Source organism: Panthera tigris, chromosome E3 (assembly GCF_018350195.1).
Source record: "Panthera tigris isolate Pti1 chromosome E3, P.tigris_Pti1_mat1.1, whole genome shotgun sequence".
Taxonomy (NCBI): Eukaryota; Metazoa; Chordata; class Mammalia; order Carnivora; family Felidae; genus Panthera; species Panthera tigris.
Genome location: NC_056675.1, coordinates 10,445,072 through 10,554,080, shown reverse-complemented (window position 1 = coordinate 10,554,080; position 109,009 = coordinate 10,445,072). Strand labels below are relative to the sequence as shown.

Here is a 109,009-nt window from a genome sequence, read left to right as displayed (position 1 = left end):
CTGTGTGCCATGCTGGCTCCTGCCCTGTGGGCTCGAGGACAGAGGGTCCCGGCAGCTTGCCTCCTGTGTCCCCACTGCCGCAGAAACACAGATGGTGCTGGAACAGCCGGGCAAGCCCATGAGCCTTTCTTTAAATCCTCTCCCGGCCCAGGGTTGGCCACAGCGGCTCTAGAGCTCCCTTCCACTCTGTCATTCCTCCCAGGAAGGTTTGTCACCTGCCCGGGCCACAGCGTTGAATGGGACACTGAAATGATACAGGGAAGGCTCCCACGTAACTGGCTGTTTGGGTTAGGGCTCCAGTTAGGGGAGAAAAAGAATTAAGGTCCTCAAAACCTGCAAGGTGAGGTTTTAGAAAAACATAGTTTCTCCATCTTATTTTTCATCTGGAGCTTCCATGGTCCCTGTGAGGTTTGGGGGGAGGCCCAGGTCCAGAAGGTTCCCCACACCCAGCAACCGTGGAGCCCGGAGCCCCCACCACACCCCACTCCTTCTGAGCCTGTGAGATCAGGACTCCTGGGTGGGAAGTAACAAGTGGCCAATGATTGTGTCATGTTTCCTTCTCGTTTCCCAACCTGTGGCACTTAACTTACGGAAAGAGGACTGACCCTGTGACCAGGTCCCTGTCCCCAGCACACCCTCTCTCTCCATCCCCCGACCTTGGCCTGGGGCGGGGCAAGGCCCCTTTCCATGAAGCAAGAGGCTTGACTTTCATTCCCTTAGAAGGTTTTTGCATGAAGCAGAGAAAGCAGACATGAGAATTGCTACTTTTAAATGAAAATGGTCTATTGGGATGTTTCAGTTGAAGGAAGCATCTCGTTTCTCTGGCTGTGGCTTTTCTGACTCGGGAGGTCCCTTTGGGCCCCTGCCCTTCCCGTGAGACAGCTGTGTTTCTGCCCAATCAGCTCGGCCGCGCGGCTCCGCTCCTAGGGAAACGTGACGCACTCTGTCCACAGCAGACGTCCCCACTGGCTGCGCGAAGTTCCCTGCAGCCTTACTTCTTCCAAGTGAACCGAGGCCCAAAGAAAGGAGCGCCGGGGCTCCCCTAACTCTGCTGAAATTACGTGTAATGCTTCTAGGAGGCGAGACAGACCGGATCTCTGCCCGGAGATGTGGATTATTAAATATGGCTCCACCTATATAAATTAACTGTACAAGCTTATGGACCGCGAGGAAGAGCCCAGCAGCCGGCATTGGTTAGCACTTTGGAACCTGAATCCAAAGCAAAAAGCACAGGAGTACCGGTGATGCACGATGTTCTAGATGTGGGGACAGGGATGCAACTTGCCCTGAATCTTGACATCCGATCGCGGCAGGGGCTCTGGGCTCCCATGGGAGCCGGGCGGGGGCGGGGGGTAGGGGGTGATGCCACCTGTAACTGTCCTTTCCCCACCGGTCCCCCGCGGCCTGGTGGATGGTCCTCAGACGTGTCAGCGCGTCTCCCAGGAGTAACCGTGGGGGGTCTAGCGGTTGAGCAAGTCAGAGAAGTGACCTTTGGGGAGGCGGTAAATAGTCCTCTGAGTTTGGTGGTCCCCTCGGCTCCTTGAACGAAGATGAAAAGGTTTGTTACGAGGAAAAGGGTTGCCTCTACAGCACTCTGTTCCCTCGGCCCCAGGGTGGCTGGGTCAGGGTCAGGGTCAGGATGGGTGGAGATGGTCAGCGTTCAGCCCCCTTCCTGCCCTGCAGGCTGAGCCCGCCCATCAAGCTGCCTTCCTTCCCTTGGAAATCCTGACTGTGCTTATCGATGCCGCCCGGCTGGGGTTAACCCGCACAGGGACGCCCTCTGCCCTGTGACCCGCGCTCACCTTCAAGGCGCGTCCTCTCCCCTCCCACCCAGAAGGCACCTGCCAAGAGCGTCTGCTCTAACTCAGCCCTGCTTCCGCCTCGCCTGGCACAGCCCTTCCGCTAATGCGAGTCCAGGGATCGTGTCACTCCAGCCTCCAGGCCACCGTGGGCGCCGGTCGTGGAGTTCGGCCCCCTGTGCCGGACGTGATGCTGGACGCAAAGGTTCCATCCAGCCGCAGTTGGACCCCAATCCTGAACCCACTATGTCGTTTCTGCCACCCTAACCTACCTCACAGCATCATTTCTTTCAGCTCAGAAACCACAGCACTCTGGCTCCCGCCCCACGTCTCTGCTTCTCTGCTCCCTCGCTCCCCACTCTGCAGTGGAACTTCCGGAATGTTCTCCACTCCCTGTCTTGTGCCCTTAATTCCATTCTCTCCTCAGCATCCGGGGATCCTCTTTCCAGTCTCCCAGGCCGCCCCCTCTCCCAACCCAGAAAACCCAGGTGCAGGCCGTGTGGCTGGCCGCACCTCCCCAACGTCAGACCCTCTGGGCGCACCACTGCCCCCCTGCAAATCTCTCCCCCAGCGGGGCGAGGAGGGAGCCCCCACAGCTGCCCTGGCCTGCCCCAGTCCGACGACCACAGGGCTTATCACCCCCTAACATGCCTCTTCCTTTCCTCTCTCAGCCTACAGCCATCTGTGAAATCTCTCCCACCAGAGTGTAAGTCCTGAACCGTCAGGGATTTGGGTGGATTTTTTTTTTTCCCTTCAGGTTTTATTTTTAAGTAGGGGCACCTGGGTGGCTCAGTCGGTTAAGCGTCCAACTCTTGATCTCGGCTCAGATCATGATCTCATGCTTTGTGAGTTCGAGCCCCATGTCAGGCTCTGCACGGACAGTGTGGAGACTGTTTGGGACTCTCTCTCTCTCTCCCACTCTCTCTGCCTCTCCTCTGCTCATGCCCCCCCACCCCAAGAATAAATAAATAAATTTTTTAAAAAGCTTTAAAAATTTTAAGTAATCTCTATGCCCCCTGTAGGGCTCGAACTCACCACCCTGAGATCAAGAGTTGCACGCTCCACCGACTGAGCCAGCCGGGCACCCGTGAGTGGATTTTATGACTGTGTCTGCCGCGCTTAAGGCCGACTTGCCCGCGGCAGGTGCTGGGAGGTATGGTTGGGGGAGGGGCAGTGGCTGAGCTCTCTGTGCCTTCGGGGCACCACGAGAGGGCACGTGGGAACATTCAGCCCCACGCTGGCTGACCAAGCGGGTGCTTCGCACGGCCCAGCCACGACCGTCACGGGCACCCTCCTCTGTCTCCAGGTCCCACCCCTGTCCCTGTGTCCCTCACATGCCGTGTCCCAGTTGCACCGTTTTGCCAGCGAGGAAACAGTCCCAGAAGGTGAAGTCACTCGCTCAGGATTGCGGAGACCACCCAGGGCCCACCCCGTCACCCCACAGCTCACCAGCACCCCCGGCCGGACCCCCCACAACAGCCTGAGGCCCTTGTGCCTGCCGTGGAGCTGTCCCCTCGCCGGGCCTGCCACGGGAGCCGGGGGCGGGGTGGGCAGGGGCTGCTCAGGGGGCGCAGCACCTAGGGGCGCGGTCCCAACACCCGACAGAGCCCCCTCCCCCATTTCAGCACCATGGGTGCCACCCCTCGACCCCCTCCGGGGCCCCCACGTGGCTCCCCCAGCCCTGTTTTTTTCCCCTTGGGATGGGGCCTCTCAGGCCTGTGAGGCCCACCGCCCTGGGAGAAGGGGCACCTACCTTCCAGGCCCTCGCTAGGCTTCTGTGGCTGCCACGCTCTCGTTCACGTAATCGGGCTCCTCGTCCGGGCTTCCTGCCAACGACGGGGACACCTCCCTCGGGCCTTGCTCTGCGGACCACAGGGCAGACGGTTCCGGTTCGCACGTTCACACCCACACCCGTCCCCCCAGCCAGAGGCTCGGGCCCAGACCCCCAGAGGCTGCAAAACAGCCTACGGGAAATGCCACACTCAACAGTGTGTCAGTCTCATCCCTGCGGTTCGCCGGAGATTGGCCCGTGGGGGGGCTGCCGACGGGGTTCGAGGCGTCTGCGGCCACCGACGGGCCAGAGGCGTCGCTGCACAGTCAGCTGCACGGGCTGCAGGGGAGCCCTCCCGGCCTGGCCCTCCCGGGTCAGACCCCGACTCTCCCTCCCTCGCCCACCCCCGCCCACCTGATCCTCCCAGGCCAGGCCCCCCCGCAAGCCTGCTGAAGCTGACCGCTCCGGAGCCCCTGCCCTCCAGCCACGTACCCACCACCCTCCTGGACTCCCGCCACTGCCGGATGGAAGCTGAGTTCTGATAGTCCTCAGATCCTTCGTCCCCTGCAGGGAGACACCGAGAGAGGGGCTGGCCCAGGCCTCAGGCCGGCGGGGCGCCTGGGTTCCTCCGGGGAGGCGTCCTGTGCCCCGTGCTGGGCGGCCCCTCGGGGGAGGAAGGGGTCCTGTCGGTGCATCTCACTAGGGCCGGACCCCCGGGGCCCCTCCAGGCCTCGAGCAGGACTTTATCCAAAGGCACGGGAGCTGAGCTGAACCTTCGGGTTTCGAGGCAAGTGGTGCCTTTGAGCAAGGGGGGCCTCGGATCTCAGCCGAGGAGGCTGGCCTCCCTGCCAGCTCCCGGGACTGGCAGCCTCACCTGACTCAGTGTCCTTCCGCTTGCAGATGAGCACGTTCTCGTACGAATTGGCATCATCATCGTCTGCCGGGGAGAGGAGACGGGGCTGTGGGTGCCGGTCGGCCCTGCCCCGCAGGCCGGGCTCTTCCTCCCTCCCTCCCTCCCTCCCTCCTGCCTTCCCTCTGTAGGTGACCCGTCCTGCCAAACCCTCAGCCTCTGCACTGATGCCCCCCCCCGCCCACCCGGGGGGCTCCCGAACATTCTCCTGGACAAGCTTCTTCATTGACACTGGCCTGGCTTCGGCAGCCGCCACCCTGAGCTCCTTCATTGTCTTCTGAGGTCCCCCCCAAATGCACCGGGGAGGGGGGAGTAGGGCTCAGGCTGCAATCAGGCAGTTGGCTAGTTGGGAGGGAGGGAGGGAGGCCCGTTGCTACCGGGCAGTGAGGGGCAGGGAGAGCTGCTGGAGGCCACGGAGAGACGGGCTCCGGGCCTAGGCTGGTCCTGAAGCAGTACCTCTGGGCGGGGCGGGGCGACCCCAGGCCTATCAGAGCCTGGCACCCCCTCATGGCCCCCGTCAGCGGCAAGCTGAGCTCTAACTGCTGGCCCACTGCCTGCATCCATCTGTGTCAAAGATGGGGCCCCCCTCATCTCTGGGAGCCCCTCCCTTATTCAGAATAGCTGAGGTGGGTGCAGGGGGCGGGGAGAAGACCCTCCTCTCTACCCACCACGGGCCCCACCCCCCAGCATTGGCCCAGGCAGGAGCCAAGATGCAGGAACTGGCCTCAAGCCCCAGACCCAAGCACCTCTCAGCAGGCACTGCCCTCCCTCGCTCCTCAGTTTCTTCTTCTGTGAACCAAAGGTGTTAAGGGCCTAAGATTCTGGCATCTTCAGAGCCCGCAGGGCTCAATGTCCATCAGCCCGGCCGCCCCGCCCAGAGCCTTTCTCCGAGGTCCCACGTGTACCCATCGGTTGCTGCCCAGTCCCGAGGGGGGGGGGCCTGCACGACACGGGGGCTCAGCCTCCCCCGCTACCTGTGCCCCCAGCTCCCCCTCTGGTTCCCTCACCTCTGCGGCCCACCACCCTGTCCCCTCTGTGCCTCCCACACGTCCCTTCCCTACTGCGCTCCTGGGCTCTGGCCCCCGAGCTCCCCGACTCCGCCATCCGTCCAGACCTAGGCCCAGCCTCCACCTCCACGTTCTTCCCACCGCCTCTGGCCCGGGGAACGTGGCTTCCGAAGTCTCCCACCTCCCCCTTTTCCCCCTCCTCCGCCTCACCTTCCGAGGGCTTCTGGAACTGCCCCCAGTTGTAATAGTGCGTGGCGATGGGGTCTCTGGCAAGAGAACACAGACACAGGCCGGTTGCTGGGTAGGCGGGTGGTTGGGGTGGGGGCATCACGGGGGACAGTGAGGCCAGGGCTGTTCCAATATATTGTTCCCCCGGGGGCTCGTGGGGGCTGGGCCAGGCTCTCCCCTGGTCCCTCCGTCCCTGAGCCACCCAGCCTGGCTCCAGCCATCCCGACTCGTCCCCCTCTTCCCCGGGGAGCAGTTTGTGCCCATCTGTGAGATGAAGAGACATCCCTGAGGGCCCTTCCTCCCTGGGGTTTTTGGAACTTGTCTCTAGGTGATGCGGGATGAGTCCCCCAGACAAACCCTCCCTAGAGCAGGGCCATGTCCCTGTCCCCACAAAGCCAGAACCACCCGAGGGGCAGAGCCTGCCTGGGCCAGTGGCTTCCGGGGCAGCAAGTCTTCCTAAAGGGGGAAGCTCAAAGCAGGGGTGGGTGGGGGCGGGGATGAGGGGCCAGGGCCCGCAGAAGACCACTCACATGAAGGCTCCATCAGATCCTCGTCTGCTTCCTGCAGGAGGAGGTGAGAATTAGGCCTGAGCCCCGGGCTGTGGGCCCCACCGCAGCCCCCACTTCCCCGGATGCCACCCACCTTTGCTGAAGTTCTCTAGGTACCTAGAGGACGCAGAATCTGGAAGAAAGGCGGGCTCGTGGCTTCCTCCCGTCTCGGCCCCACTCCCACCCCCAAGGAAGGGCCTTCCAGACCCAAGTGTTTCCTACCTTCGTAGCTTTGCACCTGCTCTCTGTCCCCTCCCCCCAGGCCTCCTGGCCCAGCACCTCAGGGGACCCCCCCACTACCCACATGTCTCAGGCCCCCCTTCACCCTCGCCCCCACCCCTGTGTCTCAGTCCCTCCTCTCCCTCATGTCTCAGTCCCCCCTCACCCCTGCCCCCACCCTGTGTCTAAGGGCCACTCACCCTCGACGCTGGGGGAGAACCGCAGAAGCTTGTCCTTCCTGCAGGAAAGGGGGAAGGGAGGGGCTGAGGAGGGCTGGGTGGGGAGGAGGCCTTGGGGTTTGTGAACCACAGCCCCATGGTCCCCTCGTGGAGCCCTCAGAATCCAGCTCTGGGGCTCTGAGGTTCAGGGAGGAAGCGAGGTCTTGGCCGGAGCTCAGCCAGGTGGGGACCGCAGGACCCTCCTTCCCATCACCTCCCATGGGGTCGTGACCCCTCTGGGCCTGGGGTCGGGGGCTTAGGCCTACCTTGTCGGTGCCACGTCAGAGGCTGTGTCCAGCAGGGGCCCTGGCCAGGCCTGCCTGACCACTGCGAAGGACAAGGGGGTGTTGGCTGGACCCCCAGACCAGCCTGCCACTACAGGCCCCTCACTCCACCAGATCAGGCCTGGCCACCACCTCAGAACGATGGGGACAGATATGGACACCCCCAACCCTGAGCCCAGTCCCTGGACCCTTCAGTTTGGGGACTCACAGGAATAGGTCCGGGCCACCGCAAAGTTCTGTGCATTCTCTTCCCTGGAAACACACGGAGCTGTGCTGAGCCAGCGCATGGCCTCCCACAGCCCAAGGGACAGAGAGACAGGAGAGATGGACAGACAGGGGCGAGGAACGGAGAGGGGAGGGACAGACGAGGGTGAGAGTGATCCAGGGCTCCCTGATGCCCCATTCTCCGGACTGCTCCCCAACCCTGCCCGCCGGCTGTCCACCCTCCTCGCACGGCCCCAGGCTGGAGCCAGCTGTCTCCACGGCCTCCCCAGGGACCCAGGAGATGGTCAGGAGGGTCTGTGGGTGGGGCTGGGGAGGCGGCCCCGAGATTCTCCGGAACCGACGGTAACTTCAGCCCCTCTTGAGATGTTCCAACCCACCATTTGCTCCCAAATACCTGGTGAGGTAACTTCAAAGCCAGACACAGCGAGGTGTCCAGCCATCACCCCGTGTCTTCTTTCTTTGAAACGGATCTCTGATTTTTATGGAGGCCCATCTAAAAGACTATTTCCCAGTCTCTCTCGTGCCTAAGCATGGCCCTGTGATTAAGCCCTAGTCAATGAGACGCAAGCCAAGGTTGTTGGGACCTCCAGGGAAACGCCTTTAAAGGAGGCACTGCCAACAGGGGTGCACCCTTTTTATCCTGGTGCTTCATTCTTACTACTGCCTGGAACACAGAGATGAGGGCTGGAGCTTTGGTTGCCATTTTGGACCATGAAGCTCCCTGGAGAGCAGAAGCCACCACTAAGGGTGGGAGGGCAGGTTGGCTAAACATTAAAGCCTTTGGGGCTCCTCCTCTGGACCAGAATGGGTATCTGGCCCAGGCTTCCAGGAGCTCCTGCAAGGCTGAGGGGTCAGGGTGCCTGATTTAGGAGGGCTGTCCTAACTCCACAGGAGAGAGTCAGGCACGGCTTCCCACGGGAGCTGAGCCTGGAACACACGGCGGTCACTTCACGTAGGCCGGCAGGATGGAACCCAAGTGAAGTGGGTTCTCCTCCTGTCCAGGCCCAGTTTCCACTTCCCACCATGACGAAGTTTCACTTCTGGCTCTAACTCAGTCAGGGGCCCCGAGTGGGCAGGCACTGAGAGAGGAAGGGAGACAGGAGATACGGAGGAGGCCTGCCTTGGGGCAGGGGTGTGGGAGGCACCGGCGGGGCCCAGGTCCCCCACCCCACCCTCACCCCCTGTGGAGCTTGTGGGCTGGAGATGCAGGGGAACAAGTGGTCAAAAAGGCCGGGAAGAGTCTAGTCCTGGGCCCAGGGCTGGGTGTGGATGGGGACACTCTATTTTCAAACTTCATTGTGGTTTTTCAGTTGCAAAAGGAAATGAGAAAGCGTGTGTTTGCAGTCACACGCATGAGCAAGAATGCGGGGGGCGTGTGGGTGTGAGTGGGCACGCGGGTCTCAGTGCAGGGGGTCTCTCCTGGGTCTCAGCCCAGGCCCGCCGTCTGTCACTTTCCTGCTCAGCGTAAGGACACCAGTGGCCCCTGCCCTCCTGACCCGGGCTGTCCTTGGGCCACACCCCAGTCGGCAGCGGCCGGCACCTCTGACCCTCCCAGCGCTTGCCTGTCCCCGAAGTGCCATCCGGCCTGGGGTCAATGACCCTGCTTCACCTCTCCCCCTAGCTCCCTGCTTCCGGCTCCTCTGTGGCTCCCCCGGGGCCCTCAGGACAAAGGCCACAGCCTCCGCCCCCTCGCCCAGCTCAAGTCTCTCAAGAGAGGCCTGTACCTGCCACCTTAGCCCCAGAAGACTGTGTCCACCCCGGTCCTCGGTGGGCAACGGCCCGCACTGTTCTCTCTCTGGAATGTCCCCTCTCGCCTTCTTTCTTTCTTCAGATCCTCCCCCCCACCCCCCGCAGGCCTCCTGATCCCCCCAGGACACGCCCACATCCTCCTGGAGCTCTGAGTTCTGTGAGCCTTTCTTCCAGGGGAGACTCGTACCCCGCTTTGCTCTGCGCCCGGTCTCGGTTCCCCACGTGGCCTAGGAGGGCAGGACTCTTATGTCCGCCCCCAGCACCAGCACAGCGGCCTCCCCTGGGCTGGGGGCAAGGGGAGGACCTCTGGGCAGGCAGGCTGTCCCTCCTCCCAAGGCTGGACTGCTCGGGACCCGTTGGAGGAAGGAGGCGGGAAGGGGTGAGGGAAGGGGGGCGGGGACACCCGAGGGGCTGCTCCTGTGGAGGCCCACAGCCAGGGCACCCCAAGTCACTGGGCTGGGGACACCTAAGCACTCACAGGCTCCTCTGCTCGTAGATCTTCTCAGACTTCTTCACCACTGCAAGAACAAGACCAGATCAGCAAGCGTCCCAATGCCGGGGCGGGCACTGAGCTCTGAGATCCCCCCATCTTGTCTTCCCTGTGCCCTGGGCAGGCCCCAGATGGGACATGGGACATGGCCGGCCAATCGCCGCGGGCCACCTGTCACTGATACGGTGTCTGCTCTCTGGGAGAGCAGAGCATGAAGGTCCACGCTGCAGGCAGCACAGCACATCTCCACCCTTTTTCCAGAGCATTCCCCTGCCCCAGACCCCTTGACCCAGCACAACCAAAGCCCCACAGTGACCCAGACTCATGGTCTTCAGGGCTGGTTTAGGGTTTCATCCCCGCCTCGTCGAAGCCTGTCTTTCGGTCCACCCAGCGCGGCCAGGTCTGGGTACGCCCTTGTCCCCCGCCGCGCTGTTACCTGGGCGGGAGCACCGCACGCACAGGCTGGCCACCGTCCCCAGAAGCAGCAGCAGGGCCACCCCCGGCCACAGCAGCTCGGCGTCCACGTTCATGTCCGCTCCTAGCCACTCGTCCTGCGGGGCTGCAACGTGGATCATCCCGTGACTGCCCCTCCAGGGTCCTGCCCAGCCCCACACCCTCGGGTTTCCAGACCCCCTGTCCCGACAGCCCCACGGCTGAGCCCAGGCCCTGGGAGCACCGGCTCCCCTCCCTGCCCTAGCAACGGGTCAGGCTGGAACCAGCCCTGGGACCACCCTGCTCCCTCATCTGACCCCAAACCCGCAGTCCTGGCCCCAGGGCCATCACCGACACTTGGTTAAGTGCTGGAAGGTTCTGGGGACCAGACAGCACCGTACATGTGCCCTATATATGCCTTTGCTTAATCCACACAACTGCCCTCCCAACGTTTCACAAATACAAAAACTGAGGCCGGAGGGGTGCCTGGGTGACTCAGTCGGTTGAGCGTCTGACTTTGGCTCAGGTCATGATCTCATGGCTGGTGAGCTCGAGTCAGACGTTGGGCCCTGTGCTGACAGCTGGGAGATTGGAGTCTGCTTCGGATTCTGTGTGTCTCCCTCTCTCTGCCTCTTCCCCACTCATGCTCTGTCTCTCTCTCTCTCTCTCTCAAAATGCATAAACATAAAGAAAGAAAAAGAGAAAGAAAGAAAGAAAGAAAGAAAGAAAGAAAGAAAGAAAGAAAGAAAGAAAGAAAGAAAAAAGAAAGAGGAAGGAAGGAAGGGAGGAAGGGAAGAAGGAAGGAAGGAAGGAAGGAAGAGAAGGAAGAAAGGAGAAACTGAGGCTGGAGATCCCAGCTGCAAAGTAAAAAGTCAGGACTCAAACTCCAGCCTCGGGGCCCTAAGTCTGGCTCTACCCTGTCGCCTCCTGTAAACCCAGCTTTGCTTCCTGAGCTCGGTCCACGGCCCCTTCGGCACCAGAGCCCGGCAGCCGCCACCCAGCCTAGGGCGTTTCTCGGCCCCTTTCAGGAGTGGGATCTCCTTTCCTTAAGCACCAGGGGGGTCCTGAGGGCACAAGGGGAAGAAGGGTGCGGGGGGGGGGGGGCAGAGAGGCCTGGCGGGCTCCCGCTGCAGCTGGCGGCGGGAGGTGCCGGGAGCGTCAGGGGCTGGAAGGCGGACTCTGCAGGATGAGGAGGCTCTGAATCCCGCCTGGCCTCGGGCCACCGCTTGGTCAGTGGCTGGTCCCAGCCACGGAGCCACGCTGGGACTGCCAGTCCTTGGCGAAGCCACGGGCGGCCACACACGGGGGCCCGGGGAGTGCCCTGCTGAGGGGGTTTCCGGGAAGAATCATCCCGAGCGTGGAGATGGTCTCCTGGCAGTGGCCAGGGGACACGGCTGAGGGGGCGACAGGGCGTCTCCGAGGGGGCCCTGCCCCAGGGCGGGCACGCGGAGCCCACACCTGTGCACACCTGTTTTCCCCCTGCCTCAGCCACCCGGGAGGAGGGCTTCTCCCCACTTTACAGCCGGGGAAGGCGAGGCCGGGGGAGAAGCGGAGCCTCGTACCGCCCGGCTCCTGCCCTGGGCTCCCCGAGGCCTACAGCGCGGCGACCGGCGGTCCCTTTCGCCTCTCCGGGCTGCCTCCACCCTTGTGGCAAAAATGACCAGGAACCTCCACGCCACACCGAGCCTCCGTCGGGGCCGTCACGGAGAAGCCACCCCTCCTTCCCCAAACACCGAGTGAGTCAGTGGGAGCACGAGCGTCGCCAGATCTCAGGATGGGGCGGCCCCCGCCACCCCGCGACGTTGTCCGTGTTGAGCCCCGCCCTCTCAGAGCCGGGGCGCTGCCCTCCCGGCCTGCACAACCTCCTCCCCGCACCCCCGCCCCCACCTTGGGCCACCCGCCCCAGGGCACTTCAGGCTGTGTGGGGTTGGGAGCACCTGGTCGTGGAGGGAGGACTCCAGCTTGTGCCTGTTTGTCTCCTGGCCTCGGTTTTCTCATCTACAAAATGGGGATCGACGCAGTGCCTTCCTCAAAGCACTTTCGGCAGATGATAAACAGTCTGGCTCACCGGCTGGGCTTCCGGAAGAGAAGCGTGCTAAGGTTCTTATTTCTGGCCGGCTGGTTTAGAGAACTCACTCGTGCTCTTGCGGCCTGGCGGCGGAGGCCCAGGACCTGGCCTGCTGACCTCTGTGGCCGTCCCGGGGAAGGGGGACCCTCGACCGCAGGGCATCCTGGCCACCAGGGCGCCCTCTTGCTTCCTGGACCCAGCTGTCCGGGGACAAGCAGCACGGTTGGGGCCGGGGTGGGGGGGCATCCTGGCCCACCCCCGTCCCCCTGGCACTGGCTGAGGGAAGGGGGGGGAGCCCGAGAACACAGTGTGTGTCTGCCTCTGCTGTGGAATCCCAGCCTCACTGGCCTTCGGCGGCCCTTCTACAACAGGGGAAATAATGACACATCCCTCAGGTGTGTCACATGAGGCCCAGCATCGAGATGGTGCTCGGAGGTGCTAATGTGGGAGCTTGGGGGACACAGCTGGATGACAACCACGACTCGCCACCATCAGGGTCCCCACGGAACGGGAAGGGGCAGCCACAGCCTTTTGGGGGCGGGGGTGTTGCAGCGAATAGTGCGGGGTAACCCTACCAGAACCGTCCCGCCTGGTCCCCCAGACACACCGGCCTGAGCCCCCCTCCACCGCCCCACGGGGGCCATAGTGCTGGGACCCCAGGGCAGGCTGGGATCCAGCCCGGCCCCTCAGTTGTCACAGACGCACCAAGTGTCACTTGGGAGATGCCAGCTCCCTTCATCCAAAGGAGGAGAGGGAGGCCCAGAGAGGCAGGCACTCTGTCCGAGTTCCCCCAGCGAGCCCGTCAGCAGAACCAGGACCCCAGCTCAGGCAGGGCTGGCTCCAAAGGCCACGTTCCTGTACCCCTTTCTTACAATTCTATTTTTAAGAAGCATGAAATATTTTTTCGAAGAGAGGCCCCCCCGGACTGAGCAGATCTGCCCTCCGGCCGGGCTTTCCCACCCAGGCCCTGCGAGCTGGCGGGCGCAGGATGAGGGTTGGGGGAGGAGGCTGAGCCCCCAGGAGAGGCAGGCCCAGGGGCCCCAGGAGGGCCCCAAGGGGCAGGCAGGGCTGGGTGGGGTGGGGCGGCGAGGCGGCCTGTGGCCAAAATAGCACAAAGGGAAGTGCGCAGTTTTCAGATGAACAAGGTTTGCAACAGCCCTCGGTGGGAAAGCCCTCAGGGCCGGGCAGGCCAAGCCTCAGTGTCCCAGCCTCCCGCCCCATCTCCCAGCCCTACCTCCAGCCGTTGATGGGGAAACTGAGGCCTACCAGGGCGGCAGGGCAGACTAGGGGGCAGGAGTGGAGCGAGAGATTCGGCTCTGGGCCCTGGGAAGGCTTTATCCGCTGGGCTCTGCTCTGGTGCCTGTTCCCTTTCCCATGTAATCTTGGCCTTCAGATAAGGCCGACCCAGGGGCCTCTAATGGAGGCTCGTAATGCTCAGGAGGCCAGTGTGGGGGCCTGGGCAGCCCTTGTTCCGGGGCAGAGGTGGGGAATGATGACGGCCAAGGTCAAGGCCGGCGGGGGGCGGGGGGGGATGGTGACAGAGCCGGGCACAAGCAGGTCCCCAGGGCCTACGACCTCGCAGACAGCAGAGAGCTGGAGCGCCAGGCTGGGGGCTGGGTGGGGGCGGTGGGAGGGCTGCTTCCATCTGGCCTGAGGCAGGCCCTGGGCACGCTTGCCTGTGGAGTCCCACCCGTCCTCCCATAGCCCGGTGGCAGGGATGTTACAGTCCCATTTTACGGACGAAGAAACCAGGGCTCGTGGGCCTGGCCCCTCACCGGTCTCTGGAAGCGACAGGACCCGCAGGGGCTTCCCAGGCCCCCGTAGGCTGGGCTGGGGAAGGCGAGGGTGGGAAGGCGGCCAGAACAGGCTGCCTGGGTGCCACAGGGTGCCGCAGGGTCCCGGAGGGAGCACTTCCCAGCCAGGGGCGCCAGGGCAGGACCAGGGCCCCGGAGGCTGGGCATCTCCCCACCCCACCCGGCGGGACCCCCCCAGCACTCCCGCTGGGCCAGTGGGGCCATTCCTGCCCCCGTGGGGAGTTCAGTGGGAGCCAGCCTCCGGACCCCTGGCCCTGGGCCAGGCTCCAGGCACTCCTGGGCAAGACTTACCTGACAGCTGGGGGCTCCTCACTGCGGCCACTTCATCCTGAGCCCACACACCTGCCCGAGCTGACACCAACGCCACAGACTCTGGCGGGCAGCAGGCAAGGCAGCGGGCTTCCTGTCAGCCCCTGAATCATCCCTCACACATCCGCTGCTCTGCCGGACAGGCTCTGCTGTTAACAGACGGAGACACAGAGACACTCGCAGAGACAGGGAGAGACGCCGAGGGACAAGGGGAGAGAGAGAGAGACGGACGCAAGCAGGCGCAGAGAGCACACACACACACACACACTAAATACACACATGTAAACCCAAGTCACACAGAGAGGAAGAGACATATACAGAGGGACTGGGAGAAAGAAGGAAGTGGGGTGCACGCGCGCACACACACACACACACACACACACACACACACACACTTCGAGAGGGAGCAGCACACAGAAAAAGGCACACAGGCAGGGAAAGAATGAGAAACAGACACACACATGCATACACACGTACAAAGTGTCCTTTCTCCTCCAGAGACGGGCAGAGCCTGAGCTTGAGATTGACCGACAGACACAGACACACAACACAGAGACCCGCAGACTCTCAGAGACGCACAGAGGGAGGGAGAACGAGAGACACCCAGGGAGCAAGAGTCCCAGGGAATGAGACACGCTCTCACGCGCACACACCGTGCACGCTCCCGTGGAACGTGGGACAGAGGGACGCACGGCAGGTGTGCGCTGGGGCAGACAGAACAGCGCTGCAGCCCGCCCGCCATAGGCGTCAGAAGCAGCAGGACAGGGAGGTGAGCCGGAGGACACAAGGGCGGAGATGATCCGGGAGCCACGGCTCACGGCCCCCCACCCCCGCCCTGATTCCCGGAGACCCCTCCCACGCCTGCTGCCCCCATGCCTATACCCCGTCCACTTCAGGGACTCCACACTGGCTCCTGGGGGACCCACAAATGCAGAGGTTGCTTGGGTGCCTTCTGTTACTGGGCGCTGACTTGCCTAAGGCCATGGAACTGGTAGTGGCACCCCACTCGGAGACCCCAGGGAAACCCACCAGGGTCCCAAGCCTCCATTAGTCTGGAATTTCAGAGCCCAGGCCCTCCGGTCCCGTGGGCCCCTTTTGGCCAGAGACTTGGTTTCTCTTTCGGCCCATCCCGTCCAGGCCGGGGCCAGGGCTGCCCGCGGCTGCCACCCTGTGGAGAAGATAGGTAGTGCAGCGGCCAAGCCTTGATGTGGGAGATCCCTGGGGCCTCATGCCAGGAGCTTGTCCCCCATCCCAGTGCACGGTGGCACCGGGACTAAAGCCAAGTCCGTCTGACTCCCAGGCCCGTGCCTGTGCGGGTGCTGCCATACTCCCCTGTTCCCCGCTGGGCCATGCTTCATTTGGTTCCCACGGTAACTGGCCCCTTTGATGTCACAGGCAGAGAAGGCTGGAGGCCCATGGAAGCTATGCTGGATTTGAGCCCAGATCCCAAATCTCCAGCCTGTCGTCTTCTCACCACCCACAAGTGCGGGGAGGTTGGTGGCTGTGTGCCAGCGGCCCTCCACGCTGGGACCACCTGCCCGAGCCCCACTCAGACAACTGGGACAAGCCGGTGTTGGTGTCCATCGATCCCTGGACCGTGCCCCTACCCAGGGGTCTCCGGCTGGCAGAGACGGACAGAACCTCACACATCCAATGGGAAGGAGCTATCGTCCTACATGCCTGGCTTCTGTCTCAGGCCTTAGCAATGGCAGAAGTGACCTCCAACCACTGGTAAGGTGTTAAGGTCAATCTGCGGTGGGACCTAGCTCAGACCCTCTCTGAGCCCCTTTTTTTTCAAGTTTATTTTGTAAGAGGGGGAGAGCACAAGCAGGGAAAGGGGAGAGGGAGGGAGGAGGGAGGGAGGGAGAGGGAGGGGGGAGGGAGGGAGGGAGGGAGGGAGGGAGGGAGAGAGAGAGAGAGAGAGAGAGAGAGAGAGAGAGAGAGAGAATCCCAAGCAGACTTCGAACCACCAGTGCAGAGCCTGATGCTGTGCTCAAACTCTCAAACTGCAAGATCATGACCTGAGCCAAAGTTGGAGGCTTAACCCGACTGAGCCACCCAAGCGCCCCTGGGGTCACAGACATACTAAAGGCTGATGGGAAGCTATGGATTATCCACAGAGAAAGCACCTTGAGAAGTGTGCACGTTCTAGAAACCCCTGGAGCCAGTGTGTCTGCCACCCCCAAGCCTAAGGTGCAAAAGAGCCTCCCTTCCACTCCTCCTCCCCAGCCTTCCGACACCTACTCTTGGCTGTGAACTCACTCCCCAAAGGCACCTATTCACATTCCTCCACCTCCCCCAACCTAAGTTAGCGACTGCTTGTTTTGCCATCTGCAAGTATTTCTGAGGGGCTTTGAATCTAACAAAAGCGCCATTGCAGTCTGTCCACACCCGGGCCTAGGTCCCGTCTATCACGTCGTTGGGATCCATCCACACGCGCCTACGGTTCATTCCATTATCCGAATGCAGCTTTTGCTGCCGTGTGATCTGTCTGGGGTACATACCTGGGGAAGGTTAATTCGATATTCAAGTTCATTCCCAAAGTGACCACCCGCTTACCTGCTCATCTGTAACACGAGAGACCACAAACCCTCCAGGCAACCGGCTTGTCAGTTCATGACGTGCGCCACTCGAATGGGGTGCACGACGGTACTTTCTTTCTTCACGGTCTTGATTTACAAGCAATGCCAGGATTGCTAGTGGGGCGGAGCATCGTTTTTTGGCCTTACTTCCTCTTTCACGAAATACCTGTTAACACCTTCCTTCTCCGTTGGGTTTTTCTCCGGACAATTTGCCGGAATTCTTTACATGTATATATATACATATTTAAAGATTTTTTATTTATTTACTGACAGAGAAAGAGAGGAAGCACGCTGGAGAGGGACAGAGAGAATCCCAAGCAGGCCCCATACCGGCATTAGAGTCTGACACAGGGCTCGAACATACGAACCGTGAGATCATGACCTGATCTGAAACCGAGCGTCTGATGCTTCAACTGAGCCACCCAGGCGCCCCTGCAGGAATTCTTTACACACCCCTCATCTTTTATTTTAGTCTTTAACGTGTCTTTTCATTTTCTTTATATTTTGATAGAATACCTTGAAAAAATATCCAGGGGCGCCGGGGTGGCTCAGTTGGTTAAGCGGCCGCCTTCAGCTCAGGTCATGATGTTTGAGTTCAAGCCCTGCGTTGGGTTGACAGCTCAGAGCCTGGAGCCTGCTTCCAATTCTGTGTCTCCCTCTCTCTCTCTGACCCTCCCCCACTCACACTCTGTGTCTCTCAAAATAAAAAAAATATCTATTGAGCACACTCTTAGTTTCAAGAATATAATGCATGAGAAAGACCCAAAGATTCCAAGGCACCTTGGTGCTATTTACAGAATCTCTAGGCTACCTGAAAAGCTGCTCTGACTTCCCTCCCTCCCAATCCCATTCAAAAAGAGAAGCTTCGAGGCCAGTAATAATGAATAATTTTATTAACGTTTACCTTGTCTCCGACAGAGAACAAAAGAACAGGTACAGGAAACAATTCTCTCTGGTCCCCAAACTGCATACCAAAGAGCCCGCCATCGTGAAACAGTTTTTGCTTTTATTTGTATATTTGGTATTTTACGCTTAGAGGGTGGTTACAGATGGGGGAAGAGATTAGTAGTAGGTTATAATTAAGTATAGTCTTCATCGTTTTGGTTCATGTTCATGACAACAAACTGCAAAAGGAAGCCTCTCAGAAGGATGTTATAAGCCTGTTGACTTCCTGTGAGTATCAAACGTCTCACCGTTGTTCAAGATTGGCCAAGAAAGCGCAAAGGACAGACCAAAGCTCTTCATCAAAACTTGAAAGGCAGATGCGGGGAGGCCCCGGCCGGATGCTCCCAAGGACGCACGAGGGGGTCCAGCCCAAGCAACTGGCCATCCGTTAGGTCTCCCTGCAGCTCTGCGGTTTCATGGCTGTTCGTCTGGCGAACCCGGTCTGTGGAGCGTGGGGCACACCAGGTGACGGCCACCTGTGATGCACCTTGGACTGCTATCCTGTATGGAGGATCCTTTAGAGATCCCAGGATGGGACACCCTGTCGGCTTCCCCTCCCGACTTCCCGGAAAGAAAACTGGCAAGAAGTCCACTGGGCAAGACCCACCCCATTCTCCACCAGACCGAGAGGTGCCACACACACACACACACACACACACACACACACACACACACGACACCGGGCCCCGGTAGGTCCCACTGCAGTTAACATTCAAAAACCAATCCTTGCACAGGCTAGTGGCCCCACATGACCTCAGGAGCCATGTGGAATCTGAGAAGAGGGTGGAGGGAAACAACAGAGTATTTAAGGTACTACTCATGAAAAGAAACGGGTGCGTGGCTGGCTCAGCGGGTAGAATAGGTGACTCTTGATCCCAAGGTTGTAAGTTCGAGCCCCACAATAGACAGTTTCTCTCTCTCTCTCTCTCTTTTTTAAGTAAACGAACAGGTGTAAGAATCCCTCGGGGCCACAGAGCAGTCTCACTGCACAGCAAAGGAATGCTGTTTCTAGTGAGTCTCAAGCAGGAACCGCTTTCCGGGTTACTGTTAACAGGCTCTTGCTCTCAACTAACTTCTCTACCAAGCAGCCTCCTTCAACAAGAAAACCAGGCCATTCCTTAGAATCCTGAGTCGAGTGTGGATGCCAGGCAACAATTCCAGCATCTTCCTCCTCGACCCAAATGCACACCTCCTGACCTCGCCGTTTCTGCCTCCTGCTAAGACCTCTGAGTCAAGATGGGCAGCCCCGGCTTCTGGAAGTCTGCCGTGCAAACTTCTCTCCTGAGCCCTGGAGAAACAATCTGGCCTCTGACAAAATGGGCTCTGAAAGAAGAACATTCTTAGAAACCTGAGCCCCTTATTAAAAGGGCCCAACCTGGCACTCCGTTAAATTTTGTTTCTCTGAAGGCAGTTCAAGAATAAGTAGGGGGGAAAAATGCAGAGAGAGAAACCAGGGATCAACTGTCTGTCTACACTAAACCTATTTCCAGAACATTCATAGTTGGTATAAACTTTTATTTAGGTGCCTACTTGGGAAAAGATGTGCCTTCCTCTCTTAATTCAGTTACTTAGAGGAGACAGATACTAAAACGTTTTCGGTAATACTTAGTATTACACAAATACTACAGGCCAAGGAACAGGTGCCTGTCAAGAGAAACGCCCACAAAGTCACAGTGACATCTCGAGGGAAGCAGGGAGAAAGCTCCAGGGAAACCTCTGGAGACCCAGATGACCCCCTTCAAGGGTCTGAGTGCTCCACAGGCCTTTTGAAGATGGGATCCAAGGGACCTTTGGAAAGAAGCTTCATCGAGGGTGCCTGGGTGGCTCAGTAAAGCATCTGATCTCAGTTCAGGTCACGATCTCATGGTTCATAAACTCAAGCCCCAAGTCAGGGGAGCCCCATTCCTCTCTCTCTCTGCTCCTTGCTCACTTGCACCCTTCTCTCTCTCTCTCTCTCTCTCAAACAACAACAACACTACTAGAAGCCTTATCGAGTGGGGTTTCAAGCCTGGCCACCAGTCCAACTCCACGTGGGGCACAGAGCGTTCAGTCGCAGGGACCTTACCCCTTAAAGAAAACACAGGCAAGTGCCGCGTCCTCCCCCCTGGTCTTGGCAGGAGAGCAGTCCAAGTGACAGCCACGCGTCCAGGAACCAGAACAGTGTCCACCCTCCCTGCCCTCCCCCTGAAGGTTAGTTAAGCTGCAGTCAAGGCTCACCTCACAGGAAGCAAATTCTGCACGTGCCCGGCCTTCCTCCACCCTCCCTGCTGGCCGGGTCTCCCCACCCCCCACTCGACACAGGGCCCAGCTCTGCGCTGCGTCCCCTGGGTCACAAAACCACGCAGCGGCGGCTTCCCAAAAATACAGGATCCGCTTGCCACGAAGTAGCACCCGCCACGGCCACAAAGAGCATCTAGAACTTCTGCTAAAAATAAGCAGTTATTATTTTTTTTAATGTTTATTTCAGAGAGAGAGCGAGCACGTGCACGCGCACATGTCGGGGAGGGGGAGAGAGAGGGAGACGCAGGATCCGAAGCGGGCTTCATGCAGACAGTAGAGACCTTATGCGCGACTCGAACTCGCAAACCACAAGATCATGACCTGAGCTGAAGTCAGACGCTTAACCGACGGAGCTACCCAGGTGCCCCCCAAATCAGCAGTTATTAAAAGCATGCACACGCTGTGCAAACACCTGATTTCTTCCATTTTCAGGAAGAAAGTCCCTTTACCCAATCAAAAACTAAGGCCACACTGCATGCAAGGCCTCTGTTCAGAAAACTGCCATTTTTAGGAAATGAGAGGAAAGGGGGGGGATGGGGGTGGGTAGGAAAACCTGGGCGTCCTATTTCTAATCATCGCTAGCTTTTAAACTGCTTTCGCTAATCCTGTAACTTCCAAGAGCAAGATGCTTCTCTCCTGTGGTCGCAGTACATTCTACCGGATTCGGACAGCGCTTCCCCAATTTAATAAGGGTGAGAACTTCTCGTTAAGAGCAGCTAGAAAGAAGTCAAAAATAAAGGCGAGCATTAAATATTACGTAAGGTTTTCTTTTATTTAAAAGATCATTCACAAAATACCATATCCATAGATTTACTTTCTGTCATATAGCTGAATGTGTTAAGTGTTTGGAATTCCATTCTTACATTTAAAAGTCAACTGGGATTGATTGCCCAGAAGTTTAGATGAATTTGTTTTGTTCTTAATCTTTTCCACATTGAAGATGTAAGTAGGTCATCTGAAAGCATCAGGTTTGATTACAACCACATAATGCATGTCTTTCTTAAGTTAAGTATTGGTGTTACACAAATGGTTCTTATTTCGGAAGCAGAGGCGGCAGGTGAAGGAAGGAAAGGAGAGAGAGTTCTGTAGTTGCTGAGACCCCGGGACTGAGACCCAGTGAGAGAAGCCAAGGACGCCAGCTAGCGACGACCTCTCACCTCCCCCCCCACCCCCGAACGGCAGGTCTCTTCCCTGGGCTCCAGCTGCTGGCGGCCCCCAAACTGCTCCCAACGGGACGGTCTGGGACTCGCTGCTGAAAAACCCAGGTTGCTCACACACACGGGCGTTTAGCTCAGGAGCTACGGCCCAGCCCCCCTGGCCCTGGGTACGTGCCAAACACAGCTTGTGGGGATAGGCAACTGTGCCCCAAAGAGGAGACCTGGGGACTTACAGCCACCTACCAGCTCTCTGAAGGCTCCTGACAGCCCTGCAGGGTAAAACCCTCAATTCATCAAGTCAAACAGTAAAGTGCCAGATTTTAGGCCCATTTTCATTATAAAAGTCAGGGAGGGCGGGAAGCGCAGTATCTCACTGCTACTTACGCGAGGAGCAGACACAGGTAAACACAAGGGAGAGACAGGGACACGCACGCGACGGGGTCTGAGGAGAGTCCGCGTCCGCACGGGGAGCACGGCCCAGGCGCGGCGCGGCCACCACTGCCCGTCGGTCCCCCCGGAGCGCCCTGCCCGGACAGGAGACTGGACGGAGGCTCGGCGCACCCAGCCACCCACGGGAGCCTCCGCCTCCGCCGGGGAGGAGGGGACGAGCTCGCACGACGTGCTGACCCGGCCATCCTGGCGTGCGCACGGAGGTGTGCTCGGCCCCCGGCCCGTCCGCTGAGCTGCTCACCGACTCACGCTACCACCCTCTTCTCTTAGATTCCACCTTTGAAAGGAGAGCCTCCGGCTCGAATGATCCATTCGGGGAGGGAGTGACAGAGACAGGGCTGCCTATAAATAGGGACAGGGAGGAATCTGCAAGGATCAACAGATATTTTATCCTTGTTTTGAAAACAAGGTGCCTCAAATTCTCTCTGTTGACCACAGCTGAATAAAAACAAGATGCTACCCAATTTGTGACTTCTTTCTGGTTTTTTTTTGTTTTGTTTTGTTTTGTTTTGTTTTGTCTTTTTCCTTCCCTTGGAAGCCACAGCAATACAGAACTCCACATGCAGGTCAGAAGAGAAGCACTGAGAAAAATGAAAGGACCAACCGGGTCTGGCCAGAGTGTCCAAAGTAAAACGAGAAAGCAGGGGGAGAAAACTGGAGCAGCACCTCCATCCCAAGAACGCCCACGGGTGGCTGCCTCTGTCCCTCGAGAGAGACTCAAGTACTGGAAGGCAACAAGGAGCAAGAAGGAAAAAGGACAGAAGGAAAATGGGAAAGGACTGGCAGAGAAAGAAAGAAAAAAAAAAAAAGCACAAAACAGGCACTAGATAGGTTCAGCAAAGCCAAGAATGTACTAAAAACCACTTGTTAACTGCTGACATGCACTCACAAGCTCTGTGTTTCCGCTGTAAGAAAGGAGGACAAAGGTCAGGCGCAGGAATGGTGACTGCAGGACCGCTGGTCCAGGGGGCTAGCCAGGCTGTGGTCTTGCCGTGACTCCCCCACACCCCATTCCCTCCCAACCGCGAGCTCATTCTTGCTCCTTGTTAACGACTTCCTCTCTGGGCCTGGCTCCCCCGAAGATGGCAGAGTTGGGATTGGCTACTTGATTGAGGGGCGTGGCAACTGTTCGAGGCTTCAGCTGGAGCCGTGGCCTCTGTGCTCTTTCCTCTGCGGGAGAGAAACCAACGTGGTTTATGAGAAAAGGACCCCACATTCCCCGCCCGGGTGGAATGATCCGACTGAGGCCAGCCCCTACAGGCCAGCCCATTTCCTAACCATCAGGCCAGCCCTGAAGACCCATCCCATCCCCAGACGCTCTAACAAAGGCCAACTTGTTACTGAAGACTTAAGGGGCGGGCCACAGAAGCCACCGTCCGTGGCACGAGAAGGCGTGTGTGTGTGTGGGGAACAGCCAGCGCACCAGGGCAAGACAACCTCCACCCACAAAGCATCACCGTACCTTCTGTTGGTTCTCTGAAGTCCATATTGGACCCTCGAAGGGGAGGGCCATCTCTGAACCGACTCCCCATTGGGGGGCCTGTTCGCCGGTCACCTGGGCGACTCCCTCCCCTGCCTCCTAAGAAGTCATCCCTGAAGCCTGAAGGAGGAAGAGGACACCGGATTACTTTTTAAGCTACCGTCTCAAAGCTGACTGTGCAGCTGGCGTGGACTGTTCAACTTGAATTCTTTAGTTTGTCCAACATCGGAAGTTTTTGCAAAAGAGTGCATGGGGTCCAAATGAGAATGTGCTGGGTAATCTCAATGCTAACAGACGTTACACTTCTTACGAAAGAAAAATAAAGCGAGCTGTTCAAATCTCAGCTTGCAGGAAAAGTGGCGGAAACCCCACCCCCTACATAAGACTATAAAATAAGGCTCGCGACAGACAAAAATCCTCAAAGCCCATCTTATTGTGTCTTCTAACATAAAGCCTCTGATTATTAAAAAGATAAACCTGAAATGTGAAAGTTACAATTTAGAATGCGACACCCAAGAAAAGCCCAGACACGAAGACAAAATAAAAACACGAGGCCACCTCTGGGTGACGCGCCCCACTTGTCTCTGTTGTGTGGCGGGTGTGCAGCACCGTAAAAGCTCGGCACCCGTGTGGTCAACAAGGCAGTTACCCGGCACGGCTCGCCCCCTTCGCAGAGCGGGGCTCGCAGAGGAGCGGAGCACCTCGCCCCCAACCTGCGCCACCTCCGGGGGCTGCGAGGGGGAGGAGAGGTTTCCTCCCCATCCCTGCGGGTATCTGCTGGAACCGTCAGCAAAGCAACTGTCACGACAACGGTCAGGAGTGTTCCGACTCTCATCTGTCTGTAGAGAAGACGGTTTTCTCCACAGGCTTTGAGAACCCTAAGTTTTCTTCAGTTCTGTATTTCATGGAAGGACTTTCATCTAGAGGGGGTTTAAGCGGACTAGCCTTTTAACAGTATCGCCTACTGAAGGGAGAGTGAGCTTCCGGTAAAAATTTAAGAAATAATATTGTAATTAAACAAACCAGTCCGCCTTCCCCTCAGCCCCCAAAGGTGACCACTTCTACTCGAAGGACGGTGCCACTGCTCAAAGCTCTGGAGGAACATCTATCTTCAAGAAGGATCCTGAGCCTGAGGAATATTCTATATATGGTCCATCCGCATCATCCGTAGATTTTGTATCTGCCCGTTTGTCGACTCACTAGCCTTTGTACGTAACCCTGAAATTAAATCTTTTGGCCCCTCTGCTTTTCCAGACATGCACAGAGCAGTGGAAATCTGAGTCGCCCGACATGCGTGTCTCTCGGCTGAGGTCCAACAAAGCAACACTCTGCCTCCTTGTTTCAGCTCAGACCATAAACAAGTGTCTTTTCAAACTATTCGGTGCCAGGTTTTTGCTCTTTTGGGCTTTTCTTTGGCAATTTCACTGTTTAAAGTGGCCCCGCACATAGAGCTGAAGAGTCGTCTAGCATTCCTAAGTGCAAGAAGGCAGTCCCGTACCTCACGGGAAAAAACACGTTAGATAAGCTCCTTTCGAGCAGAGTTCTGGTGGTGCTGGCCAGGAGCTCCTTGTCAAACAAATCAACAGTATAGGGGAGTATTACAGTATTAGGGGTCTTTAAACAGAAATACACGCAACAAGGTACGTACTGGTCACTCGACAAAATCTTGGGACCAGAAGCTCACAGGAATCAGACCCTGCCGCTTCCCCTGGGAACAATGGTTCGGTACCTGCTCATCTGGGGTTCTCAGTGATTCTAAACTTAACTCCCCTGAATATGAAGACTCAACTGTTTGCAAGGGTGGTATTTTTCTGTTCTTTAAGGGTGGCCAAGGAATTTGGAAAGCGATCAAGTTATCTGAAACCCAGCTTAGAAACTGAGTTGGACAGTACCAATTGTAACCAAACAAGTAATGAAAACAATCCCCCCCAAAAGATTCAGACCAACAGGAGCACTGATTTGGGGAAAACATATTGGGATGTATACAGTCAGGTAGAAGGTTCTTTATAGAATCTTTTAAACCAGAGCTTACGCTGTTTATTCAACAAGCTTCACTGAGATTCAAACATCTGACTGACATTTCCCCCAATCAACTGTGAAGCGGACCTTTCCATGGGAGTACAAAAGCTACTCCCCTAGGAGAATAAATTTTGCGACCAGTGTGTAGCATAAATCAGCTCACCCCCGCACTGACAAGGCAGGTAAGCACGACTGCTACTTAGTCCGGATGCACCCAAGTAGGACAGAAGGGAAAAGACCCAAAACAACAGAAACAGCACGCATCCACGGCCAGTGACCACCTCATTTCAAAATCTCTTACGACGGGAGCCGGCGAAGATTACGAGGGAAACGCAAGGTCTGACGTTACCAGGTATCTTTTAATTAAGTTTGATGACAGATTTTTAGGAGGCACACCGTTCATAAGGACCTTCCAAGTTTTGGTTTTTTTTTTTACTTTAACGTACTTGGCTACCTCTGGGGGTGGGACTCTGCTTTCTTCTATTTTTTGGTATTGCTCCAATCTTTTTACAACAGCGTATGTCATTTAAAAAACAGCATCACTTTGAAGAGCAAAAAAGGTCTACGTTCACAAAAAACGGATACAAGCATCACCACCACGCGGGCACCTCTGGATTCGGACGCCTGCAGACACCGCAGTCTATGCTGAACCTGGTGGGTGGCGAGGGACTTTCTCTGGCCGTGTTCTCTGCTTCCGAGAGCGAAAGTCCCAGCGAGGGCAACAGTTCCTTACGTAACTGCCACAATTCCAGAGCCTACACACTCAAGCGCTATTCCTACGGTCCCAGCGAATTCAAAACCGGCCGGTCCCAGGCCACCACTCATCAGGCCACTAACGGCTGCACTCAGACTGACTCTGAGAAGACGTTTGCTGCGTGTTTCAATCAGAGACTAGCTTATACATAAAATTACAGGTTTGCTGGATCATACTGTACTTTTATGAATAAGCTCATTTCTGATTGGCTACAGGATTTTTAGGATTAAGTAATTCAACAGATATAAGCGGTCACCTGTTTAGCCAAAGTAGCACTGGAAATGCACTCGTAAAAATTTTGGTCTTCAACAGCTTGTGCCAGTTCTTCCCATACTTACCAAACACTATCTGCCGAATTTTGTTTGATGGGGGAGGGTGACAGGGTGGTTGGGTGGGGCACCGATGTTATCCTCTCATACAGTGGAGAGTGCAGAGTTTATAGAAAACAGACTACTTTCTCATTTTTTACCTGTTACAACTGACGTTTTGATCACATATACAATTTATTTTTGTTAAAAAAAAAAAACAAAAAAAAACAAAAAGAAAGTAAAGAGATGATCAACCCTTCAAAGCAGAGGCCCGACATGCAAACCGACCTCTTAAGGGGAGACAAGGAGGCACCTGGTGGTCTGCCTTGGTAAGTTAAGAAAAGGAATAGAGCAGATCGTGTCCACCAAGAAGAGATAGGAGTTCCACGCCCTTCAAAAAAACAAACTGGTCACCACGACTTTAACCATGGAAGGAGCCACCAAGAACCACGGTTACGAGGCTTTCTGTAAGCTTCCAAAACCCCCCCCCCCCCACACTTTTTAGAAGTAACAGTGCTTCTATTTACGCAGAGCAGCCAAGGGGATTCCTTAGACAAAGGCCAGATGGGAACTATAGGCTGAGGCATCGTAACAAAAGGAGGTGGGTCGGTCTAACTCGCCCACAGTGTGGAACCTCTCAAGTCCTACCCCGAACATTTAGGTTCTAACAGAGGCTTACTGCATGCCTGGGCATCTTTCAGGAAAGTTTCACTTGTGGAATGAACTAAAGGAGTAGTCCGGCCAGGTGGGCTACGTCCACACTAAACGTACAACAGCAGCAAGGCCATTGAAAAAGGTTAAGTGGTGATACTTTAAATACTGATACCGGAATTGAAGTCATCCCGGGAATCCCATCCACCTCTAGATTCTCGAGAGCCACCCATTCCTGAGGACACACAAAAAAGATAAAGGTGAGGTCGTACCATTACCCTGCTGCACACACATGGCAAAATTCTTTGGGAAGAATCACTCACGTGATGAGAAGTTCAAAAGAATTGTAAGAGTTTTTGTTGCCAATAGGAAAAAAACAAAAAACAAAAAAAACAAAACAAAAACAAAACCCAGGCTTGTGGAAGCACCATCCATTCTAAGATTTTTCCACGTTTTTAAAAGCTCACAAAAGCCTATCAGACCGGCAAGATAATTCTAGTAGCCTTCAACAGTTGTAACCAGTGGGCATACAGTTAAGTGTTATGTTCAGTTTTAGAAGAACCAATCACCTCTGTCATCTGGTCCACCTTTCCTGAATCCAAAGCCACCTTTATCTTGTTTTCTGCCTTCTGCAATGTCCACACGAAGCGACCGATCACCCAACAGCTGATAACGGGAAAACAGTGTAAGTATAGGCAAAGAAAAACATCTCAGCTGCTAACACGACACAGAAAAGCTGAAGATACTTACTGCACCATCATATGTCAAGGCTTCCTTAAGGGAATCCACCTCATCAAATTCTACATAGCAGAAACCTGTAAGAGAAACGAATCCCAATTTCCTCAAGGAATTCTGGGTTAAGACACAGTGGGATCCCCGTCTCTCCCATTTCCCCGCTTTCGTTGCATCTAAGTGACAGCAGGCTGGCAGAGCCTAAAAGAGAGATTTTACTTTTCGGTAAACAAAATACTCGACTGGTATTCCTCCCTCTCAATTATACTCTACCAGAAAGTGCCAACCAGGCATTGAAATGGCAGCTGTTTTTATAATGCTTTCTTTTTAGAAGTTTTAACCATGACATTAGAACCTTTCCTGGGCCACTGAAGAGCTGACTTCTGAATGACTTTAGCTTCTCCCTCAACCTCCAACAGTTTCCACGCCCCTTCCTCCTCGCAGCCTGGAGTCTCGGTCTGCACTCGGCACACCCCTTGCCCCGCTCTGCTCACACTGCACCCTGTACTACACCACACCCTCCCACCGCACCCCGAGTGTCCCCGTCCCGTGTGATTACACCTCACCTTCAGGGCCCACCAGACTACAAATGCTCTGAAGGCTTGGGTCCAAACTCTTCCTGTTCACCATTTCCCCCCCAACTACTTGCAACATGAAGGTACCGCTTGGCTGGAAGGGTCCCCCCCTAAATGGATTCACAATGGTCTAGAGTACTTGTGGAAACCACCTCCCGTGCTCAAAGAGGCCACAAGAGCCCGGTCACCCATCTCACACCTCAGAGCTGCTCAAACGGAGGATGACCCTCTGTCTGATGTAGAAACTAAAACCTGCTGCTACTGACTCAGCCTCAAGGCTGGCCTCGACCACCCGGTTCCTCCCCTCCCCCAGAAGCCCGAATTCCTAGCGCATCTAGGAGGCACACTGGGTGGGCCTGACTTTCACAGGCTGAACAGGTACATTTACTTCTGCTGTTAGAGCGCTCGTTATTAACAAGGCTTCCGGTTCTAAAGCCAAGAACGCCTCCAAAACGGTAAAAGCGCCACCTATACGCAGAACTGCTCGGGTGAGCGAAACCTCTGCTTCTCGCACAGCTAGTACCTCTCCTTGGATGTTCTTCTGGATAAATGACGTAAACCGCATGCCCTTGTACCTCACGCCATGCCCTGAACAGAGAGCGCGTTTCCCTTCAGGGACTCCGGAGAGCTAGAGGATGACGCTCACGTGAGTCTTCCTGCTTACTGCTTCCCGGCTCACGTGCCTTGAAGAGACTAATCTACAGACACGAACTTTACCCAAAATTTGAGCCAACCCTCCCCCAGACACGCTCCCAAATCACAAAGATACAGCGATGATATTTGTGAGCTTCTCTTCTGAATTCTGTACAAATACTTAGATCACAGGAAAACGACAAAGAAGAAAGCCACGCGTCGGTGAAGGGGAAATGCACCGGCAAAGTCCTCTGTTCTGTCTGTTCATCTCTCTCCCGGGGAACTCCTTTACTGGCAGACAGGACTGCCAGTCAGGCAAACAGCACCTTTACTTGGGCATATATTGCACATTTCTACAAATAAGATCACGTGTAAAACATTCTCCCCCAAGTAGAACCGAAAGCCTCCTGGGTTAAAGGGCTATGCGGGTTTCAGCTACTTGGATGAACACTTCCACAATTAAAGCCCTCTGGTTCCCCACCATTTTGGTTCGGACCCTCCCTCTACGAGAATATACAGTACGAATTCCCCAAACTCACCTTTAAATTTGTCTGTGTCTTTGTCTCTGACTAGCCGTACACTCCGTATGCTGAGATCCTTGAAGATAGCATCTATGTCGCCCTGAACTGTATTAAAAGGTAGGTTTCCTACATATGCTGTGTAGGGGGGCTCTGTGGGCAGCTCCTTCTGGCTACGGGAACCATGGCCACCAGCACTGCCGCGGGACCTGGAGAGGAAACAGACAGGATTCAAGTCTACTTGTCCCAGGGCGGGGACAAGGGCAATGTCTTCCACACTCAGCCATACCAGTCATGTGAACGACTCCACTTGATTGTACAACAGCATCCTGAAATTATCAAGAGTATCCCAAAATACCACTTATGGAAAGGGTACCTATTGTTTGGTGACAGAAACGTCCACAGAAACACAGAATGTACGTAAGCAGACATTTCCCCGGAAAATCACATCCGAACAGAACGTATCCCTCCTTGCACGACCGGTTATTTCCTACTTACTTAGACTCAGTATCTGCAAAATGCTCATGTCCTAAAACCTTAGCAAACCCCTCCCTCACACCTGGCAGCTAACACACGCAGAGACGGACCGTCCAGACTTCTCACACTGTGTTCACAGGAAGGTTTCCAAAGCTGCTCCAAGTTTAAGCCATTCGTAACACACCTGCTCCCTGCTGCTGTCAGATTATGGAAAACACAAGCTGGGGAAGGGCAGAGAGAAAGGCGGACAGAGGATCCGAAGCAGGCTCTGCGATGACAGCAAGAGCTCGATGTGGGGCTGAACTCAGCAACCATGAGATCATGACCCGAGCCAAAGACAAACGCTCAACCAACGAGACACCCCAGGTGCCCCTTAAAACTCCTCTCTTAAAGGAGTTGCCTCACAACACAGATCTGCTCAAAGCCATCCTTTTCGCAGGGGAAGCATCAATACAAGTCACGGAAAGTAACTTGGTTTTTGCTAGGGATAACATGAAAGAACTCCGCCATCCTTTATGACATTTTCTTAGCAGAAGAACAAAATCACGATGTAATTCTTAGATGGCTACAATTAAGCTTAGTAACTCAAAATTCTGCTACTTCCCAATAGGAAATTCTACATTTTGTTTTCAAGTGAACTGCACCCCACCTGCTCTCACTCCCCCCACCCCACCAAGGTGAGTAAATGACTTGTTTTTGCGCTTCAATACCCTTCACAACGCCACTGTTTTTCTTTTTTTTTTTAAAGTTGATTTATTTTTGAGAGAGGGAGAGAGAGCAAGAGGAAATGAACCAGGGAGGGGCAGAGGATCCAAAGGAGGCTCTGCGCTAACAGCAGAGAGCCCGATGTGAGGCTTGAACTCATGAACCCCAAGATCATGACCTGAGCCGAAGTCAGATGCTTAACCGACTGAGCCACCCAGGTGCCCCTGCAATACCACTGTTCTTATCTCAATAACCCGAAGCCCTAAAATACTTTCAACGAGATACTCTGTGACTGAATACCGACTATATAAGATACAATAGATGCAAACTTTTGAAAAACTATCAAAGCACACGATGAATTACAATTAATAACTTGAAAATCATCTGTTACTAAACATCTGGTGGAAACAGTCCCTTGCCCTCAAGCAGCTCAAGGTGAGCGGCACGTGTAAGACACAAACAACTACACTGGCACACACTGCCTGCATGTGTGTGTGTGTATATGTACGTATATACAGAAGGTGAAAAGCCACAACGATTTTTTAAAACCTTAAGGTGAAGGTGAGAATGGAGAGCTGGTAAATTGAGCAGGTGTATGTCTGATGACTCGGGAAAATGGAGGAAGGCAGGCTTGCTCAAAGGACACGTGGAACATTTACAGAACTTACGCAGGATGCCGGCTGCAGGGCCCAGAAGGTGGAGTCAGGGCTCTGAGTTCAGGCAGCCAGGTGAGCCTGGATAAGGACCGAGGGAAGGAGGGTAGGTAGTGTTAATCGGATGGCAGGGGCACGAAGAAGAAAGCCGCAGGATAAGAAGCAGTTTCTGGCTCTGGGGAAGATGGCAGAATCCCGTTTCAAGCAAGCAGTATTTTAAGAGCTAGACATGTGGAAACAACCAACCCAGCCCATTAACCTGCTTATTTCACCAGAGCCTCACAAAACTGCCGGCGGCTTACTATTCCAGATTTTCCCAAGAATCGCCACAGTCACCCTGCATACTACCCTATGTGACATAGTTCTATGGGACTTCAGCATGTCTTACAGGACAGGGCAGCCGGACTGCCCGTAATTTGCCTTCTAATTTACTGTCTCCGACGGTTACAAAGTGAGAAGAGTGGAAGTCTCCAGTGTGCCGGCAACTTGAGACCAGGGCGAGGGGACAAACCCCAGAGAGTGCATAAGCATGTAATAAAAGGATACATCCAGTCAGCAACCCACCGAATAAAAAAAAAACCCAAATGTCGGGAAATTCTGAGCGAAAACTCCCATGATACCTTTTGACAGTAACTGAAGTTTACAAGAGACTATTGTCTAAAGCTGTGTTACTCAAAAGCACTTTCTAAAACAGGTTAAAAACAACGCAGGCAGAGAAGACTCATTTGACACCTTTCTCAGCTTGGTGTAGAACCTCTTCCAAATGACCTCTGTCTCTCTCAGTTTCCTCGTCTGTGACTTCATAAGTGTCTCAAATCTTTCTTCTACAAAGTTTAAAACCGACCATAAAACAACTCATAAATCCTGATTGCTTTATAAAAGTTTAGCAACGATTCCAAAGCATTACGGGAAGACTAAGCACGCTCCAGGCTACACGGCTGTGCAGAAGCGGGGGGACAGGCTGCCGTGGATACGGAACAGATGAGCCAAAGAGCAGGCCGCCCCCCCCCCCGCCCCGCCCCGGTTCAGAACAGACACCTGAAGGTCTGCGCTGCAATCCCCCAGGCTGTATTGCACCCCCTCCACTCAGCATCGATCCTTCCAGCTCATGACTGCTTCTGCTCTCCCTTAGGGACAGTCCACTGCTTTTTAAAATAACATATTCAAGTTTTAAAGTTTGAGACAGAGTGAGAGCAGGGGAGAGGCAGAGAGAATCACAAGCAGGGTCCACACTGCCAGTGCAGAGCCTGATGTGGGGGCTTGAACTCACAAACCGTGAGATCATGACCTGAGCCAAAATCTAGAGTCAGATACTTAACCAAGTGAACCACCCAGGCGCCCCAACATATGCAAGTTTCAAAGTAATAAATTACAACCTCGGTAACTTAGGAAATCCAAATTTCAACTCCAAACATGAACAAAATCCTTTACAGAAAAATCACTTTTCTTTACTCAAATCATGTCTATGAGGTACAGAGGGCACAAACCTAAGACCCAGTCCCTGCCCTCAAGGAGCCAATAATCCAACTGACAGGGTCCAGGCATCAGGAAAGGAGAAATCAAAGACTGCAGGCAATCTGGGAGACAGCCACAGGGAGCAGGGTCCGCAGGGGTGAACAACAGGAATCGGGACCCTTGCGTTCCCACAGCACACAGGGAAACGCTGACCTAACAAGCTGGTTTGCCAGGAAGAAGCCTGTGGGAGGCAAGGAGCCTGGAGGGAGGGTTGACTGTAAGAAACAAGATAAGACAAGAGAGTAATAGGGCCGGGATCAGCTCCAAGAAGTAGATTCAAGAGAGAAGTGCTCCAGGCTTACTTTCCAAGTATAAGGGATAAGAAAAAAGGAGGGATGCACGCTAAGCTCTTTTCTAGGAAAGGGTTTTATAAAGACTTCCAGAGGCCATCAGAAGCCACACATAATTTAATCACTGTTGCTGTTACTCTTGAAAAATTAAGAGGGAAGCCAAGATACCCAAGTAAAGAGTATTAACCTCTCTGGGGTATTTGCAACATTACATGTTCTCCTATTAAGTCTAGGTTAGGGACACAGTATCCTTAGGGCTGATCAACAACTCTGGTCTTTTAGGTCTCTCACATTCCACCCAGAAATACATACTAGCATATATTACACTGTTTCACGCATGACACCATGCTGGATCCTGTATAAATATCCCCAAAAAGATCGCCTTTGTAAGATTAAAATACAAGTAAACAACAAAGTCCACTGAACATGCTTTAAAAAAAAAACAAAAAAAAAAGAGTCATGGTTATGATGTGCAACCCATTCGGTTTCTAGAAAATAACCAAAAAAAGGTTGAGCTCTCAAAAGCCAGGCCCTCATTTCAGTTTTATCTTACCTACTACTAACACCTTACATTACCAAAATACACTAATTAAAATCACTGAACCAATATCAATACTTTACTAAAGCTCAGTTTATTCAGATTTCCTTAGTTTTTACCTCAGGTCCTTTTTCTGTTCCAGGAGCCCATCCAGCGCCCTATTACATTTTAGTTGTAATTGAGGTTTTTAAAAACTAGCCCCAGACAACTTGGATTAAAAGCATTTCATTTCCAAGCAGATCTCCCTCTCCTAGATGTATGCAGTCTCCAAGGCCTTCAATCAGCATTCACAATTAAACCCCTTCATCTTGATAACTGGCATTACTGAAGGATGGGCAAGAGAGCCTGTGGATGTTTCTGATCAACCCTGGGATCAATGATGAACTCTTCAATGAACCCTTTCTCAAAGAGCTCTTTTCTGCTGTGAATGGTTATCTTCATAATTCAATCCCATCTGCAGGATTAAAAAACCCTTGCAGGGAAATGCAAAGTAGTTCTAAGGCAGAATTCTGTCTCCAGAACTATTACGGTCTCTGGTACTCAGCAGGGGTGGAAGGAATGAAGACACAGGCCTAGCAACGCCTCCAGGATCACAAATAACTTCTTCCACTAACATGAATTTTCTTTCTTTAAAAATTTTACTTATTTATTTTGAGAGAGGGAGGGGTGGGGTGGGGGAGAGACAGGTCAGTGGGGAGGGGGCAGAGAAAGACGGAGAGAGAGGGAGTCCCAGGCGGGCTCTGTGCTGTCAGTATGGAGTCCTACTCAGGCAGGGCTCGAACTCATCAACTGTGAGATCATGACCTGAACTGAAATCAAGAGTCGCTTAACTGACTGAGCCACCCGGGCGCCCCTGGGTATTCTTATTTGGGAAAAAAAATTAAAATATAAGAGAGGATTACATGTACTTAGATGACATCTCCAATTAGGTACTTAAATGTTTTTCAACAAAAACTTTGGCTACGACCAACAGCAAGAGAAACATCTTTACACCGCGACTAAAAATGTGACACACATATACCTGCCTGCATAGTAGCTGTACAAATAACAAAAAGCTTCTCAACATACACTATTCTCTATTTCATCTTTAAAAATGCTTGTCAGGACCTCTAAGTTGATCTCATCATCTACCAACAGGAAAGAACAGGCAGTCTGAAAGCCTTGTTCCAGAACAGGGAGCACAAGGGGGACTTCTGGTTTACAGTCTTTCTGAAAATGTTTCTTACTAGGAAAAAAGGCATTTATCGCAATGTACTAAAATTTTGGACTCCCACACATTAATGAAAGCAAATAAACGGATTATTAATATAGTAGCTTCATATGGTGCAAAACATTACTCAATCCAAAGTTCCCAGATTTTTCAGAGGAAATAAAATAAAAATCTCAAGCTGTTTATCGGTCCTCAGAGAATACTGCCACAAAAAACATCTGTCTTGAAGCTATGATGTAAACCATTTCTATGGATTAGTTTTGAACTTTATAGGCCAAGAGTTCTTTTCCCTATTTATTTTATTTTTTTATTTTAGAGAAGAGAGAGAGCACGCGTGCAGGGCAGAGGGAGACAGAATCCCAAAACCTGGGACCGTGACTTGAGCTGAAAATCAAGATTAGGATGCTCGGGGCGCCGGGGCGGCTCAGTCTGTTGAGCGTCTGACTTGGTTTCTGCTCAGGTTGTGATCTTACAGCTCGTGGGTTTGAGCTCCATGTGCAGGTCCACGCTGACAGTGCAGAGCCTGCTTGGGATTCTCTCTCTGTCCCTGCACGGCTCACATGTTCTCTCTCTCAAAACGAATAAACTTAAAAAAAAAAAAAAAAAAAAAAAAAAAAAAAGAGTAAGACGCTCAACCTACTGCCACCCAGGTGGCCCAGGAGAGCTTTTTCTAATTTAGGGTGATTATTTGAGATTTGACATTCTACATACTATCAGCTCCAATTCATTTTATTAGTTTTTTAACTTTTTTCTTAACATTTATTTATTTTTGAGAGACAGAGCAAGACAGAGCACAAGTGGTGGAGGGGCAGAGAGAGGGAGACACAGAATCCAAAGCAGGCTCCAGGCTCCGAGCTGTCAGCATAGAGCCCGACGCGGGGCTCAAACTCACAAACCGCGAGATGGTGACCTGAGCCGAAGTCGGACGCTTAGCCGACTGAGCCATCCAGGTGCCCCAGATCCACTTCACTTTAAAGAAAACTTCACATTTTCATGTGATGTTCAATTCTATGATCTACAAATAGCTTATGTTTCAGTTATTTAGAGAACAATAAAATGCCAGATAGACCACCAGATAAAAGCTAGAATTCAAAGGCATACAAAACTAACAGTTCTTCTCCATTTACTATCTGAAAAACCGTGAATATCACACTAACACCACATATTAATTATACCTTAATAAAATTAAAAATACTTGAAAAATCATAAAAATCTGTTACTTGTACTAAAAGACAGATATGTACTAAGACACATACCTATTAACATTTATTAATAAGTGTTTCTGCTAATATCAAATTTATTTTAACCTCTAGTTGCCCTACATGTGATAGTTACAAGAATTAGGCAAAGGGTGGGGAGGGAGGGAGGGAGGGAGAGAGAGAGAGAGAGAGAGAGAGACAGACAGACAGAGAGAGGGAATGTTAAGCAGGCTCTATACTCAGCACGGAGCCCACTGTAGGGCTCAATCCTGGGACCATGACCTGAGCTGAAATCAAGAGCTGGGACACTCAATCGAGCACCCAGGTACCCCATCAGGAGATTTAGTGGGCACACTGACCAAATGCCATGGGCAAACTTTGATCCTGATTCAAACAAATCAGTTGTACATCAAAATTTACGAGCTAATTAGAGAAATCAAAATACTTATGGGGGGGGGCTGGGTGGCTCAGTGGGTTGAGCATCAGACTTCAGCTCAGGTCATGATCTCAGTTCATGAGTTTGAGCCCCGCGTCTCCGTGCTGGGCTCTGTGCTGACAGCTCAGAACCCCCACCTCCCCCTCCCCCCATTGGATTCTGTGTCTCCCTCTCTCTCTGCCCCTCCCTGTTTCACACTCTGTCTCTCTCTGTCTCTCAAAGTAAATAAACATAAAAAAAAAAACTTCCTGGGAAGTTTTCAGATGTGGTAGTATCATGGTTATATTTTTAAAAGTCTGTACCTTTGAAACTCATACTGAAGTACTTCTAGATGAAATGAGACATCTAAGATGTGCTTTAAAATAATCCAGGCGGGGCGCCTGGGTGGCTCAGTCGGCTCAGGTCATGATCTCACAAGTTCCTGAGTTCGAGCCCCGCGTTGGGCTCTGTGCTGACAGCTCAGAGCCTGGAGCCTGCTTCAGATTCTGTCTCCCCCCCCCTCTCAAAAACAAAAAACAAAAGACAAACAAAATAAACAACAAAAAACAAACTTTCTTAAAAAAGGTAAATAAAATAAAATAATCCAAAAGCTTGTGAGGAAAGTGAAGGGAGGAGGTACAGATGAAATAAAAGCCGTCACTTTAAAGAGTGGGTAACAGGTACATGAGGTGGATTAGTATTGAATTCTACCTTTATTTGTACTTTAGACTTTTTGTAATCAAATCTTTTGAAGATTCAAATAGGCCAACTATATGAAGTAATCTTTGAGACAACTGCACAAAACTGAACACGACCTGGGTAACAGAAAAACTGGTTAAAAAGAAACCCCTAATCAGTTAGCAACATGCATGTACTCAAGTTTTAAAAGTATTTTCAGACAGAGAGACAGGAAGGCTGACTGGCTTTAAAATATTCTATCCCAGGACGCCTGGATGGCTCAGTAGGTTGAATGTCTGACTCCTGATCTTGGCTCAGATCATGATCCCCCCCCCCCCGACCCCCGTTGTGGATGGAGTCTGTGTAGGACTCCGTGCTGGCTGTGGAGCCTGCTTAAGATATTCTCTCTGCCCCTCTCCCCCAATCGCATCACGCTCTCTACCCAAAAAAATAAAAAAATTCTATCCCCTCCCCACAATGGGGGAGACTGATGAAAACAGGAACAGCAAAAAGGTTTATAAAGCTAAATGAATGGAAATGAAGAGTTGCCCAATGGGCAGTTTCTGAGTATCACTGTGAACACCAGTGCCACTTAGAAATGGTCAAAGTGGTAAATTTTATGGATACATTTTACCACACACACACACACCCTGAAAAAAATGAAACCAGGGAATGGTTACATGGGTTTGATACACTGGTTTCCACTTCTGTTCACATGTGAAAGTGTTCAGGTTTATTTTTCTAAGTTTATTCATTTTGAGAGAGACAGAGCCCCGGGGTGGGCGCGGGGGATGTGGGCAGAGAGGGAGAATCCCAAGCAGGCTCTGTGCCATTAGCACAGAGCCCAATGTGGGACTCAAAGTCCTGAAACCATGCAGGACAGAAATCAAGACCGCGACACTCAACCAACTGAGCCACCCAGGCACCCCTGAAAAAGTTTAGATTGGTGTTTAAGTGTTACATAAAATGAGCAACTGGTAAATTCTGGCCTAATTTAAACCACACTGACCTTCCTCCACGAACAGAAAATTAAGCTCAAGGAGCAATCCTTTAATATTCTCAGGTGGCCTCTGTAAACACTAACATGCACTTCCTGTGGTCCTAACTGTGCCTTCCAGGACCACACCCTTCATTTAACAGTCCCCCAGCGCCTTACTAGCTGCTACCTGAGACCTGCACTGATCTTGCAACTGACCCCACAGTAAATCAAGGCTGGGGCACCAAACTACACTATTACTCATGCTTCATCATGGAGTATTTGCAAAGAAAGGAGCCTACGAGCTTCAAAACACAATGTCCCTGATAAAGCAGTAAAAGTGATTAATTTTACTAAATCTTGACCCACTTTTTAATATCCTATGTTTTGAAATGGGGGCAAAGCATTATTGCGGCTTATAGAAATGTGATGGTTTTCTCCAGGAAAAGCATTCATGCAAGTTTACAAGCTGAGCTAGCTATGCTTTTCATGGAACACCATTTTTACCTGAAGAATTATCAAACTATGACTATTCGTTTTCTTGAAAATGAAGTGAGCCTGTCCTTTAAGGAAAATGAACAGTATCTGTTGCCAGTGATAAAATGCGGGCTTTTCAAGCAAAAAATAAAGTTTTAGAAAACTCATATTCATCAACATAAGTTTGAAAGTCTCACAATCTCTGAAATTTTTCCCATAAAATCAACTGTGGCATAAATAAACATCATTTGGTACTGTATAATAAAACGTACTAACACTGGGAAGATCTGCATAACTCAATGAACTGATCTTTTCCAGATAACCAATGCCTCATGTTACAAGATCATGAGCAGGTAAAAAATCCCTTTGAAATATAAAATGATCAATGGACTTTAAAGAATAGTATGAAAAGTTTACTAGATAAAGTTTCAGATTCCACACTGCAACTAACTTTTGCAGAAAACTACCACTTGTCCAGTTTTGGTATAGGAGCAGAAAAAAAAATACCCACAATTATCTGAAAAGGCTATTAAAATACTACTTTTTCCAGCTGCTTACCTGTGTAAGGCTGGATTTTCTTCATGTATGTCAACCAAAGCATCCCATCTCAAGACTGAATACAGAGGCAGGTATGTATGAGAAACCAATTATCTTCTATTAAACCAAACACTCAAAGGGCTCCAAAAACGCAACTGATTAATTACAGAAGAATAGTAGTGTGCAGAACAGGGGAGATGATAGTCTCCATCTACCCTATACTGAATACAAGACTTAACTGGAGGTGCCACGTTTTCAATGTAGTATCTTTTCAACATAGTATCAACATACTGGAGCACATCCAGAGGGCCCCATCAAGAACATTTTTTTTTTTTAAGTTTATTTATTTATATATATAGAGAGAGCATGTGCACAGGGGGGAGGGGGAGGGGGAGGGGGAGGGGGAGGGGGAGGGAGAATGAATGAATCCCAAGCAGGCTGTGACCGTCTGCAAAGAGCCTGATGCCAGGCTCAAACTCACTAATCACAAGATCTTGACCTGAGCTAAAATCAAGTCAGACCCTCAACGGACTGAGCCACCCAGGCACCCCCCCCACCCCAATTTTAGAAATCACAACATGGGGAAAATGTCAAAGAACCAAGGACATTCAATTAAAAAAGACAATGTAGGTATTACAGCTTAAGTTCTATCAAAATCAAGCAATTACACTTATTTCGTGTGCAGGTCTAACCAGATGTACAAATGAAAGGCAGGGGCACCGCATGCTGTCCTGTCCAACCCTCTCTTCTACTTCTAGGGGAAGCTGGAAACTGGAAGATGGGAGTCTAATCTAGGACTGATACTGCCCCAACACTGTGTTTACATGTTTCAAGTTTCTGGGAAGACTACTTGAATTAGTGGGACATCCTCCCAGAACACTAAAGGTTAACTTCAAATAGAAATATACATTTTAACAATATACCAAGTCAGTCTTTAGAAATCTCAGAAGCATTTGCAATAAATATTTCAAATATAAATTTTGTAACAAACCGATAATCTACAAGAAAAAATTAGTTACCACTCATTTACAATATAGCACTCTTCATAAAGTGCTTTATGCCTATAGAATAGATTTCTCTTGGCTTTAGAAATAGAGCCAGGAAAAGTGAAAACTCACTCGTTAATTCAACAGAACTTTTCCCACTCTTACTGATGCAAGGGAAATATGATTAAGTGTACGAGACACTGTGCTGCTTGCTTTGGACAGCTCACTTAATATTCCCAATAAATAGCTCTACAGAGGAGTTTTTATCTTACATGGGGGAAACTGAGGCTCAGAGAGCTAAAGAACTTGTTCCAGAGCACACAGCTAATACAAGGCTCAAGGCTCAGATGACCCTTAAGCCCTGTCTGCCTGATTCCAAAGCTAGGGCTTTTCCTCAAACTGTGTTAGAGACTGTTGGTGAAACCAAGTCAAGCATCTGTGGTAACGATTTTCATAGAAGATAATGATTTGGAAGCCAGCATTTGGGAGGCCGGGGAGTGGAGAGGAGGACGATAACCCCAGGCCACCTGGCATTTGGTAGGCAAACAGGATTTTAAGATAAACTTTTTTAATACTTCTACGGGTCCTACCATGACCAGTGCAAATAGCTACCATTGTTTATACCCTGCTTTCTTTCCTCTTATTAGTCTTAAAATATGCTTAGAGGGGCACTTGGTTGGCTCCCTGTCCAAATGACATCTATTGATTTCAGCTCGGTTTGTGAACCCAGGGTAGTGGGAACAAGCCCCTGGGTCGGGTCAGGCTTCATGTGTGGAGTCTGGTTTGGATTCTCTGATTTTCTCTCTCTCTCTCTCTCCTTCTGTCCCCCTCCCCGCTGCTTGCACACTCTCTCTTTAAAAAAAAAAAAAAAAGTTAGAATTCCAGTCCCCCCAACTGGAACTTGATAAAGAATACTTAGTGGAATTTAAGAAAGAAAACAGATGAACATAGGGGAGGGGAAGGAAAAATAAGATAAAGACAGAGAGGAAGGCAAACCGTAAGAGACTCTTAAATGCAGAGAACAAACTGAGGGTTGCTGGAGGGGTGCTGGGTGGGGGGGATGGGTTAACTGGGTGATGGGCACTAAGGAGGGCTCTTGTTGGGATGAGCACTGGGTGTTGTATGTAAGGGATGAATCACTGAATTCTACGCCTGAAACCGTAATTATACTATATGTTAACTAACTTGGATTTAAATAAAAATTTAAAAATAGAGAAATAAAAATCTAGATTAAAAAAAAGAAGAATACTTAAAGGTGTAGTTTTAGTAGGTACCATCTTCAGCAATCTCGAGTCTTGCTACCTCCAAGTTCCCATCTAATTCCCAGAATTGACGGTTTTAGGCTGGAGCGCGCAAAAGCATGTCATAGTTAGAAATGTAAAAGCCTACCACTCTCCACTTTATTGCCAATGGCCAATAAAATTAAAACCCAGGAAAGAAAATTTAGCAACCTACAGAACAAAATACACTCAAGATCTAGTACAATCAACTCTTGGTAATTTGGAATTGTGATTTGCATTGCTTTTGGGGGCAACAATGCAGTTCCAGGCTCTGTCACTGGCCGCCGGGGACATTCTCAATGGGTTGAGAAAATAACCGCCTAACACCGCTTCCTGACAACAGCGCTGGGTATCACATACAACACAGAAGACAATTACAGGGAATGTGTAATTATTAAAACCAAGCTTTTAGGTTATGGCTGCATTTCACACCTGCTATTCCTTTCACCTGTGACCCAAGTGGTTTACAGTTGAGACCTCTTACTCGCTAAGGTGTTTCAGACCAAAGGGAAGGGTCCCTTGGTACAAAAGCACCAAACAAAGCAATGCAGAACTGGCTTTCCCGAAGTGACCATCTTCTACAATGCCTAAGCACTGTATGCGAACATAAGCAAACAGCACTGAGACATCGATGTGAAACATGGTTCACGTAACAGCACAAATTATCACGGAAGGTTACCCACGAGCCTCTACCACCTTGCTGAATTTCTGAGGAACCAGAAACTGGTTAACTCGAGAGCTGATGAAATTAAAGTAACATTGACTCTGGAATAGGAAGCTTTTGGCCCAGACCTCACTGCTACATGTCTGGTCCTTTGTAAAGTTTCTGGACTCACTCCGGACCCTGTCTAAATGAGCACACAAATTCACCAATGCGTTTTTAGGACTGCTTTTAGGAACTGAGTGGCATTTCCCATGTACTTAAATGTGACATCCACTAAAAGTCTGACTCAAACACCTCAAGTCACCAGAGCAGCTAGCAAATCTGTCGAAAGGCGGGGGGGGGGGGGGGGGGGCGGGGGCAAAAAAACCCACAAAAAACCCCCACAGTAACCAAACACCAAATCCCAGATTCAGGATAATATGACTAACTTATTGTAGTCCCGAACCAACTAAAACTCCTTGGATCTGCCTTAAATCAAACCACTCTGTGTAAGAGTTTTCCTGGGCACTTTTAATGTTTCTTGAAACTAAAGAAAAAAAAAATCCCAGTTGTTAAATTTCAAGATGACTTTAAAAGCAAATTTGATGTCTACGAACCTACCCCAAAGGCAACAGTTTCACATGTCATCCAACATCTATTTCTTTTTTATTAGCAAATAAAATATTCTTTGAAAGAACAGGTGGTTCCACCTTCCCCAACTTCCATATTCTAGTGTCATGAGTAATATTAGGTACACTCCCTAACCAAAACAAGCCTTTGTCTGAGCCAGTCCCAAACCAAGGTATTAAAAGATCATTCTTCACCAAACAAAGATACTTTTGGGATTGAAACCCAGGAGACTGGACACCTCAGTAGGTACTATTGTGGTGTTATCCTGGGAAAGTAATCCTTTCTGTAAAAGTACACAAAGGCCAAGTGTGTCCTTGACAAATAGCAAGATGTTTATAGTCTGTCTTCTAAATTCTGCATGAGGGAACAAAAAAAAAAAAAAAAAGAAAAAAAGAAAAAAGAAAAATATCCAGCGCGGACTCCCGAAATTAAATACGCTAAGTTTCTTATTCACTAGTGAAGTATTTCTCTTTCAAAGGGGGTGTCTCAATTGTATACAGTCTGTAAACGACCAGAGTGAGAACGAGGCTAACTGCGATTCCTTCTCCAGGTCAGAAGGAGAAACTAGGGAGAAATAAAATTTTCTGCCAGCAAGCACGTAGCACCTGCCAATAAGACAGTGACCCAGGACACAGGAAAATTAAAAATGCTATTATGTATTTTCTTTTGCTTGGTCTCCCCCTCCACCGGCGTGAATCGGACCACTCCCGGGCTCTAGCCGCCAAATCCCTGCCTCACACATAAGGGAAGGGAATCACCCCTCTCGCCCTCCCGACCTTACCCAGTCGGCTGGCCTCCGGGCGAAGCGGGCCAGAGCGCCTGCAGCGCAAGCAGAGAACAGGAGGCCGGGACCTGGACAGAGACCCGAGCGGGGCAGGCTACGGCCCCCACCCCGCGCTGCAGCAGAGCCCCGCGCTGGCCCTGCCGTGCTGGGGGATGGGGCTGGAAGCGGGAGCTCGTCCTCCAAGGCACTCAGTGCCGCTGCGGCCTGGCCTTGCGGCCAAGGCACTGGAAAGACGACACGTCGGCGGCGGCGGCGGGAGACACAGGGACGAATCTGCGCCGCGAGCAAGACGTGGGGGAAACTAACTGCCGCCGCCCCCCTCCCCGAGCGCGCCATTTCTAGGCCCCGGCCCTCCAGGCTCCTCTCCCAGGCCTCCGCGGGCCGAGCCGGGCCCCCTACCGCCCGCCGCCCCGGGTGAGCGCGGGAAGGCCGCCGCCCCGGGGCCCCTGACTCCGCCCGCCCCCCGCGCCCGGCGGGGGCCCGCGCCCGCCAGCCTCACCCTCTGCCGCCGCCGAAGCTGCTGTAGGCCCGATCGTCGTAGGTATCGAAGTCCGCCATTTGCCGTCTCCGCTCCGAGAGGAACCAGGGTGAGCGAGGAAGGACCCCGCAATATAACTCCCCCCCGCCCCGCCGCCGGGGCTGTCCGCCGCGCCGCCTGATCGCAAATCGCACGCACGCACGCGCGCGCGCGCGCACGTACGCCGCGCCGCGCCGGGCCTGGGCCGACGGGCCGCTCCTGGCCCGGCGCGCTCTGCGGCCCACGTGGTGCGGCGGCGCGTTGGCGGGGCGCCCGGCCTTGCGCCCCCGCCCATTGTGTGCTGGCCCCCGGGCTTCACCGCAGCCGCCGGCTGTCCCCCGCCCCGCCCAGCCCGTGCGCGCAGGCCGGGCCCTCCCGTCGGGAAGCTGGGGTGGCTTGCTCCGCGCGCTCTGACGCCCTCTCCGCGGGCTGGTCCGGGACCCTGCGCCCCGGCCGGCTGGACTGCCTGCTGTCGCTTAGCTTTTCGTACTCCAGACCTGGCAGCCCCCCCCCCCCCCCCCCCGCCCCGGAGGCCTGCCCCACTTGGCCCTACTCCGACACCCTCTTCTCGGCCAAGGGGTCGCCCGTCCACACCAAAGTAAGGGCCACCTCCTCCAGGGAGGATCCCCCCCCACCCCCCCAGCTGGGCACTGGCTGAGAATGCACTGGGACGAAGGGCCCTTGAAGGGGTGAGATTGGGGGTCAGGATCCGAGCGTGCGAGGCGATGGGAGTGCAGCTAGGAATCCTGACTTCTGGGGTCTGTCTACTCGGGGCTTCGGTATTGGCGGAGGGCAGGGGTGTTGAGATTGCTGAACTAGCCAGAGTCGGCGCATCTCGCTTTTGCAGAGGTCATTGCGCTGGGAAAGAATTCAACCCGGACTTGAATTTCATCTAGCTCAAGCAAAGCTTGGATATGTAATGAGAATTAATTACAGTGGTAGTTTCTCAGACACAATTTAAAAGAACCTCAGAATTTTTGCAATGTATGCCCAGTACTTTTATATTTAAGCAATTTTTGCTACTTTATCCCAGTGCTGAGATTGACAGAGCAGCTATGAAGTCATTTTCTGTTTTCGTCTCTTCTTATTTACAAGTGATAAAACCACTTTACTATGGGATAGACCCCCAAGTAACTTGGGCTCCACCTCTTACTAGCTGTGTAACTTCGAGCAAGTTACTTAACCTCTTTAGTGTCTCAATTTTATCATCTGTGAAAGGGGAGGATATCACCTACGTCTTTAATGTTGTAAAGATTAGATGGAGAAATGTTGGTAAAATTCTTGGTTCACAATAATCTGTTTTGAGCGCCTGTCTCCTATGTGTCTAGCATCATTATGGCTAATTTGGTTTCTTCTCTCCTTGCCCATTTTGAACTTGGACCCTCCCTCCACCTCTCTGCCCCATAACTCCATTACTCTAAAAACATAAGTGCCCTTGACTAAATGGAAACCTTATTGTTTATTCTTATTTATTTTCTTCCAGTTTTTTGAGACCTTCATATTTATTCTTGAATGGCCTTACATTTTTTATTACAAAGGCTCCCAGTCCAAAGTCGCTTCAAGGTGAGATCCTGGGGGACAGGAACCCATATTAAGAGTCATCCGTCATATCCCACAAGGCCCTACATGAGGGAGAAGAGTGTCATTTATCATTAATGAAGTAAAAAGAGGGAAGACTTCCAGAAAGGCCGATGGCTGGGGCTCTTCCAGTATGAGGACCATCCATGGATCATCCCTGATTCCAGACTTGATCCTCCTTACTCTACCCAGCCAGCATCCAGGGCCAGTCTTGGGCCATGCTCCGACTAGCAAAAACCCTTTCCCTTCTTTTGGGTTCTCCTGCACAAAGCCTGCCTTCCACCCAGGATCCAGAGATTGAAACCAATCCTAGAAAGTTCCATACCCTTGGCAAATGCCTCCCTGGCAAAGTTAGATGCCCAGCCTCTCCTGAGGTTGTCCTCATGAGCTTTGATCCTGATTTGCTCCCTAACTCCTTCAACAGAGTGCATATCCCAGTCTTTACCAGTCCCCGTGGGTCCTGGGGGTGGAAGTCCCCCGAAGGCCCAACAGTTTCTCTGGGAACCTTTAATGTAGTGGTGGGGCCTGTGCATTGCATTTCAAACTGCTTGTGTTTAATCCTGGCCAAGCCACTTACTACTAGCTGTGTGACCTCAAGTGAATTGTGTCAACTATCAGTTCTCTGTAAAACATGAATAATAGTCATTGCGATAGTTTGCAGCATTCAGCTATTTTTTGTAACTTTTTTTATAACGTTTTTTATTTATTTTTGAGAGACAGAGCACAAGTGGGGAAGGGGCAGAAAAAGAGGGAGACACAGAATCTGAAGCAGGCTCCAGGCTCAGAGCTGTCAGCACAGAGCCTGATGTGGGGCTTGAACCCTCGAACTGCAGCAAATCATGACCTGAGCCAAAGTCAGATGCTCAAGCGACTGAGCCACCTGGGCACCCCAGTATTCAGCTATTTTTAAGTTCTGAAATGTTGGTGTTTTGTTGGTGTGATATGGTTAACTTATGTAGGATAATCTGAATATGAGTAATTTTTAGGTTGAGATTAAGGTCAGTGATTTAAATAGTCAATTTCTGTGAAAAGGCGTACCGATACTCTACAAATCTGTACAGTCCGCTCCTGTGTCAATCTCAGCGAGCATCTGTGTTGAGCCACTGCAAAGCTTCTGTTACAAGCATGTTACTGTAGGTCAGAGACTTTCCATACAAATGAATAGGAGTATGAGAAAAATTGAAATTGACTCATGGAATTCTCCCGTCTATATATGATGAAAGTAAAGAAGAAAACAGAGTACTGAATATGCTTTGTTTATAACCAAAACTGTAGCTCGCTAGCACTAAAAACATGCAGACTTTCCCTGTCTCTCTACCCCTTTCTTGCTCCTACTCTGTGCTCTGTCTCTCTCTCTAAAATAAATAAACATTAAAAAAATTAAATGGGTGGCTGGGTGGCTCAGCCTGTTAAGTGTCTGACTTCAGCTCGGGTCATGATTTCCCGGTTCTGAGAGTTTGAGCCCTGCATCAGGCTCTGTGCTGACAGCTCAGAGCCTGGAACCTGCTTCAGATTCTGTGTCTCCCTCTCCCCTGCTTGTGTGCGCGCGCTCTCTCTCTCTCTCTCTCTCTCTCTCTCTCTCTCTCTCAAAAATAAATAAACATTAAAAAAGGGGGGGCACCTGGGTGGCTTGGTCGGTTGAGCGTTCCGACGTCAGCTCAGGTCACGATCTCACGGTTGGTGAGTTCCAGCCCCGCGTCGGGCTCTGTGCTGACAGCTCAGAGCCTGGAGCCTGCTTCAGATTCTGTGTCTCCCTCTCTCTCTGGCCTTCCCCTGCTCGCATTCTGTGCTGTGTCTTTCTCTAAAACAAACAAACATTTTAAAAAATGTACAAAATAAAAAAATAAAAATGTGCAGACTTTGCAAAATATCTCAAAAAACTGTTCAGAAAGATCTCAGATATATTAGAGAAGAGGTGGGAATGTTTGGATAAGAAGGATGCTTCACCTCTGTCTCCTTGGTCTGGTCTGTTTGCCATGGAGCAGTCGTGGTGTTTTCCTCAAAAACCAAAATCAAGGCATGCCATGGTCTCTGCTCGGACCCTCCGTCCTCCAGAGTAGGAACCAGAGCCTTTCACTGTGACCTACTCACCTTCCGGCCCCTCCCTGCCTCTCCCATGGGTCTCAGCCCAGCCAAGGTGGCTGCGTGGCTCTGTATGTCTGATGCCCCAGCCTTCGGGCCTTTCCACCTGCTGTCCCCCTGATACCCACAGGACGCCCACCTTCGCCTCCTTTAGGCTTCTGCTCAGAGAAGCCCTCCCTAACAGCTCTATTTGAAATAGCAGCAGCCCCCCCCCCCCACTTTTTTACCCCTCTGGCTCTTCTCTCACCTGAGTTATTAACTTACTGTTTTCTTATTTAAGGCCTGCCCATCCTGAGAGCACAAAGGGAGTTTGTTTTGCTTGCTGATAAAGTCTTTTTTTTTTAAGTTTATTTATTTATTTTGAGAAATACTGCGCAAGTGGAGGAGGGACAGAGAGACGGGGAGAGAGAACCCCAAGCAGGCCTCACACTGTCAGCGCAGAACCTGACACGGGGCTCTATCTCATGACTGCGAGATCATGACCTGAGTGGAAATCAAGAGTTGGATGCTCAACCAACTGAGCCACCGGGGTTCCCCTTAAGGCTGTAAATTTTGCCCTAAGTATTCCTGTAGGTGTATCCTCTCTGTTTTATCATATGGTGTTTTCATATCTTCTTTGACCAGTCAATACTTAGAAAGGTATTTTCATGTTTGGAATGCATGGGGATTTGCTTATGTTCCGTCTTGCTGATTTCCCACTGTATTCTATTGTGGTCAGAGAATATGCTATGCACGATAGTGATTTTTGGTATTTATTAAGACTTGTTTGTGACTTAGCATGTGGTCAGTTTTTTGAAAATAGTCCGTGTGTATTCTCTATCTCATATGGAGTTTTATGAGGGTAGTTTATTTTTATTTATTTATTTATTTATTTATTTATTTATTTATTTATTTATTTTTAGATTTTTTTATTTTTCTAAGTCATCTCTACACCCAGCATGGGGCTCAGACCCACAACCCCAAGATCAAGAGTCACACACTCTTCTGACAGAGCCAGCCAGGCGCCCCTGTGAGGGTGGTTTAAATCTTCCATGTCCACACTACTTCTTCCCTGCTTGCTCTAGCTCTCAACTGGTGGGAGAGTTATTTTAATGTATTTCATCACCGTGATTGTGGATTTGTCAACGTGTGTTTGTAATTCTGTGAATGTTTGCCTTTTGTATTTGGAGACTTGTTATGTGCCTACAGGTTTAAATTCTTTTGTCTTGGTTAACTGATCCTTTTGAACATTATGTAGTGAGGCTCTGTGCCTACCAGTGTTTTGTTTTCTTCTGTTTTTGCCTAAAAGTCTGCTTGAATTGGTCCGTAGTCATGTTCTTTTGCCTCACGTTTTAATTAATTAATTTATTTATTTGAGAGAGAGAGAGAAACTGGGCAGGGGAGAGAGAGGGGCAGAGGGAGAGAAGAATCTTAAGTAGGCTCTATACTCAGTATGGAGCCTGACACAAGCCTCAATCCCATGACCCTGGGATCATGACCTGAGCCAAAATCAAGAGCTGGCCGCTTAACCGACCGAGCCACCCAGGCACCTTGCCTCACATGTTTTCCCCTCATCTCCTGACATTTAGTCTTTTTGAATCTTTATGTTTTTAGGTGAGCCTCTTGTAAATAGCATATGGTCAAATATTATGAATAGTGTATAATCATATAACCCTTTAATTGCCAAGTTAGTCTATTTTCATTTATTGTGATTACAGACGTATTTGAATTATTTATGTCATCACATGGAAATTGGTTAGTATCTTTTATTCCTTCCCCCAACCTTTCTTATTATAATAATTCTATTTCAAAATTTTAGAAGTTGTCGATTTCTGGCATGCATCTTTGATTCAACAAAGCCAAAAATTAATCCCAAACAAAACAAGGACCTTGGAACCCTTCTTATTTTTTTTATTTTTTAAAGCTAGCTCTGTGCCCAGTGTGGTGCTCAAACTCACAACCCTGAGATCAAGAGTCACATGCTCTACTGCCTGAACCAGTCGGGCGCCCCTCTGCCATCAGTCTTATGGTCAGATAATCAGCCCTGGTAGTGCCACTGGTAGCTTTAAACTTCTTTTTTCCTTTTTGCTTTTGTTATGCGTGTTCACCGTGATGGTTTTGAAGTGAAGACTTACTCTTTTTTTTTTTTAATGTTTGTTTATTTATTTATTTATTTATTTATTTAGAGAGAGACAGAGACAGAACACGAGCAGGGGAGGGGCAGAAAGAGAGGGAGACATGGAATCCGAAACAAGCTCCAGGCTCTAAGCTATCAGCACAGAGCGCGACGCAGGGCTTGAACCCACAAACTGTGAGATCATGACCTGAGCCGCTCATGTGAGACTGACTGAGCCACCCAGGTGCCCCGAAGACTTACTCTTTCTAAACACGGGTAGGGTTTATGCTTCTTGGGTCTTTAAACTTGTATCTTTTGTCAGTTCCGAAAATTGAGCAATCATTCTGTCTTTAAATATTGTCCTTCCCCCATTCTTTCTCTCTATTGGATCCTACTAGGCCTATATTGACATTTGTTATTCTCTCTTCTATGCCTTCCAACTTCTCCTTTGTATTTCCTCTCATTTTGGTTTTCTGTGCATTCTGGGCACAGAGAATCTGTTCCTCAGACGTGTCTCCCAGCTTACTAGTTTTGATTTCAGCTACTTTAACCTGTTATACAGCTCATTTCCTTTTTTAAATTTTGTTTCATGGAGCGCATGTTTCATTTTTAGAAGTTCTACTTGAGGGGCGCCTGGGTGGCTCAGTCGGTTGAGCGTCCGACTTCGGTCCAGGTCATGATCTCACGGTTTGTGGGTTCGAGCCCCGCGTCGGGCTCTGTGCTGACAGCTCAGAGCCTAGAGCCTGCTTTGAATTCTGTGTCTCGCTCTCTCTCTGCCCCTTCCTACTCACACTCTGTCTCTCTCTGTCTCCCAAAAATAAACATTGAAAAAAAAATTTTTTTTTAAATAATAAAAGTTCTACTTGATTCTTCTACACACCTGCCTCCCCACCATGAATGATGTCTTATTCTTTAGAGTTCTGATTCCTAACATTTTTCCCTTTAATCATTTGTTAAATCATTTTAATTGAATTATAACATACATCTGGAGAAATGTACTAATCATAGATGCATACCTCACCAAATTTCCAAAAGTGAACCAAGCCTTGGAACCAGCACTAGGGTCAGAACTCAGAACATTCTAGAATCCACGGAAGTCTCCCTCGTGCTCACGCCCAGTCTCTCCTTTCCTCCAAAGGCCAACACTTTTTATATTCTTTTTTTTTTCCTACAGGGGAAAACGCGATTGTAGTCAGCCACTACCACAAATTATGCAGTCGAGTTTCCCACATTTGGGGAAATCACAGAGGTCAGCACGTCCAGAGTGCAATGGATAAGCCTCACCCTGGGAAAACCACCTTCGTGATCATGGTATCTCCCCTGCCAGGTAAGTATATATATTCTCTCTTTTTTTTTTTTTTTAATTTAATCTCTACACCCAACGTGGGGCTCGAGCTCTCGACCCTGAGATCAAGTTACATGCTCTTTTGCCTGAGCCAGCCAGCCTATATTCGTTTTTAAGACTCATTTGATGTCTTTTAGATCGTTGTCATCTTCTGTTTGTTGTGCTCTCTGAGTTTCAATCCAAATCGCGCCCCGCCCCGCCCCGGGATTTTGACATTTCTCAGCGTGAGCTTATCCTCACAGTGGCTGGTTCTTAATTATCCTTTCCTCCAGTAGAATCCATCACAGCCTGGGTAAAATGGAGTATGGCTTCAGAGCTTTTCCCCTTGGCTTATTCCCCAGGAGTATCACCAGACCAGGCTCGGTATTTATGTCGGCGTTTGGCTTGAGAGTTTCTGGACTGTCCCAGCCCGGTAAACCACATGATGCTGGGCTGGGAGTTTGGGATTCTCTGGCTGAAACAGACAAGCTTGCTTGTCACCCACCTCCCTGTAGATGGACACATTTTCTCAGGTTCCCCCTTTCACTTTTCAGAGTTCTCAGGTCCACCTCTAGCCCTGGGTGTGCCCCAGGGATGGCTCCTGTCCCCACAAGGGCGCTAAGCATAAGCCCCTGCTGCTCACCCTTTCTTCACCCGGGGACAGAAGCCGGGTGAGCTCATTAGCTGTCATCTGCGGGGGACAGTGCCCTCTTGTTTCTGGCATCTGACGACTTCTCTTTCTTTTGTGCGAACTCAGCCATGCATTTGAGATCATTTCTGTTCTGTTTCATTGACCATTTTCAGGTGTTTGTGAGGAGAGAAATTTCAGATTATTATAGTATGCAAAATCAGAAACACTTGAAGACGTCAGTGAGCTGTTGAGCACTTGAAAGGTAGCTCGTGCGGCCGTGTGGAACAGATTTTTAATTTTCATTTAATTTTATGTTTTTATTTTTTGAATGAAGAACAAATTTACATCCAAGTTAGTTAGCATGTAGTGCAATAATGATTTCGGGAGTAGATCCCAGCGATTCATCCCCTATGTGTAACGACCAGTGCTCATCCCAACAAGCGTCCTCCCTAATGGCCCTTGCGCGTTCAGCCCATCCCCCGACCCCAAACCCTTGCAGCGACCCTCACTTTGTTCTCCATATTTAAGAGTCTCTTAGGTTTTGTCCCCTCCCTGTTCTTACATTATTTTTGCTTCCCTTCCCTTATGCTCATCTGTTTTGTATCTTAAACCCTACATATGTATGAAGTCATAGGATATTTGTCTTTCTCTGACTAATTTCACTTAGCATAATACCCTCCAGTTCTATCCACATAGTTGCAAATGGCAAGATTTCATTCTTTTTGATCCCCGAGTAATACTCCGTTGTATATATAGACCACATCTTCTTTATCCATTCATCCATCGATGGACATTTAGGCTCTTTCCATCCTTTGGATATTATCGATAACACTGCTGTAAACATTGGGGTGCATGTGCCCCTTCAAAAAAGCACACCTGTATCTCTTGGGTAAATACCCAGTAGTGCAATTGCTCGGTCATAGGGTAGCTCTATTTTTAATTTTTTTGAGGAACCTCCACACTGTTTTCCAGAGTGGCTGCACCAGTTGGCATTCCCACCAGCGGTGCGAAGGGGTTCCTCTTTCTCTGCATTCTTGCCAGCATCTGTCATTGTCTGAGTGGTTAATTTCAGCCATTCTGACTGGTGTGCGGTGGTTTAGTATGTTTTTTACGTATTTATTTTGAGAGAGAGAGAGGGAGTGTGGGAGGAGCATAGAGAGAGGGAGACAGAATCCTAAGCAGTCTCCATGTTGACAGCACAGAGCCCACTTGGGGCTCGGTCCCATGAACTGTGACATCGTGACCTGAGCTGAAATCAAGGCTCGGATGCTCAACTGACCGAGCCACCCAGACGCCCCTAATTTTCATTTAATTTTAATTAATTGGCACTGAAATTTAAATAGCCACAGGTAGCTTGTGGCTCCCACATTGGACAGTCTGGCCTTAGAAAGGAAGGAAGAACTCATTAAAGCCCCATGAGCTTGGCATGCTCGGGTCAGACTCACCCCAGGATGTGGACCACGGGCGTTCCACAGCCCTGGTTCACCGCTCTGAGCACCTTGATGGAGGTCAAGTGGGAAGCTTGTGGGTTGGCCTAGATTCCATTCTGTGGATGTGGACCCACAAGTGCTGGATGAATGGGCCAGCCTGCCCGGAGGACAGGCCCTAGGGGGTGCCCCGGGGTTCTGTATTAGGCCCCACCTATTTATCTGTTGAGGGCGTGGCACAGAGTTGAGAAGGATTAGGAACACCTTGAGTGACAGTCATGACCAGGACCCTTGTGGTCTCTTCTGCCCCTTAAAACCGTGGCTTGCTGTCTTCGCCACCGACCCCTATTCTGTCCTCAGCCCTTTCCTGACCCTCAGACTCTCCCTGGAGGGCCCCTCCCCCGGCAGGACTGCCCACCCCGGGGCCTCCGTTACAGCCTCACACATCTGGTGATTCCCCCGACGCCCAGCTTCTATAGTCCCCACTCTTGACGTGCTTACTCTTCTGATACAAAAGTGTACAGACGTATGTGTCCACGTTCACATAGATAAAACGTTTATGAAGGTAAACTTTATGTGCACAGTGGGCAAGATTCAAAATCCATCCATGAGTATACAGTGAGGTTTGTCTCCCCCACGCCCTGCCCTGGATTCCAAGCCACCAAATTCCCCTTCCCCAGGGCAACGGCTGTCCTTCAACACTGGGAACACCTTTCCTCAAGAGCCTTAGGGATTTCTGTGTGACCTGCCAAACAGCAAGTGCCTGGAGGGCAGGGCTAATCTTGTCCGTTCTCTGCAGGCTCTCTGGGCACAGGAAGGCTGTGATGCTTGGGTCAACCACAGCCATCTGAGGACGAGGCTCCTGAGTAGTAACAGGGAGTATAATGGAGCCTTAGTGGGGATCCGTGAACCTCCGGCAGCATTGTGGGCCACAGTGCTCCTTGAAACTCCCCCCACTAGCTTCCCAGGGGCACCAGGCTGGAGACAGAGCTCATTCCTGGGACTGCTTCAGATTCTGTGTCTCCCTCTCTCTTTGCACCCCTCCTCCCCACACTCTGTCTCTCTCAAAAATAAACATTAAAAAAATTAAAATGTTTTTATTTATTTTTGAGAGAGAGAGAGAGAGAGCACATGCAGGGGAGGGTCCGAGAGAGGGAGACAGAGAATCTCAAGCAGGCTCCATGCTGTCAGCGCAGAGCCTGACGCGGGACTCCAACTCACGCTGCGATCATGACCTGAGCCAAAATCAAGAGTCAGACACTAAACCAACTCGGCCACCCAGGCGCCCCTCTAAATTTGTTTTTCTAGCAACGAGCTGAGACCAAAGGGAAGGGAGGGTTTGAAGGGTGCTGAGGGATGGGGTCCTGAAGGGTACAAGACGAGGGTTGAGTCCATGCCAGGGAGAGACCTTCCGTACCCATTTCCAGTTTTCCTTTCTTGCACTGGAATTCTGCTCTCACAGCTCAAGCCTTGGGTAGAAGTCTTGGGGAGGTCCACATCTTGGGGGGTAAAGAGGATCAGAGAGCTGGAAAAAAATAGGGAGAGGGACAAGATTATGGGAAGGAGCAAGTCAGGCAAGTGGTGACGGACAAGGTTGAGCTGGAACCCCTCCCTGGGAGACCTCAGGGGCGTTTGGTGGGGGAGACACTGAACTTCCTGAGTCCCCGAGGCCCGGGATCTGATTGACTATTTGTATTGTAAAATCCAGGGAGCTTGGCGACCCTGGGGCCACAGGCATCATCACCACACTTGGTTGGAGGTTGGTTGGAGGTTGGTTGGAGGTCACCATCGGGTGCTGACCAGCCCCAGCCTGTCCCGGACACTGAGTCCTCCTACACTGCCAGGCACTCCCAAGTCCTTGCTCACCTCTGTGCCTTTGCATGTGCCGTTCCCTCTTCCCAGAATGTCTTTCCCTCTCGGTCCCCACTGCTCCCACATGCCCACCAGACAACCACCCACTCCTTTTCTGTGCTCACTGCGAATGCCGCCGCCTCCAGGGAGCCTCTCACAGCACGGATTCCTCAGCACAGTGTATTGGCGTGTCTGCCTTCCCCCACTGTGCCATGGGTCCTCCAGTCCCAGGGCCACGTGGGGTTCGCTTCTACCCCGTCCACCTACCCTCCTGCAGGCAAATGGGTATGCAGCTCATGCTTGCTGAATAAATGAATTTTTTTTTAAAGCTAGTAGCATTACTTCTAGGTAAGTGAGACTTGGCTTTAAACTGTGCTGATGTGGGGGCGCCTGGGTGGCTCAGTCGGTTGGACGTCCGACTTCTGCTCAGGTCATGATCTCACGGCTCTTGAGTTCGAGCCCCGCATCCGGCTCTGCGCTGACAGCTCGGAGCCTGGAGCCTGGAGCCTGCTTCCGATTCTGTGTCTCCTTCTCTCTCTGACCCTCCCCTGTTCGCGCTCTGTCTCTCCTTCAAAAATAAATAAACATTAAAACAAGTTTTTTAATAAAAATAAAAATAGACTGTGCTGATGTGGAATTTGTACTCGCCTGTGAAAGTTGTTCTGAGACGCAGTGAGCTCCGCCCCCCCGGAAGCAAATGTCATCCACCTTGAAAGGCAATGTAACAGACATCCACTGGTGTTACCCTGCCAGAATCGCAGTGTCTCTTGCACTCTCCCATTTGCCACTGTAAGCGAGAAAGGACACAGGATTCAGGCTCGGACAAGCATGGTACCCAGCCTCCTGGGGACAGCAGTCAATCCAGGCGGCTTGCACGTGACCCAGCAGGTCAATCAGTACCCTTCCTCGCCATTGATGCCTGAATGCAGGGAGGCAAAGCTTCCCTTCCTGGGGTTGCTAAGCTGGAACTCCTTTGTGAGCCACTGAATTTGATTTTTGTTTTGCCTTATTTTTCTTAAGCCAGTTTGAGTTGGTTTCCATCGCTAGAAACCATGTAAGTTTGACTCAATAAAGGCCAAGTCAAGTAAAGTGCGTGCTTCTGACTGGTCGGGGGGGGGGGGGGGCGGCGTATCAGCTCTGAGCAGTTTAGTTTTACAGGTAGAGAAATAAAATGCCACCCGTTCCCAGTGCGCTGAGAAGTCTGGAGACCACGTCCTGTGTGTAAAATGAGGAAGACCTGGGGATTTTTAGCCAGGAGAAGGGAAAACTCTGGAGGCTGCAGAGAGGCATGCTGGGAGGACTGGACTTGGGCAATAGCTGAAAGGTACAAGACAAGGAGTGACTGGACAGTGACAAAAGCTGTCTGAAAATAGAGGCACTGCTTTGTGAGGTAGTGAGATCCCCATCACTGGTGGTATTCCAACAGAGACAGAGAAGGAATCAAGAGTACTGATGAGGCAGTTTTTACCTTGGTTATAACAACGGTCCACAATAGGGAAGTACACTCTTCCCAGCTGGGGGAAAATGTGGATGCTTTTTTTCCTTTTTTTTTTTCTTCAGTCACTCAATGACTTAGGGAGTGCAGTTGACATATAGTGCATCTTATTCTTTTTTTTTTTTTAATTATTTAAAGTTTAATTATTTATTTTGAGAGAGGCAGAGAGAGCACAAGCAGGGGAGGGGTAGAGAGAATCCCAAGCAGCCTCCCGATATGGAGCTCGAACTCACAAACCATGAGATCATGACCTGAGCCAAAACCAAGAGTCAGATGCTTAACTGACTGAGCCACCCAGGCGTCCCTAGGGAATTTGATTCTTTGGACTGGCTCAAATACTAAGGGTGCCTCTATTGAGAACCACTGGGAGAAAAGATTAGATTAGCAGAGTAATTTTAGATTGTATTTTAGTGATGGAACAAACCTTCTACAGAACCCTGAGACACAACAATTCCACCTCTAGCATTTTTTTTTTTTAATGTTTGCTTATTTTTGAGCGAGAGAAAGAGAGAGAGTGTGTGTGCAAGGGAGGGACAGAGAGAATCCCAAGCAGGCTCTGCACTGTCAGCATAGAGCCCAACGTGGGGCTCAAACTCATGAACTGTGAGATCATGACCTGAGCCAGAATCAAGGGTCCGACGCTTAACCGACTGAGCCCCCAGACGCCCCCCACCCCCGCCTCTAATATTTAACATTCAGATACATTCATGTTTGTAGGAAATGGTATATGTACACAGTTATTTCAGCGAAAGAGTTGGAAGCAATTTCAGTGTCTCTAAATTAGGGTTCATCATGGGGCGCCTGGGTGGCTCAGTCGGTTAAGCGTCTGACTTCAGCTCAGGTCATGATCTCGTGGTCTGTGGGTTCGAGCCCCGCATCAGGCTCTGTGCTGACAGCTCAGAGCCTGGAGCCTGTTTCCGATTCTGTGTCTCCCTCTTCCTCTGACCCTCCCTGTTCATGTTCTCTCTCTCTCTGTCTCAAAAATAAATAAATGTTAAAAAATAAAAAATAGAAAAATAATAAATTAGGGTTCATCCACACGCTGGTGTACTGTGCAGCCCTAAAATCGAATGGGGGATCCACTCTGAGCTAAGATTAATCAGAAATGCTTAACAGACTTTTGTTCATCGAAACACCTATACAAAGATCTTCCTTGACTTACTACAGGATTACGTCCTGATCAACCGATTGTATGTTTTCCACTTAAAGTGGAAAACGCATGTAATATATCTGACCTACATCATAGCTTAGCCTAGCGGACTTTAAACGTGCTCAGAACACTTACATTCGCCCATACTTGGACAAAAATCATCTAACACAAAGCCTGTTTTATAATAACGCATTGACTCCTGTGACATCCTGAATGCTGTTCAGACAGTGAGAAGCAGAATGCCTCCCTGGGCACAGGAGGGTTGACTGTACATCGGTCATTCACCCTCATGATTGCGTGGCTGATGGGAAGCTGCCACCTCCCCGTGTCACGAGAGAGGACCATCCTACACGTCGCTAGACCGGGAAAAGATCCAAATTCTAAATTCCAAGTACCGCGTCTACTGAATGCACACTGCTCTCACACCATCATAAAATCGAAAAATCCCAAGTCGGGCCTGTCTGTAGAACGTTCAAGGCAGCACTATTAGTTATCATGAAGCCTTGGAACCTGCCCAGATGCCCATCCACAGTAGAACAGATAAATGGTCGCGTATTCATTCAATGGAGTAGCTCACAGAAGAGAGGAGGAATCAGTTGCAACTATACAACACGGATGAATTTCACAGACGTAAAGGAGGGGAAAAGAAACTAGACACAGAAGACAAAATACCCTGAGCCCTGTCTATACAAGTACAAAAGCAGGCAAAACTGTAATGTTAGAGGTCAGGATGGTGGTTGCACGGAGGGCAGCACAATGCTTTTCCCTTATGATATGAGCACTTTCATGTATGTATATTTTACTTAAAAAACAGTTGCAGAAATGGGATGAGAAAGCATCTCATCTATGGGAATGATGTCATCTCTGAGATTATGGGATGGAAAGAAGCAAGGGACCAGAGGAGTGTGTGTCCATGAAAAAGTGTGTGCTGGGGCGTACCTGGGCGTCTTAGTTGAGCATCTGACTCTTGGTTTTGGCTCAGGTCATGATCTCCTGGTTCATGAGTTCGAGCCCCCCATGGGGCTCTGTGCTGACAGGGTGGAGCCTGCTGGGGATTCTCTTTCTCTCTCTCCCTCTGCCCCTCCCATGCTCTCTCTCTCTCTCTCAAAATAAATAAACATTAAAAAAAGGGGGGGCACCTCAGTGGCTCAGTCAGTTAAGCATCTGACTCTTGACTTCAGCTCAGGTCATGATCTCAAGGTTCGTGGGTTTGAGCCCCGCATTGGGCTCTGTGCTGACAGAGCGGAGCCTGCTTGGGATTGTCCCTCTCTCTCTGCCCCTCCCCTGGTCTCTAAATAAGTAAACAAACAAACTAAAAAAATTTTTTTTAATTAAGTCAGGTTGAGAAGGATTGGTGGCGGCCATGTTTCAGAGCAACAGAGAATAAAGAGACCCAACAGGAAGTAGCCATAGGGTACTTAGTAATGTGGCCAACACAACACAACAGCTGTAAAATACTCTTCTGAGATTATTGAGGAAACTTAACTGTGAACTGGATATGAGATCATACTGGGAGTGATTGTTCATTTTCTTGAGTCTGATAATGGGATTGTGGTTTTGGAGAGGACGGGGTTTTAGGTGATGTATGTTGAAGTATTCAACGTGTTCAGGAAGTGAAATGTTACGATGCTTGGGAATCAGTTTTGAAAGGTTTCAGCAAATCCAGCCAACCAGCCGTATACACACGCGGGCAAATGTTAACAATCTTTGAATATAGATGGTGGGCATAAGGGGCTCATGAACCCATTATTTCAACTTTTCTTAATATTTGAAGTTTATCGTAATAAAACGTTTGGGGGAAGTCTCAAAGATGGCCCACTGGGGCACAGTTTTATAGTCCTTGGACTCACTTTGTGTACAGCCATTTGTGAACTAAGGAGAACCAAAAGCCCAGCTGAAGTGCAGAAAGGCCCCGGGAAGGCCGGGGTGCTCGGGATTTCTGGGGTCCGTGTAGGTTTGCAGAAGCACTGGGGTGAGGCTGGAGAGGTGGCCTGAGTGGCATGAGGAAGGGCCTTGAGTGCCAGGTTAAGGAAGCTGATTTTGTCTAGGACTCGAGCAAGCCACCAAATGGCGTGAACAACGCTGGCATATCAGCTGGGAGCAGTGAGGGTGGTGATGAACTGGAAAGCAGAGCCTTAGCGTCAAGTGCCGAGGGGCAGGGCGGCCTGGTGGGGGTCTCTGATCATCAGGGGAGACGGGAGTCCCCTCTGAACGGAACAGCTGCCCCCCGGAAACAGAAGAGAACTTCTCAAGAGCATCCATGGGCACCTGGGTGGCTCAGTCAGTTGAGCGTCTGACTCTTGATTTGGGCTCAGGTCGTGATCTCCCGGTTCGGGAGCTCTAGTCCCGCGTCGGGTTCTGTGCCGACAGCTCGGAGCCTGGAGCTGCTTCGGATTCTGGGTCTCCCTCTCTCTCTGCCCCTCCCCCGCTCGTGCTCGCTCACTCGCTCGCTCTCAAAAATAAATAAGCATTTTAAAGAATTTAAAAAAGAGCATCCAAAACCCTTTCTTTGCATGAGAAATCTGGTTCAGAGCGTTGACCCATTTAAAAACAGAAGCAAAACAGAACACTGTCGGAAGCAGACAAAGCGAGACTGAGGCCCTGATCGGGTTCAGGGGCCGCCATCCTCGGGGGAGTGGGGAGATGTGACAACCCAGAGGGCAGGGCGGTGGGGAGGCCTGACTGCAGAGGTGCCCAGGGGCGGACTCCATGCAGGAGACTTGGTGACTAACCAGATTCAGAAGGGGGAGGGCGGAGTCCAAAGCGCCTCCCAGGTATCCAGCGTGGGCAGCTGGTGAGTGAGGAAGGCACTCTGGAGGCGGAATCACAGAAGGAGGGCGGGATGCTGGGGAAGGGGAGTCCGTGTCTGGGCTGGAGACTTGGACACAGGGAGCTGGAGGTCCCGGGGTGGGCAGCTCTGTTGGAGGAGGCTTAGTCTGAGAGTCTGAGGACAGATGGGGGAGGCAGGAGGGGCAGAAGAGACCACAGGGGTCCCGGTCGTGACTGTCACTCAAGGTGTTCCTAATCCTTCTCAACTCTGTGCCACGCCCTCAACAGATAAATAGGTGGGGCCTAATACAGAACCCCGGGGCACCCCCTAGGGCCTGTCCTCCGGGCAGACTGGCCCATTCATCCAGCACTTGTGGGTCCACATCCACAGAATGGAATCTAGGCCAACCCACAAGCTTCCCACTTGACCTCCATCAAGGCGCTCAGAGCCGTGGACCGGGGCTGTGGAACGCCCGTGGTCCGCACACTGGGGTGAGTCTGCCCAGGCTATGGGGCCATAGGGAGCCACTCCTTCCTGTTTTAGGGGAAGGGAATATGACCTTTTATTGAGCAATTACAAGTCAGGGAGGAGCAGAGAGAGAGGGAGAGAGAATCCCAAGCAGGCTCCGTACTGTCAGGGCAGTGCAGAGCCCGATGTGGGGCTTGAACTCATGAACTGTGAGATCATGACCTGAGCTGAAGTTGGATGCTTAAGCGACTGAGCCACCCAGGCGCCCTTGTGGTGTGTTTAGATTACACAGGAATGATCCCCACCTCCACCCCGTTTCTGGCCCCAGCTCTACTTGGATTTTGCCATACTCCCTAGCAAGCTGTATCAGAATTTTGGCAGGACAAGAGGGGCTATGAAAGCTTGTTCTGAAAAACCTCTCCATATGTCTCTGATTTGGCAGGCTAAGATAACTGGAAAACCCTGCTCGTGAAATTCTCTGAAATGTTCCATAAAATTTTAAAATTTTATTTTAGATGCACAGCTGAGCCCCCATGGAAGAGAAATCCCAGGAGCCTAGGAACAAAGAGGGGACTAAATAGGGTAGATGACAGCCAGTGAGTTTGATGAGGGAGCATAACCGCAGGCTGAGAGCAAAGTACAAGCTAGCACCCCGCCCCCCCCCCCCCTTCAAGGTGGTTCATGTAGGATATTCCTTGGACACTCCCTGGCTACCCCAAAACAGGAAAGGACAAAAAACAAATGGTTAAACTGATAAGAGTCTCCACCAGTTTACAAGAAAAAGGCAATCCCATCAATAGCCTAAAGTCCAGGAACTCCCTACTTATTGTCTTAAGAGGGAACGAAAACCTTAGCTGACAATAGCTAAGCCTGCAGTAATCTGTGAGTCTTTAGCCTGTGAAAATCTCTTTGGAAACTTCCCTTTTGACTTTACCCTCCCCAGCCCCGTAGTATATAAGGAGCCCCTCTTCACAACCCCAGTGCAGCTCTTTCTGCCTACAGGCCCTGTACCATGCTTTAATTTTTTCATTTTATTTTATTAATATATTTTTGAGAAAAAGAGAAAGACAGAGTGCAAGCTGGGGAGGGGCAGAGAAAGAGGTGGACACAGAATCCGAAACAGGCTCCAGGCTCTGAGCTGTCAGCACAGAGCCCAACGTGGGGCTCGACCTCACGAACCATGAGATCATGACCTGAGCCGAAGTTGGACGCTTAACCAACTGAGCCACCCAGGCGTCCCCCAGCTCCGTGCTTTAATAAAGTCACCTTTTTGCACCAAAGACGTCTTCAAGAGTTCTTTCTTGGCCGGCAGCTCCGAACCCCACCATCACCCCAAAACCTCATCCAGTTGATAATGTGTCTTCCCTTAGGTGTCAGTGAAGGTTGGTAGCCAGGAATGACAGGAGATGAGGCCCTGGATTAGGGTTGCCAGAAAAAAATAATATAGGATGCCCATGTATGTATGTATGTATGTATGTATGTATGTATGTATATGAACAGACAGATATATGCATTTGTTTATATACATAAACAAATTTTTTTGGCTAAATATGGCAGCCCGGACCCACCTAAAATGGAAATTTTACCCAAGAGTCCTGTAAAGTTGACCCTTGAAAAGCCACTGTCCATTAAAGGGCCAACTAGAGGTAATGTGTCTACCGGAGGGTGACAAGCAAATTTGTCTGCCTCAGCCTGAGAATTCAAAGCCCCTGACCTAGTTTCACACTTGCGTGGGATTCCAGATCACTCCACAGGAATGGCTCAGTAATTTCTTACTCAGTAATTTCTTGCAAGCCAAGAAATCAACAGAAACAAAGATGCTTCTGAAAAAGAAGAAGAAGAAAAAAGTGAGAATGGGGGTAGGGAGGAGCCCTAAAGGTATGCCCCCAGACTATAAGGGGTTCTTAAAACAAAAAGCAAACACAAATGATGAGTTTACAGTTAAGAAATGTCAGAGCCCTTGAGGAGATACATATTCCACAAGTAAGACTCAAAGGAGGCATCTTGGTGGCTCAGTTGGTTGAGTGTCTGACTCCTGATTTCGACTCAGGTGATGAGCTCCCAGTTCATAAGTTGAGTCCGGCAACGGGCTCTGTGATGACAATGCAGAGCCTGCTTGGGATTCTCTCTCTCCTCTTTCCCGCCCCTGCTCTCTCCCCCCGCCCCCCTCTCTCTCAAAATAAATGAATAAAAACTTAAAAAATAAGACTCAAAGGTACAGCAATTAGGATAACTGGAGCACCCCATCTTGAGATTATATAATAAAATGAAAGGGAGCATAAAATTCAATATATTGATTATGATTAAAGATGTAAAATAAGAAATCCAAACTATAAGAAAATAAACACCCTAAAACTCCGTGGAGGGGTGTCTGGCTGGCTCGGTTGATGGGCACATGACTCTTGGTCTCCGGGTTGTGAGCTCTAGACCCACGTTGGGTATAGAGATTACTTAAAAATAAAATCTTTATTAAAAAAAAATCCATTGTATATGACAAAGAACCAAGTAGAGTTTCTAAAAATGAAAAATGTAGTAATTAAAACAAAGATCATAATAAAGCCCTCAAAACATGGATTGAACAGCCGACTGAACACCGTAGAAGAGAGGATCAGAGAACTGTAATACGAGATTTCAACAAGTACAGAGAGCTGAAATGATGAAAGAAATATGAAAAAGAAGTTAGGAGGGGCACCTGGGTGGCTCAGTCGGTTAAGCGTCCGACTTCCGCTCAGGTCATGATTTCACGGTTCATGGGGTCGAGCCCCACATCGGGCTCTGTGCTGACAGCTCGGAGCCTGGAGCCTGCTTCCGATTCTGTGTCTCCCTCTCTCTCTCTGACCCTCCCCCATTCATGCTCTGTCTCTCTCTGACTCAAGACTAAATAAACATTAAAAAAAAATTTTTTAATTAAAAAAAAAAAAAAAGAAAAAGAAGTTAGAAGACACAGACAATAGAACCAGAATATTCAACATCTATCTAATAGAGTTTCCAGAAAGAGTATAGTTCAGAGAGATGAGGTAGAGGTAATAGCCCAAGGTAGAATGGCTAAGGATTTGCTGGAATTGTTGAGCCATGATTCTCAAGAAATGAGGACCACTGTGAATCCTAAACAATGAAAAATAGGTCCATGTAGATTCCCACAGTAATAAAATTCAGAAAAAGGTATAAAAAAGCATTTTGTCTCTCCCAGATCCTTTCAGGAAGAATTGCTAATGATGTACTTCAGGAAGAAGAAACTTGTACTCATACAAAGGAGTGAGGAATGAGGGCAAGTGACGGAAGCAAGATCTTGGCAAAGGTCTTGGCTCAAAAAAGCAACGGTAAGAACGGGTAAAATTATCAAAAACAACCATTTCAGTACTCTGGAAGTTAACCAAAGGCAGACAGCAAATTGAAAGGCAATTCAACAAAACACTTGAGAGCCTCAGTAATAACAATGGCGTCTGTGACATTTTACTACCAGGTGACTCCCGTTTCCCTTCCCCCAACTCCAAAGGCCAGGACATGGTAGCCACGAGAATTGGCTGCCTTACTGCTGCTGGAGGGGCTGACCTGATTTCGGAGCTCTGCAAAAAAAAAAATTCATAATTGAGAGGTGATGTTGAAAATAATATCAATTAGTGGCAAAGCATTGGGGGAACGCCAGTGTCATGGCCACCTAAGGCTTCAGTGCCATTTGGGACAAGCAAGCGACCAGCCAAAATTTTGAGAAGATCTGGGGCACAAGATAGCCATGGGGGACTTTGGGAAGCACCAGCGTATTCCTGGGGATCTAGAAGCACACACACACTAAGAGCTGCGTGTACATGTAGGAGGGGACTCAACCCTGGATCCCTGGCTGACCATGAGCGCCTATGAGGCAGAAAGTAAAATCCAAGTCAGACTTGTAGCCTGCCTGACTTTTGTGTTCCCCAGCCCACACTCTAAGGTCCAGTTGGCAAAGGGCAGAAAGAAGGCTCTCCTTCAAGGTATTTAAGGAAAACTTCTGACCAACTAATGACTGGCCACTAAGCTGTGCTGAGCCAGGAGTGGTCCCTAGGAAGGCTGGTTTAAAAACAAAAATAAGAACTAAAACAAGCAAGCAAACTGAACAGAGGCTTTGGTTGTCCCACACTGCGGGGAAGACAAAACATACAGAACTAGTCCAGGCAAGTCACCAAATGACCAACCAGACAATAGTGACGAAATCTACAATCACCACCTCTGGGAGCTCAGAAGCCTGAAATACATTATCTAAAATGTCCCATCATGGGGCGCCTGGGTGGCTCAGTCGGTTGAGCCTCCGACTTCAGCTCAGGTCACGATCTCACGGTCCGTGAGTTCGAGCCCCGCGTCGGGCTCTGGGCTGACAGCTCGGAGCCTGGAGCCTGCTTCCGATTCTGTGTCTCCCTCTCTCTCTGCCCCTCCCCCGTTCATGCTGTGTCTCTCTCTGTCTCAAAAATAAATAAACGTTAAAAAAAAAAAATTTAAACTGTCCCATCTTCGACAGAAAATTACAAGACAGATCTCATTTAATCCTCCCCACAGAGGAGTTTCTAGCTCACATTCGGGGAAAATAAGGCTCAGAGAGATAAAGTCACTTGCTCTAGATCATACAGCAAATACACGGCAGAGCTGACACACTAACTCTGTGTGAGTGATGTGCAGAGAAACAGGAGAATAGCCCAAACACAGGGAGAAAAGCAGTAACTAGGAACTTGAGTTGGAGGGGGGGCCCAGATGCTGGACTTAGTACTGACAAAGCAATGACAAATATGTTCAAAGAACTAAAGGAACACATAAAGGATGAAAGGAAAGTATGATAGTCACTCATCAAGTAGAAAATGTCAAAAGAGAGATACTGATTTTGGATGTTCTGTTGAGAACAACAGTGAGAAAAAATTTCTGTTGTTTTAAGCCATCGAGTTTTTGGCCATTTGTTACAGCAGCCGCCAGAAGCTAAGACAGACAGACACTAAATGTAAAAACCGTATGCTGTGGCTATTGGGAGTGCATTAAAAATACATAGCCATAGGAGGTGAGATGGTGAGCTCGCAGTGAGCGTATGTCAAGGATGAAAATAGGTACGCCTGGAAGCAGATTTTAAAAGCAGTTTCTCCAGGTCGTCTTCTTTCACACCACGGGATAAGCATCTTGAGTCACCATGGTATTAGCGGCAGTAGAACGGGTGATATCAGACAGAACTACCCGGAAACATTTTATTTCCAATTCAAAACGGAGCTTTATATTGTGTTTGCCATAAATCTACGTATTTGCCTCTTCCAGACGACTATGACTGCAAAGTAGAGCTTGCTTTGACATCTGATGGCAGGACGACAGTATGCCCTTCTGTGGACGTTCCGTATGAACAAACAAAACCTATCCCACGGCCAGATCCTGTGCATAATAATGAAGAAACACATGATCAAGTGCTGAAAACCAGACTAGAAGAAAAAAATGAACCCTTTGAGCAAGGACCTATGATAGAACAACTTAGCAAAATGTTCTTTACTACTAAGCACCGTTGGTATCCTCGTGGACAGTATCGTAGACGTCATAGGAAGCTGGATCCTCCCAAAGACAGATGATATTGAGGTTTTCAGGGATCAAAGAGATGTTATCTTGGGTCTTATTTGCCATTTGAGAAAATGCAATTGAGTATATTCACTGTTAGATAGCAAAACAATAATAAAATGTCTTTTTATATATTAAAAAATATGTATAACCATAAATATATGTATTTGAGAATAAGATATATATTTTTTTCTTAATGTTTATTTATTTTGAGAGAGAGTGTGTGTGCATGTGCAGGGCAGGGGCAGAGAGAGAGAGAGACAGAGAGAGACAGAGAGAGACAGAGGGGGCGAGAATCCCAAGCAGGGTCCTTGCTGCCAGTGCCGAGCCCAATGTGGGGCTCAAACCCACGAACCATGAGACCATGACCTGAACCAAAATCAAGATTTGGACACTTAACCAGCTGAGCCACCAGGCGCCCCGAGAATAAGATATATTTAAATAAGAAACAGTGAACTAATAACCTCAGAGACTTAGTAAAAGCAAACCAGAGTGAATACAGAGAAAATAGAAGGGCAGAAATTAAAGAAGCAACAAACAGATAAGCAGTAAGGGAGATATGTCAAAACAAACAAACAAACAAACAAACACCTGTGGCAAAATTACCAGAAAAATACGAGGCACAAGTTAACACTTTTAGAAATGATAAAGGGGACTGAGAGCAGAGATTTAAACTATCCATCCTTTTCTAATAATAATTAGAAATCTTAGGGGTGCCTGGGTGGCTCAGTTGGTTAAACATCTGACTTTGGCTTAGGTCATAATCTCACGGTTCATGGGTTCGAGCCCTGCATTGAGCTCTGGGCTGACAGCTCAGAGCCTGGAGCCTGCTTCAGAGTCTGTGTCTGTCTCTCTGCCCCTCCCTCACTCCCACTCTGTCTCTGTCTCTGTCTCTCAAAATAAATAAAACATAAAAAAAAAAAAGAAAGCTTAGGCCAAAATGGTGAGTTTCCTAGACAAATGCAAATTAGGGGCGCATGGATGGCTCAGTTGGTTAAGCATTATTAGCCTCTTGGATTCAGCTCAGGTGATGATCTCATGGTTCATGAGTTTGAGCCCCTCGTCTGGTTCTGTGCTGACAGTGTGGAGCCTGCTTCAGACCCTCTCTCTCCCTCTTTCTCTGTCCCTCCCCTGCCCAAGCCCTCTCTCTCTCTCTTTCAAAATAAGTAAACTTTAAAAAAACATTTAAAAATGCAAATCATCAAAAGGGACTCAAGGTGACATGGAAAATCATCAAAGAAATTGGTATTTTATTAAAAAAATTTTAGGGGCCCCTGACTGGCTCAGTCAGTGGAGCACATGACTCTTGATCTCGGTGTCGCGAGTTTGTGCCCCATGTTGGGTGTAGGGATTACTTAAATAAATTTTCAAAAGACCAAAATAATTTTTAAGGGGCTTTATTGAGATAATTCACATACGATCTAATTCACCCATTTAATGTATGTAATCCAGTGACTTTTAATATGTTAACAGGTTGTACAGCCATTAGCAGGATCTAATTTTAGATCGTTTTCGTGCCCTCCCATCGAAAAAATTCCTTACCCATTAGCGTTCTCCCTCCCTCTTGCGCCTCCCTCCCTCCTTTCTTTGTCTATGGATTTGCCTACTCTGCACATTTCATGTAATTGGAGTCACGTAACGCACGGCCTTTTGTGACTGTGTTCTCTCACTTAGTATGTTCTCGAGGCGAGTACATGTTGCAGCGAACATGAGTACTTTATTCCTTTTCATCGTCGAATAATATTCCACGTGTCTGGGTATACCACCTGTTTATCTCTTCACCGGTTGATGGATATTTGGGTTATTTCCACTTTGGGGCTATTATGAATAATACTGCTGTGAACATTGGTGTCCAAGATTTTGCGTAGACATCTTTTCAGTTCACTCTGAGAAACTGCCAGCTCTTTTCCAAGCTGGCTGCACCATGTAACCTTCCAACCAGCAGCGTATGAAGGGTCCGTTTTTCTCTACAACCTCCCCAGTGCTTCTTAGTGCCTGTCCTTTAAATGATAGTCATCCTAGCGTGGGTACGAAGTGGTATTCCATCGTGGTGTTTGGTTTAAGTTTACTTATTTATTTTTAGTCATCTCTACACCCAACATGGGGCTTGAACTCACGACCTCAAGCTTAAGAGTCACATGCTTTTCTGACTGAGCCAGCCAGGCACCTCATGTGCTTTGTAATTCTTCATTCAATATCTACCTTTGATGATAAACGTCCAGATTTTCCATTAATTATGTGTGATACCTGACTGGGTGAGCACAGCAACAACAAATGACAGTATCATACATTTCTCTTTATCCTACTGTCTACTGCCACCATCTTGGCATAAGCCCCCACTGTGTTTCTCATGGATTATCATGAGTGTCTCCTATTGACTTCCCTGCCTAAAGTTTCACTGTTCGCCAGTTTCCAACATATGCTTCACCTAGCAGTCGAAGTGGGTTTTTTTTAAAAAACATTAATTTATTTATTTTGAGAGGGAGAGAGAGAGCGTGTGTGCACATGTGTGAGTGGGGGAGGAGCAGACAGAGGAGAGACAGAGAATCCCACGCAGGATCTGTGCTGTCGGCACAGAGCCCGACACGGGGCTCGGTCTTACGAACCGAGCTGTGAGATCATGACCTGAGCCGAAATCAAGAGTCGGATGCTCAACCGACTGAGCCACCCAGGCGCCCTTCGATGGGAGACTTTAAAGAGAGGGATTGTTTCTATTTAACGGTCTTTTTCTCGAATGGCATTTTAAATCTTCCTGAAATGCAACACTCATAACAGCTTTATGGATGACTTCTGCTAAACGTCCAAGGAATTGCACCAATGCATAATACATACTCTTTTGGAAATAGAGAAAAAGAAAAAGGAACAGTACACACAGATTCTATGAGGTTAGTATGAGCTCAATCCAAAACAAAGCAAGGACTGACTGCAGGATAAAGGGAGAGGGCCACCTTCTTCCGAATTATGCGTGTAGGTATCATCAAAACCTCTCAGCCAACAGAATCCAACTGGATGCATAAAAATGAATACATTAGAGGGGCGCCTAGGTGGCTCAGTCGGTTCAGTGTCCAACTTCGACCTAGGTCAAGATCTCACGGCTCGTGCGTTCGAGCCCCGCGTCGGGCTCTGTGCTGACGGCTCGGAGCCTGGAGCCTGATTCAGATTCTGTGTCTCCCTTTCTCTCTGCTCCTCCCCTGCTCGTGCTCTGTCTCTCTGTCTCAAAAGATAAACATTTAAAAAAACCAAAATTTAAAATTAGAGACAAGAAAAGCGTGCTTACTTTTGCCATGTGTGTTCAACATTCTATGGGCAGTACAAGCCAGCACAGAAAAGCAGGAAAAATAAGCCAGTGGTATTTGAACTGGAATAGGTTACATTGGTTCAAAAAAAAAAAAAAAAAAAAAAAAAAGAGAACTATGTATATCATCTACATTGAGGGCTTCCCTGTTTATGGAAGACTTACCAACACTTGAAAAATTCACTTTAATTTGTGTTTGGCAAGTTTGAGCTTCTTTTTTTTTTTTAATGTTTTTTTTTTTTTTCCTAAGTGTTTATTTATCTTTGAGACAGAGACAGACAGAGCACAAGCTGGGGAGGGGCAGAGAGAAGGAGACACAGAATCCGAAGCGGGCCCCAGGCTCCAAGCTGTCAGCACAGAGCCTGATGCGGGGCTCGAACTCGTGAACCCCAAGATCATGACCTGAGCCGAAGCCGGATGCTTAACTGACTCAGCCACCCAGGCGCCCCGGCATGTTTGAGCTTTTTAAAGTAAAATTTTAGAACTTTTCGTGAGTGGTTTGGGACCAACCTCAGCAGGAAGCAGAGCCCATTTTATATATACATAATTGCTCTGCTGCGTTGACTCAGCCGCTTACAAGATGGAACACACTCTAAAAGAAGGAAATTACATTATTTTATTTTATTTTATTTTATTTTATTTTATTTTATTTTATTTTATTTTTTTAAATGTTTATTTATTTTTGAGAAAGAGAGAGACAGAGCATGAACAGGGGAGGGGTAGAGAGAGAGGGAGACACAGAATCTGAAACGGGCTCCAGGCTCTGAGCTGTCGGCACAGAGCCCGACGCGGGGCTCGAACTCACAGACCGTGAGATCATGACCTGAGCCGAAGTCGGATGCTTAACCGACTGAGCCACCCAGGCGCCCCGGAAATTACATAATTTTAAAAACCATATTAATTTGTGTAAGACAACTGGCTCTGCCATACACTCTGATGAAAAGGTAGTAACTTGATTTCGTACTTAAATGGTATTTTTGCAGTCGAAATGATCATTGGAGTGACACATGAATCCACCGTTTGCAACATCGTTTTATTGTATTCCAAAGTGCTGTGTTGATTTGCCAAAATTTTGTAACTTGGAGAAGGAATTGCCTGCTTTAAATTGTCTTTTTTTAAAATATTTATCTATTTTTTAGAGAGCTTATTTATTTTTTTTGAGTGGGAGCGGGGGGGGGGGGCGGAGAGAGAGGGAGAGACAGAATCCGAAGCAGGCTCCAGGCTCTGAGCTGTCAGCCCAGAGCCCGACATGGGGCTCGAACTCACGGACGGCGAGATCACGACCTGAGCTGAAGTTGGATGCTTAACAGACTGAGCCACCCAGGCGCCCCAAGAATTGCCTTCTTTAGATATGTATTTCCATAAGTCTTTGTGATTTAGAGTGTCGTATTACAGGCTGATTATGTTCATAGAAAACTATTACGGGGCCCCTGGGTGGCCCAGTCGGTTGAGCATCTAACTCCTGGTTTTGGCTCAGGTCGTGATCTCATGGTTTTGTGAGTCTAAGCCCCGAGCTGGCCTCTGCACTGACAGTGTGGGGCCTGCTTGGGATTCTCTCTTTCCCTCTCTCTCTCTGTGCCTCTCCCCTGCGCTCTCTTTCTCTCTGAAAAGTAATAAATAAACTTTAAAAAAGAAAACTATTACTTACATTTTGCAGCGCCCCAGACTTAAACAGAGGAACAGTTGTTGCCATCTTTTAGCATTCTAGATTTGCCTAACTTCTAAAATCGCCATGTGTCAAAAATCACACTTCCGTAATTGCTAAAGCATGATATGTCAGATTATTTTAATGTAGTCACGTTTTGAAGTAATTGTGACCACAAAGCATTCTTTTTAAAAGGAGACTTGTGTGTTTGACTTCCAAATCAATTCCAGCATAAATCCCAGGTACTTAATGCTTTTTTTAAAATGTTTATTTATTTTGAGAGAGAGACAGAGAGTGAGCAGGGGCGGGGCAGAGAGAGAGGGAGACACAGAATCCGAAGCAGGCTCCAGGCTCCAAGCCGTCAGCGCGGAGCCTGATGCGGGGCTCGAATCCACAAACTGTGAGATCGTGACCTGAGCTGAAGTCAGTTGCTTAACCCACTGAGCCACCCAGGCACCCCTCCTCTTATTTTGTTTTTTTGATGTTTTTACATTTATTTTTGAGACAGAGACAGAGCATGAGCAGGGGAGGGGCAGAGAGAGAGGGAGACACAGAATCCGATTCAGGCTCCAGGCTCCGAGCTGTCGGCACAGAGCCTGATGTGAAGCTCGAACCCACAAACCGACTAACCGTGAGATCATGACCTGAGCCGAAGTTGGACACTCAACCGACTGAGCCACCCAGGCGCCTCGGGAAATGCTTATTTCTGGTTACCGAAGGCCAGGTGCCACGTGGAAAACAACACAGTTGGTGAATTTTCTTTCACGGTTCAGCGCATGCAATGACTAAGTATTTCTGATACGATTGTTGCATAGACAGCATTTTGCTGAAAAGCCATTAGCTTTTGCCTCTATTTTATACTGCTAACGTAAGCGACCAACTTGTCAGGTTTTTTACGAAAGAGAAAGTTAATATTTGCATGCAAACCACATAGTATCCTAAACTCTGTTTTCCATTTAAAAGATTGTCTACAAACCCCATGTGATCACCTCAAGAGATGCAGAAAAAGCATTTGACAAAACTCAATAACCGCTTTTATGATAAAAATCCCCAAACACACTCGGAACGGAGGAAAACTCTCTCAGCCTGAGAAAAGGCACAGCTTAATATCACACGTGATGGTGAAAGGCTAGGACAAGACAAAGACGTCTGTTCTCACCACTTGCATTCAACGCTGTATCGAAAGTTCTGGGCAGGGCAATTGTGGAGGAAACACAAAGTCATCCAGACTGGAATGGAACAGTTAAAACTACCTCTATTTGCAGATGACATGATAAGGTGTCCAGAAAACCTCAAGAGGGATGCCTGGGTGGCTCACTTGGTTAAGCATCCAACTCTTGATTTCAGCTCCGTCATGAACTCACGGTTCGTGGGCTGGAGACGCGCGTCGGGCTCAGATCCTCTGTCTCCCTCCCTCTCCGACCCTCCCCTGCTTGTGCACACGTACTCTCTCAAAAATAAACATTACAAAAAAGAAAAGATCGTCGCACAGGTCTCTGAGGCTCTGCCCATGTTTTTAAAAGTATGTCGTCCTTGTGTTTCTCAAATCGGATAACTTCTATTGATGTATCTTCAAGTTCACGGACTTTCTCCGATCGTCTCCATTCTGCTATTAAGCCCGTCTGGTGGTTTTTTATTTCAGATATTTTATTTTTGCGTTCTAGAATTTCCATTTGCTTCTTTTTCATAGTATCCATGTCTCTGCTAAGATTTCCCATTTTTGAATTTATTGTGAAAATATCTTCCTTTACTTTTTTTTTGCAGAATTAGAATAGCTACTTTGAAATAAAATATTATAGGGCTAATGTCCACATTTGGGTCAACATGGGAAGGCCTTGGAAGATTTTCTTTTCTCTTGAGATTGGTCATGTTTTGTTGTTTGTTGTATGCTGAAGATTTTAGATTTTAGATTAAATTTGTGACTATTATGTTGGAGAGATTTCCTGTGTTGATTTTTTTTAAGTTTGCTTGTTTGTTTATTTATTTAGAGAGAAGGAGAGAGAGCAGGGGAGGGGGAGAGAGAGAATCCTAAGCAGGCTCCATGCTGTTAGGCATGGAGCCTGACTTGGGGCTCCAACCCACGAACCATGAGATCATGACCTGGGCCGAAACCAAGAGTTGGATGCTTAACTGACTGAGCCACCCAGGTGCCCCTGATTTTTTTTTTTTTTTTTTAAACCAGGCAGTTAATTTGGTGCACTCAAATTCAAACTCTTATCTTTTGGGCAGCAACTGAAATATCAGTTCAGTTCTTTTGTGTGCCTTGAATCTGCCCTGGTATGCGTGGTGTAGGGATCAGCCAGAGATGTGGGGAGACTGGGACTCCCCCGGATCTCTTCTTTTCACAGTTCTCCCTTACTTGCCATCAGCTGTGTTTGACCCAAATACTGTCCTCAGGTTCTTCAAGCCAGAAAGATTAATTTTAGATTGGACAGAGCTCTTACGATATGACACTGTCTTGACCTCAGACTGAAAGCTATAAGAATAGAAGACACACTGTGCCAGTCCCTTCTTCCAATTTTTAACTCTTCTTCAGAATCTGCCTTGGTTCACCCTCCAGTGCCTTCCTGCTATTTGCAAATATTTGTCTAGAGTTTTCAGTTGTTGCCTGCGGGGATGTCAGGTTTGTTGAGTGCTTACTCGGCTATACTGGATGTGAACCAGCGTTTCCAACTTTGATGATGAAGAACATTAACCGATAGATTAAAACAACTTCATGAAGCCCAAACTGGATCAATGCCAAGAGAATCACATCGAAGCCAACCAGAGTCAGGCTGCTGAAATCCAAAGGGAAAGAGCAAATCTAAAAAAGAGACAAAGGAAAAAGAACGCGCAAGAGAATAGGAATAACGGCTAACACCTGATCACAACGGGTGGATGCCAGAAGACAATAGAAAGACAATATGCAAAGGCTGAAAATACAACCTGTCTGCCTGGAACTCTATGCCCAGCGGAAACAGTTTTCAAAAATGAAGGTAAAATACAACTCTTTGGATAAAAGTAGAGAAAATTTGTCTCTAGCAGACAGGCACTATGAAATCGCAAGAGGCTGTTTATCAGAGAGGAAATGCTACCAGATGGAAAAAGATCGAAGGGAAAGAACGAAGAGAACCGCAAATTATAACTATGTAGGTAAAAGTAAAGGCTATTTTTTTTCCTCGTCTTGATTTATTTAAGGAAACTGGTGTTGATTTCTCGTCTTGATTTATTTAAGGAAACTGGTGTTCAAAGCAAAAAAATACTAATAGTGCATGGTGAGGCTTATAACTAGCATGCGTAGAAGTAACACCCACTGCAGTAATTGTACAAAGGATGGGAAAAGTTAGCGGAGTTACGTTTGGGGAAGGTCCTTATATTATGTGTGAAACAAACATTAATTCAAGGTAAACTGAGTTAACGGTTAGTTTTGTAATCTCTAGAGCAATCAATCAAATATACAGAGAAGGATAACTCAAAAGCCAAAGAAGGAGATGAAATGGAATTCTAAAAACAAAAGCAAAAACAAAGAACTTAATCCAAAAGAAGGCAAGAAAAGAACACAGGAACGAAGGTGGGAAGCAATAACTATCACGTTAATAATGATATTAAATGTAAGAGGGTAAAATGTTATTAATGGCAGAGTTTGAAAGACTGAATGACAAAAGAAAACCAACTCATATGCCTTTTGCAAGAGATGCAGGTTGAAAGTTCAAACAGGTAAAAAGACATATCATGTAACCACTAAGTAAAGAGATACACCATGTAGCCACCACCATAAGAAAGGTGGAAGTGGCTACATTAAAATCAGAGACCAAGGGCATTTCCTGAGGATAAAACGGTCCATTCATTAAGAAGACACAGCTATTCTTGTGGCTGGTAGGTAGCTCAGTCGGTTAAGCGTCCAATTTCGGCTCGGGTCATGGTCTCATGCTTCGTGGGTTTGAGCCCCGCATTGGGCTCTGTGCTGAGAGCTTGGAGCCTGCTTTGCATTCTGTGTGTGTGTCTCTCCTGCTCATGCTCTCTCTCTCAAAAATAAAATAGAACATGAAAAAAAGAAAAGACGACACAGCTATCCAAAATCTGTAAACACCCAATACAAGAGTGTCAAAATGTAAGAAGCAGGGAAAGGGTAGCTTTTCAACAAATGGATTAAGGACTCTAATTCCAGAATATATAAAGAACTCTTACAACTCAATAATATGAAGAACATAACCAATAGGAAATGGCAAACATTTTTATTTGTTTATTTTTAAATTTATTTTTGAGAGACAAAAAGGAAGAGAGCGGGTTGGGGAGGGACAGACAGAGGGAGACAGAAGATCTGAATTGGGCTCTGTGCTGTTGGCAGAGAGCCCGTTGCAGGCTCAAACTCAAAAAATGAAAGATCATGACCTGAGCCAAAGTCAGACGACTAACCAACCGAACCACCCAGGTGCCCTAAAAATGGCAAACATTTTGAACAGGTACTTGGCCAAATGAAATATACAGGTGGCAGATAAGCAAATAAGAAGATGCTCAATATAATTGGTCACTAGAGAAATGCGTATTAAGTTCACTATGAGATGCCGATGGCTAAAAGCAGAGACTGATGATACGTGTACTGCCCTTAAAGATGCAGAGAAAGGAGAACCCCTAGCCATGGCTGGAGGAAACTAACAAGGGTACACTTTGTCAGTTTCTTTCTCTCTTTCTCTCTTAGAGACAGAGAGGGCATAAGTGAGCAAGGGTCAGAGAAAGAGAGAGAGAATCCCAGGAGGGGCAGAGGGAGAAAGAGAGAAGCGGAGCTCATGTTCACCCAGTGTGGGGCTCGAACTCACGAACCATGAGATCATGACCTGAGCCAAAGTCAGATGCTTAATGCCTGAGCCATCCAGGCACCCCTGGCAGTAGGCGGTTTCTTATAAAGTGAAGCATAAACATACCAGGACCCAGCAATTGCACTCTTGGGTATTTATTCAATAAAAATGAAAACATACGTCCTTATAATGGCTCGTATATGGAAACCCAAACCCAGGAACAACCAACTTGTCCATCAACAGAACTCAGAAACAAATAGAGTACATTCAAACAATAGGATACAAATAATGCAATGCAGAGAATAAAATACATCTATACTCAACAGCATGGATACACCTGGAAAGAATTAGGTTGAACAAAAGAGGCCAGACATTAAAAAGTACATGCTGTCTGATTTCATTTACTTGAAGTTCAGGAACTGGAAAATGTGCTCTAGGGTGATAAAAATCATAGCAATGGTTGCCTCTTGGGCGGTAATGGTGGGGATTGATAGGGAAAGCCCCAAGGGAACTTTCTGGAGATAGGGAAATGTTCTCTACCTTGATTGGCATGGGAGCCACGTGGGTGCGTGCATTTATTATTCTTCCAATTGTGCACTTAAGATTTGTGCATTTTGCTGTGTATAAATATTACCTAAAAATTATCTTGGCAGTTTGCTTTCTGTATTTTATATTTTAGGCTTATTTGGTCTGTTTTTTTCCCCCCTCGCTAATTAATGGAGTCCTGGACAGGAGGCTTGGAAAAGCTGCTAATAAAGAAAAATCTTAGCTGTAAAATTTTATAGCTTAGTGTCCTTAAGCTGCAGAAATGCAGATATGGAATGTTATAAAGCCGTTTCTGATGAAGTAAGTTGAGAGCATCACAAAAATATCATTTCTGTACTCCAGCCCGACGTGAGAGTGTGCAGATGTATAATCCTTTTCTAGAAGTGCAATTTGTTCAAATGAGTTTTTTAAGACACCCGGGCTTCAGGGTTTTTTACTGTGAGCTTTAACCAGTAATCCCCCAAAGTCTGCATTCTTGTTATCTTATTTGATAACTTGTTGTCCTTGTAATAATGTTTAATTTGTTGTGTATTCTTTTCATGTATATAGAAGATATAAATAATTAAGTTTCTTTTTGTTAAGTCAGGAAAGAATCGTTGACGCTGTTTTCCTTTTCCTACCTACAAAAATTTAATAAAACTCCAAATTGATTGGATTTCTTATTCAAACAGAGGGTTGTGAAGTCTGAGTCTCATTTAAATTTATAATGCTAAGAACTGGGCGTACAAAGTGTTGATGGACTTGTTCGATGGAGAGGTCAAGAGGTTAACATAAACAGAGAGTAAATGTTGAATGATGGATGATGTAATTATTGAATGAATAATTCAGCTGTTCATCCTGAGGGTAAGATGGCAGCCGGGAGTCCTAGATCTTGTAAGTTCAATTACACATGATTTTATCCATGAACTTATCCAGCAAATATTTCAGCCCTACTCCTGGTACCAAGTACTGTAGCAATCAGGGACTAGTCTGGATAATGGAAACCAAAACTGATAATTTACCGGGGCCCAAAGCTCTAAGCGGTATCTCCATGAAATGCAGCTGGTGTTCAGAACCCTAGGGAAAGGATGTGCCCTTGGGTGGTGCCCAAACTGCTGAGAAGGTGGTGTCCTGCTGCCGATGCTTGGACCACTCGAGAGAGAGCTTTGGGCAGCCTGGACTATGCATGTTGCAGGTGGCTAGGGGCAGAAGCCAAGTGCTTGCTGCTACTTGAGAAAATACAACCAGTGGCAAACTGGGAGGAAGGCCTTTCTCCCCTTTGGGTATTTTACAAAGTCCCTTTAGTGCTTCCTCCCGTGGTCAGAAGTTAGAAGGAAATCAGCGGGCAAGAGAAAGAGACCTTCAAAGGTGGGATTGTGAAATTGATTTGGTTAGGTTTTCGACCTTGAACCCATGAGTTATGATTTGGTTAGGTTTTCGACCTTGGACTCGTGAGTTAGTTAACCCAATTAGGTAACCCAATGTGGTGTGGAAACAAATGGCCAAAGAAAACTGTAAGGATGGTGAGGTGGGCTGGCTATCCTCACTACCCTGCAGAGTTACAGGAAGAGAAGGATTAGCTTGGGGCTTTAAATTCTCAGCTCAAGTCATGCTCAAAGAACCAGACAGATTTGTTAGTTAATTAATTAACTAAAATATTTACTGATTTTGGGGGGAGAACGCAAGCAGGGGAGGGGCAGAAAGAGGGGGACAGAGGATCTAAAGGAGGCTCCACACCAACAGCAGCGAGCCACATGCGGGGCTTGAACCCATGAGCTGTGAGATCGTGACCTGAGTCGAAGTCATGACCTGAGCCGAAGTCATGACCTGAGCTCAACCGACTGAGCCACCCAGGTGCCCCCAGATAGGTTTTATGGTGGCTGTATCAGCTGTTGCTACGTCACAAATTATTCTAGAATTTAGTGGCTTAAAATAATCAACATTTATCTCATAGTTTCTTAGGGCCTGGAATTCAGAACTGACTCATCTGTGCTGACTCAGGGTGTCTCCTAAGCTTGCAGTCGTGAGACTGGCTGGGGCCACGGTCGGCTGAGGGCTTGACTAGGCTGGAGTGTCTATTCAAAGGCACTACCTCACATGGCTGGAAAGTGGGTGTTATGTTGATTTCTCCTTTCAGTTCTAGCTGTTTTTGCTTCGTGTATTTCAAAACAATGTTTTTAGATGCATACACATTTTATTTTTTTATATTTTAAAAATTTTTTTTAACATTTATTTATTTTTGGGACAGAGAGAGACAGAGCATGAACAGGGGAGGGTCAGAGAGAGGGAGACACAGAATCTGAAGCAGGCTCCAGGCTCTGAGCTGTCACCACAGAGCCCGACGCGGGGCTCGAACTCACGGACTGCAAGATCATGACCTGAGCCGAAGTCGGCCGCCCAACCGACTGAGCCACCCAGGCGCCCCAGATGCATACACATTTTAGATAGTTATGCCCTCTTGGTTAGGTGGCTCTTTTATCATTATTTAATTTGCTCTTTATCCTTAATCATTTTCAGTTCTGAAGACTACTTTGATATTAATTGACTTGAATCTAAATATAGCCAAGCCAGCTTTAAAAAAAAAAAAAAATCAGGGCGCCAGGGTGGCTCAGTCAGTTAACTGTCCAACTCTTGATCTTGGCTTAGCTCATGATCTCACGGTTCATGATTTCGAGCCCCAAGTCAGGCTCTGCCCTGACAGCAGGGAGCCTGTGTGGAGTTCTCTCCCTTTTCTCTCTGCCCCTCCCCGACTCGTTCTCTCTCTCTCAAAATAAACTGAAACAAAATTTTAGAAAATTAGTGTTTTGTGGTATATGTCGTTCCATCCTTTTAATCTACTGTATCATTATATTTCGTTTCTTTCCTGTAAATATAAATGGCATATAAATTATTTTATTTTTTTAAAGTTTATGTATTTATTGGGGAGGGGCAGAGAGGGGGGTGGAGAGAGAATCCCAAGCAGGCTCCATGCTGTCAGCACAGAGCCCGACATGGGGCTCGATCTCATGAACCATGAGATCATGACCTGAGCTGGTATCGAGAGTTGGACACTTAACCAACTGAGCCACCCAGGTGCCCCTCCATGGATTGACTTTTAAACTCCTGGACCACTATTACATTCCTGGGATAAACCCTACTTGGTCATAGTACATTATTTTTATATATTCCTGGATTGTATTTGCTAATACTTTGTTGAAGATTCTTGCTTTTACATAATATATTTTTTAACGTTTATTTATTTTTCAGAGAGATAGAGTGAGAGCAGGGGAGGGGCAGAGAGAGAGGGAGACAGAATCCGAAGCAGGCTCCAGGCTCTGAACTGTCAACACAGAGCCCAACGTGAACCCATGAACCATGAGATCATGACCTGAGCTGAAGTCGGACACTCACCTGACTGAGCCACCCAGGCACCCCTACTTTCTTATTCTTTTTAAAAAATATTTTTAAACTGAGCTTTATGCCCCATGTGGGGCCTTAATTCATGACCCTGAGATCAAGAGTCACATGCTCTACCGACTGAGCCAGCCAGGTGCCCTTACATATTTTCTTTGCTGTGTGTCCTTCAACTAACTTTTCCTTCCCACACCATTTTCCTTATTTGATGTCAACATATTGATCTTGATGGTGAACTTCACTATTGAAGTCTTTCAGTTACAGGGAATACTCAAGTGGAATTCTGCCTGGAATTAACACAGGTCGATGGATACGGTGTCTCTAGCATGTTCTTGTCCCTCCCCTTTCGGAAGAGAATGACGCATCTGTGTACAAAGCATCCGTGCTCCTTGTTGGGGTCGAAGCACAAAATTGTGAGACTCATATGGAGATCGAGTGTGGTAGGAAGGTGTGTATGGGTGATGGGTAGCCAAAGGGGTGGACTGTGCTGGTTACTGTATCTCAGCCCCAAGCCCACTCCACTTTCTCTTCTGTGATGCTGTTGATGGATTACCGAGAACTACATTTCCCAGGCTTCCTTGCCAGCAGGTTTCCTGTGAAAGTGGGCCTGCTAACAAGGGTGAGCTGAGGGAGACCCGGAAGTGAGACATAGGAAGGGACTTGCTTGTGCTCTCCAGCACTCGTCAGCAGCAGTGGGTTTTAGCTCCAGCACGTGTCAGCTTTGTACCCACCTTCTTAGAAGTTCCAGCATCGACTGCTTAGAATCCAACCCTTTGTCCCAACACATATCAAAAATCCAAACACTGGTTCCTAGGGCTCCTCCCTCCAAGGTCCTAGCCCCCTTCCAAGATTACCCTTAATTTCCCCTTCTGGTACAGGTATTTGTGGCCTCGGGTAGTCCCCTCTCACACTGATTTAGGGTTGACCTGTGTGACCAATGGAACATGGTAGAAGTAATGCTGTGACTTCTGAGATTAGGTCATAGAAGGCAGTGGAGCTCCCGGTTTGCTCTCTTGGGAGGCTCACTCTAGAGGATGCCACAGGGACACTCAAGGAGCACTGTGGAGGGGCCCTGAGAGGGACTGAGGCCTCTGGTCATCAGCCGGCATCAACTTGCAGCTCTGTGAGTGAGCCCCATACGAGGTCCTTGGGAGTCCAGCCCCGGTCACACCCTCAAAGGACTGCAGCCCCAGACGGTATGTGACCACAACCTCAGGAGAGACCCCAGACCAAAACCACTCACCCAAGCTGCTCCCAGTTCTTACAGAGAAGTTGTCAGCCACGAGCGATTACTGTTCTTCTGGGCCACTGAGTTTAAGCGCTGCTTTGCTATGCCAACACCCGATCACTAAAGTAACCCCTCTTGCCCTAAGGGCCCCTGCCAGGGGGTGGTAGCTGCTTTCCAAAGTTCACCATCTCTGGGTCATCACAGTATCTACTTTTTGCCCTTCCGCTGTCTTTCGACCACTATATAAGCAGTTCCCTGGATGGGGGTGCCTGGGTGGCTCAGTTGGTTAAGTGTCCGACTCTTGATTTCGGCTCAGGTCATGATCTCATGATTCCTGAGATCGAGCCCCTGCTTGGGATTCTCTCTGCCCCTCCCCGGCTTGTGCACGTGCTCTCTCTCAAAAATAAATATTAAAAAAAAAAAAAAAAAGCAAAATAATTCCCAGGGTTAAGTGCCCTCTATTTGAAAAAGCTAGTGTGGTTTTCCTGATGGGATCCCTTAAGGTTTAGAAAGAAGAAAACATTAAATGAAAGCAATACATTCCATAGTATCTCATCCGGCCAGGCCTCCACTGCTGCCCTGTGCCTGGCCCTCCTGCTCGTCCCCACCTGCCTGTCCCCACGTGCCCCTGTCCCTCCTGCCCGTCCCCACGTGCCCCTGTCCCTCCTGCCCGTCCCTCCTGCCCGTCCCCACCTGCCCGTCCCTCCTGCCCGTCCCCACCTGCCCGTCCCTCCTGCCCGTCCCCACCTGCCCATCCCTCCTGCCCGTCCCCACCTGCCCCCGACTCTCATCTTCCCACCAGACTCCTAGTCACGAAATTCTGTTCTTGTCCTATTTCCTCGGAGCCCCAGACACACATGGCAACTTGGAACCCGGATGGGGAGTATGGAATTTATTTTATTGTTCTGGGTCTGGGTTTTGTTCCTTAGACATCACGATTCCTGGACGGCGGGGACGTGACCCACCCCCTGGACTCGCGGTCCCATGGGCCTGTTCGGATTGTTTTCCAGTTTCAAAGTGCACTGAGAAGGCTTCACAGTTTTAATACTTCCTAGATGCTCAACTGAGGCAAAGTGACAAAATGGCCCCCCCACCCCCGCCCGCCAGAAAAATAAAACCCCAAGCCCCCCGGCAGCAGCTGCTGCAGCCGTATGAAAAATAATACAAACTCTTCTTAAAAAATAGATTACACAGGAAGAACCCAGAGGACTGAGGGCCGTGGGGAGGGCAGGGAGCCTGGGGAGAAGCCCGGAGGGGCACGGAGATGAACTGCAGGGGTCGGGCTGCTGGGGGACGCCTGCCTCGTCCGCTCTGCCCAGCGTCCCTCTGCGGCTCCTCCCAGCAGCTCTGACCCAGGGACCCAACTACTCCCCTTCTCCCTCAGTGGGCCCGCCCTTCACCCTGAGGCCTGGTACCTGCTTCTCACTAAAGTGGCTTCAATAAAGAAATGAAAAGATCCAGAGCAAGAGAGGCCTGCTGCTTAGCCCCCAGGGAATTCCACCCTGCAGGAGCTGACCTCTCCCTGTTTTGGGGTTCGGGCAATTATCGATACCTGCTGCTACCGAGACACCCCACCCCCCGGGAGGTGAAGGACCCCAGGGGCTTGGCCTCGCCCTCGTTCCGCGCCCTCCCACATCCCCAGCCGTTACCGGGCTCGGTCTGAGGCCGTCTGCCAGCCCAGCCTCGGAGTAGCTGCGGACAGGTGGGGTGTGCGCAGGGCGGCCGGGGGCGATGGGGTGCGGGATGGGTCCTCCGGCTCATGCAAAGAGAAGCGAGAGGGGGCGGCCCCACCAACACAGAGGTAAGGCAGGGTGAGGTGACGGTGTGTGTGCAGCCAGGCCAGCGCCGGGGTCGGGGGCAGAGACGGGACAAAGGGGCCATGGCCCGCAGGGTAGGAGAAGGCAAGTCGGGGCCCGGCGCCGGGGAGGAGCCTGCCTGCCTGCTGCCCAGCTGAGGGCTCCGTAGCCGGCTGCCGCCCGCAGAGGAGTCTGGTGCTGGGTGGATTCTCTGCAGGCGGGGACGGGGGCAGCTGGGCGGGCCGGGGTCAGTCGGGGACCTCGGGGTGGGCAGGCAGTCCACTCTCGCCACGCCGGTAGGTCTCCCAGAAGCCCCGGTCCAGCTGTTCCAGCTGCGGGCCCAGTGGCAGGTGGCCGGCCAAGTGCATGCGGAGGGTCTCCAGCCATTGTTCCAGCTTCACGAAGGAGGGTCTGGGGTGACAGGTGGGCGGGATGGTGGGTTCTGTGCTGCCGGGGGGGGGGGGGTGGCCCCACCCCTAAGGATTGCTCCGGGCTGAGCCCCCGGCCCCACTTACCTCTTCTCGGGGTCCAGATCACAGCAGCGCACGGTAATGGGGAAGAAGCTCGGCGGGCAGTTTGGGGGGCAATAGCGGTCCAGGAAGCCTCGCACGTTGAGGCCAAAGTCCATGGTGCGGGGTAGGTAGTCAGGGTCAGCGTTCACCCGCCCGATGATCTGTCCAGCACAAGGCCCAGCGGTTACCCGCGGTCGGGGTGGGGGGCCGCTGGGACTGACGCCAACCAGGTGGGTTTGAGGGCAGGTCACACTTGGTCTGGGGCCAGCCTGACCACTGCACCGCCCCCCCCCACCCCCCACAAGCTTGCAGGTTCCCAGGAGCCCCAAGCCCGAGGCCAACCGCCACCCACCCCCACCTACCTCGCACAGGACGATTCCAAAGGAAAACACATCCACCTTCTCATCGTAGCTGCGGCCTGGATGGAGAGATCGGCTGTCAGCAGGTGAGGCTGGGTTGGGGGCCAGCAGGGCGGGACCAGGAGAAAGAAGCGAGCGACTGGACTGCCGTGGGACCAGGGCTTAGGTCCCTGTGTTCCCGCCCCTGCCAGGTCTGAGCAGACCTCTGCGGGGTGAGGATGACAGCCCTGCCTGGGGGGGTGGTTCCAGGCCCAGCTCAGCCACCCACCAGCTGTGTGACTCTGGACAAGTCATGGACCACACGGTGACCCCCAAAACTACCCATGTCAAACCCCTGGAACCTGTGACCATTACTTCACTGGAAAAAAGGTCTTTGCAAATATGGTCATTAAAAGGATCTTGAGATGAGATAATCCTGGATCATCCGGGGGCGGCCTCTAGGTACCGTTGCAAACATCCTAAGAGAGACTGAGGAGGACGACACACAGGGAGAGGCGGCCGTGGCCACGAGCCCGGGAATGCCAGGGCAGCCACCAGAAGCCAGAAGCCAGAAGCCAGAAGCCGCAAGGAGTGGGTGCTCCCCGGAAATCCCTGGAGGGAGCGGGGCTCTCCTGGATTGCAGACTTCTGGCTTCCAGAACTACAAGGGAATAAATGTCTGTTGTTTTAAACCACCCGGTTTGTAGTAATTTGTTAACAGCACTCCCAGGAGCTGATACAGACTCTCTGGGCCTCAGTTTCCTCGGCTGTAGCGGCGGGGGGGGGGTGATACATGTAACCTCATGATGTTAAAAGCAGCCAGTACAGCCGCCCTCATGTGTCAGATGTGGCAGGCCCTCACAGCAAACCCTTAAAGGTAGGGATTTAGCCCCCTTCTGCAGGTTAAGTTACTGGGTGGGGGGGGATATGGAGGGCTATGTTAACTCTGGTCAGTGCTGGCACCGAGATGCCCCCGGCTCTGCCTGCCCTCTGTCTGAATGTCACCTGCCCGTGTTGGGTGTCACCTGGGGTGTCGTATGTAGTCATCATGTGACAGGCCCGATAAAAAAGAAACCGAGAGGGAGAGGCCCTGGGTGGGCCAGGCTGTCTGCCACCTGATCCCTGGGCCCTGAGAAGATGTCACCTTGCAGGGGACTTGCTGGCGTGACTGAGTTAAGGATCTGGAGATAGGGAGAGGACCTGCGATACAACCGCAAAAGGTCCTCAGGAGGGAGGCAGGCACGGAAGGAGACTGGGCAACGGACACAGACGTCCGACAAGGTGTCAGGGCCCCGGCCTCTGATGGAGCCAGGCAGCCTTTAGAAGCTGGAGAGAAAGCGGGACCTCCCCCACCCCGGTTGACCCCTGACTTCAGGCCAGTGACGTGGACACTGGACTTGCCACCTCCAGGACTCTGTGATAAGCGGGTGGCGTGCGGAACAGTGGCACGGGAAACGAGTTGCGGGACCCAGGGAGGAGGCTGGGGGGGAGGGGGGGCTGGGCAGCGGGGGCTGCAGCCCTGCCTGGGACCCCCGGCCCGGGGGGCCCACTCACCGTTGATCATCTCGGGCGCCATCCAGTACGGGTTGCCCACCACCGTGTAGCGCTTTTTGCGGTCTGGCTTCTTGAGGCTTCGCAGGTCTTCGGGCTGTGTCTTCTCTTCCACCATGAGCCGTGCCAGCCCAAAGTCGGCCACCACCACGTTCTTGTTCTGGGGTGACCACGAAGCAGGGCCGCACTGAGAGGGGCTCCTGGCAGCACATGCCCGCCCCACTCCTAGTCCGGACGGTTCCACAGACAGCCCGGAGGACACGCCCCTGACACCCCGGGGCCCGTGAGTAGTGCTCTGTGTGCCCCATCAGGGCATCAGGGCTGCCTTGCTGTGCCAGGGAGGGAGTAATTCTAATTCAAGACCCGGGTCCTGTGCTTGACACGTGACAGCTGTGTCTCTTCCTCCTCCAACAGTCTGCGGGGGGTGTGTGTGTGTGTGTTATTTTTATCCCCACTTTACACACGAGGTTACTCAGGCCCAGAGAGATTAAGACAGTTGCCCGAGGCCATCCAGCCAGTCAGCTTTACTGTTTTAGGTTTGTAGGAGTACAGATGTCGACCCCTGTGTCCACCCAGCAAGGGACAGACAGGCTGCCCTGGGTCACCGGTACCAAGCCAGGGGCCTGGAGAGGTCTCTATAGGTCCGGCAGCCAGGTCTCTTAGGCGTGGCATCCAGGGTCCTGCAAGTCCGGACTGTGTGTGCCAGCCCCAGGATGGACCACTGGGCACGGACACAGAGGCCATGCGTGACAGGCCAAGGGGGCAGGGGCCCAGCCGGGGGGGGGGCTAGGACCAGGCTCAGTCCACAGGGAAGGACTCTGTGCTGTTTCTACAATGCCAACGTGGACGGTTGCCTACAGAAGACTCTGCAGAGATGGCAGACAGGGGAGGGGCCGAGCTCGCACAGTGTCCACCAGGATCGTTCAAGTGCTGGTCCCTCTCAGGACCTGCGCTTCTGAAGCACAGGGGTCTGATGGTACACAACCCCCAGACCCTGCTGTGGGAAACAGCTCCAGGGAAACCAGCAAGGGTGACCACTGGATTCTTAGAGGCCCCAAGCGATAGGTGAAAGTTCTGGTTTGTGTACACGTGGATTCTGGGGATGGGGAACTCACAGCGCTCATCAGATTCACAGGGGATGGCCCCCGCTGTGGGGTCCAAGCTGGGACAGGCCGCCCCTCCTGGCCCTGCACACCCGCCTGGCTCAGCCCTGCAGTAACACCCATCACCAGCAGGGGCGGCCGGAGCAGGCTCCCCGGGAGGCCGACGGAGCCCGCCTTGCCCACCTCTCTCGTGTGTTCACTGCCCACAGCTCTCGGAGGCCCAGAGTCCCCCAGAGCCTCCCGGAAATCCCCAGAGGGCTTAGACCACCACCTCCCCCACTCTATAGTGACCAACTCATTGCTCCCTAAATGTCGTATCACCAGCCCTTTGCACGCGCTTTTCCCACCACCCGAAACACTTCTTGTACTGAATTCACTTGGCAAACGTCTGCCTGGAGGACTTTTGCAGATGCTACCAGTTAAGATGAGGTTCTACTGGATTAGGGTGAGTCCGAAATCCAGTGTCTGCTGCCTTTATAAGAAGGGGACAGGGGCGCCTGGGTGGCTCAGTCGGTCGGGCGTCCGACTTCGGCTCGGGTCATGATCTCGCGGTTCATGAGTCTGAGCCCCGCGTCGGGCCCTGTGCTGACAGCTCGGAGCCTGGAGCCTGGAGCCCGGAGCCCGCTTTGGGTCCTGTCTCTCCCTCGCTCTCTGCCCCTCCCCCACTCGGGCTCGGTCTCTGTCTCACTCTCAAAAATAAACATAAAAAAAAAAAAAGAAGAGGACACACAGACACACAGAGGGGAGAACGCTGTGTCAAGACCCAGGTAGAGACCGCAGTGATGTGGTTACAGGCCAAGGAGCGCCAGGGAGCGCCGGCCGCCTCCAGAGGCTGGGGAAGAGCGCAGGACAGGCTCCCCCTCACAGCCTCTAGGAGGAGCCAGGCTTCTCAACACCTTGATTTTGGACTGTTTGTTTTGCTTCCTGCCCCCTGCGAATACATTTCCGTTATTCCAGGCCGCCCGGTCTGTGGTTCTCTGTTACGGCAGCCACGGGAAACCAGGGCATTGCCTCTCCGGTGGGGCACGGTCAGCCGCCCCTTCCTCTGCCTTCTGTGGACAGTCCACGGTCCCCTTCCATCCCCCACCTCAGGCTACCCCCACTCTTTTTTTTTTTTTTTTTAGGTTTACGTATTGATTTATTTTGAGAGAGAGACACAGAGCACATGAGCCGACGAGGGGCAGAGAGAGGGAGAGAGAGAGAATCCCAAGCAGCCTCTGCACTGTCAGCTCAGAGCCTGACAAGGGGCTCGAACTCATGAACCGTGAGATCACGACCTGAGCCGAAACCAAGAGTCGGACTCTCAACCCACTGAGCCACCCAGGCGCCCCCCCCCCCCACTCCCCTACTTAAGTGTGTCCCCCAGAGCCTCTCTCCGAAGCCTGTCTTGACCTCCCCAGTTCACGCGCCCAGGCCCTCCTCCAGACCTGCAGCTGTTGGCGTGGGCCTGGCCACTCTGCCGTGGGCTGTCCTGTCAATGCCACCTCGCTCACCGCCCGTTACAGTTTCCACACCACTCTCTCCTTTATCGATTTCTCCGAGCCTCCTAACGACCTGGGACCTGTTGATGGCTCAGAGCGCTGGAGCCACAATCCACGTGGATGGCGCAGCCGGCTCTGTCTGCCTCTTGGCCTGGCGCTGTTTCCGCCTGGGCCGAAGGAGGCGTGGGTCTGGGCAACCTAGGACCCCCGTCCGGGGCAGGCCACGAGGCCAGGAGTGGGCGGGCGGGGCTCCTGCAGTCTCTCTCCCTCCCCGGCCCGGGCTGCTCACCTCTCGGACCAGGCAGTTGTGGGAGTTGAGGTCCCGGTGGATGATGTTCATGGAGTGGAGGTAGGCCTGGGGGCAGGGGGCACAGAGGTCAGGAGGCAGCTGCGCCGAGGGACCCCAGCCCACCCCTGGCCCCCCAGCGGCTTCTACCTCCCCTCCTGCCTCAGGGACACTTCCCACCCTCAGCCGATCCCCCTGCTCTTTCTTGGCACTTCCTGATGGCTTCTGTCTCTCAGTGCCTTCTAAGGTTTAAGGTCAGCAGGACAGAATCCTTTCATCGGTGGGGTCAGATCACCCAGCCGCATCCCCGGAGCCTACTCACCATCCCTGAAGCGATATCCTTGGCAAAGCTCACTCTCTGACTCCACGGGTACTGGCTGTCCTGCGGGGGGCGTGGGGAGAGAAGGGCCAGCGTGGACCAACGGGGCCACAGTGGCAGGACAGTTGGGTGAGAGGGAAGCCAAGGCAGCAAGTGTCTCGGAGAGTCCAATGACCCCCCCCCACTTTCTTTTGCACCCACCTTTGTCTGCTTCTAAGGGGTGTGGGGGAATAACTCAAAAACACCACTTTGCAGTATGTGTTTTCAAACGCAAAGTGGGGGACACTCCTCTGTAACTCCTGAGCCAGCTCTTCGCAGGGAAAAAAAACTCTATGTTCGACACAATCCCATGCCTTCGGGTTTTTAGGAAATCTGAACCTACTTTCCCGTGCAGGCAGAGAGGGATGGGCCCCGTGAGATCGCCTGCAGAGTGCCAGCAAGTAGGGCTTTGGGCTCAAATCATCTGGGAAACGCCGGGTTCTCACACCCAAGCCCCCTACAGAGCTCAAGTTGGGGGGAGGTAAGGACATGAGAGCGTAATCAAGACCCAGAGTGCAGCAAGGAAGCCCAAGTGGGTGGAGGCTGTGATTCCAGATTGTACTTGACCACAGAATCCTTTCTGAGAACTCACACCTGTTACAGGCCTGCAGGGACCACAGCCTGGGGCAATGAGGAGTCTGCAGGTGCAAGAGGGGGTCAGGACCTCTTGGTGTCCGGGTGATGCCCAGGTGGGGACCCCCGGGGCACAGTGCGAGAGCACCAGAGCGTTAGAAGCTTCTCTCCAAATACTTTCCCAGTCGGGATTTGCAATTTCATCCAAGCCCTTAAAAAAAGTTCTGAATTTTCGGGTGCCTGGGTGGCTCAGTTGGTTAAGCACCCAACTTCAGCTCAGGTCATGATCTCACGCCTCGTGAGTTCGAGCCCCGCATCGAGCTCTGTGCTGACAGCTCAGAGCCTGGAGCCTGCCTCGGATTCTGTGTCTCCCCCTCCCCTGCTTGTGCTCTGCCTCTTGAATTAAAAAATTAAAAAAAAAAAAAGAAAGTTCTGAATTTTACAGAACATAGTAAATAGTAAATATGATTTGGTTTCTCTACAAGCAAAACAAAGGCCCACAGGGGAGAGGTAACAAGGTGCCCCTCCTCAGGTGTTCAGCCCTGGGGCAGGCGAGGCTGGGTCTGGCTGCTCTGGGGCGGGGCAGGGCGGCTGCCCCGAAACAGCCTGTGTGTCCCCTCAGCCAAGCTGCCACCCTCTCTGCACCTCGCTCCCCGTCTGATTCGGATTCAGGGTCTGGAGGGCCTTGGAGACCAGAGGCCAACCCCACCGGAGAGCTGAGGAGGCCCAGAGGGCAGCTGCCCCCCCCGGGGCCTGTGGCGCTGGCTGTGGGGCCGGGGCGACAGGTGTGGGCCCTGCCCACGCACTCACCATGCTCTTGATGATGCCACGGAGGGTGCCCCCCTTGATGTACTCAGTGATGAAGTTGAGTCTCTTGTCCTTATAGAGCACGCCGATGAACTTGAGCACGTTGGGGTGCTCCAGGCATCGCATGACCTTCACCTGGCGGGGTGAAGGCAGGCTGGGCCTGGGGCTCTGCCCAAGTCTCTCTCTTCCCCTGCTGCCCCGCCAGAGATCGCAGCTGGTTCCCCAAAGTGCCCGTGTGGCCCCTGCCACCCTCCAGGATGCCCGGGCCCTTCTCCCCCTCCTGCCGGGATACTTTCTCTTCTTTTGGTGTGTGGGTGGAGCATCACATCCTCCCGGAACCCCGGGCCACCCCTGTCAGTGGAGAAGGGGCGGGGGCCATGGGATGTCCCAGGAGTCTGGTGAAGGGGAGGGTGCAGTTCTGCTCACTGACCTCCTTGAGGAATGTCCTCTGGGTCTCTTCATCAAACCGGATCAGCTCCTTCATCACCATCACCTCGCCCGTCTCCCTGTGCGTCACCTGCGTGGGGACACAGAGGCACGGAGCCTGGGTACCGACGGAGGCCCCAGCCCCACCCCCAGAACCGCAAGGGGGACGGGCAGATGGCTTCAAACTCTTCACAGACATTTCGTGTGGTGCCTCATCAATTCCCTTACAGACGAGGACACAGACGCTCCGCAGGTTTCCTGACAGTGGCCAAGGGCACCCAGCAGGACGGAGGGGGTGGCTGGATCTTGGGGGCCAGGACCGCCTGACTCAGAGGCTAGCTCTTTCCTCTGCTCTGCTGGGCTGCTTCCTGGAGGTCAGATGGGACTTCTCCCCTGGGAAGGGGACCAGGGACAGGGCCTCGCCGGCACCTTCTGTATAATCCTGAACCTTCCAGCCTGGTGACCTCAGAGCCAAGGAGGGGCTTGTGTCTCTACTGGGGGAGCATGTGAAGGGGTGAGCAGCATAGAGGCCATGAGGGGTTGGCTTCAGGCTCAGTACAGGGCCCCGGGGAAGGAGCTTTCTGGGTCAGCCCGGGTTGCCCTCCCACCCCCTACCACATCCCCCACATAACGTTCTGGGTCTCTCTGTAGTGGGTTCCCTCCCCTAACTGACTCAGGGAGGTCCAGGGGGAGGAAAGTACCGGCCAGGAAGTCTGGAAGCCCGGTACCCCTTCCACTGTGGATTCCTGCAGGCAGGACTGATGGGTCTCACCTGGCCTGTCCCCCATTCCCACCTCTGGCCCCGCCCCTGCCCAGGCCCACCCTGTACCTTGATGGCCTGGCCGAAGCAGCCTTTGCCCAACACCTCCCCGTGGATGAGGTCCGACGGCCGGAAGATTCGGTGCGGCCGGCAGACCACACGGAGGGATTCAGAGCGACCCAGGTCCTTGCGCTGGGAGGCCGGGGAGCCCAGGGAGCCAGCACCTGGGGACCTGTCGATGCTGTAGCTCCTCCTGGGGAGGCACACACGGGGCTCGGTGTCACCGGGGCAGGTGGGCACTGGGCCTCGGTCCTGTCCCCTTCCTCCTGCCTGCCACGCTCCCATCCGTGCCAGTCCATGTACCCCCACCCCAGTCCGGGAGAAGGTGGCACAGGGCCGCTCTCCTGGGCGGTCAGAAGGCTCATGCCCCATCCAGCACCCAGACTAGACTAGACCTCTGTCCTGGGCCTGCTGTCCTGCAGGTGCCCTTGGTGGGACCACTTGTCCTTGGTCTACTCTGGCTGGTGGCCCTGGGGCAGATGCTTTGTCTCCCAGCATCTGAGTGCCGGGCCTTGGGGTGCAGAGGCAGACAACCTATCCAGGATGCCCTTAACCCTGCCATGTGGGTGGCTCCACAGGGTAGCGTGAGCTCTAGACACACGCACGCAAGGAGGAAATACGTGCCTTCGACACCACTAGCTCTTAAACATTGTCACTCCAGAAGATATGCCCCCCCCAAAACCTTTGCCAGGAGTCCTGAGCAGGACCCAAGGTAAGTGGAGTGAGGACCAGGCTGCCTCTGGGTTTCTTCCTTGTGTCTCCCCTCCCTTCAAGAGGGTATGGGGCCCTTGGCACCTCCCGCCTGGGCCCCCACAATGGCCCGCAAGCCACCTCTGGCCTTGGGCACCCTTGTGCACGGGGGCCCGTGCCTCCCCGACCGCACTCGATGCTCCCGTCATCCTGAGCTACCTGCCTGTTGTTCCACCCTGGAAGTGCTGTGGGACCCCCCGGCTGGGGCAGCTGCACCCCTGCTTTCCTACCTCTCACAGACCTTTCTTTCTCATCCCTCCGCACCCCTTGCTGGTCTGCTTTTTTGCGGGCCTGCCTCCCCCATCAGACTGGGAGCTCCCAGAGGGCAGGAACCAGGTCTCATCCCCGAGGCCCAGCGTCTGTGAAAGTACCTAGATGTGACAAGGCACGGGACTGACTTACAGGACGGGCTTCTGCCGGGAAGAGCTGCCCACCTCCCCGCTGGGAGTGTGGATCGGAGAGCCCAGGGGGCTGGGCTCAGGCCCTGGCCCATGGCCCAGCGTGTCGTGTGGGTCGTGCTCAAGAGTTAGCTGGAGCAGGCGGCTGGTTTCCTGGATCAGAAGATCAATCTGGGGAGAGCAGGCGTGCGGACAGGTGAGTCGGAGGTGGTGCAGGTGGAGCTGGGGGAGGAGTCAGGCATGAATGCACCACCTCCAATTCTGCTCACCAGACTCAGGGCCCATACCTCATCCAGGGGCACGTTGCGGATGGGCGTGCCATTGATTTCCAGGATCCGGTCTCCGACGTGGATGGAATTCTTCACATCTGGGCTCATGCAGCCTGGGTCCACTCTGTGGGCAGAGAGTAGTGGTCAGCCAGACCCCTGCCTGCCTGTCCCCTGGAGCCTGGATGGGAAACCAAGCCCAAGGGGATCAGATTGGGGTGAGGAGGCAAATTAATTCTATTTTGCGTGATTGATAGATGGCAACTGCCTAGAATTTGGAGTTCTGGTTTGATGGGGAAGAACTCTATAATCGATTACTAATGTCTGCTGTGGGTGTGAAATTGGAGAAAAGCCCATCTATACTGGATGCACAGAGGCTCCCATTCAACAAGGTGCTGTCTCTGCCATGGAGGACAGACAGATCCTTCCAGCTGCCTGGTATGCTTCCGGCAGATACGCATCACCTCGTGAGAGGAGTCCGAAGAGAGTCTGGATCCCCTGGATTCCTGATTCCCAAACTTGCCATGCAAGATGAGGCTAAGGCTTCCACTTCTCCAGAATCAGCAGCTGGGTGGAGATAGGATGACACCCAAAATCTAGCTCACAGAACGGCCGTTTTGCCAAATATACTTTGCTGCTGCTTCTTTTTTTTTTAATGTTTATTTATTTTTGACGGAGAGAGCGTGAGCTGGGGAGGGACAGAGAGAGAGGGAGACACAGAATCCAAGCTGTCAGCACAGACCCAGATGCGGGGCTCGAACCCACAAACCATGGGATCATGACCTGAGCCAAAGTTGGACGCTTAACAGACTGAACCACCAAGGTACCCCTATACTTGCTTTTTTTAACTCCTTGGTCACCGTGTTTTCATTTTGTCTTCATGAAGGCTTTTTAAAGGAATGTTTACTGTGTCTCTGTCCTGAGATAGGGAAGGGGTAGGGGGCAGAATGGAGACTGGGAACTTTAAGAAAAAGGTTCATATGGGGTGCCTGGGTGGCTCAGTCGGTTGGGCATCCGAGTTCAGCTCAGGTCGTGATCTCACGGCTCATGAGTTTGAACTCCGCGTGGGGGCTCTGTGCTGACAGCTCAGAGCCTGGAGCCTGCTTTGGATTCTGTGTCTCCCTCTCTCTCTGCCCCTCCCCGCTCAAGCTCTGTCTCTCTCAAAAATAAATAAACATTAAAAAAAAAAAAAAGGAAAAAGGTAATAAATGCAAAAGGAAGAACGGAGTTAGAATATCGCCATGGTGTAGTCGTCACAGTAATAATTGATATAGATAAGAATCCTCTGTGGATGCTAAAACCATTCGGGGAAAGGCTGGTGGGGACAGGATATTCACAGAACCATATCTCACAAATGACTTACTGATTGTGTTACAAAGGGACAAAAAATCCTGGGCAGTAGACAGCAGACTGTATTTTAACCAAGTAATCAAAGGTGACATCTCCCAGCAAAGGGCATGCTTTATTGGCAATGTGGGTCTGGCGGGAAGATCCAAGAAGGACACAGAGTCACTAATGCAGTTACCAGGTCAAAATGCATAACCTAAATCGAACAAAGGGGACACAGCAGCCCAAATTGAACGGAGGGGTATTCGACTTGACAATCGGCTGGGATTCTTCATAAATGTCAAGGTCATGAGGACAAGAAAAAGCCGAGGAACTGTCACAGAGTCAAACAGACTGAAGGGACGTGAGGGTTCAATGCACTGTATGGTCACGGGTTGGATCCTGGGTCTAGGGAAATTGCTGTAACGGCTGGCGTTGAGAAAATTGGCAGAATTTGAACGTGGACTTAAGATTGGGTGAAAGTGTCACGTCAGTGTTCAATTTCCTAAACCTCATAATTGCACCCTAAGACACAATCGATAATTATGGAAGAGGATGATCTTGTTTTTAGGAGAAGGTATAAAGTATTTGGTGGGAAGGAAAGGTCACTAACGCCTGCTATCTACTCTCAAGTGATTTAGTAAATAATAGCAATATGTACCTATGTGTATGTATAAATATAAATAAGTCATACAAACATACACATAAACACACACATATAGGTAGGAGACACACATAACCTAAATGTGGCAAAAAAACCTGTTAAAACTGGTGAACACAGAAGGAGGTGGAGGTATTCAATGGACTTATCTGTTAAATTTGCTGTAAATTTGAAAATTTCGTGACAAAAAGTTGAAAAATAGTGAATATATTTCATTGCAACAGGCTTCTTGGTGGCTCTTAGAAGCATATTCCTTGGGGTGCCTGAGTGGCTCAGTCGGTTCAGTGTCCGACCTCAGCTCAGGTTGTGATCTTGCAGTTTGTGAGCTCGAGCCCCGCATCGGGCTCTGTGCTGACAGCTCGGAGCCTGGAGCCTGCCTCAGATTCTGTGTGTGTCTCTCTCTCTCTGCCCCTCCCCCACTCAGGCTCTGTCTCTCTGTCTCTCTTAAAAATAGGTGAACGTTAAAAAAAAAAAAAAGGGGTATATTCCTCAGCCTCTTGTCATCCCTCAGTCTCCTGCGAGGGCGGTGGGGGGGCCGGGGCACAGATAAATTAAGCCTTCCTTAAAATGCTTAGAAAAAAACAAAAAGAAAAGCAGTCCACTGATTCGTTTAGAACCAACAAGTAAATCCGGTGAGCAGACTTCGGCGAGGCTGGGCGGCTTCTCAGAGGGGCACGGTCCCTGCCGACGCCGTCGGGAAAGCGGCTGCTGGCGGGCAAGAATGCTCATCCAGCGAGGGATGCCGGGAGGAGGGGCTGCGGCTCCCGTTTCTAACATCCCGTCTGGTTTTGAGGGCCCAGCTGGTCTGGGAGTTCCCCACCTCTGCCCGGTCTGTCTGCCCGCTTGTGTATACGAGACAGCTGCTGGCCTGGCTGGCGTGCAGGGTGGGGCAGCAGAACAAGCCCAGTACCACCTTCCCTTCTGACCAGTGCCCAGCCCTGGTGCTGGGACCTGACAGCTGGTGAGAAGCGTTCGCCGGATCCAATGGAAGCTGGCACTCGGCTCCCACGCCCACACAGGCGGACGTTACTTCTCAGGAGCCTGGGTGGCTCAGTCGGTGGAGCATCCGACGTCGGCTCAGGGCACGATCTGCCGGTTCAGGAGTTCGAGCCCTCCATCGGGCTCTCTGCGGTCAGCATGGAGCCCCCTTCAGCCCCGCTGTCCCCTGCCCTCTCTGCCCTCCCCCACTCGCTCTCTCAGTCTCTCTCAAAATAAATAAACTTAAAAAAATCATAAAACTACTTCCTCAAGGAGTCCATCAAAGCCCAGAAGAGACCTTAGAAGGCTCCAAGGTGTCCAACTTCCTCACTGTTCAAAGAACCCCAAAGCCCAGAGAGGAGAGCAGCATACTGCGTGGGCTCTTCAATCTGCATTCCTTCCTGCATTTCAGACTCTTTCTACATCCTTTAGAAGTTTCTTTATGGATGACCTATCCAAGTCTTGGTTTTGTCCACCTTACCGTGGTTTGTTTTTTTTAAGTTTGTATTTATTTATTTGAGAGAGTGAGCGCGTGCATGTGAGTGGGGAAGGGGCAGAGGGAGAGAATTCTAAGCAGCCTTGTTGGCACGGAGCCTGACGTGGGGCTTGAACCCACGAACCGTGAGATCATGACCTGAGCCAAAATCAAGAGTCGGACGCTCAACCGACTGAGTCATCCAGGCGCCCCACGCCTTAACGTGTTTTTATTTTTCCCTTTTGCTTGAAGGGTATTTTCCTCAAGGATAGCATCCTAGGTTGATGGTTATTTTTTGCTCAGTGCATTGAATACACATATCATTTTGCTGATTTTTAGCTTCTGTCGTTTCTGTTGAGAAATCAGCTGCCCTTTTTTGGAGGTAATCTATTTTCTGTGGCTGCTTTTAAGGACTTTTCTTTTGCCTTGGGTATAGCAGTTTCACTATGGGGGGTGGGTGACCCAAGGGTGGATATTTTATTTTGTTGTTTGGGATCTACTGGGCTTAAGTCTGTGATTTGGTGTCTGTCAGTTCTGGAATGTTCTCAGGCATCGGATCTTCAGATGCTGCCTCCCTCCTGCCATCTTATGCTTCTCCTGGGATGCCCAATGGATGTTCAGATCCTCACTCTGTCCTCCATGTGTCCTAACCCCTCTGTCACAGCTTTCATCCTTTTATTTCATTTCTAGGAGTTCCATTTGGTTCTTTTCCATATTTATCTGCTCCTTATTTTTTTTTAATGTTTATTTATTTTTGAGAGAAAGAGAGGGAGACATAGAATCTGAAGCAGGCTCCGGGCTCTGAGCTGTCAGCGCAGAGCCCGACATGGGGCTCGAACTCATAAACCACGAGATCATAACCTGAGCCGAAGGCGGACACTTAACCGACTGAACCATCTGGGTGCCCCCAAATTTCTCTGCTCTTTCCTCATTTTTTTCTAAACCTCTCTTATGATTAAAACACATTGAATAAAATTATTTTACATGGTTTCTGATCATTGCAGTATCTGGAGGTCTTGTGGGCCTGGTTCTATTTCCTGTTGTGTCTGCTGGGTCTCACAGTGCCTTGCTTCCTTACGCACTCGCTGAGTTTTGACTGAATCGCTTCCTTGGGACACTTAGCTCAGTCCACCCAATGAAAAGAGCTGCGTCTGATTCTACCAAGGAACACTGCCAGTTGGGAAGTACTTTAAACTTACAGTTGTGACTTCGTTTTTTTTTTTTTTTTTTTTGAGCCACCCCGGCATAGGAATTTGCTTTGCAAACCTGTTTATAAATTCTCAGGGGAGATTTCAGGCTTCCATTCAGGCTCAAATCAGTTTATCTTACAGTTCCGGGAGTGAGGGGCTGATGGAAGGTGTGGACTGTTTCTCATTCATCCTCATCCAGAGAGCCCTTTGGGACCCCAGTCGAATGGAACAGGAGTTCTCTAGTTCCGCTGGCTTCCTCTACAGGTCAGGGCTTTGAGAGGCCCAGCCACAAAAGGACTTAAAGACAGAAGCTTAAGTTCACTCAATTTCCATTTGGCCTTAAGGCAAGGCTGTCTTCAGTGGTTCTGCTGACACTCCTGGGCTCCCTACTTGGCCCCGAGCTGCTTACTCCCCTCTTTCTTGTTGGGTTATACATGGACTCAAGAAGTTTTCAATATTTTTCATCTAGCATCTGCCGTGGTTTTTAAAGGAAGGACCGGGCCAGGGACGAGGTACAGCAGATTGTCAGAGCTGGGTTCTGTCTGTGCCCAAATGCTCACCCGCTCTCAGGGTGCCCTAGACTCCAGCCGCCCACCAAGAGCACCCATGGCCACAGCCAGACCGGCCGTGGCCTCGGCCAGCCACTCACCCCTGGACGCGGACGGTGTGGGAGTGCTCTGTGCTGCAGCCCGGCGGGCCGTGCGGGGGGTCGATGGAGACCGAGAGGCCACGTTTGCCATGAGCCGACGCTGGGATGGATACTAGGGTGACTGTGTGGGGCAGGCGGGAGCCGGGGGAGTCGGGCAGGATCTGCTCGATGACGGGGGTCACCACAGTCTGGTAGTAGCAGTGGCCGCTGCAAGGGACCCAAAGAGGGGGAAGAAAAGACTGTTAGGACAGTCCCCGGCGCCTTCTCTCCTCCCTGCGTCCCTTTATGGCTCCCCATGGCAAGAGGGGTCGTCGCTGCCTGATAGGACTGGGGCAGGAACCGGGATCAATCATTCTGGGCTTGTCCGCTCCTGACATGCTGTCAGCTGGCCAGGAAAAGGCCTGTAGACACATCCGGTTCAGGAGGAAGTCATTAAAAGTCCATCTGGGATTAAGCCATGCTGCCTGGGAATCCAGCTTGATCAGCAGTGGATGGTACAGAATTTGTCTGGTCTTTGTCCTGGCTCTCAACCCTTGGAATACGAACGTCCCCGAGACCACACCTGAGCTTTTGCTAACAGATGACTCAGGATGGGGGCTAGTCACCAGAAAGACCGGACTGGACCGGACCGTGTGATCAGAGGGTGGACCTGTGACCCAGCCTGACCTTGAAGGAGGCGGGGGAGGGGTGTCTGGAGAACCAGTTCAATCATGTGCCCAATGGTTCAATCAATAGCGCCCACACAATGAGGCCCCGATAAAAACTCCGGTGAGGCCAGGACAGGTTGGGGGTGTCACACGTCCTGATTCCAGGCGGGGTAGTGCACAGAAGCTCTGTCTTTGGGGCCCTCCAGACCTTGCTCTTTCCATCCTCTAGCTGGCTGGTCCTTATATAGAGGGATTTGTACCCTTCATAAAACGCCCTGGAATCCTAAGTACAGGGCTTTCCTGAGTTCTTGGAGCTGTGTAGAGAATCGTGAAACGTCCTCAGGGGTCGTGGGAACCTCTGAACTTGGAGCTGGGCAGTCTCATTGGGGGACGGGCCTGAGCTTGCAGGGTCAGGGTCAGAACTGCACCTCAGTGACACATCAGCAAGAGCGATGTCTGCCGTGTTCTCCGTGGGACTCCTGGGTTGTTTCCCAGGCACTCCTACCCCATGGCTCCTATTAACGACCCACCGTCCCGCATGGGATGTGGAAGACCTGTCGGGGGGGGGGGGGGTACCCCGGGCTCGGAGGGGACCAGGGTGCTCACCAGTACAGCTTGGAGTGCTCCACCAGCGTGTAGGTGTCCCCGTCACCGATGAAGGTCCCGCACGTGAGGCAGATGAAACACTCGGGGTGGTATTTCAGCTCCCCGGCCACCTGGCGGGGGGGGGGGTGGCGGGGATGGCCCAGATCAGCTGCCCCTTCCCCCCCTGGCCTCCTCTCAGAACAGCCCCCAGACAAACTTTGGGGGCCCGGTTGGCCAGCTGCAGAATTCTGGTTCTGCAGACGGGCACACAGACCGAGGGGCTCAGAAGGCGGGGCGGGGAGGTCAAAACAGGCAAAAAGAACGAGAGGGAGGCTGGGGTAGGGAAACCCGTGAGGACACGCGCACGCGCACACACACGCACCAGGGGCGATGAGTAGGGGCGGGTGCTTACCATGACCAGCCCCTTGGTGATGTGCTCCGAGCACCCATGGCAGGACTCTCCATAGCGGGCCCAATAGTCCCTCTTGCAGAAGAGCTGCCCATCCTTCTCGTAGTACTGGTGCGAGAGAGAGGCACTGCACTCACAACACCTGGGCGGGGGGGGGGGGGGGGGGCACAGGGACTCAGTCTGGCCCACTGCACAGCTGGGCCTCGCCATAGTCTGTAAGTTGCCTCTGTAAGAATCAGAAAAAGGTGTGCCCCCCCACCCCGGCCCCTCACCCTCCTTGGGCAGAAAAAGCCTGCGCTGGGGCAGAGGGCTTAGCAGGTGGAGCCAGGGATGCCCCGGTCCCTCAGCTGGAAGCCTCTGTGCAGTGCACAGCCTGTACAACCACCCATGTACTTCTGTACCCGGAGCATCTGGCCGGGCTGCTAGCCCCAGGGTGAGAGATGCTCCTCACGTTTGAGCCCCTGTCCCTTGTCACGCAAGGAAGATGGCCCAGAGAAGGCAAATGACTTGCTCTTGGTCACCAGTCTGGTGGAGAGGGGAATGGAACCCGGGAGCCCAGGCCTCGGCGGGGTGGGGGTGGGGTGGCTGGACGAGTGCCAGCTGATGCAAATGGCAGTGACCTGCTGGAGCTGTGGAGACCTACCAGATGCTGGCACCTTCCCACCGTCTTGGCGAAATGTACTCAATCCACACAGGCCACCATGAGAAAGGTTAGTTCTGGAGGCTCTAAACTGCCCTGGGCCACATGACGGGTGCCACAGACCCCGCAGAGCTACTCCCCGTTCCACGACCATATGAGGCAGACATCTAGCTCAGCAGAACCAGCCAGGATCAGTGAAGACAGAAAGAGGGTCTCCCTGTTTCCTAGCTATCAGATGCTGTAGTCACAAGAAGGGGGGGGGGGCTCAACCAGAGCCCCAGTGCCCACACCTTCCCTCACAAGGGCCATGGCACCGTTGCAGAGACCGCCCAGATGTGCAGTCCTCAAGGTCAGGATCCCCCTGAAGCGTTGGGAGGGGCCATAGGGGAGGCCTGGTTGGGGCAGACGGAGAGAAATGATGCACCGGCTTCTATGTGTGATCCCACAGGCCAGGAGCTAGACCTACATGCCTGGCTGCCCTCCACCCAGGAGTGAGCTGGAGGGGGACCAGAGGCCAGGCTGGCAGGATGAGGAAGCGCAGGGTGCCCGGTGAGCCAGCGGGGGCAGGAGCCACACCTCGTTCTGAAGAGCCTGACTCAGGGTCCTGGGTGCACAGGTACGCCCGAGCCAGCATACACAAGGAGCAGAGAATCTGCCCGGCTCTGCTGCTGTTTGAGCACTCTGGGTCATGTGCAAGGTCATGCAGGGACAGGGGAGGAGACTGTGAGCTCAAGCCCAGCAGGGAAACAATCCAGGAGAGCAGAGGAAAGACTGGGGCCTGAGTGAGACTGCCCAGTCCCCCAGGCAGCCAGGGAACCCTCAGCCTCTGCAGCAGGCATGCGGGAGATCTCACTGAGGGCACACGGATGCTCTTTAGGGAACTGGGAATGAAGAGGGAGAGGCCCACAGGCAAGAGTGCTGGTGGGACACTGTCCCTTTAAGAGGATCCAGACAGTTCCCCATTGTCTGGGAGCCTGAGGGGAGGGGCAGGGGACCACAGCCAGTGGCTGAGGGTTGGGGAGAAGGCACGATAATGCCCGGCCCAGGTTCAGAAGCACAGGGGTGGGGGTGCATCCAGGAAGACGGGGGAGTTGGATGAGCTCCCCCTACAAGAGGAGGGTGTGGGGGAGGGAGGGCCTCCGGAGACTGCTCTGGGATGTGAGACCAGGCAGCGGAAGCAACGCTGGCCCGGAGCCATGACGTCATTCTCAGCCCTTCCTGCCCAGCACTCCCAGGCCCCCAGCCCCAGGCGTCTTTAGGGCACGCATCTCACTGCGAGGTGGGCAAGGTGGGCGAAGGGGCAAGTAAGGCACTGGGCCCGGAAGGCGGCAGCCCAGGCTGAGGGGATCCCTGGTGCACGCCCCCAGGGGGCTGCAACCTAGCGGGAAGGCACAGAGGAGCCGGCTCTGCAAAGAGGCTGGCTGGTGTGCAAGCACCGTGACCTTGGGGAGGCTCCCCCACCTCCCACGCGTCCTGGGGCAATCAGTGAGTGATTCACTTTGCCCTTCCACCGACCAGACCAACCAGACCGTCCTCGCGTCACAGCAGTGTCACCACAGAAGTCTCCCCCTCACTCCTGGCTGCCAGCCTGCAGGAAGCAGGGCCTCGCCTGCCTCTGGGTGGGTGGGTGGGTGGGTGGGCTGGTGGGGGCTCGGGAGCAGCTGTCTTTCTATGGGGGAGAGAATGCTCTTCTCCAGCCTGCAAACTCCTACCCCTTCACTCCCGCACATTCATCATTCATCACCGTAGCAGGCCTGGAAGACCCGGGGGGCGCTGACTCAGGGCTGGGTGAGTGCAGTCGGCTCCCTGGCCACCACTTCCTTGAAGTCTGCTCAGTCACCTGGAGGGGGTGCCTCCAAGCAGTCTGCACCTCAACCGGGCCTGTCTGCATCGCCAGCCTCCGTTGGCCCTACCAGTCTCTGCCATCAACCTGAGGGCTCTCTGAGGTCCCACGTCAGGCATCCACAAATGCTGGACCCCAGAGAGGTGAGCGGCTCCTGCTGGACGCTCCACCCGGAGCAGGTCTCATCCGCCAGCACCCTCAGAACTGCTCGAGGGCACCCGGGCGGGGTCTCCATCTCAGAGAGGGGATCTAGCCCAGACTCACCCAGCAGCTTGGTACCGGCACTCAGGGCCTCGGCGTACCTTTGTACGAGGAAGGCACATAGGAACCCCTGGCCCCTGTCCATCCCTTCACCCCTCAGGCCTCTGTCTGGGCCAAGAGCCAGAGGAGGAACGTGGGGTGGGCAGGCCTGGCTCTTAGGGGTGCCCCGCACGTGCTGCTGCCCCCAGCAAGGATGTCAAGACAGGAGTACCAGTACTGAGGATGTGCAGAGATGGCCGAAGGGCCAGAGAGAGAGGAGCTCCTGGAAGACGGTCTTTGCCCCAGTCCAGGGCACACTTCCCTGAGAGCAGGCACCTACAGAGGCAGGCTCGGGTGGGGAGGAGGACCCTGGGGAGGACACGGAGAGCTGCGCTGGGAGGCAAGGTCTGCAGCGACAGGTCCAGCCCTCCCAGGGACACTCTCGACCCAGGGCCACATCCCGCAGAAAGAGCCGCTGGAGGACCAGCTTCGCGGGGAGACTGGATCAAAGGACCAGAAGTCTCAGCAGCGGCCTGCTTCCCCCAGCAGGCGGCCAGACAGTGACCTAGAGGTTTCGGTTCTCGGTTCTCCTGCCCCACAGCCGGGTCCCAGGTAGGTCTGCCCCACCGTGGCCTCCGGGCCCGGGGCGGTTGGGGGGGGGGGGCGCACCCTGCCTAAGGTTTGGGACGGGTGGAGAGGGGCTCTGCACTCACTTGGCTCCTTTGAGGAAGCGGCTTCTTCTCAGGGCCAGCATCCTTTGCAGCAGGGGGCAGCGGGCTGCGCTGCGGTGGGGTGGGCCCAGCCAGCTGCTTCCCCATCCTACCCCAGGCCCTCAGGATTGGAGGCTGCAGAGGGTGGGGCTAGCTCGGCCACACAGCAGCGGGGACGATGCAGCAACACGGGTGAGCAGGACTTGGTCCGGGCCCACAACAGGAAGCAGCTGAGGGGCCTTCTGCCTGGGCTCCGCTGGCGGCTCGGGTGGCCCTCAGCCCTGCACACCTTAGGAAGCACCCTCCGTGCCCCTCGGCCTCTGCTTGGACAGAGGTACCGGAGGCTTGGGACTCTCTGGGGACAGGGACAAGCTCAAAGGCAGCTGTTCCTGCCGGTGCTGCTCCCAAGGGAACGGAGGTTGACTTCCACAGACAGTTTGTTCCCCTTGCCTGAAAGGTCCCCCGAAGCGGGGGAGACTGCCTCCCGGCCTGGGCTCTGAGCCCTGTGCCAGCTGTGGGCTCACCCCCGTTCGCCCAGGGCAGCCCTCCCCACCCCCCCCCTGCCCCAGGCCTCCAGGGAGATGTCTCCAGAGCTACGGTGGCCCCCGGGGCTCGAGTGCCGCGGGCTTCTGGGAAGGGACCTCACCAAGGCAGCAGCTGGACCAAAGCAGAGCTTGGACGACTCAGCCCGGCCATAACCCCCCGGGAGGTGGGAGAGCTAGAGCCGAGGAAGGAGCGGGTCCTGTGGTGACAGGGACCCCAGCGCTGATGCCAGAGGCATGCCGTATGCACTCACAACCCTCTCACCACAAGGCCTGGGGAGCCAGCGACTGCTGCCGGTGCACGACATGGACTGAGAGGCTCTTGGGGACAAGGCAAGTAGAGACCAGAAGCTGGCTGCTGGGTAGCCGTGGGGCGCGGGCAAGGAGCGAGTCCTGAGTGATTCCTCACTGTCACGGGGGTAAGGACGCTGCTGGCCTTGCTCAGATTTGGGGGCGGCTGGGCGGGGCACACACGGCTGGGCCAGGAGCACTTGTGGAAGCCAGCGTGTGGACGCTGTGGCTCCTACTGCCTGTGGACCCTCTCTCACTGCGGGAGCCTTCTCTGTGCCCCCATCACAGCCGGCTCAGTGGCACATGCCTTTTCCCTAGGGCCCTGACCTGGGGCCTTACCCCTCTCTTGGTTATGAAGGGCAGGAACCCGTCCAAAGCTAGGTTGATACATCCTGCCCCCCTCCTTCCCCGCTGTGGCTTCCGAGGCCCGGCCCTCCCTTGCCCTCCCCGGCCCTCCGGCATGACTCCCCAAATCCCACCTCCCTCCCCACCCCCAGCACAGGGGACCCCAAAGTTCTTCCTGATTTCTCTCAGCCCCATCCTGAATCCCACCCGTGACCGAGTGGTCTCAGACCACCACCCCAGCGCCAGGCAGGGCGCTGCCACCCTGGATGGTCTGCTGCGTTTCAAATCAACATGGCTGGGCACGGCTCATCACCCACCGGGCCCCAGCTTCACGAGAGCCAAGGGCCCACCGTCCTCCCCAGCACCTGGGGCAAAAGCCCAGACTTTCAACTCCGATCTTAAGTACACATAGCCTTCTGTTGACTGGAAGCCTTACCCGTAATATAAGCGGTACAATTAACACAGATTTTGTATTTACGTGTACTATCTACCGTGGTCTTACAGAAAAGTAAGCTAGAGAAATGGTGGTGAAGAAAATCATTAAGAGGAGAAGATACATTTACGGTACGGCACCATGCAAATCTGCCTATTAAGTGGACCCCGCGCAGTTCAAACCCGTGTTGTTCAGAGTCAATGTAATGTTAAGAATGCCCAATAAATGCTGGCTGCTGGGACAGCCACTTGCCAATACTGTTCCTTCTACAGCTGAAATTCTCTCCATTTGTAGTCCCTGTCCTAGGTCAGCCCTTATGAGCTCGGATCCCTGAACTGCTGTGACAGTTCCTTCTCTGCCAAGTCACCGCCATCTGCCCACTGGGATGGCACTTCCGCTCACGTCCCTCCCCTGCTTTCTGCAAACCCTCTCTGCTGGCTCCCTCTTGCCCTTGGAAGGTCCTTATCTTGGCCTTAGGGCTCTTTCGCAAATTGATCCCAACCTGGCCTCCTCCCCCTGCTCTTTTCCAACCAAATGAGCTATTGTTCCTGTCTGTGTCTGTCTCCGTGCTGGTGGCCGCCTTCCCTGAAGGCCTCGTAGTGGACTCCTGACTGGCGCACCACCCCCCCCCCCCCCCCCCCCCCCCGCCCCGGTCTGGCGCCTGCCTCTCTTCTGGCCTCACTAGCCAGGGTGGACGCTGTGTGTCCCTTTCACTCACTGGCTGTGTGTGACTCTGGTCAAGAGAATTAACCTCCGTGTCCCCATTAATGGAGACGACACAATAGGTTAACTAGACAAAGTCCTTAGGAGGGTGCCTGGCCCTTACTAAATTAGAGAAAACGTTGGGTGCTGTTCTTAAAGAAAAATAAAACAAACCTTGTCAGAGGTTTCCACTGCCTAAAAGAAACCCCTCCAGCTGGTGGTCACAACAGAGACAGCACCAGAAGGAAGAGCCAGGTCTCCCAGATTGCTGACCCAGCCTCTCGTCTCTGGCAGGCCTTGCTTAGGGCCCCCTCCCCCCCTACCTGAAGCAGTCTGCGTGCCAGTCAGCATTCAGGGCCTGGAGGTACTGGCCATCATAGATCCTCTGGCCGCAGCTCGCACACACGGGCAACTCACTTCCTGCAAAGTGGACAGGGAGTCAGGAACCATTCTTCGGAGGCCCAGCCTGCCCTGCCCATCCCACGTGGACTTGCCCATCCCTGTGCACACACAGGCAGCGCCCAGGCACTGTGCCGAGCAGAAGGATAAAGGATGCAGGTCTGAGAGTCTTGCTGAGACTTTGGCTAAGTTGCTAGGCCTCTCTGGGCCTCGGTTTCCCTATCTGTAGACTCAAGAGGGGAATCAGATGTCCACCCTCCAGCAACAGCATTCTTCAACTTCAGCTACTGTCTGGCAAGGTCGATAGGGAGAAAGAAAGCAGCAGGATTTAGGGATAAGGCAGCAGGTAACTCTCTTGTCACAGCCCCTCTCCTCCCCTGCCTGCCCAGGAAGAGGAACCTTCAAAGAGTAAGGACTGGGCTGGTGCATCTGGGGCTGAAGCCCCTACAGAAGGAGAAAGGCAAGGAAGCCCAGAGGTGCTTCACGCTTCGTCTGAGCCTTGGCGATGCCCGGGCTTATGAGGGGCTGCCGGGGTCGCAGAGCTGGGCACTCCCCGACACCTGCTCTGAGGACGACTGGCACCTCTTTAAGCCCGCCACCAGGCATGCTTAGTCATCCTAGGGGCCTGGCATCCTTGGAGCTGGGTGGGCCCTGGCGAATCCCCCAAACCTGCCCCTCCCCATTGTACAGATGGGGAGACTGAGTCCTGGAGAGGGTAAGGCTTGCCTGGACATACAGTTAGGCTCCCAGGCCACAGCCTGTCCTTCCATGAGGACACAGGAACCTAAGACAGGGGTGACAGTGAGGTGGGCCCTTGCCCCACGTAGGCCTTCAAGGGCCTGGGGCAGGGCTGGAGCGGGTTGGCATAAATGAGACCTGCATTGGACCAGGCGAGCCTGTGTGATGGCTTTTGGCGGAACCCCGGGAAGGGGACCCCAGGGAGGGAGTCTCGGGGGTCTTTATACCCTAACTGTCCTGCAACCCAATCCTTGGGCCTCCTGGCAAGGGGGAAGGGACTGAAAAGGAGGCTAGGATGAAAGTCATCCTCCCAGTCAAGACTGATGCAGGCATGGAGTTTGGTGCAGAGAGAGGAGGTGGGGGCCCCCAGGATACTGTCGACAGTTCCTTGGATGAGGTATATTTCTGCTCTGCCCATCCGGGCCCACAACCACCAGTACCGGGGCGCCAATTACCCAGCCCCCAGTTGTCAAGACGGGGAAACTGAGGCCTGACACGTAGCGCCTGGCTCAAGGTCACGGAGCGGGGCGGGCAACTCGGACCCAGGGCTACGGCTTCCCCAGCACCTCTTTCTTCCCGGCCGGCTTAGAGACAGGATAAGGGGTGGCCCCAGTGCGAGCCCCGGGTGGGCAAGGCACGCGGATGGAGGCCGGGGCCGGGCGGGCAGCGCCTGGGACTCCTCCGGGGTGGTCTTCGGTCGGGGGATGGGGCAGGCGGGGATGAAAGGGAGGAGGGGCCCACCCCGCCGGGCCGAGGAGGGGGAAACAGGGTGGGAGCGTGTCAGGGAGGGGCCTGCGGGCTCGGGAAGGGCGAGCTCATCCCCGAGGAGGCAGGGGCGCGGCCTCGCAGCAGACCCGGCCTCCGCGGCCACCCGGCCCGGCCCCCTCCCGTGCCCCCGCTCGCCCGGCCGCCCCGACGCGGCGCCCCCGCCCGCCCGGCCCCCGGCGGGCGCCCAGCCCGGCCCGCACCCCGCGCACCTTCCTCTCCCATACGTTCTTCCCTCCAGGTGCAACAAAGTAGCGTCAACCTCATGCACTCGGCGGGGGGCGGGGCCCGGCGGGCTGGGGCTGGGGGCGGCCCGGGCCCCGCGAGCTCGCCCGCAGCCGCCGCCGCCGCCGCCGCCGCCGGCCCGGGAGGCGGAGGCGGAGAGCGCGGGCCGGGCCGGAGTGGGCTCGGGGCTCGCGGCGCCGCCGCCGCCTCTCGGACACCGGCTCCGGCACCGGCTCCGCTCCGCGGCGGCCTGGGGAGGGAGCGGAGGGGCGGGCCGGGGCGGGGCCTGGAGCTGCGGCACGGGGGCGGGGCGGGGCGCGGGCGAGCGGCGGAACTGCCCTGCGCGGCCCCGCCCCGCGCCCTCGGCGGCGCCCCGCCCCGCCCTTTCATTCATCTTCCCCGGAGCGCCAAGCGCGTGCTGGGAGCCCCAAGGCTGAGACCCGTAAGCCGAGAACTGCGGCGTCGGAGGGGAAGCTCGGGTGCGGCATCCTAGAGGGATGCAGAGGCCCAGGGAAGGGGCCTCGGTTTCCCCGCGGAGAGCCCCACACATCCGAGCTGGCTGCAGGAGGCAGTGTGGACCCTGAGGACTGTGGCGGTCGCCTTGGGGACGGGCGCCGGTCTGGTCCTGCAGCGAGGGCAGGCCTCGGCTGGGGAAGCCGAGGGTCCACGTCTCAGGTCCTCACCGGCTAGGCAGGGGGCTAAAGGAGGAGGGTCTGGGGAGGAGTGAACCTCTGCCGGCTGTGACAGATGTGCTCAGGGGTTTGCTCTTCCCAGGGCTGGAGACCTGGAGCTGGCGCCGCCCTGCAGGGGGTGCAGGAGAGGACGCAGCTGAAACAGGGTTTGGGCTGAGCGAAGTGGCCGGAGCAGTTGGGCCGTCCCCAAAGCGCAGGCGCCCAGTCGAGCCCTGAAAAGGTGGACCGCGCTGCCTAGAAGTGGAGAATCGTAGAATACTGGACCTGGGGGAGGGGGCGCGACCCTTTGTCCCTTTAGCCCCATCCTCGCACTGCATCCCATTGCCGAGAAGCGGTGAGCGGAGAGCTTGAGCAACATGCCAGGTGCGCCCAGGGAACAAAGGGACAGAGCTGGCCAGACTTGGACTACAGATAGTCACGTCTGTGTAGGACTCTTCTAGCCAGGGCCCGCAGTCAATGGCCTGCAAGGCAAGGGCGCTCGCCCCCTCCCCTCCCCGCCCCCCCCCCCCCCCCGTGCTAAACAGTTACCTGGGGGAGGGAAGAAAATATTAGAATTTTAATTTCTGATAAGAAAGAAGCTGAGCTTTTTAAAATACTTAATATTTAGATTGGTGTGAGGCCACAGTACAGAGTCGACCCGTGCCTTGTTAGCTGAGTGGTTTTAACAGAACTAATGCTCACAGAATGGACTCGTGGCTGCAAAAGATTCCTGAAAAGAAAGCAGAGATTGAAGACGATGCTAACACTTGTCAGCCCCTGTTCCCAGTGACAGCAGCGACTGGCTCAACAGATCTGACAAACTCAATAGCATTGCTCATTAGAAGGTATTAATTTTTTTTTTTAACTGAAAACAAAAAGAGGGATTTTGTACTTTTAAATATTATAGTTGTTCAAATATTGTTTCTCTCATCTTTATTTTTTAAAAGTTTATTTGTTTATTTATTTGATAAAGACAGAGACAGTGTGAGTGGAGGAGGGGCAGAGAGAGAGAATCCCAAGCAAGCTCCGAGCTGCCAGCACAGAGCCTGATGCGGGGCTTGAGCTCATGAAACTGTGAGATCATGACCTGAGCTGAAACCAAGAGTCAGGTGCTTAACTGACTGAGCCACC

General features: G+C 51.9%; 4 protein-coding genes, 1 long non-coding RNA gene, 1 other non-coding gene and 1 pseudogene across 11 annotated transcripts; 3 read left to right on the top strand and 4 right to left on the bottom strand.

The window, feature by feature from the left end:
- Positions 1-765: 765 nt before the first annotated feature.
- Positions 766-14,302, bottom strand: LAT2 (linker for activation of T cells family member 2). 3 transcript variants are annotated; one of them, XM_042971590.1, is made up of 14 exons: positions 14,054-14,302; positions 11,818-11,956; positions 9,885-10,007; positions 9,437-9,476; positions 7,193-7,236; positions 6,967-7,027; positions 6,683-6,720; positions 6,358-6,396; positions 6,246-6,276; positions 5,698-5,753; positions 4,445-4,507; positions 4,063-4,134; positions 3,553-3,661; positions 766-1,539 (listed from the first exon to the last, which is right to left on the bottom strand). In XM_042971590.1, the coding sequence occupies exons 2-13, from the start codon at positions 11,876-11,878 to the stop codon at positions 3,567-3,569; spliced, it is 723 nt and encodes a 240-aa protein (XP_042827524.1). In that variant the 5' UTR covers positions 11,879-11,956; positions 14,054-14,302; the 3' UTR covers positions 766-1,539; positions 3,553-3,566. The 3 variants fall into 3 exon arrangements, with proteins under 3 accessions (XP_042827524.1, XP_042827525.1, XP_042827526.1); XM_042971591.1 differs by having other exon boundaries at positions 11,818-11,951; XM_042971592.1 differs by lacking the exon at positions 11,818-11,956.
- Positions 14,303-20,624: 6,322 nt separating this feature from the next.
- On the bottom strand, positions 20,625-43,891 carry EIF4H (eukaryotic translation initiation factor 4H). Of its 2 annotated transcripts, XM_042971352.1 has the most exons (7): positions 43,648-43,891; positions 29,177-29,364; positions 27,448-27,512; positions 27,267-27,363; positions 26,873-26,932; positions 22,948-23,085; positions 20,625-22,655 (listed from the first exon to the last, which is right to left on the bottom strand). In XM_042971352.1, the coding sequence occupies exons 1-7, from the start codon at positions 43,704-43,706 to the stop codon at positions 22,516-22,518; spliced, it is 747 nt and encodes a 248-aa protein (XP_042827286.1). In that variant the 5' UTR covers positions 43,707-43,891; the 3' UTR covers positions 20,625-22,515. The 2 variants fall into 2 exon arrangements, with proteins under 2 accessions (XP_042827286.1, XP_042827287.1); XM_042971353.1 differs by lacking the exon at positions 26,873-26,932 and having other exon boundaries at positions 43,648-43,890.
- Positions 43,892-44,103: 212 nt separating this feature from the next.
- Positions 44,104-74,810, top strand: LOC102962676. The gene is made up of 5 exons (XR_006212421.1): positions 44,104-44,263; positions 45,149-45,228; positions 50,595-50,747; positions 63,727-63,856; positions 74,449-74,810. It is a non-coding gene; the product is annotated as an uncharacterized LOC102962676 (long non-coding RNA).
- On the bottom strand, positions 50,592-50,755 carry LOC122234771. The gene has a single exon (XR_006212727.1). It is a non-coding gene; the product is annotated as a U1 spliceosomal RNA (small nuclear RNA).
- Positions 65,563-66,183, top strand: LOC102962385 (annotated as a pseudogene).
- Positions 74,811-81,827: 7,017 nt separating the features above from the next.
- LIMK1 (LIM domain kinase 1) lies at positions 81,828-107,263 on the bottom strand. 2 transcript variants are annotated; one of them, XM_042971542.1, is made up of 16 exons: positions 107,195-107,263; positions 105,404-105,500; positions 99,338-99,476; positions 98,947-99,056; positions 97,694-97,900; positions 92,436-92,541; positions 92,153-92,319; positions 91,010-91,193; positions 90,185-90,271; positions 89,758-89,889; positions 88,339-88,398; positions 88,020-88,085; positions 85,150-85,306; positions 83,621-83,676; positions 83,262-83,419; positions 81,828-83,157 (listed from the first exon to the last, which is right to left on the bottom strand). In XM_042971542.1, exons 1-16 carry the CDS (start codon positions 107,247-107,249, stop codon positions 82,995-82,997), a joined length of 1,944 nt encoding a protein of 647 aa, XP_042827476.1. In that variant the 5' UTR covers positions 107,250-107,263; the 3' UTR covers positions 81,828-82,994. The 2 variants fall into 2 exon arrangements, with proteins under 2 accessions (XP_042827476.1, XP_042827477.1); XM_042971543.1 differs by lacking the exons at positions 105,404-105,500; positions 107,195-107,263 and adding an exon at positions 102,771-102,891.
- On the top strand, positions 101,715-103,333 carry LOC107179744. 2 transcript variants are annotated; one of them, XM_042971544.1, is made up of 3 exons: positions 101,715-101,960; positions 102,524-102,669; positions 102,886-103,333. In XM_042971544.1, the coding sequence occupies exons 1-3, from the start codon at positions 101,943-101,945 to the stop codon at positions 103,265-103,267; spliced, it is 546 nt and encodes a 181-aa protein (XP_042827478.1). In that variant the 5' UTR covers positions 101,715-101,942; the 3' UTR covers positions 103,268-103,333. The 2 variants fall into 2 exon arrangements, with proteins under 2 accessions (XP_042827478.1, XP_015393559.2); XM_015538073.2 differs by lacking the exon at positions 101,715-101,960 and having other exon boundaries at positions 102,121-102,669.
- Positions 107,264-109,009: the final 1,746 nt, after the last annotated feature.

Excerpts from the sequence above, each read along its gene's own strand:
- EIF4H (XM_042971352.1), bottom strand. The coding sequence starts at position 43,706 with ATGGCGGACTTCGATACCTACGACGATCGGGCCTACAGCAGCTTCGGC. Across the intron at positions 27,513-29,176 it reads AGACACAGACAAATTTAAAG|GTTTCTGCTATGTAGAATTT; the intron begins GTGAGTTTGGGG and ends TTTCTCTTACAG. Across the intron at positions 26,933-27,266 it reads AGGTGGACCAGATGACAGAG|GAATGGGTGGCTCTCGAGAA; the intron begins GTGATTGGTTCT and ends GTGTGTCCTCAG.
- LAT2 (XM_042971590.1), bottom strand. The coding sequence starts at position 11,878 with ATGAGAAAACCGAGGCCAGGAGACAAACAGGCACAAGCTGGAGTCCTC. Across the intron at positions 7,028-7,192 it reads GGTGGCCCGGACCTATTCCT|TGGTCAGGCAGGCCTGGCCA; the intron begins GTGAGTCCCCAA and ends TGTCCTTCGCAG. Across the intron at positions 6,721-6,966 it reads TCTGACGTGGCACCGACAAG|GAAGGACAAGCTTCTGCGGT; the intron begins GTAGGCCTAAGC and ends CCTTTCCTGCAG.
- LOC107179744 (XM_015538073.2), top strand. The coding sequence starts at position 102,311 with ATGGCCGAAGGGCCAGAGAGAGAGGAGCTCCTGGAAGACGGTCTTTGC. Across the intron at positions 102,670-102,885 it reads GCCCCACAGCCGGGTCCCAG|GCCCTCAGGATTGGAGGCTG; the intron begins GTAGGTCTGCCC and ends ATCCTACCCCAG.
- LIMK1 (XM_042971542.1), bottom strand. The coding sequence starts at position 107,249 with ATGAGGTTGACGCTACTTTGTTGCACCTGGAGGGAAGAACGTATGGGA. Across the intron at positions 90,272-91,009 it reads GCTTCGGCCAGGCCATCAAG|GTGACGCACAGGGAGACGGG; the intron begins GTACAGGGTGGG and ends GTCCCCACGCAG. Across the intron at positions 85,307-88,019 it reads ACAACTGCCTGGTCCGAGAG|AACAAGAACGTGGTGGTGGC; the intron begins GTGAGCAGCCCG and ends TGGTCACCCCAG.